General features: G+C 32.6%; 11 protein-coding genes across 19 annotated transcripts; 5 read left to right on the forward strand and 6 right to left on the reverse strand.

The window, feature by feature from the left end:
* The first annotated feature begins 14535 nt into the window (after nucleotides 1-14535).
* LOC133699009 (uncharacterized) lies at nucleotides 14536-15480 on the forward strand. The gene has a single exon (XM_062122131.1). It carries the CDS (start codon nucleotides 14673-14675, stop codon nucleotides 15378-15380), a length of 708 nt encoding a protein of 235 aa, XP_061978115.1. The 5' UTR covers nucleotides 14536-14672; the 3' UTR covers nucleotides 15381-15480.
* A 14126-nt stretch (nucleotides 15481-29606) lies between these two features.
* On the forward strand, nucleotides 29607-36238 carry LOC133699300 (cellulose synthase A catalytic subunit 8 [UDP-forming]). The gene is made up of 13 exons (XM_062122509.1): nucleotides 29607-29924; nucleotides 30144-30220; nucleotides 30426-30477; nucleotides 30575-30719; nucleotides 30973-31239; nucleotides 31637-31982; nucleotides 32095-32232; nucleotides 32797-32922; nucleotides 33011-33223; nucleotides 33754-34006; nucleotides 34098-34297; nucleotides 34697-35050; nucleotides 35355-36238. Exons 1-13 carry the CDS (start codon nucleotides 29747-29749, stop codon nucleotides 35940-35942), a joined length of 2937 nt encoding a protein of 978 aa, XP_061978493.1. The 5' UTR covers nucleotides 29607-29746; the 3' UTR covers nucleotides 35943-36238.
* Nucleotides 36239-38585: 2347 nt separating this feature from the next.
* LOC133698470 (receptor-like protein 51) lies at nucleotides 38586-40433 on the forward strand. The gene has a single exon (XM_062121391.1). The coding sequence runs from the start codon at nucleotides 38690-38692 to the stop codon at nucleotides 40055-40057; it is 1368 nt and encodes a 455-aa protein (XP_061977375.1). The 5' UTR covers nucleotides 38586-38689; the 3' UTR covers nucleotides 40058-40433.
* Nucleotides 40434-45709: 5276 nt separating this feature from the next.
* On the reverse strand, nucleotides 45710-48801 carry LOC133698743 (pentatricopeptide repeat-containing protein DOT4, chloroplastic). The gene has a single exon (XM_062121776.1). The coding sequence runs from the start codon at nucleotides 48587-48589 to the stop codon at nucleotides 45950-45952; it is 2640 nt and encodes an 879-aa protein (XP_061977760.1). The 5' UTR covers nucleotides 48590-48801; the 3' UTR covers nucleotides 45710-45949.
* Nucleotides 48761-50958, forward strand: LOC133698744 (uncharacterized). The gene is made up of 3 exons (XM_062121778.1): nucleotides 48761-48964; nucleotides 49820-50047; nucleotides 50427-50958. Exons 1-3 carry the CDS (start codon nucleotides 48856-48858, stop codon nucleotides 50768-50770), a joined length of 681 nt encoding a protein of 226 aa, XP_061977762.1. The 5' UTR covers nucleotides 48761-48855; the 3' UTR covers nucleotides 50771-50958.
* A 3269-nt stretch (nucleotides 50959-54227) lies between these two features.
* On the reverse strand, nucleotides 54228-56494 carry LOC133698538 (uncharacterized). 3 transcript variants are annotated; one of them, XM_062121491.1, is made up of 3 exons: nucleotides 56198-56494; nucleotides 54987-56018; nucleotides 54228-54674 (listed from the first exon to the last, which is right to left on the reverse strand). In XM_062121491.1, the coding sequence occupies exons 2-3, from the start codon at nucleotides 55907-55909 to the stop codon at nucleotides 54467-54469; spliced, it is 1131 nt and encodes a 376-aa protein (XP_061977475.1). In that variant the 5' UTR covers nucleotides 55910-56018; nucleotides 56198-56494; the 3' UTR covers nucleotides 54228-54466. The 3 variants fall into 3 exon arrangements, with proteins under 3 accessions (XP_061977475.1, XP_061977474.1, XP_061977473.1); XM_062121490.1 differs by having other exon boundaries at nucleotides 54987-56088; XM_062121489.1 differs by having other exon boundaries at nucleotides 54987-56494.
* Nucleotides 56495-58967: 2473 nt separating this feature from the next.
* LOC133699739 (probable LRR receptor-like serine/threonine-protein kinase At5g45780) lies at nucleotides 58968-64149 on the reverse strand. 3 transcript variants are annotated; one of them, XM_062123157.1, is made up of 12 exons: nucleotides 63739-64148; nucleotides 63484-63616; nucleotides 63332-63403; nucleotides 62747-62890; nucleotides 62561-62632; nucleotides 62422-62481; nucleotides 61912-61985; nucleotides 61677-61823; nucleotides 61248-61586; nucleotides 60334-60725; nucleotides 59422-59743; nucleotides 58968-59260 (listed from the first exon to the last, which is right to left on the reverse strand). In XM_062123157.1, the coding sequence occupies exons 1-11, from the start codon at nucleotides 63836-63838 to the stop codon at nucleotides 59426-59428; spliced, it is 1851 nt and encodes a 616-aa protein (XP_061979141.1). In that variant the 5' UTR covers nucleotides 63839-64148; the 3' UTR covers nucleotides 58968-59260; nucleotides 59422-59425. The 3 variants fall into 3 exon arrangements, with proteins under 3 accessions (XP_061979141.1, XP_061979142.1, XP_061979140.1); XM_062123158.1 differs by lacking the exon at nucleotides 58968-59260 and having other exon boundaries at nucleotides 59269-59743; nucleotides 61248-61427; nucleotides 63739-64149; XM_062123156.1 differs by lacking the exon at nucleotides 58968-59260 and having other exon boundaries at nucleotides 59269-59743.
* Nucleotides 64150-64973: 824 nt separating this feature from the next.
* Nucleotides 64974-69609, reverse strand: LOC133699743 (shaggy-related protein kinase eta). Of its 3 annotated transcripts, none has more exons than XM_062123166.1 (13): nucleotides 69274-69609; nucleotides 68637-68729; nucleotides 68399-68458; nucleotides 68040-68312; nucleotides 67878-67952; nucleotides 67748-67804; nucleotides 66830-66970; nucleotides 66682-66732; nucleotides 66509-66604; nucleotides 66221-66304; nucleotides 65865-65966; nucleotides 65552-65651; nucleotides 64974-65451 (listed from the first exon to the last, which is right to left on the reverse strand). In XM_062123166.1, the coding sequence occupies exons 1-12, from the start codon at nucleotides 69286-69288 to the stop codon at nucleotides 65556-65558; spliced, it is 1143 nt and encodes a 380-aa protein (XP_061979150.1). In that variant the 5' UTR covers nucleotides 69289-69609; the 3' UTR covers nucleotides 64974-65451; nucleotides 65552-65555. The 3 variants fall into 3 exon arrangements, with proteins under 3 accessions (XP_061979150.1, XP_061979149.1, XP_061979148.1); XM_062123165.1 differs by having other exon boundaries at nucleotides 65544-65651; XM_062123164.1 differs by having other exon boundaries at nucleotides 64974-65651.
* Nucleotides 69610-85015: 15406 nt separating this feature from the next.
* LOC133699740 (O-fucosyltransferase 8-like) lies at nucleotides 85016-92050 on the forward strand. Of its 2 annotated transcripts, XM_062123159.1 has the most exons (10): nucleotides 85016-85780; nucleotides 86465-86554; nucleotides 86647-86743; nucleotides 86876-86946; nucleotides 88718-88806; nucleotides 89123-89243; nucleotides 89335-89478; nucleotides 90212-90546; nucleotides 90638-90878; nucleotides 90994-92050. In XM_062123159.1, exons 1-10 carry the CDS (start codon nucleotides 85457-85459, stop codon nucleotides 91300-91302), a joined length of 1821 nt encoding a protein of 606 aa, XP_061979143.1. In that variant the 5' UTR covers nucleotides 85016-85456; the 3' UTR covers nucleotides 91303-92050. The 2 variants fall into 2 exon arrangements, with proteins under 2 accessions (XP_061979143.1, XP_061979144.1); XM_062123160.1 differs by lacking the exon at nucleotides 85016-85780 and having other exon boundaries at nucleotides 85809-86554; nucleotides 86651-86743.
* A 243-nt stretch (nucleotides 92051-92293) lies between these two features.
* LOC133699741 (nucleobase-ascorbate transporter 2) lies at nucleotides 92294-96526 on the reverse strand. Its single transcript, XM_062123161.1, has 13 exons — nucleotides 96068-96526; nucleotides 95891-95988; nucleotides 95520-95696; nucleotides 94949-95049; nucleotides 94798-94873; nucleotides 94622-94681; nucleotides 94202-94386; nucleotides 93793-93889; nucleotides 93577-93722; nucleotides 93410-93501; nucleotides 93251-93328; nucleotides 92996-93156; nucleotides 92294-92820 (listed from the first exon to the last, which is right to left on the reverse strand). The coding sequence occupies exons 1-13, from the start codon at nucleotides 96159-96161 to the stop codon at nucleotides 92608-92610; spliced, it is 1578 nt and encodes a 525-aa protein (XP_061979145.1). The 5' UTR covers nucleotides 96162-96526; the 3' UTR covers nucleotides 92294-92607.
* Nucleotides 96527-109231: 12705 nt separating this feature from the next.
* Nucleotides 109232-113680, reverse strand: LOC133699742 (uncharacterized). Of its 2 annotated transcripts, none has more exons than XM_062123162.1 (9): nucleotides 113267-113680; nucleotides 113120-113156; nucleotides 112328-112566; nucleotides 111490-111691; nucleotides 110725-110856; nucleotides 110517-110608; nucleotides 110308-110426; nucleotides 109553-109684; nucleotides 109232-109462 (listed from the first exon to the last, which is right to left on the reverse strand). In XM_062123162.1, the coding sequence occupies exons 1-9, from the start codon at nucleotides 113603-113605 to the stop codon at nucleotides 109297-109299; spliced, it is 1458 nt and encodes a 485-aa protein (XP_061979146.1). In that variant the 5' UTR covers nucleotides 113606-113680; the 3' UTR covers nucleotides 109232-109296. The 2 variants fall into 2 exon arrangements, with proteins under 2 accessions (XP_061979146.1, XP_061979147.1); XM_062123163.1 differs by having other exon boundaries at nucleotides 109553-109688; nucleotides 113267-113677.
* Between the last annotated feature and the right edge of the window lie 3517 nt (nucleotides 113681-117197).

A 117197-nucleotide genomic window follows, 5' to 3' on the forward strand; every position in this document is an offset into this window, starting at 1 on the left:
ATCTTTGTTTTCGCAAAGCAATGCCAACATGTTTATTACACATACACCCTTTCCTTTAGAAAGGACTGATCAAGAGTTGATTGGTTATCCGTTTTAAAAACAAAACCCAAGGGTAGTGTCGAGGTTGTTCAGGATGAGAACGAAAACACAAGTGTGATAGATGAAGTCTTTCAAGCTAGAGAGTTGGTTAAACCATACCGGGTTGCTCCTTCGATTGACTTAGAAGAAAATTCAAATTTTTGTGTTTTCAACGATAGTCTTGTTAATGTTGACGCAAAGGAGTTGAATGTTGTTCTGAGCTCTACTAGTGGACAAAAAAATGTTGTTGAAAAAGATGATAACGAAATTGAAGAGTGCGATGAAGCTGATGATAACAATTCAATTGAGGACGAAGATGAAAATTCCGACTAACTAAACATGTTCTAAAGCCTTATTTTTATAATGTAAGAATTTGGAACATGAAATATTTATTCTTCTTTAACGGTTAGCTCTTGTTATTGTGCTGCGTGTGCTGTAAGATTGCAATTCAACAAGATTTTGTGACACGGTTACACAAAAAAATAAGAAAAATTTACGGTTTCACCGATGGACTATAACCTGTTGGTATTTCACAGAGAGTTGAAAAACAATTACGGGAGTGTGCCATAATCACCGACAACTTATAACCCGTCGGTATTTCACAGAGAATTAAAAAAAATACGGGATTGTGCCACAATCACCGACGGAATCATCGACAGTGTTACCGACGTATATTATCGATGAATTACCCACATCCTGAAACGCACGCATGTCAGATGCGTGTCCGTCGGCATAAGTACCAACAGATTTGCCCACAAATCGAAAAGTCTTGCAGGATTTTTAAAATTTTTTGCTGCATATATCAATTAATTTCTGACGGTATTACCGACAAAATTTTATGCTACCGACAACAATTAATGTCCTTCGGAAATATTGCCATATAAAACACCACCTTCCCCCCATTTGGTTAATTTTTTTCTCTCATCTCAGTTTCTCTTCTTCTCCATTTCTCTTCTTCTCTCCGGTTGCATTTGACTTTTTGAAGAGATTTTCTTATTTTGGTGTTAGTTTTAAAAGGTATGTATTCTTTTTTCTTTATCTTTGTATTTTTTTTATTTTAATCATGATTATTTTTTTTGGTGTTCTTTGTTTTTTTTATTCCCAAATTTATTTTGAATTGATATAGTGTTTTTTTAGTTTTGTGTTTAGGTTGTTTTGTATAGTGTTTTTTAGTTTTTTCATTTTATTTATTAATTTAATGATATTATTGTTTGTATTGCTATAATTGTTATTGTTGAATTTATGTTAAAAATATTAATTTATATATAGAATTACATTTAATTAGTTTATCTTAATTTGGGATATTATTGTTTGTATTGCTATAATTGTTATTGTTGAATTTATTTTAAAAATATTAATTTATATATAGAATTACATTTAATTAGTTTATCTTAATTTGGGATATCATTGTTTGCATTGCTATAATTGTTATTGTTGAATTTATGTTAAAATATTAATTTATATATAGAATTACATTTAATTAGTTTATCTTAATTTAGGATATTATTGTTTGTATTTCTATAATTTTTATTGTTGAATTTATGTTTTAAATGTTAATTGAAATATAGAATTAAATTTAATTAGTTGAAATTGATTCTTTTACTTGAATTTTGTTATATGATATTGTTGAATAAGATGTTCTGTGTTGATGATGATGAGTTGGGTTGAGATCCAGGATGATTGGATCAGGATGTGAAATAAAATTGGAAGTGTAATATGATTTTGTTGTTAACTTGGAACCCTCTAATATAGGGGAGACTCTTTCGAAATTTTTTTTAAAACAATCGAAGTTAATTATGTAATTATTCGTATAAATTTGTGTAAATGCATAGAATGAAATCTACAGCACGTCGTCAAAAGACGGTTGCAGCTAGTTTTTCTAGCAGCGAGGAGGACGTATCCTTAGGTGTTGATCACAGCGAGGAATCTAAGCCAACTTGTGATGCTGCCTCTTCTAGCGCGGTTTCACAGCGCAGAAGTGGTGTGCCTTCACAGCGGAGTTAATTCACCCGTAAGTACCAGGCACAATGGAAGGATGACCTCTCAATGTAAGTTTGTTTAGGTTTTACTTTACACACACACACACACACACACACACACTTATAACATAATTTATGAACAACTAATTAATATTATTACTTTTATTTAATTTCAGGTTCACAAACATTGAGGCTGCAAGGGCTACAACATTGACGTTTAAATCATCGATAGAGATTCCATTGTTTTAATAGAGCTAGGTTTCCAAACATCCTGAGTGGAAACCTAATATTGATGCATGATTTAAGCGATTTCAGGTCAGTGTTAGTTTTTATTTTTCAGCTTATTTTTACTAAATAATTTTTATAAGTTTATATCTTGTAATATTTTTATTTTCTATGAATTATTTATATACACAGAACAAATTTGAGTGGAATAGGGCGAACAACAATGTTGTGAGGAGGGTATGGGAGAATTACGCGGCAACTAGGTAACATCGAAAATAATATTTATTTTTGTTTTATAATTTTATGTTTTAAATTCTAATTTGTTACTATGGAAGTAGGTTGCGTGATTTTTGATATGACACCAAAAAAAATCAAAAAGAAATGCGAGGAATAACAGTCTTGAAGGATGGAATGAGCTGGCGGTTTGGCGGGAATTCGAATCGCCATTCATCTCGGGGGAAATATGGATGGCATATATTGAGCACGTGACCTCAGAGCAGTTCTCACGGCGCTCACAGTCTGGCGCCGACAACCAGAACCGGCAAATTCATGGTTTGGTGACCACACACACTGGCGGATTCGTCCCATTCAGCGCACATGCAAAGCGGATGGTAAGATTAATTTTAATGAAATATATCGTTAATTAATTTGTTGTTCCTTATTAAATAACTTTCAACCTATTTTTTCCTTATAGGCTGCGTCTCTTGAACGTGAGCCGAGTCCAATGAAGCTGTTTGTAGAGACGTATGTACGGAGTCAAGACCGCCAAAGGGGGGTGCAGCAGTTTGTGGACAACTGTGCTCAGCACTTTATGGTATGTTCGTTCATTCATTTTATTTTGTAAGTTATTGTTTTCTTGAATTGCATCTTGAATTGCATATGATGATTTTTTAAAAAAAATTCACGAGACCTATAATATTCGGTTGAGGGAGAGATATGGGGACAATCCTTCGACCCATCCATATTTCGATCCAGATTTGTGAATGGAGGTGGGATCATCTGGTGGACCCAATAAAAATCAGGTCTACGGGCTCTCCAACACTACGGCTAAAAACTTACGTTCGGCTCGTAGTGTCTCAACCTTTGGGAGCTCTCCATCAGTATCGAGCACCTAGTCTGAGAAGCTCATTGCCTTGAAACAACACTATCAATAACTCTCGACGAATTATAATGAGCTCCGTCACATTGTCATGGAGAGGAGATCAAAGATGGGTAATGATACTTGTGCAGGTCTTTTTGGCCGTACGGTCCCGGGAACAACCAGCCTCCTCCTTCTTCTCCTCCTCCAGCTCCGCCGCTATCCTAGTTTAATTTTGTTTTTAAAACACATTAAATTTGTAATGAATATTTGGATGAATATTATTTAACATTATTTTTATATTTTTAATGTTTAATCCAATTTTATTTGTTTATTAGAGTTTTACTATTAATAAATTATTTTTATATATATATATTTTTAAATAGATACCGACGAATATTATCCGTCGGTATTTCACAGAGAGTTGCCAATAATTACCAGCAATGCCATCATTACCGACGAATATTATCCGTCGGTGATAACATACAGTTGGCTTTACCGATGGATAATATCCATCGGTAATTATCGTTGAAAATTTAGATGGATTTAGTCCGTTGGTAATGTTCCCGTGGGAAAAAAAATGTTGACGCGCGTATCCGTCTGTAAGGCCGTCAGTGTTCTGTTGGTGGGTTGTTTTTTATATTTGCGACAGAATTAGCGTCAAAAAAGGAATTTGCCGACGACTATTATACCGACGGGTGTGGTTTGTTGGTTATTCCATCGGTAATTATTTCACCGACGGAGTTCATTCTTATCACTGATGGAATTAGTCCGTCTATAAAACTGTTTAATGGTATAGTGAATTTTGGATGTACCCTGAAGTTCAGAATGTATAATCATAAATGGATATGGGCTTTTAATTAAACTTAATAGAAACAAAGCATGATAGCTTTTGCTGGTTCACAAACATCACATCAAAAACTAAATCATCAATTTTTACAAATAAACTTAGAAATGTTTTTTTAAGATAACTAAACGAAGCATGCCCTGGATGTCAATTCCATAAAAGTATTGCTGGCAGTAAATATATATAAATGTATAAGACATGTTTAGAATCAAATGTAATATAATCTATAGAATCATAATCAATTATCCATGAAATTTTAGAAATAGGTGAAGAAATATTTAAAACTTTATCACCATTATCTTCGGTTACTACCATGATTGAAGTTTTTTTTTGGCAACATTATCTTATGTCTTTGTTTCAAAAATTATTTTAATGGTTTTAAATGTCTCAAGTGATTGATTAGATGCTTCTTTACTTTTATTACAGCTCGTAAAGTTTGCTAGATAGCAGTAATTATTACCTTTCATCTTATAGTAAAACACAGAAGATTTCCCAGGACGATAGAATGTGATCATCACCAGCCATAGTCATCATTTAACTACAAATATCAGTTAACTCTGCCCTCCTCCTTCCTATACATGCTTTGGTCCTCTTCACACATGTTTCATTCCTTTTTGACACCTCCTTTTGCTTGGCTTGATATGAAATTCTCCATAATATCCTCCTCCCACCAATCACATTCTTGGAGCATCTTGGAGAACTCAAAGAGTTATATCTCTTTCATTGTTAATTCAACCAACATCAAGTTTCATTATTTTCTTCATTGCATCCATCGTTTCATCATAGAGTTTTTGCTTGCTAGGAAACGTAGATTAAATTCTCACAATCACAAAGTTGTGGTTATTTTTCACAGTAAAAAACACTAGTTAGGCTGCTCTAAATCTGACCTCCAGCATTCAAATTATAAAGCCTCGTGTCATGAACATGCTTACAAAATTTCAGCTCAATCAGACCACAAACGGCTCTTATCAAAGTGTTTGACTAAAATTGGATGGATCTCCAAATCATTATTTGGGAAAGCTAGGAATTTTTCAGATCTAGCTATCTTTTTTCTCTAGAAAATCACACACAAACACAATCCATTTCTCTCAATGGTGTTTTTCTTTTCAATGAACTCAAAGACTTTAGGGGGGGGGGGGAGCAATAGGAGGAAAGGTAGGGTTTATGGATTTCAGAAATCATGCCTGATACCATATTTATAAATATGAAGAAATTATTTTGCTGATTGTTTTTTACTGGGAGAGTGAGAAAAGTACAATATATATACACACAGGATATTAATAGCTAACTTATAAAACTATATACAAAATTATTATAAAAAGAATCTGGAAATTAAATATTCAATTCTAACAGTACAATCACTGTAAAATCTCAAAGAAATATGAACAAGAACTACGTCCGCATTTGTGATTTGACTATCCCTTAATTTGAAGAGCTTGTTTCAATGGTAAGATAGATATAGCTGTAGATAAGCTAGCTATGAAATCATCACCGGCAGTACCAAAGCATTAGCTGGCTGTGTATGGTTCTATCCAGTCTCCAGTGCCTATAGTTGAAGAGAGCACACTGAATGTCAACTCTTTCTCAAGAACTGCTGATGCGCATGCGAACAAGATAAAGATGTAAATATGGTCAACTCTAGAATAGGAGCATATCCAACGCAAATAGCCCAAGAAAATGAGAGAACAAAACAACATTACATTAATAGCTTGTGCAGCCTTTATTTCAGTTGATCGGATAGTGCTAGCCGGCCCTCATCGATTCATACTGCATTTTTCTGACATTTCTGATTATTAATTGGACCTCATTGGCAATTACCTGCTAAAAAATGAAATAAAAGATTATTTTTATGCAAGGGAGACTAATAATCTGACCTAAAAATAATTGCAAGAGATGTCATATCATGATGATATTCATGAAGAACGATACACACATTAAAGTAACAGTGGAATCGAATGGCAGGGCAATTCTCCTTTGGCAAAACAGAAATATGCAGGCATTTATTTCCATGTTCTGTTTGCCAAAGGAGGATAAAGCCCTGTTATTCTTTAGCCATAAATGATAAATGTATTGCCTAGCTCCATCAGCTAGCGGGCTAGCTAGCATTGCTCGAGTTGTGTAGGTAAACAGCTCAAAGAGGCCTTTTATGTAACATGCATGATTCGCACCAGAATTTGGATATGCCGAAGAAAAGATACAGGATATGCCAGAACAATTCCTGTAGAAAGGTACTTCTCTCTAGCTTTCCCATTTATGGTTTCATGGTCCCTGACTGATCATCCCTGGCTGTTGCCTCCACCACAAAAAAAAAAAAAAAAACCACCACGGGTGGCCACCTTTGACGACCACTTAATCCGTCTAACAAAATGTTCAGTTCTTTCTACCTCAAGATTTAAATATGCGCTCTGTTTTTTCTTCATGTCGATCGAAAATGATGGAAACATGAACACGACAAATATTTTAAAGAGTAAAACCCTGGATCCAGTCCCTCTATTTTCGGTTTTTCTCAATGTAGTCCCTGATGATTATTGTTGATCTTATTCAACCCCCTCTGTGTCAAGTCCGTCACTCAGATTGATTCCTTCAAGCTCTCGGGCTTCACCCATTTTCATCTCTAACCAATTTTATTTTTTTTAGTTTTGACATTAGCTTTTGAATATGCTTGGGAATATACTGAATTCGTGGCATATTTATAGAAATATTCTCAATTTTCTTTCTCATTTTTATCTTATATTAAATTAAAATTTATTTTTTCCTCCTGATCATTTCATGTATTACATGTATTGCTAATAAAAATATATATATAAAAAACATATGTTTCAGAATTAATCAACTGATCATTAGGTTTTCATTCTAAAAAGGCAAGAGCGTACTGATCATTAAGAACACAGATAAAGGTTCTCACCTCTATCAAAATTTCCCCCTGCATTTCTCCAATGTATTATTTAGTTAGCATTCAAAAAATCTAAAAGTCTAAATATAGTCGTGAATCTTCCTTGATTCTTTACTTTGTAATACAAAATTGAGAAACAGAGAAAATCCGAGAAGGTTAGAAGTTGGAATGGTGAAGAGTTTCGTCTTTAACTCTGTGCAAAAATTATGTTGGTGTTCATTTCCGGCTTAATAACTCGAAAACATTTGGCCAGATAAATGTCAGCAGCAAGAATAAAATCTGGAGGACCACTAGTTGTGGACTTATTCTTAACCTTTTTTTTTCTTTTTTCACGACTTCATATTCTTGACTGCTGTTGAGAGCAATGGATCTGCCTAGAATATGCTATTTGCATGAAAAACAACTGACGTTTCTCATCTTCTCTTTATATACGTAGGCATCCCTGAGAATGTTCATCAAGGAAGTGGGTAATGGTGAGTGATCAAGTGTATGGATGCAATAATTACCGGGCAATTACTCCTTTGGCAGCTGGCCACTCAACGGCGGCAGGTGATCAAATTCACCAATGCAAACAAGTAAGCTCGCTGCCAAAGGAGATTTGCCCCGCAATTCATCTATATATTTTATGCAATCTTACGTGCCCTGCAGGTACAAACCTAGCCAATCTGGTACCACAGCCCTGCATTGTGCCCATGTATCTCAAAAAACGCATACACACTAAACATGTTCTTGCATGTTCATACTCCATATATATTGATTTAGTCATCTCAAGGATGCCGTCGTGTTGATAGAGACAAACATGGAATATTATTTTGTTTAAAAATATATTGTGAGATTCTTTTGTTTAAGTTAAAAGAAAAGAAAGAAGAAAAGCTCTTTTCTTTATATTTAATCTCAAGAAGCATTCCTAATTTGTGTAATCTCTCAGAACTCTTTTTTTTTTTAACAAAAAACAAGATTCATTGCAAACTTTTTTTTTATTTCTCTTGTGAAAAAACTATAACTAACACCTTCTTCAGGATTTGTCAATTAAAAAAGGAGGACTTGGAATGGTTCAAAAATATTTTAGAATGTTTTATAATAAAAAGTTTCATTGTTTAATATCCCTTATTAAATTCTAGGTTTGCTTAATTAAATTTCATAGTTATATTCTAGTTTCATTTTAATCTATAAGACTTTTTTTCCTATATCCTGACCCTGAAAAAATCATTTATTTAATCTGAAAGAAAATTCAAATAAGAATAATTGAGAAAGAGATGAAAGTGACAAGTTTTTATGAGATTTTATTCTTCAAAGATATGCATTAATGTTGATAATATATCAAAGGAAGTAAATTTTGTTAAATTGGCACTACAAGAAAAACAAAATCATTTATTTAATCTGAAAAACATTATTAGAAAATTGACAAATACGAACAAAAACACCGACGGATTTTTTCCATCGGTATATTGCGGTGACATTTACCAACTGAATTTTTTCATCGCTAAATTCATCGATAACCACCATGACACAATTGATGGAACTAATTACACACGGGTATAACAATGGGCTCTTTTTGTCGGTATACTCCAGAGGCGAACGGAGTTGTTCTCCTTCGCATATTGGTGATGGCAATTAAAGTTTTAATATTTCCAACGGAATCACCGATGGAATGCTAATTTCAATGCGCTGACACTTCATGCTTTTACTAACTAAGGTGCACGTTTTCATAGGTTTTCCAAATGAATTGCCGATGGAATGTGAATTCCAACGCGCTAGTAATTAATGTATTTCTGACTGTTTACTATAATATCGATGGAATTACAAATGAAATCAAAAACTCTGAGGGGGTGTTGTGAAATTTTTAGTGTGAATCAAAAATTTCAACACTAAAAATTTCAAAGAGACTTTACTGACAGAATCACTAATGAAATATTTTAAAATAATAATATTTAATAGTTAATCGGTAATTCCATCCATAAAACCTAATATAAAAGCTCCACAAGCAAAACGCACCTTCATTTTTTTCTCTCGGCTTAAAACCATACAGTTTTCTCTCTTATTCTCTCTTCGCTAATTTGCTATTCTATTATGTCTCTCAAACATCAAGGCTAGAAATCAAGTTTTTTTTTCTCTCAACACAATCAACAAGTATTTGTGGGTAAATTTTTTGAAGTATTTTCTTCTTATTTTTCTTCTTTTTTGAGGTTTTTTAACAATATATTTTTGTTTTTTTTGTTTTTTTATATCACACCTAGTTCAGCTCTGAAATTAAGCATGCCATTAATTTCAGAAATTTTCATTTCTTATTCATTATTTTTTGCATTATATTTTTCTTTTTTGTCTCTGTTTTTGTTCAATTATTTGTTCTTTATAATTTTATGAAGTACTAGTTGTGTTAAATTTTAGTTGTTATTGCAATAACTTTTCATTATTTTGTTGAATTTTAGGTATTATTTTCAAATTTGGTATTCAATTTCAATTAAACGTATAGGATTAAATTTAATTATTATTTTGTATTGTATTCCATTTAGAACAATTTTTTGTGAATTTAGATCACAAGTATTAGCACTTAGAATAATTGTGTTCAATTGTTGTTGTTATTGAAATAATGTTTTTCATTATTTTGTTGAATTTTAGTTATTTTCTTTGTTTAATTTTGTTGTTAATATTTAATTAAATGTGTAGGATTAGTTTTAATTATTATTTTGTATGTATTCCATTTAAAATAAATTCTTGTCAATTTATGATTAAAATATTATCACATAAAAAATAGGAATTTTCTATGAAATTGAATTATTCAAAATTATTGGTAGAAATAGCATAAAATCAACTAGTTTATGGCATATATGTTTTCTATTTGCATAATTAAAAATTTCGGGTAAGTTCCCATATAAGGGAGGTGCTGCCGAATTTTTATAAAAAAATCAAAATTATTTATTTTTTTCCATAAATTTACCTAGATTCCTAAAGGAAAATCAATTGCACGTCGTGAGCACAGGATCGTTGCTAGTTCTTCTAGCAGTGGTAATGACAACCATGAGTCATTAGGTGCCGACTAATAAGAGGCACCTAAAGCACATGCATCGACTCACGACGTTGCCTCTTCGAGTGCAATGCCGCAACGTAGAGGGGAGATCCCTTCATAGCGGGACCCATTCATCCGTAAATACGAGGCACAGTGGAAGGAAAACCTTTCAATGTAAGTTTATTTTGTTTTGAGTTGGTTTATGTTTAACAATGCATGAACAAATACTATTTTATTAAATTTATCGAATTTCAGGTTCACAAACATTGAGGCTGCCCGAATAATAACATCGTCATTTAAATCATCGATGAAAATTCCATTGTTTCAATGAAGCTAGGTTTCCAAACATCCTAAATAGAATCCGCAGGTTGATGCATAGTTTTCAAGATTTAAGGTTAGTATTAACTTCAAATTTTACTATATATTATGTTAATTTATTTACTTTATTGAAATTAATGAAATTCTTCTTTTTATAAAATTTTACTGCAAGGCTAAATTTGAGTAGGATAGAGCAAATGATAATGTTGCGAAGAGGGTTTGGGAGAATCACGTTGCAATCAGGTAACATCAAAATCAGGATAATTTTTATATTCCAAATATTAAAATTTTATTTGTCATTTACTCATAGATAATTTGTTTGTACTATATACATTACGTGATTTTAAGTATGAAGCGCAAAAGACATCTAAAAAATATGTCAAAGAAAGTGCTCTACCAAGCTGGAATCACATAGCGGTTTAGAAGGATTTTAGGTCGTCATACATCCTGGAAACTATATGGACGGAATACATTCAGGATGTGATGTCCGAGTGTTTCACACGATGATCACAGTTCGGTACAGGAAACCAAAACCCGCAAATTCAAGATTTTATTACCACACACATTGGCAGCTCCATTTCATTTGTTTCGCATGCTATGCGGATGATAAAAATTATTTTAATTACATCTATTTTTTAATTTGTTGTTATTTATAAATATATTTAACTGAAAATATTTTTATCTTGCAGGCTTCGAATCTTAGATGTGAGCCAAGCTAAATAGAGCTTTTGGTGGAAACGCACTTGCGAAGTGATGACTACCAAAAAGAGATGCAGCAGTTCATCGACAGCCGAGCTCAATACTTTTTGGTATGTTGGTTTTCAACCATTTTTTTCTTAAGTTATTATTTACTAGAATTTTATGATTTTATTTTTTATTTTCACGAGCCATATAACAGCTGGTTGAAGGAGAGACACGGGGACGATCCTTCGATCCACCCAGATTTCGATCTAGATTTGTGGTTGAAGGCAAGATCGTCTGGTGGACCCGATAGAAATCGAGTGTACGAACTCTCTAACATTACGGCCAAGAACTTGTGGACAACCTATAGTGTTTCAACCATTGGGTACTCAGTCTCCGGAGTTTGTGGCTTTGTTAGATCAAAGAGTGTATAAACATACGGCCCATCTCAATGAAAACTATGAACTATTCTTTGCGAATTATAAAGAACTCTACAAAATGGTCATGGATATGAGATCACAGATGAGTGATACATGCGTACCCCTTTATTGGCGCTACAGTCCCGGGAACGACCAACCTCCTCCTTCTTTAGTGCCACCTCTATTCTAGTTTCATTGTATTTGAACATATAAATTTGTAATAAATATTTATTTTTAAATACTTGGATTTTTTATATTAAGATAATTGATTTTTGTAATAAAATATTTTTAAATTATTACTAACGGGGTTACCAATGAAATAATTTCATCTATATGTTCCAGAGAGTTGAAAATAATTTATAGAAACGCCCCTGCAATTGTTAAATCACCGATGAAATAAGTATGTCGGTATATTCCAAATAGTTGAAAAAGAATTACTGCAAATATCACTACAACTCATCGACGGAATTACCTACGGTTATCCTATCAGTGATATCCTAAATATTATCAAAGGAATTACCGATGGATTGAAACGTGTAAATTTTTTTTGGCGTGTATGGCCTGTTTATAAAGCCATCGGTAAATTTATTAACGATGGACTTACCAACAGACCAGAAATTACCATCAGTAAATTTTATTAGATTTGAAATATAAAAGGAATTACATTTAGTTAAGTAAGATAAAATCTCCTAATAATATCTTGGTCTTTCATTTAATTGAAATACTTAAAATTAAACTAACACCATACATATTGTTAGCACAAATAAATTGAGAAGAGACCAATCCCTAGTTTAGTAAAACCTAAATTAAAAAAAGAAAAAACCGTGCTACAACACATGTGGCACAACTTTTTCTTTCTTTCTTTTCGTTTTTTACCCCTAGAATGTTGGTCGGATTTTCATGGGAAAATTATTAGGAATTGGATTCATATGAAGCAAAATTATTTGCTCAATTGAGGGAATATGTAACAGGTTATTTCAGCATTATTACTCACAACTGCAATAGGCTCTACCAATGTACGGGTCTTAAAAGGTAGTAAATAAATAATATCTAAACATATTCGTAATTAGTTTAAGAATTTAATAAGATAATATAGCTAATATATTTTTAATCAATTACTTTCTTAAAAAAAAATACATATAAATGGTGTATATATAAAATAAAAGAAGAAGCAAGCCATGCATAGTAGTCTGTTAGTCCAATGCAACTAGGCCTTTATTTTAAAGTTCACGCCACATGGGCCTTTTTATTTTTAAAAAATATTGGAGAGGCAGCGTGTTATATATCCAGTTTTTCTAAAAAATCAAATGATGTATTTTTTTTTTATTATAAAAGACGATGCATCATCGCCCTCCTTAGATTCCAGCCACCGTAAAGATTACTAGAAAATCTGGGTTTTTTTATATAAAATTTTATTTTTTAATTTATATTCACCTAGAAAAATATAATAAACTCCCTTGAAGCTTTAAAATAACCAATTTATTAACTAATAAAAAATCCTCAAAAATAATCCAAAAAACACAAAATCAAATTAGAAAACGAAACTCCTCCAACTCCAATCTATTCTGTCCAGTAACTTGGAAGCCCAAAAACATCAATAGTACCCTTTCATCAATAAAAATACTCTGACATAGAATTTGGCTATTTTTGTCATTGAAATCGACAAACTGGCCTCTTTCTATTTTCTCCATTGATTTTCAATGATTCTCTTATTTCTCAAACACAAACTATGCATTGGTGTGTGAAATCAAACAGTCTAAAAAGTGAAACTCAGCACTGCTGGTGATGGGATGGGAGTCGCCTCTGGGCGTCGTGTACGTGCCCCGAGTCGCACGTGGAAACTCAGTTTCGTCAGTTCAAGGTATCATCCACAGTTGACTCTCAAAAACCACGCCCTTTAGAGAATTGGAATATTCGTTAGCCAAGTTCCATTTAATCACAAGAATGCCCCTGAGAAGCATTAAAAAATAAAAAGTAAAACGATGTGTTTGTGTTGTAATAATACTCACAGAATCAAACATGACCCAGCTTTGATCTTGAATGAGTACTTATCCCGGACACGTATTTGACTTCTTGTTTATTACCTTAATTAATCATTTCTCCTTCTCCCTTCACACTACTATATTGATTAAAGATTTGGAATTAACCAACATATTTAGCATATGCTACTTAAATAATAATAATAATTAATAATAATAATAATAATAATAATAATGATTTATATTCATTTAAGTTTCATGATATACATTTTTTGCTGAATAAAAATACAATAATTTGTCTATAGAAAGTACTGAATAATTTGTCGCATCACAATTATTGTAGTGTAATTTTACTATTATGTCCATTGCTAAATGATGGAGATGTGACACATTTCAAACATAATGTTGCCGTCATCCTCAATATGAGATAGAGGTGGCTATGGGTTAAAATTGTTTATTATTTGGGTTAATATAATCATTTCTTAAGAACTTTTAAACCAAACCCAGTTGAATAATTATTATTGTGTCATGTTGATTAGTTTTATTTTTTAGCTTGACTATTTCTTACGAGACTTGGTTTAATTTATTTAGAACTTGTAATGAATCTTTAGTTTATAACGTGTTTTCTCGATTTGTTTTTTTATTATTATTATAGAATAAACTAGTTTTTTTAAAAAAAAAAATCTAACCGAAATTACATGAGAAAATTCAAAAAGAGTCTCTTCTAGATTTATTTTTATAAGTATTTTAAATAATTTAATTAATTTATTCACCCAATTATCAACCAATTTCAATAATCTAGTATCCTCTAGACAATAATTTCATGTTGCACCACACTCAATAATTCCTTTTTGCTTTGTGTTGAAGCAAAGTCATACCCCGAACACGTCTCAACTACTTTTTTCTTTCCGAGAAAAGCAACTCACTCGGAAAATAAGAATAAAACAAATGAGTTTTATAATAAGATCCTTGGTGGAAAACGTGCAGTTATTCTATTTATTATTTTAGTTTTAGTTTTTGGGTAAAACATTTGAAAAACACGAGGGCAATTTATTAGTGACAAAAGGAGCCTGTATATATACTTAGACCCGGTAAATAGAAGAACATCCCATATACAAATTCTAGATTTTTTATTTCTTGCTCTCTTCTATAGCCGCCGCCGCCATTAATGGACGCAACAGAAGTTATTGAGTTCTTTGATTCATGCTGGTTTGAGATGGAAATATTCAAGAAACAACCAAGTTTAGCTAAATCGTCCAGTGTAGAGACAAACCCACATCAAGAAAATCAAGAAAAGGCTCCAAAACCAGAGATCTCGAGAGTGCCAACGATCATCACAAGGTCTATGAGTGAAGATCTGTGCTCCAAAACAAGCCTCAGTTCTGGCTTTTCTCTCTCTCCAGATTCAGTTCTCCGCGCACCAAAGCTCCACGCCATCCTCTCAGGAAAGGAAGCCAAAGAGGAAGAATACTCAACACCAACAGAGAGAGTATATATTCTGGAGTCACCTAAAAAGAAAGTTTCGAGGAGGAGAAAGGGAAAGAAAGTGACAAGCAAGAGCTTGTCAGAACTGGAATATGAAGAGTTAAGAGGATTTATGGATTTGGGGTTTGTCTTCTCAGAAGAAGATAAAGATTCAAACTTGGCTTCAATAATTCCAGGATTGCATAGACTTGGTAAAAAAGATGAGGAAGAAGCCATTCTTGATGAGCCTACAGTATCTAGGCCTTATTTATCTGAAGCATGGGAAGTTCTGGAAAAGAAGAGGAAAGAGGAACCATTGATGAATTGGAGAATTCCTGCTTTGGGCAACGAGATTGACATGAAAGATAATCTTAGATGGTGGGCTCACACCGTTGCTTCAACTGTTAGATAATGCAAATCTCAGATAAATGGTTCACGGTTTTGTTTTCAATATCATTTTTGTGTTTTGTAAAATGTTGAATTTTTATTAATTTTGGCTACAATTATCATCATTTGTTTGCAATTGTAAACAAAGGTGGAATCTTCTTCAACTTGAAAAATAATTTTTTTGCAAATCTAATTTCATCCATGGTTATGGTTTTCTCTCGAGACAAGCAATCGGAGGTGATTATGGTTAGGAAAGATCATAGAAATCATCCATGACTGGAGGTTAGCGTGTGTCGAATTATGAGATAAGATACCCGACTTGACATTTCTTGCCCACCAGAATTCAACATACTGTAAAGGACCTCATGCAAGTTGCTGACAAAATTTCATCGAATTTTTTTTTTTAAATCCTTTTTGGCATGAACTGCCGCAGAACTCCTAAATAAATCTTAAATAATGAAATTACACCGAGTCAAATTGTCAATATATGACCATATGAGAAACCCGTGATCACTAAATTTTGATCTAATCAAAAGTGGAGAGGATCTTGCAACTAAAATAATTTCTCCTTGTCAAAAATTTGTCATATATCCCAATTTTTGTCACCAAACTAATCTTAAAAAAGTGAAAGAAACCTAAATAAACAAATTATCATTATCAATAATATTTTGTAATATGATTGTTTTTTTTGTTTAAACTAGATTGACTACCCGCGCTTTGTTGTGGGTAATTTTAGGCTCTGTGTAGATCGTATGCACACCAACAGTTCTATCTCTGACTATATTTCTCTAAAAAAAAAAAAGTCATGGAAGCTCACTTAAAAGAATAGCAAGAAATAGTAATGAAAGCCTAACTCACTTTATTAACATTTTAAGAAACATAAACATTGTCATTGATAAATTAATAAGCAAACTATGCAAAACTATTATTATCACTGATCAATTTCTCGTTCTGCCTTGCTTGCCTAAGTGTCTGAGCATCAATGGGTTCTTCAATTCCTTTCTTTTTCCTTGCTTGGCCATCATTCTTTTCTGAATGTTTAGTTGGGCTTCATATTATTGTTGAAGTATAAGTTAGCTATCAGTGTTGGATTATTGGCATATTCGTTCATTTCTAGCTTAACTAGCTTAATTGTTGTGTTAAGGACAATTGGTAACATTTTCTGAAAATGATCTTGCTATGTAAGTTGTTTGCTTGTTGAAGTTGTTTGTTGTTGGTGATTTCATTATTGTTTTGTTTCATTATTGTTGGAGTATATCCCAAAAACAATTAAATCCAGCAACTTCCATATTTCGTTGTGTTCTTTGTTCTTTTATTGTTTATTGCATGTTTACTTTCACACAAATTTATCTTGCTAAATGGCTTCCAAAATATTTTGTTTGTAGTTTTTTTTTGTTTCAGTTCTGCTTAATCGTTTTTTGCTTTCTCTTGGGGTTGGTTTGGATGAGTTTTTTTTTTGTTTTTATGCAACATGATTTCTTTTTTGTATTTTTTTGGCTTACTGTCTTTGGATTTTTAAATTCTTCTTGGTTTAATGTCTTTTGAGATATGATTGGTTCTTTTTTTTTTTCAAATTAAAACTTTTTATTTTTGCTGAATGGGATGAAATAATTTTGTTGTTCCTTGGTCTTTGCATAATAGTTTAGTTACAATGTTCTTATCATAGATGAGATGGCCTTGAACTTTTTTTCTCAATCTTTACAATGTTGACAGTTGCTTATGGCTAGGGCATGAGAGGTTGGGTTTTAGATGTTTTTTTTGTCGAGCTTAGAAAAGGGTGTTCTTATCATAGATGATTTTTTATTTTACTTTGAAAAATAAAATCTAAATAGCAAACAATCTCAACATATTAGATTATATAAATGTAAGAAATAATCCTAAAAAGAACAAATATATATGTAAGTCATATTTTATAAAGAACAAATATAAATGTGAAGCTAGCCGAATGTCAGCTAACCTGAAACTAATTGAGCAATCATGGGGAGCCAAAAAGGCAAAGAGCTCATAAAAAAATAAAGACTTGGCTAACCTGTAGATTGAATGAGAAGCTCTGCTTCAGCAGACAACAAACAAATGCTAGTGGTTTCTTGTAGATATTATTTAAAAAAAAAAGGTAATAAAGCATCATATCAAATGAATGAGCCAAAAAAGAAAAAAAGCTTATAAAAAAAATAAAGACTTGGCTAACCTGTAAATTGAAGGAGAAGAACAAATCAATACTGGTGGTTTCCTGTATAATTTATTTTTAAAAAAAAGGTAAAAACGCATCATATTAAACGAATGAGCAAAGGCTAACATCAACTGTTCAAGTAGAGTGCAAACTAAAAAGACCTATTAAAAATTAATTTAACAACAAGGACACCTTGCTAAAGAGCTGAAAAAGCAAGGGGAACAAAAAAAAAAGGAAAGAGGTGTGTAAAAAAAAATTAGTCTTAGCTAACTGGAATAGAGAAGGAGAAGCCATGCACCGTAACCCTCAACAGATAACCAACAAATATTGACAGATTACTTCAGCATCCGAGAGTCCCTCATTCCACGAGGAGCCTTTTGTTTATTTGAATTGAACACACTCAATAAACAAAGAGTATTTAAAATATGAATAGATAAACGTCTTATTTTAGTATAAAGGAGAATGGAAATGAGAGATTTTATTTCGATGGGAATAAAAAAAAAAAAAGGTTCACCTCGAGTAATTGTATGGTACTCAGGGAGTAACTAATGATATCCTATTAGTAAGTTATTTCTATTAATTATTTTTTGGATCCACTTTAAATAAATAAAGATATATAACTAGTAGAGAGAAATCCTATGTGAAGATATTTTTATCACTTTTGATGGGTTATAAATTTCATATTCTCTTCTTATCATGTGTTTTTTTTTTCTTCGAAGTAGATCCTAAGAAGTAACTAATAGCATGTCACTAAATACTATAATGTTTTTGGTTCACTTTCATCATATAATGTTTTATTTATAGATGTTATTTGAATTTTAATTAATTTTACATGTTCATTTCATTTTTAACTAAATCCAAATAAAAATATAACTTAATAAAAAACACTATTAAATTTTTTCTAAAAAACATCGATACTTTTACTAACTGAATTTATTAGCGGGTAAGTTTCATTTAGTACTGCTAAAATATATGGGCTCTATCAATTTATTTTTTTAAAATTTTATTTTATGTTTTATATTACATCCAAGATCCTACTATGCCTTGTAAAAACTAACATAAAGTGCCCTTTTTTTTAACTTCTATTTTATTGAAAACTTAAACATAAATAATTTTGAAACTTCTTTGTCTTATTCATTGTAAATTATGCATGATTCTTTAATAAAAAGAAATTATAAAATAAAAATAAGATCAAACTAACCTGATCTAAACTAATAAAGATTTTAAATACTAGTTAAACAAGATTTTAAACATAAATCCTTTTAGACTAGAATTCTTACTTGATCTAGAAATGATTTTCCTATCTTAACAACCTCTTCATTAAACTAATGTTCATAAATACTTGGTTTAGTAATGATGTATTCTCCTTTAACTAGGATCTTCATGTAGAAATGTTAATTTCACTTTCAATTAAAAAATTGATCATGAATTTTAAGATACCAAAACAATAATCAATCTAATTATATCATGTCTTGCAACCAGAGCAAAAACTTCTTTGTAATTGATAATATATCCATGTTTGTAATCTTTAGCTACTATATGCTTTATATTTTTTGACTTCACAACTCTCTTTCAAGTTTTTCTTCAACACCCCTTCCAAATTAATAGTTTTTGTACTAATTTTTTGGTACTTTAGTTTTTTGTACAACTTCTTCAAAAGTCATAGGATTACAATTCAAAAATATAGCAAAATAAATAAGTGAATCATCATATTGATTGAATCTAGTTACCTTATAATCATTCATCCATGCAGGACTTTATCTAACATGTTGTTGTCGGTGTTTATCTTTTGCTAGGTTACAAGTGTACTTTAGTCATTTATTAATTGTGGTGCATCCTTCATTGGTTTCTCCCTTTTTCTCTTCATTTTCACCATCTAAATCCACTTAAATATTTTGTTTAACACAATTATCGCTCCATGTATAGAATTTAGCTTCATAAAAAATAACATTACAACTAATAACAAATTTCTTGGTGTTAGAATTATATAGTTTATAAATTTTTAAATAATCATTAATACCAAGAAAAATATTTTTTTTGTCCTTTATCATCAAACATTTTCTTTTTTTGGTCTGAAATATAGGCATTGACAATACACCCAAAACTTCTAAAATAATTTATTGTTGGTCTATTCCACTCCAAACTTTCTCTAACGTCTTATCTTTAATAACAATATTGGAAATTCTATTCAAATATATGCTTCATTTTACTGCTTTAAGGCTAATAATTTTTTTGGTAGGCCACTCATTGTCAGAAGAATTTGAACCATATCCATAATAGTATAATTCTTTTTTTCCTTAAACGCTATTTTATTAAGGAGTATATGATATGGTAAGTAGCCTCTATAAGTTTACAAATTCATATGAGTTATACTCTCCACCATGATATGTTCGAAGAACTTTTATTAGTTTGGTGGCTTCATTCTCAAAAGTGTTTTATACCTATAAAAAATAAACCTAACTTTTATGACTATAATAATCAATAAAAATAGTTATATACCGTTTATCTTGATTATAAAATAGAATTATTGATCCATAAATATTATAATGTCCAAGTTCCAATGTCTTCTTTATTATCCATTATTTTTCTTGTGGAAATTGATTTTGGTGTTTTTTATAAACTATCAAAAAAAAGATATTTCATCTTTCTTTTCTGTAAAATTAGATTTTCCACTACTACTACTATTCAAATTAGTTTTCTATTGACTTTGTCTTGTAAAAAGTTAAATGCTTACGTATAGAAGTAATCACGAGAAATCATGAATTACCTTCATTATGACCTTTGTATAAGTAAATCAAGACATTGTTAAGTTGTGAAACAAGACATTTAGGTGAATGATTGCACTATTATCTTGTAAGATAGAGCATTCAAGTGGGTGATCGCAGCGGCGTGAGCGTGCAGAAACATTGCTTGGCATGTCAATGATGGTGACGAGTCATTTCATGATAGAAAGGAGAGTTTTCCGAAACACGAAAAATCTATTTTTCAGCATTATTAAACACGGTTTTTATGTCATTTTCTCCATCATTTGAGCTCGGCTTGTAGCCCATTTTCTTCATCACTATGCTTAATTTTGAGCCCCTCATTTCTCCTTCGTCGGCTCGGTTTTGAGCCTTTCTTTTCTTTTCATTGGGCTTGATTTGTAGCCTTTCTTCTTTAGCTGGGTTTCGTAGCCTCTTTAAGCCTTCTTTTTTCCTTCTTGGACAAGATCTGCAGCCCTTTCATTCTCATTCGTGGGTTCGGTGTTGGTTCTCCATCAATATCCAACACAAAAACTGGTAGTTAATTAGAGGCCAATTAGTTGATTTTGTTTGAAAATGGTTAAATGGCGTTAATGCTAAACTACGAGTCAGGTGCTTCCAATTCATATATATATATAAAGGCCGGTTTGTTTTTGTTGTTGGAAAATGTAAACTCTTAACAACTGCAGAATTGTTAAGTTAACAACTTGACCATAAAATAAAATCGATATATATATATAGATAGACTGCTGGTATTAATTTATATAATTGTATGTGATAAGTCGGTTTGCATATAAAAATATCTCATCGTATTAATTTATCACATTTTATCCTAAATAGTAAATAAAATATAAAACAATTATCTTATAAAGAAAAGACTGCATTGCTTACAATCAATCCAATTAAATTAAATGATAAAATGAACCATTTAGATGGTGGCTTAGTGGTAAGAACTTGCAATCAAGAGATTTGTTTCCTCTGTAATCTCAGTTTCGAACCCTGTGGTTGCTCAAATGATGGTTATTGGAGGCTTACATGGTCGTTAACTTCAGGGCCCGTGGAATTAGTCGAGGTGCGTGTAAGCTGATCCAGACACCTACGATAAACTAAAAAAAATTAAATGATAAAATGCAGGGAATATAAAGATAAAATTGATGAAATTTTAGTGACTCATTCGCCAAACCAACATAAACAATGGGGCTGAATTACGCGATTCCCCATCTGTTTTTTTTTCTCCTGGATACATAAATTTCGCTCTTTAATATATGGTTCGACCGTTACATTATAATAATTGCTAAAGAAATCGATAAAAAAAATAATAAAACTCTTCTCTTTTCTTTTTTTGTTTTAAGCTTGTAACCGGTAACAGCTGAGAACTGACTGGTAGCCTCAATGCGCGTTGCTTTCGACCGTTGGATGAAGCTCGTCTTCTTCTCTTGTAATTACGGCGTCGCAAATCCCCATACCGCCCACTGGCTTGGTTTTGAGTAATAAGTGGTTTTTTGCCAATGTACCAAATTACCCCTCCATGGTGTGTCATAAGAAAAGTGGGTATTCTGGTCATTGCCAAATACAAAACGAGAATGTCGCGGTCACCTCCTTTTATTATAAAAAAATAAAATAAAAAAATTGCAAAGCTCTTCTCTTCTGTCTTTCATAATTAATTAACAGATTCCTTTTGTTTTTTATACAGGCTAAAACTTCATGTGAATGTGAATGTGTGTTCTAGGGTCTTTGGTTTGTCTCTCATAGCCATGGAAGGTTCTCAGCTCATTCAGAGCTTAGAATCTCTATGGTTCTTCACCAATGTGGTTTCATCAAGAGCTTCTCATGCTAGAAACAGAACCAAAGAAGACTCGCCACAACCCATGACCCCAGTTCTCGAAACTAGCCTTCAAAATCATGAGGACTCACCTAAACCTGAGTTTTTTACCCCAAAATGTCTCAAATGTGGCGACTTTGCAGCTGAAATCGAAGAACATAATGGGGATCAGCCAAATATCAAGATCGAAGGAGTGGAAATCCCAAAGCCAACAAAGAAAGAAGAGAAGAGAAAGAGAAGGGAAAGGAGAAGGAGGAGAAGCAAGAGAAAGATACTGGGAGAGCTCGGCTTAGGCTTTGATAAGAGTAGTGATTATTACAAATTAGATTATGGGTTTGGGATGTTTAACGATGAGGAAGCAAGGGGGTATGGGATGTTTGGAAGTCAACGACAACATCAAGTGAAGATGCCACCATTAAATGATGGTATGGCCATGAAAGAGCATCTCAAGTCTTGGGCTTATGCTGTTGCCAGCACTGTCAGATAAAAGATTAGTTCAACGTGGGGTCTTTGATCTAGCTAACTTGTCATAGCATGTCTAATTATATCCATTTCCTTCCTTTTCTCTATATATTGTAATCGGAAATGATTAAAGAAGTGTGGTCATGGCAGTGCTATGAGCATGTCCGTTTGGCTGTGGCAGGCTTTGAGTTTTTCCGGCCATAATAACATAATATGCAGAAAAATCTTCTCTCCCCTTTCCTTGCTTTTTTCTTTTTATTGTTACTTTGAAAATGGTGATGATGGAAAGAGTTTCAGGAGAAAACTGATGGAGAATTAATTATGTGAATTTGAATTGATGGGTAGACTATACAACATTCAAAATTTTGCAAATCAAGAGTGGTAACTGAAGATCTTTTTTCGGTGAAATTCGAAGAGAAATCTCGGTAACTGAAACTCGGGTTTTGAGATCTCAACAAATCCAAGATCATGAAACATAATTATGCATGAATTCTTGCAGTTGACCTGATCTTTCCACGAGCATTTGAAAATTTTTTGTCCAGAATTTGAAGGGGAAAAAAATAACACTAATTAATTGGAGTAATATTAGTATGAGATGGACAAGTAGACAAGTTGATGATGCATGCATGCCTAGGGCTGGGAAATTTCTTGTGAACGTTTGCGAAGTTTCATATGTTATTTTCAGTTGTCCCGTGACAAAGTTGTCGAACCATCTCCGAAACTTCCTCTTGAACCAAACTCTCATCCTATAGGGGCGAAGGCACAGTGCGGGCATGCATGGAGGACACTTGCACACATTGGCCAGGGATGATTTCTTCGAGAAGGTTGCAACTTGTGGCGGGGAGAGCATCGGTCACGTAGGTTTGGTTTGAATATAGATATATAAAAAAAAACATCCATTATTGTTTTTAAGATATAAATAGAATCAAATTAATAACCGATTATACTGTAATGTAGTTGCTTTCATATAATGTTCATATAAATAATCTTTCTATAGCTAGATGAAATTAGATTCAAATTATCATAAGAATATTAAATTAAAATACAAAGGACTGAAATGTAAGAAAATTAAGAAAAAACATGACTCGTCCAAAATTCATAATAATTTTTATTTTGATCTAAAAGTTTATTTTATTTATTTTCAGTCTTTAAATTAAAAAAAAGAAGATAAACTTATCAAAAAAAATATAAGAGATAGAAAGTGATAGATTGTCGGGATTTTTGCAACTAAAATGGTTAATGGTGGTGACTGGTGGTGACTCTTCCCTCTAAACATGGCAAGATAGGTAGATCAGGTTACATTTTGATTTTAAGGATTCAATTTATTTTTATTTTTTGAGTGTTTTTTGTTGTTTTGAGGGTTGTTGAGTGGTTTATATTAGTTTTTATGGAGCTTAAGAGATATTTTTAGCTGAAAAAGATTTGAAAATAAGATGTTTAGAGAGAAAACCAATATATCTTATTTTTTTTACCAAACACAATAATGGCTGGATTTTGGGCAAAAGCATGCAACAAGTCGCCTGTTTAATTAAAAAAAGGGAGTGTATGACCTCAGAAAAAAAAATCAAAATTGATGAGCATAACGCTATCCTCACATGTCTGACCAGTTTTTGGTTTTTTTGTTTGTTTTTTTATTAATTTAAATTTATATATATATTGAAATTAATTAATTTAAAATATTATTTTATAAAATTAATTAAGAATGCATTTTAGATATTATTTAATTATATATCATTCAAATTTTATACTTTGTTTGCAGTAAGAGTATAACACTCTTTCAACAATATTAACAAAACAAAATTCTACAGCCCATCAATTGGGTCTTGATGAAAGAATACTTCAATTAGAATAGAGGGAAAACCCATTTGCTAATGGAATCTACATATTGATTATTTTGTTCATGATTTTCGATGAACTGTATTATGCATCAAAAGTGCATACACTGGTCATAAGGGATATAATTTTATCTTATTCAAAACTTTATTGAGAATGATTATTTTTTAGGTTAAGATATTGATAGTAAGATCTTAATCAACTTATTGATCTTGTAATATAACTCAGCATAAAAAGTCAAATCAAATATTTGTATTTGTTTATTAACTCTCATAAAAATAAATAATACCTGAAATATCTATTTATTATATTCTGCAATTTGTGCGACTAAAATATATACAATCAATATGTATTTTTTCAAAAAAAAAAAAAACACATTTAATCAATTCCCTCCCTCTTGTGTATGTATTTTTTTAGTTTACATTAGTTTTTTTTTATTTCAATTAAAATTAATATCCTATCTCTTTGATTTTTTTAAAAAAAATTATTCATTTTTTTAAATATTAGCTATTTTTTTAATTATCTTATATTTTTATAATGTTTAAAGTGATTATTTTAATTTATATTTATATTTATATTTTTTTATTTTATATTTAGTATGAATAAATTGTATATGTATGATGTATTTTAAAAAAATAATCATTTTTTATTGAGAGAAAAAAAAATAACTGATACATAATAAAAAGCATGAATTCAAAAGAAAAAGAAGAAGAAGAGGGTATTAAATATATGCCAATGTTTAAAGTGATTATTTTAATTTATATTTATATTTATATTTTTTTATTTTATATTTAGTATGAATAAATTGTATATGTATGATGTATTTTAAAAAAATAATCATTTTTTATTGAGAGAAAAAAAAAATAACTGATACATAATAAAAAGCATGAATTCAAAAGAAAAAGAAGAAGAAGAGGGTATTAAATATATGCCCATACTCATCTAAACAACATTAAAAATTCTTTCATGATTGATTGATTTAATTATTTTTAAATTTATTTTATTAAATATAAATAGTGTCTTTGTATTTGTCAATTAAAAAAACAATATAATAAAATATATTTATAATATTAGCAAATTCTTCTATAATGTTAAATATTAACTTGGAATTATACTTGAGACGTAGCACAAGTTTTAAAACTATTTCACACTAGGGGTTCGGTTCAGTTTTTTATTATTTTAAAAAATGGATAAGCTAATGGGCTTTTTAATTGTGTTTTTCTGTTATAATATAAGTCTCGGCTTTTGTAGCATGTTTTGGTGTTTTTTTTTAATTATTATTATTATTATTATTAAATGTGTCTAGCCGTTTTGAGCTTTTCTTGGGATAATCCTAGTATTGTTTGGGTTTTTTTTTTCTTGACTCTTTATTGGATTTTAATTTGGATTTTTTTGGGGTTTGGGCAATATAAGAAACATTAATTTATTACATTGATTAAAGTTAAGAGTGTCATAAATTACATTGTATTACGAAAATTAAAGTCACAAATTACATAGAAACAAAGTGCAGACAGAACCTAAGTCAAATTAACTTAGAACTCTCGATGTTGTCGCTGCCAAAACAATTAGTGCCTATTTTTGTTTCCCTTCTTTTTATATTGCATAAAATCCTTCCTCTACTAAGCTCCATTCTTCGGTGAACGTTATTGCTGTTGCGAGAATACCACTAATTATGTATTCTCAATTTATTTCTTCTTTTAATCCCTTCTATTTCAGTTGATATATATATATATATATATATATATATATATATATATATATATATATATATATATATATATATATCTAACTCCCCTTAGTTCTTGTATCTCCCCTCTCCTCCTCTTCCTTTTCTTTTACTTCTTGCTTTCTTTATATTTCTATCTCAACATTTCCTCTTTTTTCTCTCATTGTTTCAGCTTCCGATCCCTTCCCTTTTCTTTTTTTCTTCCCTTCTCCCTTTGTCTTTCCACCTCTTACCCTCCTTGTATAGGCTTTAAGAAAAAACCTAAAGAAGGTCATCTCTTGCTAAATCATGTCCTTTTTTTATAATTAATAACAATTGTCTTACACTTGTACAACGCATAGCTAAGTTGTTTCTATCCCATGTTTGTAGCTATAATTGGGTTATGATGGTTGAAGTTTTTGGTTGTTGTGTGAAACTAGTACACAAGGATCAGTGGAGATTGATTTGACTTCATTTTCGCAGCAACAAAGTAGAAGCAGGGATCATGGTAGGATGTACAAATTTGACAACAAATAATAAATCTTGTAATAGTGTTTCTTTGTGTTTCTTTGTGGTTCTGTGGCAGTAGCTGTATGGGACGAAAAGAGAGGGTATTTTTTTAACATGTTTTTGCATTAAAAAAAAAGGGATAGGGACTTTGCTTTTTGGGTGGTAGGATGGATGAATTTGTAGCATGAAAAATACTTGAAGGGTATCCATTGGTGGTTGTATTTGCTGCTTGAATGAAGAACAAAAAGGTGCAATTTTAGGTTGATTTTGAAGCTGCAAAATAGGACAAATTGGATGTCATTTTATGGCTTGTTCTTTCAATAAAACAAAGGGTGTAAGGCTTCATTTATTGGCATGATGTGGAGCAAAAATAAGGTGTAAGGATGTATTTTTTGCATGTTTGTACCAAGTCCGCAACCATAAACAAAAAACAGCTACATGTACAAGGTTTAGTCTTGATATTTTGTATAATTTTGATAGCAAGAATGAGGGTGAAATGGAGTCTTTTTTAGCTCCTTTGGTAGGCAAGAACTTGGAGGCCAAGATGTGTTTTTAAGAGCTTGTTCAATCGAAATAAAAGAATGTGAGGGAATCAGGGGAAGAGTTTCTCGATTTTTCAAGGATACGAGAAAGAAGAATGTTGTTTGTTTTATTTGAAATCCTCTTTTTTTTTCTTTTTTTTTTTTATATCCCAACCTTTGTAAACTCATTGACATGAAAATGATAAATAAAAAAAGGTTAAAAGTTGTGAATTTGCATAATTGCATTGAAATGCATTTTTCTTTGAAATATTTATATTTTTGCAATTGTTTTATATTTTAAAACAAAATAAGAAGAAAGGTGTTCAAAACAAGTGTCAAAATTGAGTTCCAATGAAAAATCATTAAAATGATAACCAAAAAAATAAAAAATTATTAAATGGTTGAATCACATCGAGAAAATATTTTCCTTATAAATTTTTATTTTTTTATATTTTAAAATGAAAAAAATAATTAAAAAAATGATTAAAATTAAATTATGACAACTCGATAAATATCCATGACATGCCTTAATATTAAATAAGATATAAAATTATTAACCTCAAGAAGCAAAGAATGGCTATAGTAAGAGAGAATAATATGATAAGAGAGAGAGAGAGAGAGAGAGAGAGAGAGAGACCGAATGCTTTACACAACCCACAATCATATAAAAAATTAATTCAGACATCAAGCAAGCCGGAGGACATGCTAGCTAAAAATATAGACACAAAAGGTTGTGTATATACGCGAAAACATCCTCATCAAGGACAATACTTGCATCAGCAAGACATTAATTTGATAGTCGCATCCTTTGACAGAAGTTCTTGAGAGTCATCACAATGAATAAAAGTTTTCAATCCACTAGTAAAGAATTCTGAGACAAGAGCCTGTAAAATTTTTAAAATTCATTAGCAAGAATGGAAAGTAACTAGGAAAAAAATATTGAATTAAATTTCTTTGGCTATGTTATTCCCTCTTTCAAGAGATTTTGTTTTTGTTATTGTTGATTTTCTTCCGGCTTTCTACTCTCCTTTTTCTCAGGAATCAAAGACCTTGGTTTTTCCAGATCAAGGACCCTAGCTAATTTGCCTATAATAGGCCTCTAAAACCCGTTTCCCATGAAAGGAGAAAGCATAGGGAGAGAGAAAGAGAGCAAGCATAGTGAGAAAAACAGAAAATTAGGAGAAAAAAAAGAAGGAAGATGAGATAGAAAAGAGAAAGAAATAGACAGCAAAAAAGCACACAGGGAAGAAAAAAGATAAAGAAAAGATAGAAAGAAAATCGAGATATAAAAGAATAAAAAGGAAAAAAGAAGTTTTTTTAAGGTTGAGAAAAAAGTAAGGAAGAGAATCTTGAGATTTTGCAAGAAATAGGTTCCATTTGGACTACTCTGTGGGTGGCTATGTTGCTGCTGTGTCCCGTGTCACATTTCAATGTTCGGGGAGAAGGGGAACCTGATAATGTCTGGTGGAAATGATAAGTTGATCAGTGAAAATGTGGGATTGCTCCAAATATCATGAAGCAGGGCAGGCCGATGGCTACGAAGATGTTCTACGTCTTAACATTGATTTGAGCAAAAGGTCGATTTTTATTGTCGTTTGCTCGTGTTTGAATCCTTTCATCTCATACTTTCCATTTTGGCAGGTCAATTGGTCCTGTAAAACTCCAACTGATTCAGAAAACTTGTTGTTTGTGACGCAAAAAAAGTAGTAGAGGTCAATTCTGTTTCTTAGATTAGAGCTACAACATCATAGACTCCTGGAGAGCATGCCTTGATTCTGTTCAGGAGACGATAGTTTCCGGTTCGTTGAATGGCTTTGTTCACTTCTGGTCTAGCAATTTGCAAAAGAAGTTACAAAACAAATGCATATTGTGTAAATTTAACAAGAGATGGGTTCTATAGTCACTTATTTATGCCCATCATTTGTTCTGGGGTTACTCTTTATAGTCTGATTCGAAGTTGCAAACTGCCGTTTCTGGTATCGCAATTATGTAGCCATAAACTGTTAATCATGTACCTATTAGTGGACCAACAACCAGATATATGGACTCAGCGTCGTAAAAGAGATCTCCATTCTACGTTTCTTTCTATTTTTTCCGTTTCAGTGAGAGAATTACCCTGATACATTGATATGATGATTGATGATTATGGGAACCATGCCGATGTTAGACACTAGACCATCTGGATCCTGCCAGTTTTCTGTTCACATGGCATCCCAGCCCAAGATCATGTGTTTATACTCACTAATGACTTGTATTGAAAGTTTGTTAGTTGAAGATGTGCTCTGCCCAACAGAAACCTTCCTTAAATTTCCCGCAAATTTTTCAAAACTTGTCCCTTACAACCCAAAAAATAGACGTTGCTTCTCACTTGTGTTTCTCTGCAGAACACATGACACCAACTCCCCAACCGCCATACCCCACCAACCCACCACCCTCAACCTTCTCTTCGCCATTACAAAAATGTCAGTACCACCCTCTGAAAGACATCAACACACCCTAGCTTTGGTTACGGTATTTGATATAAAAACAAGGCCACAACAAAAGATTGGAAGGAAGCAGAGGAAGACCCTCTTGAAAGAATTGAAGAATTGGAGTTGCAAAGAGCTGGTAAAGTAGTAATAAGCAAGATGATGGAATCTGGGGCTCCTATATGCCATACCTGTGGTGAACAGGTGGGGCATGATGCAAATGGGGAGCTATTTGTGGCTTGCCATGAGTGTAACTATCCCATGTGCAAGTCTTGTTTCGAGTTTGAAATCAAAGAGGGCCGGAAAGTTTGCTTGCGGTGTGGCTCGCCATATGATGGTACCACCCCATCTTGAAGTTATCTTTTGCTGATTTTGTTAATACATTCATATGGTCTGGTAAATCAATGTGTGTCAGATTTTTTTCTTTTTATTATGTGGTATAATTTCAGAGTTTGAAACTTTCATAGTGGTTCATATTCTTGAAAATCGCTTCCATTTGCTTGTTACGCACCTCTCTATTACTATTCATATGCTAATTTATGCCTGCTTTCTCCAGAGAACTTGCTGGATGATGTAGAAAAGAAGGGGTCTGGCAATCAATCCACAATGGCATCTCACCTCAACGATTCTCAGGTATAACTATTTCCTGAAATGTTAATGATGCATAAGAGACTCATGATTTTATTTTATTTTTTGATTTAAAGAAACTCAAGAAGAACTATCAAGTTTTTTTCTAGTTTAATCCATTAAGTTTTAAGCCTGCCGCGTGTTATATATATATAATGTTTCAAATGTTGGGATTCTGGCAGCATTGTTTAATTAACCTTGGTTCGTACAGGATGTCGGAATTCATGCTAGACATATCAGTAGTGTGTCCACTGTAGATAGTGGTTAGTGACCTTGCTTTTTCTAAAGATCATATTTAATATTTTGAACTCTGTTCTTTTTTCTTTTGGGTTATCTATCACATCCTATGTTTTTGTGAAGAAATGAATGATGAATATGGGAATCCAATTTGGAAGAATCGGGTGGAGAGTTGGAAGGATAAAAAGAACAAGAAGAAAAAGAGTAGTCCTAAGGCTGAAACTGAACCAGCTCAAGTTCCGCCGGAACAGCAGATGGAAGAGAAACCGTAAGTACAAAAATATGGCTAATTTGATTTTGAAACACTGTACAAGGAGAAGACTAAGATCGAAGTATCTAAACTTGAAGGAATAAAGATGGTGTTTTCAAATTAATCATGTTGTAAGGTCTTGAAAGCTACTTGAAGCTTTTTATCAACTGTTGATGGTTAAACGTTTCATCCAACAGTTATTCATTAAAGTTGAAATAAAAGAATCAATGTCAAGGCGTCTTTCATTTGATGTTTCCTTTTCAATTTGCAGGTCTGCAGCGGCTTCGGAGCCGCTTTCAATTGTTTATCCAATTCCACGCAACAAACTCACACCATACAGAGCCGTGATCATTATGCGACTGGTCATTCTGGGCCTCTTCTTCCACTACAGAATAACAAATCCTGTCGATAGTGCCTTTGGCCTGTGGCTTACTTCTGTCATATGTGAGATCTGGTTTGCATTTTCTTGGGTGTTGGATCAGTTCCCCAAGTGGAATCCTGTCAATAGAGAAACGTATATCGAAAGGCTATCTGCAAGGTACACTATAGGAAGCAAAAAATCTCATGTTACTAGTAAAGCCTCTAAAAACTGAAGATTATGATGTGACACAAACTCACTGTCATCTGCACAATTTACCATCTTCTTTTCTTCTTTTTTGTCTAATCGAAGATTTATCGCTAAAAGTGGCTTACAAACATTAGCTATATGACGCCTACAACTGTTAGTTTCCAACCTTTATCAATAGCTGTTTATCCATTTCTTCATGTCAAGGTGTTGGCAGGGCTAAGTTTGCTGTGCCTATCATCAATACACAAAATAATGTAGAGGTAGTATATGTAAGAATAGCACAAAATCACTGCAGAAAACATAAATGACACCCGTACAATGTGCTGATCGAAGTGTAAATGATATGATGTTCACAATGCCATACCAGGTATGAAAGAGAGGGTGAGCCTTCTCAGCTTGCTGGTGTGGATTTTTTTGTGAGTACTGTTGATCCACTGAAAGAACCGCCATTGATCACTGCCAATACAGTCCTTTCCATCCTTGCTGTAGACTATCCCGTCGATAAAGTTTCCTGCTACGTGTCTGATGATGGTGCAGCTATGCTTACATTTGAATCTCTGGTAGAAACAGCTGAGTTTGCAAGGAAGTGGGTTCCGTTCTGCAAAAAATACACAATTGAACCAAGAGCACCAGAGTTTTACTTCTCACTGAAAATTGATTACTTGAAAGACAAGGTTCAACCTTCTTTCGTGAAAGAACGTAGAGCAATGAAAGTAAGTTCTGAGCTCTTATTACACAATTCTCAAATACTCGTCCTTTCTGAATGGCATTATGTAATTGGTTTTGGTTAGAATTCATTTGTCATTTCCTTCCATTTTGTTTCAGAGGGATTATGAAGAGTACAAAGTCCGAGTTAATGCCCTGGTAGCAAAGGCTCAGAAAACACCTGAAGAAGGATGGACTATGCAAGATGGAACACCTTGGCCTGGGAATAACTCACGCGATCACCCTGGCATGATTCAGGTTGAACTCTTCATTGGTTTTTGAATCTTGCTAGATTTTTCATGTTAGTACTAGGTAGAAAGTCTATTGTTCATTGGTTCAGTAAAGCTGTTTAACCTTTTAAAGATAATGAGATCAACAGGATATCTTTAATATCCCCTGCTTCTCTAGTAAGATCAAGAGAAATAAAGGATCTACACTACTGTTATCTAAATTTTTCAAAATTCATTTCACGATACATCTAAGATGTGAAAACTCTCTGGCTTAAAGCTTCAATTACTATAGAAAGATTCCTGATGCATTTAGTAATCTAAAGGACAGTGGTTTGTTTGGTATTTATGAAATAATTGAAAGATATTTTTGAATTCAAAATCTTCAAGGCTTCGAAATAAAATCCTATGGCCCAAGTTTTGCATTTCTTTTCTGAGCAGGATACTGATCTTTTATGTGTTACTTCAATATTTATTAGCAGTCCATGTGATCCTGCGACTCCAGTCTATTTGACACATCTATAAAACTCTTCCATGAAAGTGACTCCATGTTGTCTGAAGATTCAATAATCATATATGGCCGTTTCCTTGACAGGTCTTCCTTGGAAATACTGGAGCTCGTGACATAGAAGGAAATGAACTACCTCGTCTAGTATATGTCTCCAGGGAGAAGAGACCTGGCTACCAGCACCACAAAAAGGCTGGTGCTGAAAATGCTCTGGTTTGTACAAATAATTTAAGATTGGTAAGGCTTCATATGAACCTCATGTTGGAGTTGGACTAACACTTCCACGAATGGCTTTATACAGGTGAGAGTGTCTGCAGTTCTCACAAATGCTCCCTACATCCTCAATCTTGATTGTGATCACTATGTAAACAATAGCAAGGCTGTTCGAGAGGCAATGTGCATCCTGATGGACCCACAAGTAGGTCGAGATGTATGCTATGTGCAGTTCCCTCAGAGGTTTGATGGCATAGATAAGAGTGATCGCTACGCCAATCGTAACGTAGTTTTCTTTGATGTAAGACTAAATCTAGCTTAATCTTCTCATCTTTTCAATACCAGTTTTGAACATACAATGGTAAAGATATCTAGATTATAAAAGGAGATAAAACTGAGTAGCAGAAACATTTTCTTCCATTTTGTTTTATCCTGGAAGTTTTTAAATAGCTAGGTCAATAGATGAGTATGGAAGTTGGTTTTTCAGGTCATGTGAATATTGAAGTTTAGAAATTATTTCTAGTTTATAAATGGCAGAAATCAGGATGTTCAAACCTCATTTCAATTTAATCTATAATGAAGTTCAGATAGATACATTGGCCCTTCAAATCCTCTTTATCATTAATCTTTTTGCTCTCCCAATTCCTATCAACAGACAGATGTGCATCACATGTTTTACGCAGAGTAGAAAAGTGGAAGAAGTGGAAAATTAGGCAACAATATGCTGATTGTGAAAATAATACAACATTGCCATAATATCGAGGCTCCTGTAGTTTATAGATAAACAACGAGCCTTTTGAATTCTGACAATTCTTTCTATTCTATTGTCAGGTTAACATGAAAGGGTTGGATGGCATTCAAGGACCAGTATATGTAGGAACTGGTTGTGTTTTCAATAGGCAAGCACTTTACGGCTACGGGCCTCCTTCTATGCCCAGCTTACGCAAGAGAAAGGATTCTTCATCCTGCTTCTCATGTTGCTGCCCCTCAAAGAAGAAGCCTGCTCAAGATCCAGCTGAGGTTTACAGAGATGCAAAAAGAGAGGATCTCAATGCTGCCATATTTAACCTTACAGAGATTGATAGTAAGTTTAAACTTTTGAAGAGAGTTGGATTAGATGATAGGTTAACAGAATTTTCAATCACTAAGTTATACTGGGGCCTTTTCTCCTGCAGATTATGACGAGCATGAAAGGTCAATGCTGATCTCCCAGTTGAGCTTTGAGAAAACTTTTGGCTTATCTTCTGTCTTCATTGAGTCTACACTAATGGAGAATGGAGGAGTACCTGAGTCTGCCAACTCACCAACACTCATCAAGGAAGCAATTCATGTCATCGGCTGTGGCTATGAAGAGAAGACTGAATGGGGAAAAGAGGTGAAGCTTCCAACCCTTACTCCTAAATGATAGTTCAGTGCCGTGTTTATTTAATTTAACAAAGATAAAGACAATTTCTTTGAACAAAACTCATGTTATCTTGCACCCAATACCTAGTATGGATAATAAGATTCCACTCTCATCTGTTCTAGATTGTATCTTTTGTTACTTTGCTAGCAACAAGGCTTTCTAACCCATTTGTTTTTGCATTTTAAAAATATTTTAAAAAAAAATTTATTTAATTTCAATCATGAATTCTTGGTTGTTTAGTTGAAAACTTGATGTGACCTTCTATTGCATTAACATTTAAGTACGAATTATGCTGTTGGTTTTCAATTTGAACCTATTTGGCTTAGTTGTATTGTCGATTTTAAACCTTTTTATTACGTGTCTTCTCAGATTGGTTGGATATATGGTTCAGTCACTGAGGATATCTTAAGTGGCTTCAAGATGCACTGCCGAGGATGGAGATCAATTTACTGCATGCCCGTAAGGCCTGCATTCAAAGGATCTGCACCCATCAACCTGTCTGATAGATTGCACCAGGTCCTCCGATGGGCTCTTGGTTCTGTGGAAATTTTCTTTAGCAGACACTGTCCCCTCTGGTACGGATTTGGAGGAGGCCGTCTTAAATGGCTCCAAAGGCTTGCGTATATAAACACCATTGTGTACCCATTTACATCCCTTCCTCTCATTGCCTACTGCACAATTCCTGCAGTTTGTCTGCTCACCGGAAAATTCATCATACCAACGGTAATTTTTATAATCTTCCTTTTCCCATCCTAAAATGAAAAATGGTTGCAAAATCATGTCTCTTTACTTTTGAGTTATTATTAGGACAAATTTAAAATGTTTTGCTAGGTAGAAGTTGGAACAGTGCTTCTCAAGCCATTGAACCTAGTATAATACTATTACTAGGTTAATTGCTATTCTGAGTCAACAATTTTCTGTGTGAATTAAAAATCACAGTTTGCCAAATTCAATCTAAAGTTCATGTTCCCCCAGTAATCATGTGCTAAAGTGATTGACTTTGTATTGTACCTTGTCATTGATCCAGCTCTCAAACCTGGCAAGTATGCTGTTTCTTGGCCTCTTTATCTCCATCATTGTAACTGCGGTGCTTGAGCTAAGATGGAGCGGTGTCAGCATTGAAGATTTATGGCGTAATGAACAATTCTGGGTGATCGGAGGTGTTTCAGCCCATCTCTTTGCGGTCTTCCAGGGATTCTTAAAAATGTTGGCTGGCATCGATACGAACTTCACTGTCACAGCAAAAGCAGCCGAAGATACAGAATTTGGGGAGCTATATATGGTCAAGTGGACAACACTTTTGATTCCACCAACAACACTTCTCATTATCAATATTGTCGGTGTTGTTGCTGGATTCTCTGATGCACTCAACAAAGGATATGAAGCATGGGGGCCTCTCTTTGGCAAGGTGTTCTTTGCTTTCTGGGTGATTCTTCATCTCTATCCATTCCTTAAAGGTCTAATGGGTCGCCAAAACCGAACACCAACCATTGTTGTTCTCTGGTCAGTGCTGTTGGCCTCTGTCTTCTCTCTTGTTTGGGTCAAGATTAATCCATTCGTCAACAAAGTTGATAACACCTTGGTTGCGGAGACCTGCATTTCCATTGATTGCTGAGCTACCTCCAACAAGTCTCTCCCAGTATTTTGGGGTTACAAAACCTTTGGGAATTGGAATATGATCCTCGTTGTAGTTTCTCTCAAGAAAGCACATATTGCTGTCAGTATTTAAATGAACTGCAAGATGATTATTCTCTATGAAGTTTTGAACAGTTTGAAAATGCTCTTTTTGCTGAGCGAAAGGTCTAAGAATTGTTGTGACGAGATATTATGTAAAAATATAGGTTTTGATTGTGTTTCCTTGCATCGAGAAAAGCATAAGGATATATAGACACGATATTGTCTTATTTCTCAGGTTTGGTGTGCCATCACCTCTGCATTGATTTCATAGTAATTCCTCGAACCACTTGGTTACCTGTCAGACTCACTTCGCCTGACAAGGACCAAGCAAACATTCTTGCAAGTGACAAAAAAGTAGCAAAGACATAGGTCCGCAGGTCAAGAGTCACCCACATGACCATTTGTTCTGAAATCTTACCGTTAGATCCACTTTGATAATGTGGTCCTGTTGTCAACGATGAAGATTTTTGTGACAACAAATCTATTTTATTTTTAAATTATTTTTTTATGATTTTAAATCGTTTTATTTATATTAATGCTAAAAATAATTTTTAAATATAAAAAATATATTATTTTAATATATTTTCAAATAAAAAATTATTTCAAACAATAACTATTACCATATTCTCTTAAAAAATTTAATATCAAGCTCCGTGAGGAATAAAGAATGTCACATTTCAGCTTTTAAATTGAAATTGTTTTTTTTAAGTGTGATAGTGGTATTTTATGAAAATAATTTTTAAAAATATATATGAAAATAATTTTTATTTTATTATTTTATCAGGATATTAAAATTATTAAAATTATTGAAAAGTATAAAAAAATATAAATTTAATATTTTTTTTTCATATCAAACGCACCGAACACAGTTTTAAATGTAAAAACAATTAGCTTTTAGAACATACATTGAATTAGTTTTTTGATCCAACCTTTCCGAAAGTACACAGCAAATCGTAGCCCTGCTCTAAGCTTCACATTTAATTATTTAATTGAGGATTGTATGGAAAGGTATTCTGATACCCTTTTTACTTCTCTTTGCTGCAATGAAATGTTGGGAAACGTAGGAGCAAGGAAACCAAAATCCAAAAGAATTTCTTTCTCTCGCTCGCTAGTTTAAAATGGGGGAAGAAAAAAGAAAGCACTTGCTTGCTATCGAAGTACAATCATGTGATGTAGATGATGATGAAAGCTTGGAAACTAATTTGAAAGAGAAGAGAGAGACTTGCTAGATAATGGCAAAGGAAAAAGAAATTCATTGTTTGGCTATATTCTGATGATAAAAACAAAAGATCTATTTTAGTGTTAATAAAAGTTTATTTTTTATTGGTTTATCCTTATCTCGTGATCTAAACAAGTTTTGTAAATTGTAATAACAGTGATGGTTTAAAGTATTTTTTATTTAAAAATATATTAAAATTAAAAAATTATTTTTTTAAATTATTTTTAATATCAATATATCAAAAAAATATAAAAATATATAAAAAATTTATTTTAAATAAAAAAATTCAAAATTTAAAAAACTCAGTGAAAACCACGTTCAACAAGTTTAGATTAAATGAAAATTATATATCAAAACCCACCTATTTGATCTTTACTCTTAATATGTAAATGCTACAATTTTCTTTTCTTGATTAAATTGACCATGATAGCCCTGGAGTGTCCAATAAAACCCTCTTGTTTTTACATCTTTTATCTTTTTTTTCAATAGTATTTGACAGTATGGTTATGGTTGTTTTTCAAATAATTTTTCGTGCTGAAATGTATTTTAATGATTTTTTTATTTTTAAAAATTATTTTTAACATCAACACATCAAAACGATACAAAACATATTAAATTTTAGCAAAAAAAATTAAATTTTTAAAAACACGATTTATACTATGTTCCCAGACATATTTTTCTATTTCATCTATGTAAATGGCACATGGATATTAGTTTCCTTGGAAAAAGTTAATTAATTAATTAATGTTTACCGGTAAATCTAGCATAGAAAGACATCTTATGGCATGCACTTGATATATGGGAACAAAAATTAGTGGATGTCTATTGAGATTGTTATTGTTGCATAAAAGAATTACACATCAAATATTCAAATTTTAAATCGAGTTATAGATTGTAGAACTTTTGTAATTTTTTGTATGGACATGGATAAAATGTCTTTGATCATATTTTAAACATGTTTTATTTTTTTAATAATTAAGATAAAGCTGGTGCAGAGATTTAGTAGGAATGTAATTCAAATCGTATTTTTTTAAATTTTTTTTTTTGTTTAAAATTAATTTTTTTATGTTTTTTTTATTTTTATGTACAAATACCAAAAATAATTTTGAAAATTAAAAAAAGTATTTTAATATATTTTAAAATAAAAGGTATTTTTTAAAAAATACTTGAATCCTAAACATTCCTTAATGTAAAGTAGATGTTAGTTGTTTCTTGAGTCTCAGTTGATCTATCTCTGAGGAAGACTGGAGAATCCTGGAGCTTGAGGACAACTTCTCCTCAAAACAGCAAAAATATCAATTCAATGTATTTCTGCAAATAGGTAATAAACCGAGGGCTATAAAGAAACCAAAATCCTCTTTCACTGCATAACCTTTCACTTTTCACATTCAAACAACCGTACACACTTTCTTACATAGCGGGCACACCCTCAACAAAGCTCACTTCACTTTCCGTCCCTCCCCACAATGTCACCACCTCCACCACCCCTCCTCCTTCCTCTCATCCTCCTCTTCCTCATCTCCGCCACCACCACTGAAGCTGCCTCTGCCTCTCCAATTGCCACTCTTCCACCCTCTCCCTCCCCCACCTCCTCTCCTACTGCACCCACCACCAAAACTCCCTCCCCCACCTCCTCTCCTACTCCACCGACCACCAAAACCCCCTTTCCCTCCATTAACTCCACTTTAAACCCCAAACAACTTAGAGCCCTCCAATCTCTAGACATCCCTACAGTTAAAGATCCTTGCATACAACCTTCTCTTCACAACGCCACCATTTGTGACTCTTCTTCCCCCTTTCGCCAACTAGTCTCGCTTCACCTGTCCAACTGCTCCTCTGACCTCTCTCTTTCTTACACTGCCCTTAAATCCCTCTCCACTCTTCAATCTCTCTCTTTCACCAACTGCCCTGTTACCCCTATTAGATTCCCTTTAGATCTTGCCATCTCTCTTCATTCTTTCACTTGCATTCACTCTCTTAAACACCTCACTGGTATCGGGCTCTCTCGCTTTGTCAATCTCACTGATCTCACTGTAAGTAATGTGCCAGTCAATACTAGTGGTCTTTATGCGGTTCTTGGTAATATGCGTAAGCTTAGGTCTGTTACTATCTCAAATGCTAATGTCACTGGCTACATACCAAAACATCTGCTTTTCAATCTTACCCATGTTGATTTTTCAGGTAATAGGCTTAAAGGAAAGATACCCAGTTCCATTACACTTCTTGAAAATCTTGAAAGTCTCAATCTTTACTCAAATGCACTTACTGGGGCAATCCCTGATAATCTTGGTGACTTGATTTCACTAAAGAATGTGTCTTTAGGCTCTAACTCTTTATCTGGGGCGATCCCGAATTCAATGTCAGCAATTCCTGATTTAGCTTATGTTGATCTGAGTTCAAATCAGTTGAATGGGACAGTACCAAAGTTTTTTGCAGAAATGAAGAAATTGAGGTACTTGAATCTTGAGAACAATGAGTTTCATGGTGTTTTGCCTTTCAATCTTACTTTTATGAAGAGATTAGCTGTGTTTAAAGTTGGTGGAAACAGCAATTTGTGTTACAATCATACAATTTTGTCATCAAAATTGAAGCTTGGAATTGCTCCTTGTGATAAGCATGGATTGCCATTGTCACCACCACCTGCAAAGGATAGTTCATCAGGAGGTGATAGTGAGAGTGATTCATCAGATTATAATGATGAAGGTGATGATTCTAACAGCAAGAAAGAGGGTCATCATGGACCTAATAAGGTTGTTCTTGGTGTGGCAATTGCGCTTTCCTCTATAGTCTTCCTAATTGTCTTCCTCATTCTTCTCTCCAAAAGATGTGGTTAATTAGAAGGTAATGTTATTTGTTCAGAATTCAGATTAGGGAAAAACTGGTTACTAGAAATCATTTGATTGTTTAATTGGTTATACACTTGAGTATGAAGAAGAGTGGTCGTAGAAGGGGAAATGGAAAAGGGCGAGGGTGGAAATCATTATTTAGGTGTGTTATTTTTTCGCTGCTTTGATAATTGGATTGAGAAAAGAGCAGTGATTTCTATTTTATTTATGTATATATATAATTTATTATGAATTCGGTTACCGTGGATGCATTATTTGGATTCTGAAGAGGGGAAAAAGTGGTTGATTATTAATGTTGTATCATGAAATATGTATCTTGAACCCCTAGAATTATTTTATCACACTTTTATTTATTCGGCCTCTATGTTTGATCCTGTGTGTTTCCATTATGTTATTTAAATTTGGCCTTTCTGCTCGTCCTCTATGATTTTGTTGAGTTTGGTTTGCAATTTGGTTCAGATTATTTATTGCATTAACAAGGAGCCACACTGGAGACCTGTCTTTGCTGTATGATAACACGGCAAAATTCAAGCCCACAAGGTTGTTCAGTAATGTTCTTCTTTGGTGTGTTAAAGTGATTAATAAAATATACGTTGATATTTCCAGTGAATGACGAGAGTGAAAATAAATGGGACTGGAAGAATGTTGATTTTTTTAAGGTAATATTGATTTCATAGGGACATTAAATAAGTGCACAGACCTTCTTGCCACTTGCTATCTAGCAGTTCACAGTACAACTTTGAAGTTGTGAGGTCCCATATTGTTTTGCATACTATGTCATGTGGATGAGTTGCCATGGCAGTGTAGCGGACTCAAGTAGATTTAAGCAAGATCTGTTCTGTCTCTGTTTTATTTTCGGTCCTTCTACAGACAAGAATTTTAGGACCAAGCACCTGCTGCTTAGGACTCTTACCATTCCTAGTATAGAAAATCTTAGCAAATATACTAGGTGGCATAATTTCTTAACCTAGAAAGCAACCTTTGTTTAGAAAAAAGATGTCATAATAGAGAACTGATAAACTAACTAGGACTGGTGCTTGAACTAAACTACAGTGGACACAGATCAGCTCGAAGAATAAATGAAAATTCCTTTAGAACCGTGATCTTAAAGGAAAAGAAAAGGAGGAGGCCTAAGGTAATATTGGTAAACAAAGTGTAGATAAATGATTGCCATCTCTGTCTCTCTGAGTGCCTCGTTGGACTCATTCCTTTTCCCTACCACAACAATGATAACTATCATAGCTCTAGATTACTCCAGAGATGGTTTGTTCATCATGAGTCATGACAGAGGAAAACAAATGAGAAATTCACACAAAAAGTCACTCTGAATGGGATTACTCCAAATGTCATTCTTCATTCCTGCATCATATTGTTTTGGAAATGGCCTCAGATGGAACACAGACAAGATTTCCCGTTTCCCGTTTAGCATTGTGATCTAATCTTGTTTTTGAAATTATTTTTAGCTTAAAACTATTTTTTTTGTGTTTCTAGATTATTTTGATGTGTTAATATTAAAAATAATTTTTTAAAAAATATATATTATTTTTATACATTTCCAAGTAAAAAATACTTTTAAAATGAAACATCTACCACTCTCAAACAACCTTGTAGTCCAGCCATGTAAAAACTTAAATTTTTGATTTAACATTTAAGAAGGTACTCAAACTATAGAGTTTCTTGAAGCACATAAAAGCAATAAAAACAAAATGTTTTAAAAAAATTAGAAGTGTTAAGGATCTTGTTAGATAATTTAGGATTCTTTAGGGTTAAAGCAAAAATAACATGAAGATCTGATTATTATTTTTTTGTTCAATGTTGGGTTATTGTAAACCACATGTCATCATCAAATCAGAAATATTCAAAACCCTTTTAGATTAGAGCAATTGTTATGCCTTAAGTCATATATATGTCTTCCATGCCTTAGTGCTGGCCTTTTCTTTTCTCTACTTTTATTTACCTGATTCAAATGTATATGAAAAAAATACAAGACATGACGTTCTATTTATAGGAAAAACATGATAACTCTATTAATGAAAAAATATCACTTTGTCTCCTAAAAAAATCACATATATTATTTCATGATAATTTTGAATAATTATGCAATCATGTCCTAACTAGGTTTTTCTAAGTCCAGAATTGTAACCCCCCAGTATAAATTACATTCTTGTCCTTAATTTTTTTTAAAAAATTACAATCAAGTCTCACTTAATTAATCATCTCAGTTTAATTTATTATCAATGGTTTTTATTGTCTGTGATCTATTAGATTCCTAATATAATGATCCAAATATAAATTATAATTTTAAATTAAAAAAGAATTAAAAATTTTAATTTATTATCAATTCAACAATTGATTAATTTATATTTAAAGATTAAGTGTACTATCTAATAACATATCATTATCTCTGAAATATTAAGAAAGTCATATGTTGTTTGAATTAACTTTTCAGCGACTAGTTTTCTTGGAATAATTATTATTCATTCATCAAGAATGTCTTGCTTTAGATATTAGAGCATGGAGTGTGTTTGTTCTGTCAAATCATGTTTATTCTTAACATCACAATCATTGATTATTTGAATAAGATTTGAAATCCTTTTCAAATCTCATTACATCTTATACAAAGATTTCACAGTTAATGTTATTTGAGAATAAGTGAAATATTCTATCTAATTCACTTAAAGTGAAGAATTCTTTCTTGATCATCAAATATCTTTATATAATTCATATTTGTTTGTTACCCTTAATTAAGACAATGTGTGATCAGATGAAAGCATAACATTTCATGTATAAAATAACTTAGTGATCTCAAGTCTAAGAATCACTTATACAATTATCTTATAAGCCTTTCCGTAGACACAGATGTTCTCCATATGAAATTCTCATGCAAATCAGTGTAGTGTAAATGTCATTAGACAAATACTTACATATTAGTTATATATATTTCACATACCTCAAGTTATAAGAACTGTTGTTTTCTTTCACAAAAGAAATAACATAATATGTATCTGTTTCAACAACTTTAATTAATGTCATGTCTTGATAAAACATTGATCAATAATATTTAGAAATAATACTTTAATGCAATTGAAATACTCATAATTATAACCATTTTATACAGTATTTTTGTTTCAAGGACCTTGTCTTTACTCTAGATTTATAAATAAAATAATATTTTTTAATAATAAATATGAATTTACATGAATAAAGTTAGTGCGGTTATAACTAACCAATTTGCTTTATGGAATACTACATAGGTGTCCCGTACTACGCCGTAAGCCTATCTATATTTTTTTATCATAGAAAAGATATCAATACAATGCAAATTTCAAAAAAAAAAAATTAAGATTCTAGTCATTAACCTGAATGAGTTCAATAAAATCAATTAATTTAATAATATAATTAGAAAATAAGATATTGAAAACAAATAAAGTGAAAAAAAAAAACAACAACAACAATGATTCAATATAAAAGATAAACATTTGTCAATATTATATAAATATATCTTTACTATATTCCTAACACATCTCAATGATCTTATTTGTTAACAAAGTAAAAATTGAATGAGAATGAGATAATTGCATAGAAAGAAAAAAAATTGAATCTCAATTCTCAGTAAATAAAATGATAAACGAAAAAATTAAAAAGAAAATAATTTTTTTAAAAATAAATTAACTAGAGTTTGTTTGAGCCATCACATAGGTGAATTTCTAAAAATAAATCTTTCAAAAAAAAATAAACATTATAATTTTTGATCATCCGACTTGAGCAAGAATCAAACCAAATCTATAATCTAGTCGTGGCACCAGGATAACTCCGCAGAAAGTAAACTGAATAAAATCATGAAACTCAATTCTCAAACTAACCTAATATTGAAGGGTGAAATTAAAAAAAAAGAATAAGAAAAAAAGGCTCAAGTCAAACTTGATGAACTTGCTGAATTCATGACCCGAGACATAATATCAAGATAACTTTATAGAAAGAAGAGGAAAAAAACAAAGAATACCAATTTCTAATGAACCTAATGATCATTGATGAAATTAAAATAAAAAAATAAAAATGACCAAAGTCAACCTAGTCTAACCTTTAAAACTTATGACACGAATCATGAGGCTAGATCACAACATAGAAGGCAAACCTAAAAAAATAGCAACGTAAAATTCTCAACCAACCAAAATAATTTGGGATAAATTTGAAAAAAACAAATTAAGAAAAAAAATGTAGATTTGAAAAGAATGGAAATCAAATTTGATACAAAAAGAAAATCAAATCAAATCTTAAGGGATAAAATCAAAAAACAATTTTAATTAAAAAAAGTATAAGAAAGACTAAAAATAACAATTAAAAGAATGAGAACCAAATTTAATATAAAAATCAAATGTCAATGGATGAAATTAAAAAAATAATTCAATAAAGGATTCAAGACCAAATACATTGCAATTAAAAGAATGAGAACCAAATTTGATATAAAAACTGATATAAAAATCAAATGTTAAAGGATGAGATTGAAAAAAAAATTAACTCAATAAATAATTCAAGACCAAATACATTGCAATCAAAAGAATGAGGACTTAATTTGACCCAACAAACAAATAACAAGACTTCTATGTTCTTTTTTTTTGCAGTGGCCAACACATTTTTTTATGAGGGGAGAAAGGAAAGAGGAAGGGAAGAAAAAACTTGTGGCCAGAGCACAATCTTCAGTATTTTGATAGCACATGCCTCACCACCGTAATGAGGATGGTGAGGCGCATCGAACATCATCCGGACAACGGTATTTAGAGTTGTTTTAGTGCCACACGCGTCACCTGAATGGTGTTAGTGATGTCCAGCATGTGCCAACCACTTTTAAATATATATGTATATATTAAAATATTCAATTACACTTGACTCCATAAAATAACTGAAGTTTCCTTCATCCAAAGCTAAGAAAGATTGTTTTTAGGGACATTTAAGTAATTATACTATAAAAATTGAAAAACTTGAAAAGCCCCTTAACATAAGGAAAAAGTTTTTTAATCTTTGAAGTGTAATTTAGTAATTACATTATGTATCAAAAATATAAAAATACCGATAACCTTTTATTTTCTATAATGACTAATGGATTGCATGGAAAAATTTTTCCAACCTCTAAATGGAAGCTAAGTGAGTTTGTTCTCTAATGATAAAATAATAATTTTATTATGCGAATTGATGATGAAACGTGAGTGTGTACACAGAGAATCATTGAACTCTTTTAGGTTTTTGTATAGCATATTAACACAAACATCTCTCAAAGCTAGGAGGATAGCTGTGTAATTCCGAACTCCTTCCCATGGCCATCTCCAAAATGTCTGAAAGATATAATAGTAACTTGATTCCAAATCTGTTCTTCGCTATTGTAAAAGAAGAGGGAAATGACATTGTTTCCTCAATTCTGATATGTTCAAAACTGGTCACAATACTCATTAATACAGTTTAAGTTTTTGCTTCAGCCAAATCATTGGTGCAATCTGACATGAAATCTACATGCCATCTCATAAAGAGTGCAAAACCTAACGTCTAGTTTCCATCATTTTAGCGTGGATCTTTGTTTTTACGTTTCAAAGCTGTTTTTTTTTTATATATAAAAAAAAATTTGTCTTGATTAATATATAAACGAGATTAAATGAAATGCCTTCCAGCCTCTAAGTAATTTGCTGCACAAAAATAAACTGAGAATTACTAGTATCTATGTCCCTCGTTTGACCTAATATATGACAGAAACCCTACTTGAAATCCTCTCCTAAGTTATATTTCTCTTGGACCACTATTTACAACAATTTACTAACTCATAAATGAGAATCAACCTACAAAGGGATGGGATGAGCTCTGTTACATTCAAACCCCTTCTCTGCACTTAATTCACCAGAAACCTCTGCAACAACAAACGCCATCCTTGAAATGGTGAAAGCGATTAGAATCTCTCAAGACAATTTCCCTTCCTAATGTCTTGGAAATGAACTTTGCCATCTCATGACAGTCACCACATACTCTCAGGTTCTTTGATACCCGTATTGTTCTCCCAGGTGGCAAGTTCAATATTCCAAAAGCCATGGCTAATTTCTCACTATGCCCACAAAGAGCCGTTTCCTTCTGCAGGCTATCTGCGTTGATCAAAGCATATCTTGTTTTAGGAAAGTAACCTTCTTCCTTCATCTTTGATCTCAACCTCTTCAACAAAACCTCTATCTTTTTGGCTTGTGGGTGTGAACTATTTCCAGCAAGAAAGATGTGAACTTTGCTCTTGACTTCTATCCAACTGCAGCCTGGGTTCTTCTTTAAACCCCGCCGACCAATCTTTTGTCTCAGCTTTTTCACCTCTTCCCATTTCTCTGCCTCGGCATAGGTATTTGCTAAAAGTACATAGTATCCCGTGTTCTCTGGTTCAAGTTCAAAGACGTGTTCTGCAACTTTCTCAGCTAATTTGACATCATGGTGAATCCTACACCCGGAGAGCAGTGCTCCCCAGATTGTGGCATCAGGTTCAATTGGCATTGATTTTATGAATTTATATGCCATGGCTAGTTTCCCACTGCGAGCTAAAAGATCCACTATACAAGCATAATGCTCCAGCTTTGGCTTGACATTGCATTCATCTTGCATAACGTTAAAGAATCTCCATCCTTCGTCAAGCAATCCAGAATGACTGCAAGCATACAGTATTGAAATGAAGGACACTTCATCAGGCTCAATTCCTGCTTGCCTCATCTCATTAAAGGTAGTGATAGCATTGTTCCCAAATCCATGCATGCCATATCCAGCAATCATAACTGTCCATGTGATCAAATCCTTTGTAGGAATCATATCAAAGAGCAACCGTGCAAGAACCGGGACCCCACACTTCACATACATGTCAACAAGTGCGTTGGCAACCTGTTGATCAGAAAAAAATCCATTTCTCAATATATGACCATGAACCTCTTTGCCTCTATCTAGAGAAGCTAGGCTGGCACAAGCGGGAAGAATACATGCCAATGTCGTGCCATCAGGTTTCATTTCTAACACCATATCACCAAACAGACTAAGAGCTTCATTGGGTAGACTGCTTTTTGAGTAACCTCCGATCATGGTGTTCCATGAGATGATATCTTTTACAGGCATTTCTAAAAAAACTGAGTTAGCATCTTCCATGCTTCCACATTTTGCATACATATCCATGAGAGCATTGCACACAAATATATTTGATTGCATATCATTCTCCCTAATGTAATTGTGCACATCCTTGCCATTTTCCAGTGACCCATTACAAGCACAAGCATGAAGAACCGTTGTGATAGTAAAAATATCCGGGCTAACACCTTCCCTGTCCATTTCATGGAACAATCGAATAGCTTCATCAGAGAGACCTTCTCGAGCATAAGCTGCAATCAATGAAGTCCAAGTCACAACAGTTCTTACACTCATCAAGTCAAAAACTCGAATAGCACCATCCAAAACACCACATTTGGCATACATATCCAGTAATGTATTACAAAAGGTAGTTTTCCAGTGAACACAGGCCTTCACTCCAGAACCATGAACTGCTCTACCCAATGAAACGTCACCACAATTTGCACAAGCTTGAAGAATACTGACCATTGTAGCCAAATCCATATCAACTCCCAAATATAGCATCTTTTTGAAAAGTTCAACTCCTTTCTCAGAAAAACCATTAGCCACATACCCACTAATCATTGAATTCCATGAAATAACATCTCTGTTACTCAATTCATCGAACAACTTGCGGGCAACATCAACTCTCCTAATCTTCAAGTAAAAAGCAATGAGCGAATTAACAACAGCATTATAAGAACCCAAACCCAATTTCAACAAAAACCCGTGAACCCATTTACCTTCCTTTACACTGCCTAAAGCTGCAAAACACTTCAATACACAAGAAACTGTATGAGAGTTGACTTCAACACCCAAATCCAACATCTGCCTAAATAAAGAGACACTCTCTTTAAAATCACCAATCTTTGTATACCCATTCATCATTAGATTCCAAAGAAAAACCTTCTCATTTCGAATCTTATCAAAAATCAGCCTCCCTTCTCTTAAATCCCCACAAGTTACATACATAAACACAAGTTTTGATCCTAAAACACTGTCAATTGAAATCCCACTAGAACAAATAAATGAATGAACTTTCTTGCCATCTTGTAAGGATTTAAGTTCTGCAGAAAGTTGCAATATTGAGCAACAAGTTCTTGACTCAATTTCAGTTTTTGGAGACATGTAAAGCAGTTTTATTGCTTTATCAATATTTCCCATTTCACATACCTCATAGATTTTTGTGTTCCAATCAGTGATTTTGTTATCTTTGGATTGGGCTGGTGAGGCAAAGACGGATACTGTGTCATAAGAAAAGTGAAAATTTGGTGATAAAGGAGCGAACTTTGGATATGGTTTATTGGAAAAGAACACATATTTAGACTGGAAAGAGTGTTTTCCTCTGCTTTTTTTGTTATTTATAGGGAGAGAAAGTTTTGGTGGAAGGATTGTGGCCATTAAAATCATCATTTGAAGCAGAAGAAGGCGGGAAAGTTCTAGCTAGAAATAAACTAAAAAATGGGATTTGAAGTTTGAAGCTTTTAACGCAAAACAAAAAAAAGCACAGCTTTTTCTAATCCATTTGGGCATGTGGATTGCACGTGCCAAGGAGACATGTGACCTAGCTAATTTTAGCCATCGAAAACAGCTACTCTACTCCCACAGGTCTTATATAAGAGAACCTGTGAATCTAATCCACTTTGCATATTCAGAGTCTCAAAGTTTGCCTGGAAAGGATGGTTTCTGCTGTTGTTTTCTATCCTCAAAACACTTTCTTTAACAAACCCTCTTGTGTTTCTTTCAGCAAGCAGCTCAAGTTGGGGTATCCCATTTACTCTCTCAAAGGTATTATCTCCTGAGCACCAATTTTTTTTGGAAGTTTGACTCTTTATTTTTAATGGCACATTATTTAAGTTTTTTTGTGACGAAGTAGTTGATTTTATAAATAGATTAGATCTGCTGCATGCTAAATTGCTTTCTAAATTTCTCTGTCTTTTGTTTTTTTTTTTCCTTCTTCTTTTGTTATTGATGTGTGTTCATCATGTCATGAATTGAAAATGTTTAGATTCACTCACCATGAGCCAATATGTGATTGAGTCGTTGAGATTTATGTTAATAGGTGCAAAAGGTGTCGCTGGTTTCCATCTCTAATGTCCGGGAGAATAAATCATTTTGTGTTGGTTAGCTTGTATTGTGTTTAAGCATTTGAGTTTCCCTCGTGAATTTGATGGCCCATCAAACTATTCATGGAATTTGAATGAAGGTGTCCGGCATTAGACTAGTTAGAGTGAAAACTTTAGCTTAATATTTAATTAATACACCTGCTATGGTAATAACAGTAGTCATCACTAGATGCCATCAAGTCAAGGATTTTGCATCTTCCAATCCTTGACAATTTGGTACTCGTATGCTGCTTTCAGTGGTTCTTATTTTTGTTTGGTTGGTAGTCCACAAGTCCCCTCCGTGTTGAGACTGTCAACACAAACCGCATCATCTTTGATATTCATTGCAACCCAGAAACATTTCATTGTCAGACAATGCTTAACTTCTTTGCTTGACTTTATTCCCTTGTCATTTCATTGACTTGTCAAGAACTTAGGCTTTCGATGCATGTGTTGGTTCTGGGCCAAATCATTTTGTGAGCTTCAAACTAAGAGCCCATTTTTTGATGCAGCTTGTTAAATTTGGCTGAAATTGCAGATGGGTCCTTGGCTTTTGCTTCACAGAATGGCGTGCTTCAATCTTCTGATAGAAAACTTCCCTTGTCATCTAACCAGGAGGAGATAATGGCCCTGTTCAGACGGATACAGTATTCAATCTCGAAGGGAGAGTCTACCGCCACTGAGAAGAAGAATGCTGGCAGGTCTGAGAAGTCCCCTACTGATTCAATTCTGGAAGTTCTTCTCCGTTCAAGGAAGCAAGCAAAAGGTAATCTAGATGGATATGCTTCTTTCAGTTCCAGAACAATGTTTGTTAGGAGATAAAATCATTTTACATGCCGTTTCTAGGAGGAATGTTCTTGAAGTTATAAGGTTTACTATCTATCTTATTAAAAAGAAAACCAGTTCTCTTAACACACATTTGTTTTTTGTTTATATTGGAAACCCTTGTAAACATAACACAAATTTCCTTTCGTCGGGTTCATTCCCTTGTGGTGGTGAAGAAAATTTCCTTATTGTCTCCTTAACCACTTATCCCTTGGATGATTAGTATCATTACCAAATTTGCTCGATCACTCCTACCACAATGCATGTGGTTTGTTGACTCACTAAACATGTCTGATTTTTAGTTTCATGATTTATCGTAGGCACAAATACAGTTACGGAAGGAAAGAATGTCCCAACACACAAACGAAGTGTGCCCAAGGTCCAGAAGATGCAAGCACGAAATGCCTTGGCGGATTTTAAGTTAAGCAGACCACATTCTAATTTCACAAAGAAGTTTTCGATACCATCTCCATCAACGCCAGGAAAACAGAATGCTGAGCTGAATAGTGAAGCATCAGAGGCCAAAGCCAGCGGCAGCATATCAGAGTTGCCAAGAGTAGAGGAAATGAAACTGACCGAGCTGAAGGAACTAGCAAAGTCCAGGGGAATAAAAGGTTACTCGAAGTTGAAGAAGGGTGAGCTTCTGGAATTTCTGAGGTCCTGAAAAATGAGAAGTGCTTGAGCCAGAAGACAGGCAATCTAGCTGCTGGAAACCAACGTACGTGGCAGCAAGAAACTTAAATTCCAAGAACATAGTGTTTTCTAAATGCAGTTCCTGTGTTATTTTTGGCCCAGATTTCTTGACATTGTTTTACTTTTCCTCCATTATGGTTGTCTGGTTCTATACTTCAATTGAGTTCAGTGGTTTACATATGAAGCATATGCAGCATGGAAAACACTGATAAATTTGGATAAAATTTTTGCTTGCATCCATTGTCAATAGTCAACAGATTGCCTCCAAGAATACCACTGTCCCTTTTGGATCAATAAAGCCCAACGTCCCAGATTTCCCTACTATAGGATACGCACACAGACGAACAGTAGTACATTATAATTCAAGCAAGCAACACCCAGCTGGCAGCTAGCACAAATCAATTCTTTTGAAGAGACCTGGCGACAGAATGTGCAGTCCAACCAGGTTGACAACAAAATTATTGGCATAAACTATGGTCAGACACGCCACAAAGCCTTGGAATGGGAATACTGGACGCATGATATCTGCATAGTCCAACTCCAATATTTTGTTGTGGTCCAACCGTGTTTTATGAATTTTTTTAAAAAAACAAGCTTTAAATTAATAATTTTTAATTATTTTGATGCACTAATATTAAAAATTAAAAAAAATATTTTAAAACAAAAAAATTAAAAAAATAAATTCCACAACGCCCGTAGAAGTCTAATAAACTAAAAACACTGTAACAATGGTTGAAAAAAGGAATAATAGTGATCCATTTATCTCAAATTATAGTGGTTTGTTTTTTTAATTAAGAAACTTGTATTTCTCTATTGTTTTAGATCTACCATCGTAGAGTAATCTTATGTAAAATTTTATTTGTATAAATTTAGGTATGGGCAAAGAAACATTGTCCAACAAAAAAAATTTGGATAGGAAATATGACATGAGTAAATTTGCCAAGCAATTGCACTTGAGTTTTTTAACTTATTATAGTATTAGTAGGAGGAGGAGGAAAGCTAACGTAGAAGATTTATGAATTAGAAGTAAACAAAAAAAAAAAAAAAAGAGCTTAGATGCATTGGAAAGCTAGCTTGATAGGCAAAAAGATTTATGACTCAGAAATATAGTTTTAAGACCTGCTATGGGTTTTGGGTTTTGACCGGGTTATTGAGTCGGTCGGGTTAGTTTTTTAAAAAAAAATTAAAATAACATTGTTTTAGTAAAAAAAATCAAAAAAATCAATGGGTTTGCAACCGGGTCTTATCGGGTCAACCGAGTCACATCAGGTTTTTTTTTCTTTTTTTTTTAACCCGAATTTTAAATTGATCAGATCCTAAATTGACCCATCAAATCATACCAGGTAACAAACTATAGTTAAAAAATATATAATTCACACGTATTCTACTCAAACACTAGCCCGAGACCTAAGGCTAAAAGCTGGCAGCATACCTGACATGGGAAACATGATTTCCTTCTGGCTTTTGAGCTCAAGGTATAAAAGAACTCTTTTATAGCGGCAGCTGAAAAGAACGGAGGGGGAATATTGACAGGAGAAAAAGCACGAAATGTGGAATGTAGTAAAAAATTAAATAAAAAAATAAAAAGAGCAAAACATGTGAGTTACACGCTTGTCCTGTGAAAAGAGACATCCCCCGCAAGCCTTTTTTTCTATATTAGAGTTTTGTCCGCCCTTTATTTTTTTATTTTTTTAAAAAAAAAAACATAAACTACGATGTATTATCTAAAACAGCAGATGATGTGTCTTCTAAAGCAACAAATGATGCACCATTTACTCACGTGACCGGAGAATTTCTGAAAAGTTAAGGTATAAGTATTTTATATTATTAGTTTATTTTTAACTTATTTTTCAGTTAAAAACATTTTAGATATCTAAATAAATTCATTTATGGCTTTAAATTACACAAAAACTTCAAATTCAGTCCTTAAAATTTCAATTGATTTAAATCAATAAAATATATCTACTCAACATTTGAATATATTCTTGATATAGCTAGAATCCTATATCAAACCAATAAAAATAAATCATCAAACTCAATCCTAAATTAACTTAATGTAAAAGGATTAGATTGAAAAAAATAAAATAAGTGACTAAAGCAAATCAAAAGATCAAAAAAATAAAAATAAAATATTGTTGGCAACTATTGCAATTCATTGTGAATCATATATTCTTATGTTGTATTTTTATTATTATTTTTAATATTTTTCATGATATTTGGAGAGTCAGGTGCGGAAATTAAGGAGAAAAAAATTTAAAAAAAATAAAAATAATAATAATTTATTGGAGTCACAGTGAAGCACCTTCATCATCATTTGCTGTCAGGTAAGGAAACATAATCTAAGATGTTTCCAATGGTACCAAGAAAGTTCACTTTCAGAGCTCAATGTTGCCACACGCACAGCCACAATGCAACAGCCTTTCTCACAGCCAGCCACATTTCTCTTTTTTGTTCAATTTAATCCCTGATTTGCTAAAAATATGGACTTTGTTTTAGTTTCAAATGCAATCCCTAAAACTCCAATTGTTTTAATCAATAAAATCATATTTTATTTTGTCAAATTAAGCATTAAATAAGTGACATTTTTTTTTGACACCATAAGAACCTCATATCAAGCCAACCATACAAATCATCAAGTTCAAACCTAAATCAATTCAATGTAAAAAGATTAAATTGAAAATAAATATCAAGTGATTAAAAAAAATCTACGGACTAAAAAATAAAAGAAGAAACAATGAGTTCTTATAATCTATGGTGAATGGTGTTTTACTCCACAATAAAACTATTTCTTTTTAATTAATTTAATTTAATGTCGTTCTAGCTATTCGTTATGTCCATCGTGTTGACTATTGACTACGTATTGCATATGGCTGTATGGTTTGTGCGTTTTTCATTTCTTTTTTGGTCTTCCATTACATTCTCTGGTAAAGGGGGATTGAAAAGTAGTGGATTCTAGATTACACTTTCCCTGCTGATCTCCATTTGACGAGGCAAAACTCCAAGATCGCGGGAGAATGCAATGGCAATATTGTAGCCCCTTTTCGAAGCTTTCTACACTAGTAGCTCAGTGATGTATGGCTGGAAGAGCCTCCCACTTTTGGAGCTTTCTACACTACTAGCTTAGTGATGTCCCATTTTCGAAGCTTTCTACACTAGTAGCTTAGTGATGTATGGCTGGAAGAGTCTCAAGAGTTTACCCCAACAACTGGAGCATCTGGCATAAGAATCCCCAGCTATTCAGGGTCATTCGAAGGATCAAATGTACAAGTCCAATAACCCATGCAGAGATCCGCCAAACCAAAGCTCATGGGTGAAATCAAGGAATCGCTATGGCTTGGCACAAAAATAAGCTAAAGACACAAGCGACAGTTACCAAGCTAATGACCAAAACTTCATGTTGTGAAGCGAGGTTCAAGGAAGAAGTAAAAGACAAGGAACACGCAAGCTGACTTTCCATTAATAAACAAATGTATATGAGAGCACTACAGTAACAATCTCCACAACATAGAACTTTTGCTGTCTATGTAGCAACTTGGGAGATCTGGAACCTGAAATTTTCAGGCTAAATTATGAAGACCTAAAGAGTCTCCACAAGATCGTTCAATGAATATTCATTCACATGGGGCAACTCCTAAGAGAAGGCTTAAGAATGGCAATGGAATAAATTCTAAAACATTTTCACCCTAAAAAACCATGGAAGCACAAAAGCTATTACCAAGCATGCCAATAGGAAGTTACAGAAGGGCTGTCCCCGCCAACACCCTCCGCTGCTCTCTGATGAGAAACCAGTGCTCCTGATAAATCTCCTTTCCAGAAAAGGGTTCTCCCCAACACCTTTGATATTCATTGCTGTCTCTCCACATATTTCACAGATTCTGCATAAAGAAAATATGGAAGACATCTCAGTGAATTATGAAAAATAGAAGAAGAAAATAATCTCTGCTAGAAAGTCCCGAGAAACAGTGTAACACGGCATTAACTAAGAGACTCAGAATATTGCTTGCAAGATTTTATCTGAGGAAAATAATTTAAAATAAAGATTAAATGGAAAACTAGCATCGCCCTTACGAGTAGTAAACACAAGAAGATAAAATATGCCTGATCCAATCTCAACATCAATAAACATGTATACATATATAAGCATAATGTTCATACTAAACTTGACTTTCCATGCTCGAAACATTTACCTGTTTCCTTTTAGCTTAAACCATGTTTCAGCACAATATACATGTGCAATGCCAAGATCATCTTTACATCCACAACCAATCTGAATTAGATCCATGGAGTTGGTTGTGGCAGTAGCAATTGCGTCAGTAGCTTCCAGCAACCCCTCAGAACTCAAGTGACAAATCCTACAAACCCTTTCTCCATCACAATTATCCTTAAAACCTCCTCCTCCTGTTCCGCCGCCGCCGCCACTCGTCATATCAACCACACACGATGACTTCCCCACTTTGATCACTTTCTTCTCTGACTCGTCCATTGTTCCCTTACTTAACCTCATCTCATTGCCCCTGAGTTCCAATCTTTGGTTTCCTCCATTAATACCCGCATTCTCTTCAGGACCAATCGCGATCAGAGTCTCAAGCACAGCCCTAGAATTACTCGAATACCAACCTCTTCCTCGCTCAACTTGATTTAATACCTCACCATCTCCAAGCCCATGACGTGTTTCCTCATCTATCATTCCACATCTGAGCCCCAACTCCTCATTTTTTGCTCCCAAATCCTTATTTTCTCCATCAACACTTGAAGTCGCCCCTGAATTCATCACAATAACAGTCTCAAGTACAGCTCCATTAACCATATTAATTGTATTTGCGACCGTTCCTTCATTCAATGACTCTTCAATTCTTTTCCTATCACTTGTTCCCTGACTTGCCACTCTCTCACTGGATCTCAACCCCTCAATATTGGCATTCAAAACCCCAGTTTCCACCACAGCAGTCACTTTCTCTCCTGAATTTATTACCTTTAAAGTCTCTATGGCAACCCCATTATCCAAATTGCTTGAATTTCCACTCAAATCACTGACATTGACAATCCTTCCCCGATACACTTGGTCCAAATTCCCAATAATTCCTTTGTTTCCCTGTGTGTCTTGATCCATTACTCATAACAAAATAATCTCCACCTCTCTAAATGATTTCCAGCGAAAGAAAAAATTCCTCAATTATGAACAACCAAACTCAGATATCAACAAGAAGACAGCAGCACCTCTATTGGTAGCAAACAACAAACAAAAGAAAAAAACCTCACGACTCCAAAACCTCCAAAGAAACCAAAAATCTTCAAAAAAAAAAAATAAAGATAACCCAAGAATTGAACAAGCTTAATAATGGTAAATATAACTGAAAGATAATAACTTCGTAAAGAAAACAGCGCCCAGATAGTTTACCTACTCCTTTCGATAACTTGAACTTTAATAAAACCTGCCGCCATGTCTCAACAAAAAAACGTTTACTTCCAGGTTCAACTGTAATTAAGTTGACAAAAGAGAGATCTATCTATCTTTAAAGCAAAGTTGTCTCATCAATTTAACTTAATCCTAATGCTGTCTCTATGGACAGCAGATTTTTATGTGTACAGTGTGGGGCAGGAGTTGTTGAGACTCGAGAGAGGGTCAAGAGCTTTGGTGGAAGAACATAAATGGAGAGTGCATGGAAGCCGTTAATAAAGGTTAATTAAATTGAAATAATAATTAGTGATCACTTAATTAGGAATATAATTCTTGGTATTATGATTATTAGGATTTATTCATGAGCCGGGAGTTAATGTTGATAAGATCTTCCTTTTTTTTTTATAGATGGTAAGTCTTAATTCATGCCTTGTTAGGGATTTTCCACAAAATTTGGTTAATTCAATAGTACTAGAGTAATTAATTGAGTATTTAACAGAGAGTTCTTGTTGTTTTTTAATTTCTTCTCTTTCGAATAAAATAAATAATATTGTACTTCTGACTCCATTTTTAAGAATCCTCACACTTGTTTTAGGTCTAAGAGGGCATGAGGGGGTAAGATTTCCAGTGAATGGATCATACGTAGTTTGCCTAAAATTAAGTTGAAATAATAAGTCACCTTTAAAACCAAAAAAAATAATAATAGTTGTCAATTCATGGATAACTTAATTAAGAAGAATTTATTTTATATCTTAATTATACCGTCAAGTCAACTTTCTATATCAAGACTAATCCTTTAATTAAACCCTTGTGTGTATCCGCTATATATGTATATATATATATATATATATATATATATATATATATATATATATATCAGTAATTACTCACCTAAAAATACTAAAACTTATCCATGACGGCCAAGATTATGTAAGAAAGGAAAGAGAAATGGTCGGAATTGACCTCGGACGCTGGAAACTTATAATATACTTGTGACAAGAGAAAGAGACAAATGGTGGAGTGGGGTTGAATTTGAGGAAGGAAGAAGACGACACGTAAGGAATTATGTTATGTTTGAAGCTTATCTGAGTTTATATCCAACGTACGTAACGTCTTGAAGAAGAAAAGGAGGGGGGAGATGTTGTCTGTCTAATGCTTGCAATCCATGGTTTTCATGCAGAACCAAAAACTGAGGGATGAATCAGGAGATGTAAAAGCTTCGCATCTTCTTCTTTTCTTTTTTCATCTTGACTTGCTTGCAGGAGGTGGTATCAGAGTATCACCCACAGGTTTCTTCCACGGAGAGCATGGAAAAAATTCCTTACGTCCCATTTGCCAGCCTCTCTCTTGGTCTTTTCGTTTATTTATTTATTGTTAAATAAAGCACTGAAATGCAGGAAAAGAATCGACAGTAAAAGGTCTCTCTCATTTGCTAGTGTGTGTGTGTCTATATATATATAATTCATCATGTCCTATCCCAGATGCATGCTTCACCCAATGAAATGAAAATGGAGGTTGGAAACATGAAACGAGATCGGTTGTTTAAAGTTTTTTTTATTTAGGAATATATTAAAATAATATTTTTTTTATTTTTTTAAATTTATTTTTAATAACAATATATCAAAATTATAAAAAATTATTTTTAAACTAATAAAAATCAATTTTTTTAAGCCGGGCAAAATGGTTAATAAATTATTTTTAATAGTCATGTTAGGGTTCGTGCACCCTCTTCAACTCCCTCTTCGTGTCTAAAATGATAATGTATTGTAGGGTTTTTTTTTTTTCATAAACTGTTCATGTGTCAGTATTTTTGCTATGGAAATATGTTAGTCCCTGGGGAGTGGTTCGGCCAGCTGATCGACTTCATCTCAAGCTGCTCACTAGTGTGTGTTTCTTTTCTGAAATCCAAAACGTTACTAAATTTACTCTCCTTTTAACTACTCTGCAGTCCTCTTTATCACATGGAAGCCGGCCCTCTTTCTTGAAATTTGGATCCCCTCGTCAAAAGCAGGCGCAATTGAAGGACCAGAAAGTCCAAGGGCGGTGAGACCACGGAGGCAGAGGAGGGTGCTATCAGAACAAAAATGGAGATAGAGATCATTATCCATCTTAATACCACCTCTTACTATTTCCCTTTCAATGCTAGACTACAGGACTGGTGGCTTTTGGACCCAGGGAATTATCACAAAGCGCGTTTTCACTTCAGTACGTCAATCCTAACCGAACCCAGCTTGAGCACAAACCACTCACGGATAATTAAAAATGATTATTTTTTATTTGGTTTAATTTTTATCAAAAAAAAAAAGTAATTAAGCTGAAATTTTTTAAAAAAAAACCAAAAAAGTCAAACCAATCGGTTTCGGTTCGGTTTTTTAGGACAAAAATCGATTCAAACCAGTTTAGCTCAGTTTTTCCAATTTTAGCTCGGTTTTTTCGGTTTTGGCTCAGTTTTTCTGGTTTGGCTCGGTTTTTCCGGTTTCAGCTCAGTTTTTTCGGTTTTTTACTTATAAAACCGAACCGAACCGACCAGTTTTTTTAAAATTTTAATCGGTTTTTTTTCAGTTTGATTTTTTTAGTTATTTTTTTTTTAATTTTCTTGGTTTAATCAGTTTTTTATTTTTATTTTTTCACCCCGTGCATGTAATTATCGGACTCCCTTCTTCACCATAAGTAAAGGACAGTAGGCCGCCCCTACTGATTGGTGTCAGCCAGGTTGTACAAGTAACAGTCTTCAATTATGAGGAAAAGCCATATGTGCAATGACAGCCACCCATTAATCAAGCTGTATGGGAGGATTTAAGAGGAGGGAAGCAAGTTCTTGGTAACGATGGTCAATTATAAGTTGCATTTGCATGCCATGTGCGTTAATCCTAGAAGTACAAGCGGTGGACGAAAAGCATGTTAGCTGGGGGCTGGGGCTGCTCTAAATGAATATTAGAAGGCCCAGAAGACGAGGAGTATCTTGTCTGGAGTTTCTCTCAGTGATGATCAAGAATGCAGTTTTTCCACCACACGCAAGATTTAAGAACATTTTAGCATCCTTCTAAAGCAAACCAATCCCCACTGCAAAATGCAAAGAATAAAAGAGATTTTTTTGTGTGTAAAATGTTGTTCTACAAAATGCAAAAATCATTTACAGTTGAATTCAGAAAGGGAAAATTATACTATTTTCATACTAAATGAAAAATCATTTTACAGTTGATTTCAGAAAGGCGAAACTATACCAGGTTATCGAGGTCCGGAAAGCTCCATTGCTTCAATGATGAAAGAAGATTCCTCATGAACATCGCTACAATGCCTTGAGCAATTGCATGCCCTTGCCTCACCAATACTAGTTGCACCTTGTGATTCCTCAATTGCAGGCTGCCCAACAATACCTTCTAGGACCTTCAAGACTTCTGACATTTTTGGCCGAAGGTTAGGATGTGACTGAGTACACTGCAGAGCCAAATCCACAGCTTTTTCCAGCTCGGACACATCAAAACATCCCTTCAGATCCCTATCCACTAGCACTTCCAACCTCTTCTCCTCATGCAAAGTTCTAACCTGTAAAATTCAGCCACCATTTACAATTTTGTATTTGATGCAGCACATTAGGAGAGCATATGGTGGATTATAATTCAGTATAGAGGTTCCCTTTAAATAAATAATGTCTGGTTTCCAGTCACCAGAAAGCAATCATACAACTAGAAGATGCATGTTATGGTACTTCATAAGTAACCAGCATCAGTTCATAGCCACTGTAATCCTCCATACTTGAGAATGCATTAAGCAGGCATGAAAAACCCATTCCTGAACATAGCACTGACAATTATGGGCAATGCAGCTCAAGAATGAGTTGGTATAATTTCCTATAAATGCCACGAGAACAAGACATGCAAGTTATCTCTACACAATTTGTACAAGGGAGTTTAGAGTATTCAGATTTTGGCCATCATTTTTCAATTTCAAGTAACGAGGCCTTCCCCAGATAAATGCTACATATCAGAGAAATTATTCATTTGCGTCATGATTATGGTTAATCACACCGCAATCATGGATTAACAGGAATAGAAGTATCCATATAAATTTGGAAGATTGAGATGTATGTAAATTGTAAACTCAATGGTAGAGGACAATATAGAGAAATAACTTACCCAGTCAAGAATCATTCCCTTCTGAACCTGGCCATTTCCAGCATCTAATGCCTTTTGCCCTGTTATAAGTTCCAAAAGTAGTATGCCAAATCCAAAAACGTCAGTTTTATCAGATGATTGCCCAGTTGAAAGATACTCGGGTGCAATGTGTCCTACAGTCCCCCGCACCGCAGTTGTCACATGTGAATCTCTAAGATCCAACAACTTAGCAAGACCAAAGTCCCCAACTACAGCTTCAAAACCTTCATCAAGTAAAATGTTTGCAGCTTTAACATCCCTGTGAATTATCTTTGGATTGCATTGTTCATGCAAGTATAGAAGTCCACGGGCAGCCCCAAGGGCAATGTGTATCCGTCTGTTCCAATCTAAAGAAGGTTTTTCTCGACAGGTCTCTGCAAAGGAGAATTGAACAAATAATGATGTAGCAGAACCAAATTCTTCACCTATAATTGGTTTTGTTTCGATTGAAGAAACAAAGAGAAATATAAAAACAATTTATTAAAGCAACAACCATGAAAAAGAGTTTGTTCATCAACCAATTACCAATACTATTCAACATATACTATTAAGAAACAGACACAAAATTCATTAAAGCAGATATCTTGTAAAAAGGATTTAAGAAAAATAAAAAGCTTCAAATATAACCAAGGAAAAGATTCAGCACAGTTTTCTACTTGAAGTACTAAAAAGTTAATATTGGAGAGGGATAAGAAAGAGTATGTTAAGCAGGAAAAACAAAATACAGTTTCTTCAGAGAACCAATAAGGACTTTAATGCTCAATATATTCCAACTGTTTAGTGCTGTAGATTTTAATGAGAAACAACCTCCATTTGCATTAGACCAGAGAATAATAAAAATCCTTCTCGCCCAAATGAACTAATAGTAGAGTTTGAACAAGAAAAATGAGGCAAACCTCTCAGGCGGTCAGCAACACTGCCATTTGGCATGTAAGGATAAACAAGCAACCTCTCATCAGGTGTCATGCAGAAGCCATACAAACATAAGAGGTTTCTATGTAAAGCCAAGCCAATCATTTCCACTTCAGTTTGAAACTGCACTTCTCCAGTAAAATTTGGATCCTTCAGCCTTTTAACTGCAATGAAAGTTTTATTTGGGAGACATCCTTTGTAAACCACACCATATCCACCTTGCCCTAAGATATTTTTTGGACTAAAGTTGTTTGTAGCAATTTGTAGTTCACGGAAAGAAAATCTCTTCAAATGACCAATATCAAATTCATAATCTTGTTGCACTGCAAAATGCAATTATCACAATTAATCATATTGCTTTGCGTGATTTATTTCATTTGTGAAAATTAGATAAGCACTCAGTTTGGAAGTACCATATGATATGAAGAGTAGACGAGATCTATACCAATGCACCCAACAGACAAGCAGCATGACAGAAATGACAAAAGTGCAGCTGATGCCTATGGCAACAGAGAGCACCCACCGATGATGACTTCTGGCTTGCTCAGATGAAAGTGTCTCTGCAAGTAGGACATCAAGCATTTGTGGTCACATTGTTAAAGTGCATCTCTTTAAAAGAACTATTTAACCAGCTAAAAGTACATTTACCGTTCACTGGATTTGAGATACCCGTGCAATTTTGTGCATGTGAGGAAGTGCAAAGATATCTATTCCCAGCAATACTGCAATAAAAACATGCACACCATCAGATGGATGCGAGCAGAAATGATGGACACCACTGGTAAACATTAATGGGACTAGAAGTTATAAACTCCCATCCAACCATTTCTACAGATATTGATTTTTTTTCCCTTCCACGAGAGGTTTTCTAACATTTTGATGAAAAGGGAACTGCAGTAGAAACTGAAACCTGCAATCTGCATCTCATTCTATTTAAAAACAACTTTACTTGACAATTGCAAGCATTTTGCAAGCTCAACGACATCAGATAACAACTCTTTACAGTTTTTGCAAAGATCCAATTGATTGGATCAATGCTAGCCCAGAATAACCTGAGGTTCCTCAAAGCAAAGTAAATTACACTGGCCAAATATGAGGCATTTAAGAATCAAGGAGATAATTTTTTTTTAATAATCACAGTTCTAATAAAGATCTCACCTGTAACCTTTTGCTAATATTTTTGGAGTTGGACCACTAAGATTGTTAAATGATAAATCCCTGCCAAGCATATCGAAGTAAAGTTAACATTTACGTACACTATATGAGGTAATATTGTTGACATGTATGGACCACATACAAGAATGAAAGTCCAGTAAGATTGGCCACCAATCTTGGAATCTGCCCAGTTAACTTGTTTTTACTGAGTCGCCTGGAAAAGTTTGCATGTTAAACTTTTACATAACACACAAATTATCAAAAGAAACATTAAAATAAAAAAATCAACAGGAATTGAAATGCCATGTGTTGAGGTCAAGCAACTTACAAGTAACTTAGATGGGTCAGAAATCCCAAAGAGCTCGGAATACCACCAACGAACTGGTTACCTGAGAGGTCAAGAGTTTGAAGATCTGAGAGCTTTCCGATCTCTTCTGGAATTGGACCAGATAAATGATTGCTCTGCAATAACCTGCAAGCATAGCTCATGAAGATTAGCTAGGTAATGCAAGATACGATATCAAAACTTGAATCTGTTGCGTTTATGTCAAGTAACCGGAACAAAAAAGAACATCATCCTCGACAAAGCATCAGCAAATTCAAAAGAATAGCATGGTTTTACAATACCAAGGCTCATAAGTTATTACAAACAGAAACGGTTTTCAATTTTCCTACGTGGACTTCTTAACTGGAAAATTGAGTTAGTCCAGTTTGTCATAATAATCATAACAGCAACATTTCATTAGCCATGAGACTAGCCAATAATTAGCTTATACTCCAAGAAAAGAACAAAAACAACACATACACATACACACACGCACACGCACACTCACAGAAACAAACAATTAATAGCAGAAGAATTCATGTACAAATCAAGTGAAGAACTCAGAGAAAGAAAGTAACAGCGGCTCACATTGTTCTTAGGTGACTCAAATTCGCGATACTAGGCGAAAGAGTTCCTGATAATCTTGCACTTGCCATTTCCCTAGCAGCAACAATATCCAGAATAAAAGATTAAAAAATATGAAGATTTTATTACTATACAAAAAGAAGTTCCTCACTTACAGGGAGAAGACGAAGCCTTCAGGAGAGCAACCGACCATATTCCAAGTGCAAGGATCAACAGAGTTCAAATCCCAACCGTTCATAACACCGGACTCATCTCTCATTTCTTTCTTCACAGCCATCAATGCGGCCACTGAATCCACAAACCAGCCAAGTAAGCAAAAAGAAAGAAACGAAACACAAACCAACAGTAGCAAATCACAATATGGTAGTGTAATGCAAGATCATTTTGAATATAGAGTTTGAAAGTCATACCCTCATAGTTAACACCCTTTGGAGAAAGAAGACTACCAGTTGCTTGCGCAAAATGGACCCAAAAGACTGCTAAAAAGATGTGGAACAAAATGGCCGCCATTACTTCCTGTCCCGATGAGAAAGCCAACTTTTTTTCTGACAGGAGTATAGCAAAAGAGCAGATAATAGGACTAATTGGATTTGGATGTTGTCTCCATGTCCTCAAGACAAACGCCCCACCTGCAAACTTACTATGACTATATTGAATCTTTCTAATTGCCTATGAAAAACGTAAAAATAAATTCACTTACAAACTAAACCATGAAAAAAGAAAAATACTGCTACAATAACATAGAAACGTGTTTTTTATTTATTTATTCAGTTTGATGGAAGATCGAGAGAGAGAGAGAGAGTAGAAGAATGGCTGTGATAGCGTTTGGCATCCTCGAGATTCGGGCATAACATGCATGGTCCCCCTGTCTCCATTTTCCTACTATACATACTACTATACTAGTAGTTGAGTCATGGCCGTAGTAGACATTTACTTTGACCCTTTAAATTGAATCAACGGCTCAGATTAAGCTACTTCAAATTCTTTTTGAGTTTATGATCTCGGAGCAAACCCTCCTAGCGCGAAAAAACATGTACTTGGAGTTGTGTCGGCGGCAAGTTTGAATGCCGTATTTGTAGCAAAGATGAGCTTGAAACAATTTTGTGTGGTTCAATGTTTTTTATATTCTGATATAAAAATAAAAAATTTAAGAAAAAATTATTTGTATATATTTTATATTTTTAATTAAAAATATTTTTGCACCGAGAGAGAATCCCAAGTTCCATAATCCCATCTCTACCACATTGCCCGGATATTTTTACCATGAACACAATCCTGCGTCTTCAGCTGACAACACACTTTATCAGAAAGGGAGACACCGTTGAACTCCATGGAATCATCATCAGAGGACAGGGAGAGACCAGTGAAGTTACTTATAAACCATACAGGCACTTAAATGCTTGTGCAAGATTTGGAACTGCTATCGGCTACAGGGCTACAGCCATTATTTGGTGGTTGATGACCAGTAACTCACCTCTCCAAGTCTAAACTATCTTAAGCAATCTTCACATATTATCAAACCCATAATTTTCCTGTGCATCTCAGGTTCTTGCAGCTGGGACATCAAAAGCTAGAACATGCTGAGGATTACATTTGCAACACTAATAAACTAAACTTGGGCTCAAACAAAGAGAGACATTTGAAGTACACAAACATAGCAAATATTAAACAGATGGTGAACGAAAACCCAGTAACTGAAGTCGAAATACAAGGAACAAGTACGTTTACTACAAGAGAACGCAATAGCATTACTTTTGCACATAAAGCGAGTGATGACAATTGTCTGCAATTAATTCAAGTCAGCCACCACAAATCAACAAAAACTAGTAGGAAACAACACGGGCAAGTAAAAACAAACCCCCCACATCCAACACCAGGGCCCACCCCTTTTCTTTGGGCCGTTATATTAGGGGCCTTCTTCCTAGCTACATGGATGAACACTTCTCCACCTTTTACCTCTTGCTAGCAGCTATCTGATAAGTGCACCTCAGGCTATCTTACTATCAAACATGTACATAAACAAAAAGGGTTTTGACAAAAGGGGGATGGGATTTGGGAGAAAAACGTGGGAGAAGAAAACATGAAGAAAGCACAGCTATCCAGCCGCCTGATCCATATGTATCCTGGTAGAGAGAGAATTGTTGCCGGTCAGACCTCACCATGAAATAACTGCCAGGTGTATCACAGAAATAACTGCTAGATATCAATCCCATACCACTTAACTTGCTTATGTCCCAGCCAGGTGCATAAAATTTAGACCCATTTGTCGTTTCACATGATCCGGTATCAACTTATTAACAAGCTCAGGAGAAGCCCCATTTAACTGTAAAGAAACAAACAATAACACAGTGAACAAATAGAATTACCTTGGCCAGTTGCATACCAAATAATTGGATAACAAAATTGCAAAAAAATAACAAGAGCAACAAAGAAATTGCCCAACTAAAAACATAGTCCATCTTATGTTTGAATGCTTGCATTTTGTTTTTCTAAAAGGTCAGATGTAAAAACAATCAGAATCAGAAAGTTGACATACTTCCTGTTTAAAGTTGAAGAGAGATGGTAAAGGGCGGCCATTTGGCAGGCGAGCATTGGGTTCTCGGAGTTCATCAAAGAAAGGGTGTGCGCATGCTTCCAACTGTGATAAAAAAGTAAATTGTCAGTTTCAATGGGCAAACATGCATCTCAAGTAGCAAAAAAGAAAGTAACATCAAGATTCGTTTTTCTTCAAAAAATAAATAATGATGCCATTTACTGCAGTTGAATAAAAAGAAAGTAACAACAAGGTCATGGAGTTGCCACTTGACATGAATCTTGCACATCAACACACAAGGGAGAGAGCAAGGTTGAAACTACATAAAGACAGAAAAAAGAATAAGAACTTGCACTCACCGCTGTGCAGCGAAGACTTGGTGAGTATTGCAGCAGCCGCGATGCAAGATCAATTGCCTCTGGAGGCATCCTCTTGTGGAAAACCTAAATAGATGAACAACTAAATGAAACTCTAATATAAATCAAATTGTACCAAGACATAAGATTATGGTACTTGAATGATCAACAATTGTTTCCTTGTGGATCTCAACATGCACAAACAACAAGATATAATAATTCATAATATTTTAGCTGCAGGAAAAAGAAAGACACCTCAAAATCATTCATGAAAAGGAACTAAAAGCATACCTTGTGCCATGGGTGTGCCTTTATCTGTGGAAACCTAAAATCAGTATAATTTGGGTTCATACATCGAATTTCTTCTCTTGTTGGAGTGCCAAGAACCTGTAAAACAGTGTGTAAGATGTTTGTTCATGGTCATGTGAATTGCATTATTAAAAGCATCAATACGCAACACGTACCTTAATAATATCTACAAGCTGGTCCACTGCATTTTCTCCTGGAAATAGTGGCTGTAAAATATTCAAATGGCCAGCAGTCAACTACAAATTACCATTTGGAATACTGTCAAAAGAGCAGTCTTAAAATGCAATAAAAAGAACTGCTAACCTGGCCAAGGAGCAGCTCGGCAAGGACACAACCAGCAGACCATATGTCGATTGATGTTGTATATTCTGTGGCACCGAATATAAGTTCTGGAGCCCGGTAGAATCGGGAACATATGTATGATATGTTAGCTTCACCTTTGACCTATTCACAGGGAACCTTGATTTTCAATGTATGGAAAATTGTATAGAAAGAATGAGAAGCAATAAAATCAGATCATATCACACTGGCACTGAAAGCTTTCAAGTAAACAAGGGCTTCAACTTTAGTAGTCACTCAATTATTATTAGCATCTATAACCAGTACTTGCAGAACTAGATGAGCAGATAAAGTGGAGCTTAAATTTGGTCAACCAAACCAAACAAGTTCCTCAACCTGGCCATGAAAGAGATGCAAGTCACATGATAAATTTTTTCATTTGATAAAACAATTTACAGGTTTCAAATTCTGAGAGATGGAGATATGAAGACATTTAGAATTAGGATTTGCACAGCAATACTAAGACCACCTTGACATCATACTCTGAATACTCAAGACACTCATCTGCAACAACTATTACTTGCATACGGATATACTGGATTATTGAAAATTGGTAGCCCTAAAATTGAAAGGAACAATATGATAAGAATACATTGAAAATCTGACACTTGATCACATCAACTGTATGATATTATACACTGATTACCAAAAAAAACTAATCAAACAAGGATGCATAAAGCATTACATCAATGTTGCGGGAAACATTCATTTTCAAAGTTGTCTACATTTCATGGAAACAGAAGGCACTTGAATTAATTGCAATGATATCCCTCTTGGTTAAGAACCAGGACAATATCCCAAAGACAGACTACAAACTATCTTGCAACTTAAGTGTAGTCACACAAAGCAAATATGAGGAATCGCAAACTAGAGTCAGCATACCAGCACTTTTGCACTTCCAAAATCGCAAAGCTTAACCTGGTGAGTAAGTGGATCAACCTGCAGACAGCCAAGAATGCCTTCAGATAACAGCTACCATCTTTAAACATGCATTTATAGTAAGGAAGCATACCAAAAGATTTTGTGGCTTTAAATCCCGATGGCAAACTCCAGGAACAGCATGGATATAAGCCAGTCCCCTAAAAATCTGGAAAACAAGAAAGTCCTGTAATTAATACCACAAGGCTTATAATAAGGCAACAAATCAACTTCAGATGCACGTGGCATGCAATACCTGGTACATGTAAAGTTTCACATAAATAAGCGGCATTGTTTGTTTTGCATTGCTGTAATGCTTCAAAACACGATACATGCTCTCAGGAACATACTCCATGACCAAGTTAAGAAAGAGTTCATTGTTATTTGTCGTGGAAAAGAAACAGTGCTTCAGAGAAATGACATTGGGATGATCCATCACTCGCATTAGCTGCAATTCTCGATTCTTATATCTTCTGTCCTGCAAAACCTTCTTTATCGCTACAGTCTCCCCGGTTTCCAAACATTTTGCCTACAAAAAAGAGAGATCAAATGACCCTGTTCACACAACTCTTTCTTAATCGTCAATTCCTTCAACAGAGAACACAATTTGCATACCTGGAAGACTACACCAAATGACCCTGTTCCCACAACTCGCTCTGCCATGTAACTGATGGTCTACAAGAAACCAAAACATCAACGAAATTAATCTGACCATCAGCAAACTAAATCTCCAAAAATTTGCTTGAAAATCATATATTGATTCTCAACACCCTATGATAACTACAGAAAAAGAGAGAATCCTTGACAAAACAGAAACAGAAACAAAAAGGTATTCAACAAAAAAAATAGTTACCTGCTTGGGCTCTCCATTTTTACCCCCAATTGTAGTCGAAATTATATGCCCGGTGACCGGATCATTCCCATCAGCAACACGGGTGGTCATTTCCTACGAAACACACGGACATCAGTGATCTTAGATCTATATAATAACTGTAATCACGCTTTATAAAAGAAAAAAAAATTGGTTAGCTAGAGGAAAAAGAGAGAGAGAGAGAGAGATCTTAGATCATGATGATGAAGGAAAATAAATCAAAATTACAAATTTTATGGTATGAACTCACCACCTAGATCTATTCTAGCAGAACTATTTCTACCAATCAAAGAAGCTAAAAGCTATTTTCCAAAAAAAAAAAGGCTTTAAAGCTATAAAAATGCAGGGAAATAAAGAAAGCCCAGATCTTAAAAATACACCCTAATGCAAAAGAAGATTTGCTTGGATGCTGAGAATAAAAAAAAAAATTGTAAACATTTTTTATAAAAAAAAAAAAGCATCTAATCTTCTTGCAATTAGTTACTTCTTACCTTCTAAGACCCAAAATTAGAAAAACAAAAACATAAGACAAAGCCAACTCTCTCATGTCTGATTTTCCCGAGGAAAATGCAAGGATTTCAACATAAATTTAAAAAAGTAAGAAAAGGAGAGAAATTACCTTATCTTCAGCCATGTGTAAGAGAAAAGGAAAGAAAGCTGATGCTGATTAAGTTTGTATTTGCTTCAGAAATTAGTAAAGAGAGATCATGTTAAGGCAATAATAGAGATGGCCAAAAAAAGAAGAAGAAGACGACCCAACAAAACAAAACACAGAGGATGAGAGAGGGGGTGTCAAATTAGACAGAGAGAGAGAAAGACAACATCAACAACAATTACAACAACAACAAGCCCATGTGATTCCAGCCCCTCTCTCTCTCTCTTCCTCTCTCCCTCTTTCTTTTTCTTTTTGTCAATTCTTTTCTTTTCTTTTTTCTTTTGTTTTGGTGTCCCTCTCTCTCTCTCTCCCTCTGTCTATCTATCTACTTTCCGTTCTCTTCGCTTTTCTTTTAACCTCTGGTTTCGAGAGAATTACGATAATGGGATTTGAACCTTGTTTTGTTGACAACGTCACAATTATTGGACGGCTGCTTGGACCTCAGTGTCCGCCCCCTGTTTCTGCCTTCCCGTTACCGTTAAATCCTAAAAAGAAAAGAGAGCAGTCTCTCTGTTTCTTCTCTTCTGCCCGTTGAAAAGGAAATATTCCTATCAGATCAAATTTTACTTGTGCTTTTACGCCTGTGAGATTCAACTTTTATTTGTTTAGTATTAATATATATTGAGTTTATAAATGAATATTTCAATTTATGTTTATTAACTTTTTTACTAATTTGAGATTACTCGCTATTAGAAAAAATTAATTTAAACTGTTTTTAAATTCCAGTTTAATATTACATTTCAAATATAAATGGGATAAAATTTTAAAAACAATTATTTAAAATTAATTTTTTTATATTTTTAAATTATTTTGATGTGTTAATATTAAAAATAATTTTTAAAAAATAAAAAAATATTTTTTTGATATATTTTTTTAGTGAAAAATACTTTAAAAAACAACCGCTAACATATTTTCAAATACATTCTAAAATTATATCCTATTAATTTTTCAAATGATAAAAGATTAGATTAGTTTCTCCCTTCATCAATTCAATCAGAGATTGGAATGAACAACCTTCTACAATGAGGGGACCAATTTTATGCGAGGATAATTTTTCTAAAACTTAATTAGTTTGATAATGTCTTGATGTTAAGACAAATAATAAAGTAAAACATGAAGCAAATCTTTACATATATATCTAATTTACAAGAAGCTGTATTTTTAATTTATTTTTTAAAGTGCATATTGTGAATCAACTTATATGTTGAAAATTAGTTTATTGTATATTTAATGACTTCATAATTGTTTTTTAAGACTGGTTGAAAAATATATTTGTTATGCAAGCATTTTGAGTAATGATTTGATAGTTGAATTTGGAAATAAGAAATCCATTGACAATCTTTATCATTGCAATCTTGTTTGTAATTGTGATAAAAATTATTTTTTAAAGTATTTTTCACTTAAAAATATATTAAACAATATTTATATCAGCACATCAAAACACTTAAAATACAATAAAATATAATATAAAAATTCTTAAAAACATGATTAAACTGCAAAAACGAGTATCTTAAGCTATTGACATTAGTGTTTTGTCAAAAAGGAAACCATGTTGAGCATCCTAAAAAAAAATAAAAACCCTACAATTTTTCCTCTTAAAAAGCACAAAACATTTTCTTGAGATGACTCGATGGCTTCAATTAGGTGTTGTTATATAGGGTGGCTGTGTGTGAGGTTTAAAATGAGCCGTAGGAATATGTGTTTGGTTGGGTTAAAATCAGGTTTTATTTTGGTGGGACTCATCAAGAATTGAGGCTGGACCCGAGGTTGAATAAAAGCAAGATAGTTGGGCTTTGCGAACAGTAGCTCACCTTATTTTTCAAGATTCACCGACAAAACACATATCCTGAAGAGAAAAAAAGAGTCGTTGGAATATCAAACTTCCCAAAACCTCAACATTTCATCTAAAAAATCAAAGCAAAAATACCTTGCAATCTTTTCTTGACTGGTCAAATTCCTAATCTTTCTCACAAAAAATTTGAGATCTTTGTCCTCTCTTACTATATTCTCTTATTTGTTGTCAAAAATAATTTTCCTTTCTTTTTTCTACCCGATACGCTTCTGCAATGTAATGATGTTGTAGATATGTTTAAAAAGGTAATTTTTTTCATTTTTTGTTGCTTTCACCATGACCGGGTTTTTTTTGTCTTATGTACCTGTCTTCTTCAAAATGAATACATGATCTGCCATCTCTTTGTTTTGTCATTGCAGAAAAAAAAAAGAGATGAAGTCCATTTTTTATTATTTATCATAATTTTGTATTTATTGTTGATGAATTTATTTGCATATATGTGTTAGTTTGAAGGAATAAGAACAAGGAGATCCTGAAAACTTGTATGGGAACAAAAAGAGAAGGTGTTGTAAAAGTGATTATATGTTTATTATTTACAAATGTTTAACTAATTACATGTTTTAATAATACATGAATTAAAGTTTGGGTGTTGTGTATTGTTCTTGTTTACAATATTGTGAATATATGGTGTTGTGGGGTAGGTTAATTAACCATCTGCATTACTAGGTTTGTTGCCAACATGACAAAAAAAACTAGGTGTTGTGAAGTAGGTTAATTAAACATTCATATTTCTAGGTCATCTGCATTTATGAGTCTATAATACTACAAACTTTGTTGATTATTCTTATTTACAGGATGTTTTGTTGGACTTTTTTTTATTTCATCATGTACTCTATTTTAAAGGATTTTAATTAAATCTTTTGTTGATATAAGAAAAATTGAGAGGGATTATGCAAAGAGAGAGAGAGAGAGAGAGATAGAGAGAGAGAGAGAGAGATGATCTTTTAATATATGTAAATGGGATAATCAAAGAGACTGGAAAATAAGTTCATGTTAGACAACATACCTGTTATGTAATTAGAAAAACAAATAAATAACTATTTGAGTAAATTTTACTTAGACAAATAAATACTCAATTATGATTTTGTGAATGTGAATTGGTAGAAATTAATATACAAGAAGAAATTATTTTTTTAAGTCTGTATACTGACCAAATTAATATACAGAAATATGTACGAAATGTGTACTCCATAAAGTTCTCTTATTTGGTTAATCATTGTATACTGACCAAATTGTTTTATCCAATGACCTGTTACATTGCAATTGTATATTTTTTTTTAAGTTTTCACCCTCACATTCTCCATGCAACCGTGGCTTCTTCTAGCCATTAACTTTTCATAGGATGTTAATTAATTTTAGCTGATGCCATTATATATTGCATTACATGTTTGATCTAATTACCACATATGTATTTGATGGTCTAAGTTTGTTTTTGGGACTTGAAGTCCTTTTCCTTTTCATTTCTATTTTCTCTACTTCATTGATTGTTTGAGTCAAAGTTTTTCAACCCGGCCTGGTCCAATGCTCGGGTTCCGGGTTTTGACCGGGTCACCCGGGTCAATCTCTATTTTTTAAAAAAATCAAAATGATGTCGTTTTAGTAAAAAAAATAAAAAACAAAAGTCAACGGGTTGCAATCGGATTTTTGACCGTATTTTTCTAGGTCAACCTACCGAGTCACACCGGGTCACGACTTTTCCTATTTTTTCTTCAACCCAGCCCCGTTCCAGCCCCGGGTCGGCAGGGTCGACCCGCCGAGCGGGGCCGAGTTTCAAAACTATGGTTTGAGTACTTGTATGTTAAATATACTTGCATCAAATATTAGTCAAATTCTAAGCATGTTATAATTCATTATGTTTGCTTTCAAATATGTTATCCAACTAGGAATGAAAGGTCCTCAAACTGTAAATAAAGCTGCCTAGACTAAAAAAATATTACATGCCTTTTGTGACCTTTGCATCAAGGCTATTGACATGAGAATGAGATAAAATACTCATTTTGACAAAACTGGTTGGAAATATTTATTAACATCCTTCAAAGAACAAACTGGTCATATATTCACTAAGGCACAACTGAAGAATAAATGGGATGGCTGCAAAAAGGATTAGAGGATATAAACGAAGATCATTTTTGAAATTGGTGTGGACTGGAGTAATGAATTAGAAACAATTTCTGCTAGTGATGAGTGGTGGAAAGTAAAGATTCATGTTATTTGTCATGATCCTTAATCTTTAATTTGTTTAAATCTTAGTTCAATATTAATAAATTATTTAAAGTTGCATGAAATAATTTTATTTGTTTTGTGTAGGAAATAAAAGGAGCAAAAAAGTTTAGGCAAGCTGGTATTGAACCGTCCTTACGTATGAAGTTTGATAGAATATTCCTAAACATTGTTGCTATTGGAGATTATGCATTGGCACCATGGTCCAGAGTCATGTGTGATGATAGTGTTGGTGTTGATGGTAATCAAAATGTCAATGTTGATCAGCATGATTTAGAAAAAGGAAACGATGATTCGGATGAGGATGAAATTTCAAATTTTACCGACGATGTTTGGAACATGGTTAGAGGGGTTAATATGTCCACTAGTAGCAACACACGCAGTAGTGACAAAAGGAAAGAAAGATAACGTTATAAGGTTCAAGCTAGGGGGGAAAAAAAAGAATTCTAGAATTGGGTTACAACTACTATCATGTTGGGATCAATTAATTGATAACATAAACAATATTGATTCAACATCTATTTGCAAAGATAGGAAAGGGTGTAATATTCATGAGATTATAAGTGAGTTTCACTCAATTAAAGGATGAATTCCCGCTTGTTGTTGTGGAAACTTTTTTGGTAGTGTTACCAAATATAGCTTAGCTTTGAGGTCAACTTGGAGACCTCATGACTCGATCCCTTGCCTAATTGTGTTTTCAAGTCAAAACAGGTAAGAGCTAACTAGATGCGACCTAATTGACCTAAAGGGTCTAAGTGCCACCCGATCATAACCCAATTTGACTTCAGAAAAAAATTTCAAGACCATGTTATTATAACCCTTATATAGATTGAGATGACAACGTATTTGATTAACCTGAGCCTATCAAGGCTAACCGATCAAACCTGCACCCAGGTCATAGATCTAGTTGGGTCCAATAACTTTGTTTTTTAGAATCTATTTTTTATTTGATCAAACAATAATAAAAATAGACATGTATAGGAAAGCTAGTAAATAAGTTTTTAAAAATAGTATTATGAAGGGTTATATAAAAAGAATACTTGCTAATGTAATGAAAAGAAGATTACTATTTTATTAAAACATAAAGTAAAATTTGAAAAGTATTTAACAAAATAATATACAAAATAACTTTTTAATGAATTACAATTAAAATTAAAAGAAAAAAAAAGGCAAGTTAAAAAGAGGCCAAGTGCATGGCTTCAGGTGGCGCAATTAAAAAAAGGTTAGGCTTGCGTGCTTGATCTCCTTTTTTTCCTTAAAATAAATGGCTGACGCGTTGTCCATCTATTTTTTTCTTCAAAAAAGATGGCAAATAATGTTATGCCTACTATTGCAAATAATGTGTCATCTACTTAACCAGATTTCAACTATTAGAAAGGTGGTTGAAAAATCAGGTTGAGTTTTTTCGGACCTAATAAACTATTTTCAACATATTTTGATAAAAAAAATACCTAATGAATACTCTTGGTGCTTCAATAAACCGATCTCTTAACTTAAATCACCTTTAAATTGATTCAAAAACATAAAATCAAATTATTATTTTATCAACCCCAAATTACTTTTTTTAGCAAGATAAAGACTCAAAATTACCTAAATAGAACTCATCTCATCAAAAAAAATTTATTCACACCAAGATCAACTTTTTTGTTGTTAGATTATGGTCAATCAATAACTTTCTCTTTTCTTTCTTAAACTCAAGAACTGAAGTGTGAAAAAAAATAAAATTTTAAACTAAAAATAAAAATGTTAAAACAAAAGGGATAAAAAAAAACATGTGCCTCGTGTACAAAAAAATTAAAAAAATAAAAAAAATAAGGCTGATTTTTTGTTTTAGCATTTGATTTAATCCCTAAAGTTTTAATTACCATTAAATAATAAAATTAAATTCTATTTTGCCAAATTAAACATCAAATTAGATATGAATGTTTTTTCAAGACCGTGATAACCTCTCATATCATGTTAATTAGCAATCTAAAATTCAAGTAAACATAAAAGAAATTGATCAAGTGTTAAGACTGCTTTTTTATGCTGTAATTGCTTGTTTACTGTAGCTACTCCTGGTAAAATTGTCTTAAAATGAAGATAAAATGCGACACATAACGGTAGAGGGCACCAGCTTGGTGGTCCAACGGCAACTACATGCCAGCTTTCCTCTTATGGAGATGAGGCTTGATCATCCATTCAATCCATGGGACCTAGCTTGCTAGCTACTAATATTATACCAATTATATTCTCACAAAAAATCCCATTGGATTTTCCCATGTTATTTTCCTTGGGAGATGAATCCAACTTTTCAGCTAAAAACTTCATTTTGTTTATTATTATTGTGAACAAAGAACTCATCATTAGTGTAAAATAATAATAAAAAAACCCTCTCAAACCTTTTGTAAAGCAAGTAATACTATTCTTCCACTACATTCAAAGAAGGTTGACCATGACTAAACTTTCCTCTTATTTAATATAATTTCCCATCACTTTAGCACTATTTTAGGATTACTATATAGTTGCAATCTTGGACTTAATTGTTTTTTTTTTAGCTGAGATGAGGAGAGAAGGAGAAGGGGATGACGACGATAATATATATATATTCAAGGTTTTCATGCTAGAAGAATTGACCATTTTGATGTAGCAAATGCTTTCCCATCTCATGCATGTGGACAACATTATTTCCCGCACATATCATTTGCATGATGGAAAGATCAAGCAATTATTCGTCAGTCGGCAATGCCCACAAACCCATTTCTTCAAATTTCGCCATTCTCACATCATCATGTTGTATATTCAAATATATTTATGAGAAACTGGAAATTGATGTTGCTGGTACTGGTGCTGGTGCTGGTGTTGCTGACGGTGTGATTTTTTGTTTAGAAAGCTTTGTTATCGTGCCCTAAAAACAATAAAGGATTGATAAATTTATGGGTTTATTGTACTTTTTTTTCATGTAAAATGTTTCTTAGAATTACAAAATAATATTTAATATATACAAAAAAAAGTGATTTTTCTATTTCAATCTCTTAAGTAAACACTGTTATGGCCATCATGATTGCTATCACCGACCATAAACTTATTGCTAACATTATCACAACCATTATTAATTTGACGAACATTAACAAATGCTGTCCCTATTACCATGGCTATGACTACATACCATTGATGTTGTTGTAATAACCAGAATCAGCGTGGAGTTAAGACGAAGAAGGGGCAATGCTCCTCCATGGTAAATTCATGATAATCAGCTGTATAATTAATTTTAAATATTGTATAGTATTAGATCATCGACTTTAACTATAGCTTCGGGAAGGCAACTTTTGGAACTTGCATTTGGTAGCACTACACATAGATTTGTGGCATATTGGAAAGACACCATGGTTGTTTAGAAAAGCTGAACCCATCTTATTATCAAAATAATCCTTCATTTTTTTTAATTATCAAAACAATAATTTTTAACCCTTCAATTCCATTCTCCTCCTATTTATTTGAACTGTTTTTATATTTTAAAAATATTTTTTTTATTTTAAATTAATATTTTTAAATCATTTTTATATATTTATGTCTAAAATAATTTTTTAAAAATAAAAAATATTATTATATATATATATATATATATATGTATATTCACAGCTCCCTCCCTCCAAAAAAAGGTGTGCAAGAAAAGGCTTTTTTACCATATTTTCTCTAAAATGAATTTCGTGGCCGGATTTACCCCTAGCTTTCGGTCACTTTCTTTTCTGATGTCTGGCAAGAAAACCTTTTTGGCGTGTTTGTATTCGTGGTAAAACATGGCTTTGATATCAACAAAAACAGTCTAAAGATAGAAAAAAAATTAATTTAAAACAAAAATAAAATAAAATTCAACAAAACGGTGCACCGCTGCCACAGGGAACCAAAAACATGGAAAAGGGTCCAGCTCCAGCCTAGTTTTGTGTTTTTCTCTTCTTTTTTACTATTGCAGTTTTGACCGCAATCAGAGCTACGTGGCATGTGGGTTATTGCGTCGGTGTTTGGTCAGGCTTTTGTTATCATCAGGGTCAAAGTCAAATCTGGCTAGTGTGGTAACAGGTCTTACTGAACCTCTGATTACTTGATAAGCTCTCCTGTCAGGCCCTCCATTGTGATGCTCGTACAGTGGGTTACCATCACCGTCAAGATTCAGACACTTGTCTACATAAGGGGTAATTTCCATTTCTACCACCTTTGGCCAAAAGTTTTCTAGCAAGAAGAAAATATATTTGAAAAATAAAATAATTTTAATAAAAACGCGATTAAAAACAGTAATTTTAACAAAAATAAAATTAGAAATAATAATTTAATCAAATAAGCAAATAAGAATAATAATTTTGATAAAAAAAAATTCAAATCACAAATTAACCTTAACTCTAACCTCAAACATAAACTCTAAACAATATTCTATTCTCAAATCATAATTCTAAATCTAAAAACAAACACTAATTAAAATCTTTTGGTTTTTTAACTTTTTATTATCTTATTTTTTTTTTACAATTTCATGCATAGTTTTTATCAAATTCTATTTTTAAGTATTAAATTGATGATAAACCTTAAATAAACAAAAACAAAAGCCAAAAAAACCAAGATATTTTATTATATTTAGTTAGGATTTGTTTGTAGAGTTATTGTTTAGTATTTGTTTTTATGATTCATGTTATCATTTAGTAGTTGTTTTTGAGATTTAAAATTATAGTTTGGGGTTAAGGTATTATTTAGGTCGGAGTTGGAGCTAATTTGTGATTTTATTTTTGCTTATCAAAGTTGTTATTTCTAATCATTCCTTTCTTAAAATTACTATTATCAATCATCTTATTATTAAAATTATATTATTTTTTAAATATATATTTTTAAAATTTATGCTATCTTGTTAAAAAAAAACTTTCTTTTTAGAAGTGTGCTACTTTTGAAAAAAAAAATCCAAGGTAGGGTACGGTTATTGCATGTTTTTCTTTTTATATCAACTTATCCATCAATCTTGATCCTTTGATGATTGCAATCACTAAGGAAAGTTTGCATTGAAATAAGGTTGTCATTGGGCTTATGCGAATTATTTAAGTGGAAGTCTCTTATTTTAGGTATTTTCCTTAATTTAAGGTTTATCTTGTTTTAATTGTTTTAATCTTGTTTTTCCACCCTATCTAGTTTTTTCTTTAAATTCTACTTTTTCATGGATCATATGTTGCAATCAAAGTTATCTGCAAATTTCTAATCTTGGTTTTAGATCTCGTCTAAAAATTGAATATCAAATGGAAAATTAAGATGACATAACTGAAGTGGATTGCTAAAGAAATATGTGATGTTTCAAAAATTTAATTAGTCTGGAAATATGGTTTTTAGGTTGGACAAATTAGTTAATTAATTGGGTTTTAATAATTTTTTTTATTCTTTCTAGTCAAGATAGTTGATAATTTATATTTAGTTATTGATTGATCAAAACTGCTTGTGACTAGTACCTGTAAAAAAAAAATTTCTTTTAATACAAGTAACGATTCTCTGATGTGTAAATAAATATATTTTTAGACAGAGAATATAATAGTATTTTTTAGAGATATGTCATGAAAATATAAATACAGTAGAAAATTGAAGATTATGAACTATTTTTATGAAGTTTTTATAGTGTATTTATAGTTCATAAATTTTTGTCCTTACATTAAAAAAAAAAAGGAATATTCTTGAGGGGTGCTTTTATAATTTAATCTGGTTTTACTAGTTTATCCCTTGATTTGAAATAAAATGACACGATTAAGTTCTTGAATTAAACATGCTATAAATTACTTGGGCCAAGTAGACCTGCTCTAAGACAAGGCTTTCAACTTTGCTCCACATTGACTGGGCCGAAAGGAAAATGTGTAGTTTTTTTTTTCTTGGTTTGGATTATGGCCCCGATTTTAAAAGCATAGTAGAATTTACTAAAAGAATCTTATACTTCTCATAAAAAAGATTTTTTAAAAAGAAAATTACATCAAGCATTTTGTATAGTTTAGTTATTTTTTCATACACTTTTACTTTCACCCAAAAAAATTAAAATTATTTACAAAATTATCATTTTACTTCAATTAATGATTAAAACACCTCGTAGCTATGTTAAAATAACAAAATTGTCACTCTTCCTCACTATGTCGAGCATAAAACTCTATCCATCAGCCTGCCGGAATCTGGCCAATTAAACGCAAAAAGTTTGGATCATCAGCGTCAATTTACAGACCTATAGTTGCTGTGTACAGCGAAAAAAGTCGTAGTTGGCTATATAGAATGTTCTCTTTGTTACCTATGATGATTCTCTGTAGTTTCTAAGATCATGAAAAATAATGCAGTTGCGGAAGAGGGTCAAAACTGGAGTCCAGGGCAAAGATAACTCATCATGAAAACTACAGTGGCCTATAGCCATGGAAAGAAAAGTAGTGTTCATCACCAGTCAGACAGTATTCCCTAAACAAATGAAAAAAAAAGGGGGAGAGGGGGGGACAAATATCGAGTTATGGATTTGCCACTTGAAAAGAACGAGAATTAAAAAACTGTTATTTTATGTTGTTTTTTTAGAGCTCAACATGATCTTCTTCTCCAGAAAGATCTTCTTCTACACAGTCTTCCACTTTTAATTCTGATGCTTCCTTGTCCTTTTGATCTCTGGTGAATTTTTTCCTGGGTCTTGGTAATACCGTTCTCTACAGGTCCTCTTGCTTGATTTATGGAAGTCGATGTATATCCATATCCATTCCCATGTAATGGTGTTTGCCGATAACCTTGAAACCATATGAAAACAAAATTTTACAAGCTCGTTATCAATCACCTTAAAGCTCTGGTTTCGGTGGTGGTTCAATTTCTTATTTTCCCGGTAAATGCCATGAACAAACGATTTTCAAGTAAATATGTTCTTTCATGAGTTTTGAGAGTGAATATGTTATTTCATGGATTTTGAGAGTGAATATTATATATGTATTGTCATGAGATTCTTGAAAACCTAAAAAAAACTGGAATTAATTTTCATTGTTTATAAAACCCTATTTGAGAAGAGAAGAGAAAGAAAATTAATGGGGAAGAAATTATATTTTTTTTATATGACATTCGTGTATTTGTGTTAGTAAATTTAATTTTTTTATATTATTTTAATTTTTGAGTTGATTAAAGATATAAAATGTAATTTTTTAAACCATGGATATAAAATGATAACATAACCAAAATATAGAAGACTCGATATAATTTTATTAAAAAATATATAAAAAAAAACTATAATGAGGAAAAGAATAACTATACTTTTGCATGTATTAAAGGATAAAAAAGTTAAATCAGAATCAAAATTTTTATTCAATTAAAAAATAGGTGCAAAATAAATTTTAGGATAAGATCAAATTAAAAGAAAATTATATGTTCTCTTCTGAAAGGATTTTCATAAAAAATAATAAAAGTTAAATTAAATATAAGATAAATGTATGAATAATGGTAATGTCTACATATTTATCCGACTTCCCATTCAATTCACAAAGATTTCCTAAACCTGTCGGAAAAGAAGATCACATTTTTTTTTTAATGCTTATTATTAGGCTGGTCAGAATCATGATTAAATGGAAACAAATCTTATATTTAATTATATAAATAAGAGGGGCACAAATATGTTAGCGCAAGCATTTTTTTTAAGCTAGAAGTTTAAATGTGTGATTTTGAGAACAAATGCATAAAAAATACCTTTAATTTTCATTAGGTTTTAGTCATGTTAATTCCAAAGAATGCTAATTTTTTATGTCCACCTTCCATGAAAGCATAGTCTTTGGATTTGACATGGCAACTTATGTTTTCATTCTTATTCCATGCATTTTTATCACGACTTTCACACAAAAAATATTTTTTCATCCAATTGTAATTCATGTAAGTTTTGTTAATCATCATTATATATCATTTTGATATATTCATACAAGCATTTTAAGTTTGTATGTCCCTATTTCCAATACTACCAGAAAATTGATAAATACAAACGGAAATACCGAGGGAATTACCGTGGGAAAAAAAATTAAAACAAAGCAAAAAAAAATGATGACGTGTCATTTTTTTCAACGGAATTCTGTCGATAAATTTGTTGGTGAACTGTGAATATTGTTCATCATGTCAATTACAAAGGGAATCACCGACGGAATTTTCCGTCGGTATTTTCCAGAGAGCTCCAGAACTGTTCACTTTCCACTTGCACTGTTAATTGTTGTTCTTTGCGGACAAAATCACCGACGGATTGAAAAGTCGTCGGTGTTATTTGGCGGTTTTCTGAAAAAATTCAATTAATTTAAAATTTTCATTTAAATATTACAGACGGAATCACTGACGGATTGAAAAATCGTCGGTAATTTTTTGACGGTTTTTGAAAAAATTTTATGAAATTGAAAATTTAAATTAAATATTACCGATGGAATTACTGACATAATAATTAAAAAATATTAATATTTAATTATCCATCGGTAAATCCGTCAGTAAAGCGTCCCAACAAAAAGCTCGAATGCCCTTATTTCACAAGAGACAGACCCGTTTCTTATTCTTCTTCTTCTTCTTCTTCTTCTTCTTCTACTTCTTCTTCTTCTTCTTCTTCTTCTTCACTATATGTAAAAAACATCATTAAGGTATGTCTTCTTCTTCTTCTTCACTTTATGTAAAAAACATCATTTCATATCTATTTCTTTCTCTTCTTTTCTCTCCTCATCTCCTTCTCTTTTCCTCCATGCTTGGGTATATCTTCTTCTTCTTTCTTCTTTTATCCTCTTAGTTTTTTTTTTTATTAATATGCTTAATAAATATTTTTCTCTCTCCTTAACTTCACTTGCAACTACATTAAGGTAAGATTTTTCTTTTTTATTCTTTTTTCATGATTTTTTTCACTATATTTGTTTTTTATTTTATTTTTAATTGTTTTTGTTCTTAATAATTGTATACATGTTGTTGTGAGATTTTTTTTCATATGAGATCAATTTTTAGTAGATTTATTTATAGGATTTTTAAATTTTTAGCAATTGCAACTTTATTTTTTTCATATGAATTTTTTTAGTTGAATTTATTTTTTTATTTTATTTATTTGTTGCAAGTTTGTTTAAGTTGATTTTCTTATTCTTTTTTCCAAGCCTTTTGAGTATATATTATACAGTGTTAATTTATGTTAATTTAATTATTTTATAATTTTATAAAATTATTTTTTTTAAAATGTTTTTCAATAATTACCGACAGAATTACCAACGGAATAAAGCGGATAAATTTAATTTTTTATTACCAACGAATTTACCGACGGAAAAAAAATTACCGATGAAAGCTTCACCGACGGAGCATTTCCATCGGTGATTCTGTCGGTAATTAATTTACCGATAGAATATGTGTCTTACGCCGACGGAAAAATTTCGTCGGTAAAACTGTTAAATCTTGTAGTGCAAATTCAAAAAACAACAAAAATATTTTATTATATTGCATGTATATTAAGTTTTATAACTTATTTATAAAGTTCATAAAGATTTCATCCATATTAAAAAAGGTTTTACGGGTCGATATTCTAAAACCCCTTACAAAAACTTTTTCCTTTTTAAACAGTGTAAAAAAATAAACGTTTTATTATTCACTTAAAATATTTGAGATAAGTATACTCGTAACAAGCTATTATTTTAAATGTTAATGAGTAGTAATAAATCAATCTTTTTGGTTTACAAAACATATCTTCCTTTCAAATTTTAAACTTTTAAGTCTAATATCATTGATGACACCTATATGTTAATCGGGGATATTAATTTTCTTTGTAAGTCCCAAACATTGGTGTCACCAAATCTTACCTCTAGGTACATCAACTCATAATAGTTATTGTTTGGATATTTAGGGTTTGAGTATAAAAATCTCATTCAACAAAAATTATGAGTGAATCTCGGTATTATAGGATAAATAAATTTGAACATGCATGTTATGTATTATAAGATAAATAAATTTGAACAAGTTACTACCTATGGGCTGCTGCTACATAAATAAAATATTTAGCAATGACTCATCATAAGATTTAAGGTGGATTTAATGATTTCAATAAAAGCTCACCCAATTATTTATTGACATGATTTGATATACTATTGACAATTACAAGTTATAGTCAAGAATAAATAGTTATGAATATGTCAATTCACCAAGTAATTAAAAGTCATAAAGGTGATATAGATTTAGAATTGATAGTTTTAGAACCTACTTGTTCATTAATTCGTTGCAGTAAATCTATTCTCACTCATGTAGATAAATAACTAATATTATATATAATAAATCATTAATAATAATAATAATAAATAAACAAATAGCATTGTAGTTTATCTCATTTAGAATTTTTTAAGGTAATATTATTTTTTCTCTAAGAAAGATGGTGGGTCGTGCTAACCTAGTAAGTAAGTTAATATTAATTATTTACAAAGTTTATACCATTATCTAATTAATATATATACGAAGAAGAGATTTTTTTTTAGAATCAAATATACTCTTTTAATTGCATTGATATATGATTCATTATAAGACATAGACGTTTTCAACCGAGATTTAGATTGAGGGATCGATTTAAATAAAATGATTTTGTTTTAAAAACAAACTCTCCTAAGAATCCTAAACGTAACGCTTACGTTCGTTGTTTTTTTTTTTTTTCCTTTCTATATATTGCTTTTACTTTGTCAACTCAAAAAACATTAAAAATCAGATATTCTATGTAGCAGGACCAAAATCAAGATAAATAACTGAAGCTTATAAAAAAATAAAATTATTAAAGCTTATAAAAAAAGCTTGAGATATGTGCATTGCTGCAGTTTTTTTATATATTTTCGCTATTTTTTTTTTAAATTCTAACATATTGATATATTAAAAAAAATTAAATTAACACCCGAGTTTACTAAATATTGTACACTGAAATATATTTTAAAAAATGAATACCTGATTTTGCTAATTGAATATATTAATTTTATAATGACCAATTTGTATTATAAAAGAATTATTTTGATACCAAAAGCTCTGTATAACGATAATATTTGTGGAATTAATTTTATTGATATTATCAAACTAAAAAAAAAAATAAATCAAATGTCCTATTTCAGAGCATCAAAATAAAAGGATATATATATAGAAGGGTTCAACACCCCGTCGAAAACCTCAACCATGATATTTTAATAAATCATTGCTACCAGTTAAGCATGAAAAAAGAAAAAAAAAACCGAATAAATTAAAAAGAAGAAGCCGATCAGTTCGCCCTTTCTTCAATTGAATTCCCTAACGGTTTCCTGTACCAGGAAAGAAAGGTTCGTTATATGGATAACAAAGGAACCGCCAAATTGACGAAACCTTACAACTTCCATTTTGCACCCATTTCTTTTTAAGCTCTCTTTCTCATCATCATCATCTTCTTCTTCTTCTTCTTCTCTTCTTCTTCTTTGTATCTGCACCAAAACAGAAGACCAAAAACTCGAAAGAATGTTTAGCTGTTGTTGTTGGGTTAGGTGGCAAGTAGTTGTCGTTGCAGATATGAATCTTTCTTTACAAGGTAATCAGTTTGGAAAGTGTTGCTGAGTTTTCAACTCTTATATCTCACTCATCTATGGATATATACAATATATTATGAATCACTATCACCTACTCCTTAGCTTCACTCTTAATTTATTTTTGGATGTTCTTGCTTCATCGATCACTAATTTCCTAATTCACGGTTTCAATGTGTGACCGAACTTGAACTCTTTTTTTTTTTATTTGATCGAATGCGTTGGCGGGTCATTGTTTGAAGAGAGAGACGCAGGCGTGAGGGTTTCTTGTAGTTTTCGTCTTGAAAGTAATCTATATTTTTGCAGTTTCTTGAAATTCTCCACGTTGATATTGATGTTAAAATAGGTTGCTCGAGTTTCTTGTAGTTTTCGTCTTGAGAAGTGATTTTCTTTTAATTATTAGGCAAATTAGATTTCTTAGTCGTGTTGTATTAGATATTGTGGTGACATCTTGTAATTAGTCTGACTACTTAATTAAGCTTTATTGAGATTTGAGAGAGGTAATGCTATACTGGGGAAGCAAGGATCCCCTAGAAGTCCTCGTCCTGATGTTGTGAAAATGAAAGATTATCAGACCAGAAGTTCAGAATGTTTGCCTGGTATTGATCCTATCCTTGGGAGGAGATTGTCGGGAGGGGATAATAATTGGAAAACTAAAGTTGCATTGCTTCATGATTTGAAAAACGAGCATGGAAATCTTGGTTCTTGTAAGGCAGTTTATGTTGGGAAAAGGCACTTGTGGTTCCGTAAGCATGTTAAGTCAATTGCTCTTATGTTTGCATTGATGGGGTCTCTTTTCTTGCTTGATTCTTTCACGGTGTCACTTTTTGATTCGATAAGTCTGCAAAATAGTTCACCCCCAATGACATCAAGCGGTGTTAAGGTACGATGCTGCTTGTTTATAACACTGACATAACTTACACTCTGCATTTTCGATAACTTTCGGATTTGCATCGTGACAGTGTTGGAAGCTGTTCTTAGGAGTTGTGTTCATCATCTACAGAAGTAGATGACAACAACAACAACTGCGTTTTCGAATTCACTATTCACTTCTCTTTCTGTTGTCTATACAATTTACTTATCATTCACATTCTACAGCATACAATAATGCATTGCATTGACATTCCAATTCTGCTATTCAGCTAATGAAGTTGGGACTAGTGGATAATGTTTTAGTTCAAATTTTGCAAATGAACTTCAGTAACATGCGACTTGTTTTTACATTTAGTCATGCAAAGAATTTTTTTTTTTTTTATGATTATATGAGCGCACCTATCTAGGGCCATGGCTTCTACCATCACATAATGGACCATGAACCCTTTTTTTTTCTTTTTCCCATTCCGCACATTGCTTAGAAGAAAACATTTGCTAGCCTATCATTAAATCTGAAAGATTTATGAATTTTTAGTTTTTCTTTTTTGTAGATCAAGTTCTCTATGTATCATATAGTATCCAGCCGAATAATTTCTTCTTTTTTTTTTAGCAAAAAATATGCAAATTTAAATAAGTTAATAGGTTGGGTGTTTGAGACAGTTACTTAGTTAATTGGTAATTATTGTATCTAAAGGGGGATAGAACTGCATACGCTAATGAAGAGGAACGTTCAGTCCAGATGTATGGTCGGCTCCAAAACTTGGCTTACAGTGCTCTTGCAGAGGTTTGCTTCAAAATTTTTACATTTAACAGATTCATGTTAGATGACTTTTTGGTATATAATATCATGAATCTGAAACCCCTTCTCTGCTTTAGAAAGAGTTTAAGCAAGATACATCGAGCTTTTGGGAGGAACCACGGAAGGCATCTTTATGGAAACCTTGTGGAGATAGAAAAGATGCAGAAAAATTAGGTAATTTAACATCTTCTGTTTTTGCGTGTCAAAGTAATGTTTAGTGTATAATGAATGGTGATGAAAGTATAAAATATGGGAAATTAAATGACCAGAAGTACCGTGATTAAGAAAACTATTTTGTTGAGACAGGGCAACCTGACAAAAACAATGGGTATATAATGGTCAGTGCAAGTGGTGGTCTCAATCAACAAAGAGTAGCTGTAAGTGTCTAAACCTTTCAGAAACATAGCTTAATGTAGTTTTTAATAATTTACTTTTTAAAGTGTCATAGAATTATATTATTGGTTGCTCTGTCTTATTTCGTTGGTTGATCCATCTCAATTGTTTTACAGACTCAAGTTTTATGTTCATGATGATACTACCTTACAGTAGAGTTCTGCATGGATTACAATATTTACGGCAGGATTCATAATCATTTAGCATTTGGTATTTGCTTATTAATTGCTCCCTGCTTAGATTGTTCATGATAGAATGAATAAAAAGGTTTGAGCTAGAGCTTCTCTGATCCTGGGGTTGTATTTTCATGTAAACATCACACGATCTTCCTCTCTACAATTCATTATCATCTTTGAGCGACAGAATGGTGAAACAGAAAAAGGGAAACAAAGAAGAAAAAAATCAGAGATCAATAGGCATATGTTAAAATGGTTTGATTAGATTTGCAAGGGAAACAAGCATTACTGAAGTTGTTAGATTCTCACCACAACGTGCCATGTTTCAGCCACTGCTATGGAGTTAATTGGCAATTTACCACAAACAACTGGAAAAATTTGCATGCCTACTGGGGAGAATGATTTCTAGTAGAAAAATAGGAAAGAACAATAAATACCATGTTTTCTTACATCTCTGTAGGTATGGTCTTAGAATCAATGAGAACATGGGGAAGTAAAGTGAACGTTAAAAAGTTAGCAGATGTCTTGTATATGAGACAAAGATGAAGATGCAGTCTCTTGCATATTCCATGTAATTAGTTGCAACCTTTTCTTTCGGCAATTTCTAATGAAATCATAACTCATTGAATAGGAAATCTCATCTTCAGGTGGCTAGCTCACATTAGTTGCATATCCACATGAAGTTAGGTTAGTATATCCAACGGATAGCTCACATTCGGTCTGCATCCACATGAAGTTTGGTTCAATGAATATGATTTTTGGGGATAAAATAAAAGGAATCTACTCAAGCATGAAAAATAAATTTGGAAGTTCCAGAAAACAGATAATACAAAAATAGCTTGGCTTTTTTATGTCTCCATTTTTTAAACAGATAAAGGTCTTTTGAATTGCAACAGCGTGGATAGGTCTTGGATTTCAGTACTCCGAAATGAAGTTATAAGTTCCTCCATGGAATTTAAATTTTTTCTCTTGGCCTTGCACATATTAGAAGAGTGGACTCGTTTTTTTTTTTCTCCTCTCTCTACAAAGGGGATGTTCGAAATTGAGAAGAGGGGACGCTAATGCCAGTTGAGCTCTAGCTCATTGGCAGAAGAGTGGAGTTTGTAGATAGCTAAAGGTTGGAATGTGTTCATGGAAGAACTGGAAGAATGACTTTGAAATTATGTGAAACCTATCTTTGTGTGTGACTATAGTTTGATAAAGTACAATGTGGGACTGATGAATTATAACAATTGTTGGAGTCATCATTGAAGAGGAAATACCTCAACAAATAATCCGGAATGATCAATTATTAAGATGTTTTAAATCTGAGGCATTTCTTACCATAGCTTTTGTTCTTTCCCTTCTAAATCAAATTTATGAAGCCTGGATAATCCATATAGGCTTTTTACCAAATTGATTACAAGATGTAGCAGCATTGAGGTTTTCCTGAAGGAATTTTTTATATTTGAAATTTGATAATCTTAGCTTAATATAGTTGTTCTCTTGCTGGTGAGTGCTTCATGCATCTTTCTATGTCTTTCCTTGTTATCAGAATTGCCATTATATATTTCAGTGACACAATTGTTGCTCATGGCAGATATGCAATGCCATTGCCTTGGCATCTTTCCTTAACGCAACCCTAGTTCTTCCCAGATTTCTTTACAGCATTGTATGGAAGGATCCAAGGTCTGATATTATATATACAAATTGCTTCCTCTAATCCATATTACTGCCCTGCTTTCCATGTCATATCTGAATTTGGTCATTGCTCATATAACCTGGTTGCAAAGTGATTTTTAGTCTATTCTGTGTTTGCTGTTTTCTTCATGAACTGCCTTTTCTTTCATAAAATGCTGGCTTATATTATTTTTAAAGGGGGGAGTGAAGCTGTTGTTCAATGGTATTTAAATAAATCTATAGCACTATCTTCTTCATGAGATGATCATGGAAATTCAGTATTACTCTGCAGAAAACTCACCTCTTTCATTTTATGGAAATGCAGCCAATTCGGTGATATCTATCAAGAGGAGTATTTTATGAATATCATGAAGGATGAAGTGAATATCGTAAAGGAGCTTCCTTCTCATTTGAAGTCATTAGATATTGAAGCAATCGGTAGCCTAGTGTGTGATCTTCTTGGTTTCTACGTGCTTAATATAAAGGCAGTGCTATTTCACAGCATTTCCTTATCTCCTTTCATCTTGCTTTTGCTAGATTACTGATGCGGACATTGTGAAGGAGGCAACGCCCATCGATTACCTTACAAAAACTCTTCCTCTCCTACTGCAAAATGGAGTTGTTCACTTTCTTGGATTCGGTAATCGGCTTGGATCTGATCCGTTGCCTTCGAAACTTCAGGTAAAGGACATTACTTGGAGGTTCAAATATTACATAGTTACAGGACAGATATTAAACGCGGAGAAGCTCAACGTTAACAAGAATCTCTTCGCAATGTCTTTGATGTTAGTTTAAGTGTTCCAAGATACCTTTTCCCCTTCTAGGCAAGGGTTTCTCCGAAGTGTGACAATTGAACTTGACTGAAGCAACTATCCCTTCGCACCCCAAAACCAGAAAATAACTACGTAATATAAACAGTGATTTCTTTATGAAGTATCCAACTAATACTGAATTAACAAAAAAAGGTCCAAACAAAGCATGGCACTTCGTAGTGAATCGAAATCCTCCGTCCTTTTGCCATTGGCAAAAATATGAAAAAGGAAAATAATCGTTGGATATAGCTGGTCTTTTCTTCCGAAGTATGTTGCATAGTTATCACCTATCCATAACCATCGAAAATAGATTACATTAACAGCTGAAGGAAGCCTGAGGCATTTTATGGTACAAAACATCATGAATGAGAATGATATCTGGAGTTACAGACAAACTCTGCAATCACTCAGAACATGACAGATAGTTATCAGTATCTTAACTAACTTTCTATGAGAGCATTCATTTATTCAATTTTTGTGAAAGCAATCATAGCTTAGTTTATTTGAAAGCCACATCAATTATAGTTTTATTATTGCATTTATATGAAAGAAGCACCATTTATAGTTTTATTAGTGCCTTTGTGATATGAAATATTCTCCAGAAATTAAGGTGCAAATGTAACTTCCATGCATTGAAGTTCGTGCCAAAAATCCAAGAAGCTGGTTCATTGTTGATCAGAAGGATAAGGAAGTATGACGCTGCACAGGCTACATTGGACAGACAACTTTTCGGAGAGTTTCTGACTGGCAGTCCCTCAAATAAACATGATTCAGCAAGAGGCTCATCTAAATATCTTGCTTTACACCTGAGGTTTGAAGTGGATATGATTGCCTACTCCTTGTGTGATTTTGGAGGAGGGGAAAAGGAGAGAAGGGAACTCCAAACCTACAGAGAAAGCCATTTCCCTATGCTTATGGAGCGCTTGAAGCACTTCATGTATGAATTGCTTCAACTTTATAATTTATATGCACTCTAAGAGATGATCTAAATATGGAATCTCTCTCTTTCATATCACTGATGTTTGCAGGCCTATCTCTTCATCGGTGTTGAGAAACTTAGGGAGATGCCCATTAACACCCGAAGAAGCTGCACTTATGCTTGCTGGTCTTGGAGTCAAACGTGGAACTTACATTTATCTTGCTAGTTCTCATATATATGGGGGGAAATTTAGGATGCATTCATTCACTAACCTCTATCCTAACTTAGTCACAAAGGAAACTCTCCTGACACCCAGTGAGGTTTCACCTTTTAGGAATTTCTCTTCCCAGGTAATCAACCATTCTTTGGGCGTGTTCAACTTGAAAATAGTTGACAAATTCCAGCATGAGCAGTGTTTCGGAACTACTTTTTCATTGACATTGTAGAGAACTGCTTTGATTGCAGCTAGCAGCATTGGATTTTATCGCCTGTGCAACTGCAGATGTCTTTGCCATGACTGATTCTGGAAGCCAACTCTCATCTCTGGTGTCTGGATTCCGCACTTACTATGGCGGTGGTCATGCTCCTACCCTGCGGCCTAACAAGAAGAGGCTAGCAGCAATTTTGTCAGAGAATGGCACCATAGGTTGGAATAGTTTTGAAGATAGAGTAAGAAAGATGATTAAGGATGGTCAGAGTGTTCGCATACGGGGTTTTGGTCGAAGCATTTACAGACAACCAAGGTGCCCAGAATGCATGTGTAAAACATACTAGCATGTTCTCAGGTGCACACTTTTTTCTACCTTCTATTGTTTTGGAATTGATTTGCATCGGCCTGGAATGTCATCCCTGCAGGCATCACAATCAAGGCTTTGCTCCTCATTTGATTATCATGCCATCAGGAATGCAAATGGCAATGCTGATAGCCTGATGCATCATCTATCCGTTTGTTTAATTGTTAATATAACAGTCGGTTATGTTTGTAAATTTTCTTCCCTTTTGTTCTAATTCCTATAATTCTTTCCATTTGTATATATAAGACACCTGTTCCATTCAATAATATCTTCCCACTAAATGCATTCCTGATATTAATATTATGATAGGTTGCTTTCTTCTCTCTCCTTTTGCTACATGAACTGGAAGGTTTCAATGTCTTTTCTGAGAGAGCAGAAATGACTACAGCAGCTCCCCCCCTCCCTCCCTCCCCTGGTCCTCACGAGCCCAATACTTTTGAGGAAAAACAATCAAGGCAAAGAGGTTACAAATTTGAACACTCTTTACTGTTCATGAATGCAGGTTTTCTGGCAACTGATAAGAGAAGGCATCGGAGGAATCCTTTCAAAACAAAATTTGGTTGAATCTTAGAAAAGAAATCCATCAGAGTGAAAAGTCTAGTTGTGAGATGTGAGAACATTGTGTGCCCTTGGACTGTCGACTTTGTTTTACTTCTTGATCATTTCCTAATTAGACTTGTGCTAGTCTCAACGATATTGAGAGCAGCATGGTAAATGTTCCTTCTCCATTTAAACGCGCACCAGGAAGAGATTTTTTTTAATTTTAGGGGACGGGTTTTAACTAACAACTTCTGGGGCAGAATATTGGAGTGGCAATTGAACTGGAATTCTTCAGAGATAAAAAGAGAGTTCTTCAATATAATTTCTCCAAAAATCACACCGTTAATTTGGTGATAAATTAGTTTTGTTGTAATAAACCTGACCAACCCAAGTCTATACATAACAAAATTGGAGTGGCAATTGAACTGGAATTCTTCAGAGATAAAAAGAGAGTTCTTCAATATAATTTCTCCAAAAATCACACCGTTAATTTGGTGATAAATTAGTTTTGTTGTAATAAACCTGACCAACCCAAGTCTATACATAACAAAATCAATGAAAATGAGAGAGGAGAAAGCAGGAAGGAGTCATTCTCTGCAAGCAAAACACATGGAAATGATGTTGTAATACCCAAGTCTTTTGTTTCACTCTTCTTAACTATAGTTGTAATACCCGGTCCCCACATATATTCCTGATCTGGAAATGATGTTTTTCCTCTATCATCTTTCGTTGGAATTGAAGTAGTTCAAGACGGAGGGAAGAAACGATTAAGGTTGAATGGAAGGGTGTAGAACTCTTCATTCCTGCTGTCTCCTTTGAATGTCCGAAACTTGACCCACCATGGCATTCCTCTATCCCTAGCACTGTCCTTGTAGTCAAGTGTGTTGTCTAAGAAAACAGCGACTATCAATGCAACAGTTGGGGATGAGAAGAAGATAGTGTTGAGGAAATCGTTGAACTGCACATCAAAAAAACAAAATAGGGCAATTGTAAAGGAAAGCAGCAATGAGACAATAGTGCACTGCGCACTATAAGAACGCAGAATCATCAGCTTTAACTTTTCATGAGGAGTACACATTCCATATTACTAGATCTGATGTGAGCTGTTTTCATAGTGGATGGTAGAAATTTACCCATCCAGCTCTGGTATGAGCAGGACCATGATAGGCCTTGGAAGTGTATTCTCTAAAGTATTCAGGGACGGACAAACCAAGAAAGAAGGCAACGCCAGTAATGAAAAGGTTTCTCATTGAGTTCATGTTTGTGAATTGCAAAAATGACAACCCCACGGAAGCTGCAAGACAAAAAATGTTGCAAATATCAGTTACAAGTGATAAGAACTTGGTAGAATCATGACGATCTCAAAAGAGAAGCAATCCATTACTCACCAACTAGACCAAACAACACGCAATAGACAGCACCAAAAATAGGGAAGGGTATTGATGCAAATAAAGCTCCAAATTTTCCTGCCAGAAGGTGGAAGATCAATTATACAGACGAGTTATTTTTTTATAAATAATAAGCATATACTTGGCTGTATCTCTCACCTAAAATAGAGAAGAATATCATAAAACCAGCTGAGATTTGAATAACCCTGCGGCTTCCGACACGAGTGCTTCCAAGCAACCCGACGTTTTCTCTGTTGTTTTTCTTAAATATTAGTCCCGTTGCATAGAAATGAGAACTTCAAGAGAGATGAACCTATGCTACTTACACAGACACTGTCGAGCCAGTCAATGTTCCAAATAGTCCGTCCAATAGGATCCCAATGCCCTGCCAGCCAATACCACGGCTAAGAACGTGAGCTGGAGGTGGGGTGGCACTTGCTAGACGTGACGCAGCTTTGTATGCTCCAGTTGACTGTCAAAGAAGTCATTAGTCTTGCTTTCACTAACTAACAGAGTAAGATTGACTAAGTTTGTACCATTACCTCAATCAATGAGACAAAAACAGCAGCCATCATTCCGAAACAATGACCGGCATCAAATGTGGGAGCACCCCATTGAAGAGGATATGGGATCTTTATCCTGAATTTGAAAAAGAAAAAAAAAACCTTAAGTATCAAAAACAGGTTGTAACAATAATCAGAATCACAGTAATCAGATTAATAATGTCAAGAAATTTTCTAAGTCTTTGAATAGTTTGTTCTCATATCAAATTGTTTTGAATCACATTTTGAAATCGGCATGCACTCGCATATGTTTTTTCCTATACATGCACATATCTAACTCTGGCAATAGGGGTTCCAGACATTAAGAAACTTATTATATATCCTCCGGTGCAAATAAGAAATGTGAAAATATTTATAATCCAAACACCGAAAAGAGCGAGTTGCCAACCATGGAGCAGAAGAAATGAGGTAGGCTTTATCAGTTCGACAGTTAATTTGGGTGATTTCTGGACGATGTTTGTATGCACCACTGGCTGTCAGGAGGTGTGCATATGCCCATATCACTGTGATTGATATAAGGAGAGCAAACCGCTCCAGTATTGGCAGTTGTTTTGTCTGGAAACCTTTCAAGTACTGCACCGTGCACAGCAAAATAAAACCAAATAAAAATTAGAAAGACACCCTTTTTGTTCCAAATCATTGAACTAGTTCCTGGAAAAATGGAAAAGGTACTAAAATTTTAGTCTCTTTAATCCTTAATATTGCATATACAGAACCAAGAGTGACTAAGTTTTGATGTGTATTGTTCTGTGAAGCTAAAAAGTTCAAACTCTAACAAAAGTATTGACACTAGGATGAGGTGTAACACCTGGGAGCAGGTTATAAACAGGATAAGCATGGGGATGCCAATTTCTACACACCGTCCAGTCTGAAACGGATTCACCAAAAAAAGAAGCAAGAACAGTCAGAACAACTAAGATGTAGAGCGATGGCAAGAAAATCCTGCAAAAAGAAAAAAAAATGCCAGTGAAATTGTCACTGTACCACAGGGAAGCCTCTATCAAACAGACCAAAACCTACTAATGCAATGACTGGAACCATTCCAATTGGACTGAAGAACCTGAAAGGAAAAGAAGATCAATAAATCAGCAACATAACTAATGCTAAAATTTGTTTTCATGATCAGTAGTAGTACCTGGAACAAATGGCCCATAGTTGACTGTATCCTAGAATTATCTGTATACTTGATGACACTATCAGAGCACCTTGGACTGCTCTCATTGTGCTAAGAAATCTCTAGACAAATACAAAATACACTTCCATTAGTTTTTGATCTGATTATAAAATGACAAATCATCAAAACAAGGAGTATTTGGAATAACTCAATAGTCAATCCAACACCTTGTACAATTTTTGCCCCTCCAAACTATTGTAAACACACACAAACACTTCATGGATTCCTTTCATTCGCTCTATAATTACTAGTACTATCACATTTGCATTTAAATCACTTATTATTATTTTTATTTTTACATTTTGGATACAGAATTGAAGTCATCGGTTTTATTTGATTTGACTTGGATTCGGAGAATTTAGATACAGCACAGCCTTGTAAATAGTGAAGCCAATTAAATGAGTGGGTCACACAAAGTTGACGAAAGGGACCTCTTGATCCTTCTGGGTTCTCACGATGGACTGAACTGTAAAGTGAAAGATTTTCTACTAGATTCAGAGCTGTAAAAGAAGAAAAGAAAAACGAGACTAACCAAATGGTCATCAGGAATGCTTGTCAAAGATGGGTCATGTATTATTGACACAATGGGGACCATGAATGCATAAGACCCTCCAATTACGGTCGGTAAACGCGTCCCAAACAGTGTTTGTAGAAGTGTGTTGATCCCTTCAACAAAAAGCAGAGTCTGCACCACCCTCACTTTATCACCCTGAAACACACCGTATTAGCCCAAAACGAAAACAAATAAATAGATAAATAAAGATCCTCTTTCACAGGTCTAATTGATCTACTTGAAGTTAAAAACAAATGGTAGGTTCTTTCAGGTCATATGCCCAATGTACGAATTTTTAAAGCAATGGATACATAGAAACCGGAAGAAGGAGATAGTAAGAATCGACTCACATGATTTCCACCCATCAAAGGAACAAGAAATGAAGGGATCATAACAGCAGTTCCTAAAGCCAAGATATAATGCTGAAAACCCAAAGCTATAGACTCTCCTGCTTCCACAAACACCAAGTTAGAAGAGAAGAGACTAAAACAAGCTAAAAAGACTTGATATTAAAAAAAAAAACATACCCCAAGATGGGTTAGAATCGATACAGTACTCTAAGCCTTGAAGTTGGTCCATTGGAGGGTGACTTATCTCTTCTGGTTTTGGATCAGCTGCCATTTTTTATAATCCCCTCAAAACCACCCTTGTTTTTACTACTTAAGCTCAAAACTCAAAAAGAGTATCTACTAAATGAAACAAAAAATCGATAGATAAGCAAGGGAGAAAGAAAGGGACACCCTCAAGTACAGATGATCTCAAGAGAGTCCTAGCCAGTTAAAGCACAGGGAAACAAAGGAATGCAATTTGATTCACTGGATGAGAATGAAAAAGAAAGAAAGAAAGACAAAAGCAAAAAAGGGTTAAAGAGAAAGGGATGGAAAGGCAAGCAAGAAAGAAAGAAAGAAAGAAAGAAATAGAGAGAGTACAAATTGAGAGAGAGAACTGGCACTTGCCGCGCACTCAACTTGCCCTTCTTTCTCTCTACAGGGTTTATGCCTATCTATATTTACGTGCCTTTTTTTTTTTTTTTTTTGGCAAAACCAATAGTTAACGTTAACTTTTTCGACATTCCCTAAACTGCCCTTTAAGTAACTCTCTCAATCTGAATATTACCGTTGCCTGACTGCCTCCCTCCCTCTTCCTCCTCCATAATAAATTTATTCAACCGAGTAGTTGTTGTGTCTGCACATTTATTTATTTCCATGGATGAAGACATAAATAGAAGCACGCAGCCTCCTCTGCCCACGTGTAACTGTAACTCAGAATGTTTCTACTCTTTTTTCTTTCTGTTTTTTTAACTTTATTATGCATATAATAAATAGTAATTTTTCAAAACAAGAAAAGTAAGGTATAGAAACGATTAAATTATAGGATGTTCTGATAATAAGGAATTCCATCCAACTTTTACTTTAAATGTGTTATTGTGAATTATTTTTTTTCTTACCCGGGTATTTTTATATCTTTCTAAAAGGTGAGATTATTTTCATTCGTAGTTTGTGGCTGTTTTTTTTTCAATAAGTGTATTTTCTGGTAATTGAATTTATGTTTTTATTTTTGCAGAAATATAACAGTGTTTTAATTATTAGACCAACACTTTATTGGTATTAGTGTTAAACTGTTAATTATTAATAATAATCCTTAATATATATAGTTAATGTTAAGATAGAGATTATCAAGTATTGAAGTAAAAAAGCCAAACTTTTTTCATTTTTCTTTACCTTTTGTTTTGCATATGATTAATTAAATATTAACATGGTTTTATGAAGGGAAAAAAAAAGGAGGAGGCATGGCCATTGTCCATCTTATCTTTACTGCAGAGATTAGGGACTGCATGTGTATGCATGGCTTTATAGAGCTATATTTACAATGGAATCTAAAAAACAGCTTTTTCATAAAAGAATTGGGAGTCACGAACTCAAGAAAATAAAAGAATTATTGCGTGTTTTCCTTCTTTATAATTAGATATTGTTTTATTGGGGAAAATAAAATGTATTTCAAGAAACAGAAATTAACTAATTATTCTACAGATACGAACAACAGCAGCAGTAATTTCAGCAAATGTCAATAGAAAACAGATGCCTTGACGACCACATGTTTGACGGTTGTTGGGTTCTTATTTATGTGTTTTTGTCTGAAAATATTACAAAATTAAATAACCAAGTTTGGGGAAATTCCTAGTAATGTCATTTTCTTTTCTTTTCCCAATTGCTGCGCCGAAATTGTTGCTCTTACACTTTTCTTTTTTTTATTCGAGGAAACTTTATTTTCTGAAAAGTGTATTTTATGGGTTCAGATGAGTGAATAAAATCTCGGTTATTTTAGGCTTATACAAGAGGTGTACGTCATAAATCGAATTCGAGACTTGCTATGCAAATCTTAAACCCTTTGTCATTATGATACGTCACTTGGATACCGTTGCTCTTACACCTCAAAAGTTGCACCATACTTTTGAAGAGCCGGTATGTTTGTGAGGTTTTACCCTTTTTATATATTGTTTTTTTAATTATTTTTTAATTGTTTTGATGTATTAGTTTACAAATAAAAAAATATTATTTTATTATATTTTTAAATAAAAAATATTTTAAAAAATAATATTCATTATAATCTTAAACACAGTCGTAGTTCTAGACATTCTAAGAAGAAAAGATAAACTACTCCCTCTATACTCAATGTAAATATTTCATAGTTGTTTCTTCATTTGGTTTTTTTCCATGAATAGAGATTATTTTTTTCATGCTAGTTTCTCTCTGGTTTTTTTGACCCTAGCATCTATTAATAAATTCCTTGATTATTATTAATAATTGAATAACTATCACTCTCCACCCATTTTCATCATCTCTGTAATGTCAATTATAGGCAAAATCACACTAATCTAAACTGAATAATTTAATTTCAAATTTAGAAGGTTAATTAGTTGTATTAGTGAGATTCCACGTTTTTCTACAAGTAAGTATATGTTACTTATATTATTTTATGTTTGATATGATTTCTTGTTTATTTATTATTATTTTGATGAATTGAGTTGTTTCGATTCTTATAAAGAGTTTAAATGTTTTCATATCATTTTGATATGTTGATGAAAAAAATTAAAAAAAACCATTATTTTAATATGTTTTGAAATAAAAAACACCTTAAAAAACAACCGCTACCATACTTTAAAAAATCTTCTAAGTTATTATACTTTTATTTATATTGGGGTTTGGTCCGGTGGTTTTTCACTCATGATGATTTGTTGCATCCTTTTAACATAATGAGATTTTCTCATGTTAAAAAAAAATTATTGGTACGATGTTGAATTCTTTTTTTCTTTTTTTTATTAAGAATAAAAATAAAAATTCATAACTTAATCCTTGTTGTTTATGAAAACTAATTAATTGATTTCTATAGTATAAAAAACAATTAGATAGTCCCTTGGCTAGTTTTAATCAGTTTCTTTTCTTTTTCTTTTTCTTTTTCTATTTATTAAAAAAATCAATAGCATAATATATATTAATGAACTTAAGATATATTAAAGAATTTAAAAATATAAAAATTGAATATGCAATTTTGAAGCCACAAGGACTAAATAATCCATTTTTTCTAACCTATAGGGATGGAGTTGTAATAGCAAGAAAAATATCAAACAGTGGCAACTAAATGAGACTATTTATGTCCAATTTTACCCATGAGATAAAATATGAGAAAATAATTATTTATTTTTTCTCATGATTTGTTTTTTGTGGGGAATTTTTTCGCATGAAACAGTTAAAAGTAGCAGTTTATAATAATAAATTAATAATAATAATAAAAAATAGAGGCTGAGCAGGAGGACCCAACGTGCGAAGGAACAGAAACAGTGTACGAATCTCTAACGTCTCTATTTCCATGCAAAGACAAACAAATAGCTTAGATATCAGAGCTCACCTTTATGGCTTCATTTTCACTTTTTCACTGCTCTCTGCCATTTCGCTTCAGCATGATATAATATGTTTGTCTTTGCTTATAAAAAAATGTTTTCGAAAATTTTCAATTTTCAACTTTTTATAATTTTATAATATTAAAAATAAATTTTAATGTATTAAAAAATAAAAAACATTTTAGAAAATAATCACCTAATAAAAATCTACCTTTTCCACTGCCTAACCTGACCTGACGTGAGCCAACTGTCAAAGAAAACAAAATCCATATTTGTCGTAACCGGCGGCTCTTTAACTAACTTTTAAAAACATTACTTATCCGATATTAACCTAGGTAAGTTTAGACTGATTTAAGTCAAACAAACATATCACTCAAACTAAATTTTATTTAATTATTTTTTTAAAAAAAAATTAACTTTAAACTCAAATTGATTTAGGTTCAAAATCATAGGTCTTTTTTTTATATTAATTCATTAGTCCAGGTTTAATAAATTCAAGGAAAATATATTCATAAGAGTATAAATTATCTCATTTATGTTTTTTTTTTTTTACGATAAGTGAGTGAAAGAATAGTTATGGTTGTTTTTTAAAGTATTTTTTATTCAAAAATATATTAAAATAATATTTTTTAATTTATTTTTAACATTAGCATATTAAAATAATTTAAAAATATAAAAAAATATTAATTTAAATAAAAAATAAAAAAATGAAGTTTTTTTTTTAAAATATTAAAACATAAAAACAAATAAAATATACATTTCAATTAATCACTTCAGCAGAGCAGCTAGTTTGCAGACTTTGTGTACGTTTTTGACAGTTTGAGCTCCATGTTTCACGTCGGACAATGCAAGTAATGTTAGATTAGTATTATTATAATTTGATTGGTCGCAATTCTCATCTCTGCAATGTGGTTTTTTGTTTTTTCACTGACAAATCCTTAATTGCCCCGCATCTTACGTGGCCATCATTAGTCAAATAAAATTTGTACTATTTACAAATATGTTTCGAATTTGAATGGGAATGGACCGCCAATAACGAAAATTTCGTGTTACCAAATACCTACAGTTTTTTTTTTTTTTTTTTCTTGTATGAAGAAGAACATTGTGAAAAAGATGACTGGATTGCTTACCTTAGGAGTTTAAGATTACATATATAATCTTTAATTCACGTCCATGTAAAAGGTAAGATAGTCAATGTGCTTTTATCTATTAGTTTTTTATCACTGCAAAAACTATTAAATTCTCTGGATTTTTTAAGTTGTATATTGATGATGAATGTGATATAATCAATTTCTAGAAAGCATAATGTGTATATATTTTGCCCTAGTTGTTGATGGTGATTAGATCAGATTTGATTAGAGGGTAGATGTTTATATATTTTTAAACTCAATTTGATAGTTTATGTTGGTTTCATATCCAAGAAGTTATAATGAAATTGTCATTATTAAAGAAAAAGCAAAAGAAATACGAGAAAGATTTGTTGGAAATTTGTTTTAAATAAATAAATTACAGGTGAATGAGAAATTAATCTCAAAGAACCCTTAATTTTCCTAAACAAAAAAACTCTTGATATTTTTTAGATTTAATTCTTGATTTATGGTGACTAATTAATAGTTGATAATAGTGAGAATTAATTCTTAATAATTTTTCAACCTTTTAGCTTTTAAAATTCATTATAAAACGAGTGTGAAGAAAGATCAGTTTATAACTTGAATTTTTCAGATTTTTTCACTCTTTCTCACCTCATTTTCAATGTTTTCATTGTCTTTTATGCTTTGGTTTTCCTCTCAAATCTAGAGTTTAGGTTCATATTGTCGGAAGATATTTGAGTTCCGTATTCTTTCGTTCAAAAATCTTATTTAAAAGTGTATCTAAATCAAGGTGGTGTTATTAGAATCTTAAAAAACATATTGCAAACATCATAGTTTTATACGTGATAAGCTTTAAAGATAAATGATTCATCATTGATAAAAATAAAAGTCTCATTATTTTAAAGTACTTTAACAAATAAATATCCTTCTGTATTTTAATTTAACCATATATATTTTATTATTAATATGCATGCTAGGAATTTGAATTAATATCAATTATAAATTTAGATATATGTTTAGTATGCATGCTAATATTATATTTGTGCTCATAACATTTTTTTTACGTTAAAAAATTAGTTTAACCTACAACGAAACACGAGTGATTTAGTTAATGTAATACTAGATATTTCCCTATGCTATGTTGTAGCGGGACCATAAAGTTTTTTACATGTAAAAAAAATAATGTTAAGACCAAGGAAAATTCTTTGACAATATCATTAATTCACTCAATAAGTTAAACCTGGAACCTTCTTACCATAATCTTTGCTTTACTTGAGCTTCAAATTAAACTATATAGGGGTTGTCCGACCATGACCTGGTCAACTTGACGGGTTTAAAAAAAATCAGACAGCTGTTAAAAACATAGTTTGACTTTAAAAATGTTTTTAAGATGACATTATTTTTTAAAAAAATATTGAGAAGATGACATATTGAATAAACTCGAGTCAACTTAGATTAATGTGTCAATCCCACGATATGAGTAATGAACTTCATTTAGTTTAATAACTTTATTTTAAAAAAAAACTATTTTTATTTAATTAGATAATAAAAATAAATAAACATTTGCAAAACCGAGCACCTTCTCAATATCGGGACGTGTTTCTAAAATCACAATAACCTCATAAAAAGTTAATCGAATTAAATCATGAAGATTAATTCTCAATAATTTTGTTTATTCTTGAATAATTCTTAAAATAGATGCTTAAAAAACCAAGCATCACCCAATGCCGGTGCATTTTTCTAAGATCGCAATAATTTCATTGAAAGTAAATCGAAATAAATCATGAAACCCGATTCATGATAAATAAGTTTTTTTAACCAATTTTTATTTAATAATATGATAGAAAAAAAAACAGACGATCGTAAAATTAAACATCAACCCAATGCCAAAATGTTTTTCCGAGACCATAATAACCCCGTATAAAAAAAACCCGAAATAAATAACAAAGTTCAATTTTAAATAAACTCAATGTTGAAACATGAAATAAGAAAAACATAAAAAAAAAGAAAAAAATGTTATTGTTCCAATGAATAATAACATGTGAGGAAGGGAATAGTGATTTCCCATTCTCAATTAGTTCTTGTTAATAATTAGATCTTTGACCTATGTTATACTGCGAGTTGAATCAATTTTTTTAACCCTAAAAAAAAATATTTAGACGTTGCTAATGTTTTTCTAGTTGAAAAAAAATTAAATAGTGTGGAGATTAACCCGATGTAACTCGATCGATTTGGTGGGTTCAAAGGCAACCCTGAAGACCGGTAAAAAGCATAAATATTTAAGATGAGATTTTTAATTAATATTAAGACAAAAATATGTTGGTTCGATTCGTATCAATCCAAATTAACCTGTCAATTCGTATGTCAGGTCCTGAGATCGTAATATTCTGATAGAAAGTAAATCAAAACAAATTATAAAGTTTAATTTCTATAAAATCTAATGTTTAAGAATGAAATTGAAAAAAAAATCAATAAAAAAAATAAAAAATAACTCAAGTTAACCTGGCTTAACCAAATAAAAATTTTAAAATTTAATTTTCAATAAACCTAATTCTTAAGAAAATAATTGAAATTGAAATCAAAAGATAGATTGAAAAAAAAAAGTAAAAGAAGGGGGAAAAATTACAGCGTGTATAGTGTTTTGTAAAGAGAGGTGTAGCCTCGGTTTTTAGTTTTTTTATTAATTAATAATATTCACATGTAGATTCATCCCATGCCATTAAGAACCAAGGAATTCCAGAACCGGCTCATATCCTATTGGCAATGATAAATACCATATTTATTTTTGTATTTTAAAAAAAATAATTTTTTTAATATTTTCAGATTATTTTGATACGCTGATATCAAAATAATTTTAAAAAATAAAAAAATATTATTTTAATATTTTTCGAGTGAAAAATATTTTAAAAAACAATCATAACTATATTTTCAAACACCTCCAAACAATATTGATCAAGGTATGCTCTGCGAGATACCAAATGAATATGGGAAAATTGCTAACATTAGATAACATCGACTAATCAATCCTCCATAACCATTTTTGAAAGTGAAAAATCTCCCTAGCAAGCTTGGCATAACTCCAGGAAAATACAATTAATAACCTGAATTATACCCACCATGAGCATTTTCAAAGTGAAAATTGCAGTAGCAGGGACAGAATAGCATGGGCCTCGTAAACATTTATTTTTAGACTCGTATGCAAGGAACAAGCAGACTTCTTATTATATGTTCATTGAAGAAATATTTACAAAATCTTAAAGGGACTACTGACCTAGTGACAAGGAGATTTGCTTTATTCATTGAATTTCTGGGTTCAAACCTAAGAATAACATCTACAAAAATTTATTAAATGAACAGGTCGAAGATTAATACAGAAATTAATCTTAGTTCATATAAAACTGATCCGAAAATGCTCTTGCTGTCCATTATATATATATATATATATATATATATATATATATATATATATATTAAATTCTACAATCTATAATGCAACAGTCATTCGTACTCAGTGTTATTTTTCTGATACACGCAACTCTAGACCAGGAAAGGCGCGTTTAAGGAGTAGCTTAAGAATTTCCTGGAAATGTGAGAAAACCAATGAGCATTTGATTACAAAAGGAATACTCAAAAACATAAAAGTAGTTCGTTGGATGCACAGGCCCCAAGATGTTTTTGTAATTCTTAAAAGTTCGGAAAACGGATAATCATCGTAGGATTCAGATTCCTTGTACATTCAGTGAAAAGCATTCAATTGCCAAAAATGGTCAGCCTAATTCACATATATAGCAGTCAATCCTTCATATATATGGTGGTAAGGTTTTCAAAAACACATATACATATACACATACACAGTGAAAATAAAAAAAAAATTAAAATTTTTCAAGAGTCTCATAATTCTATTTAATAAATTTAAAGCTATCTAGAGTTTATGCTAAGATTACTTAAAGATTATATGTTTTTTTCAACTTTAAATATTTAGTTCATGGTTGAATTGTTACAAACAACAAGTTGTCTAATGTTCGACTTCTTTTCTTTTATGTTTTAGGTGTTTTTATCTTGTACTTTTATTACTTTAGAAAATAAGAGGCGTGACATTCTATTTATAAAAAAAACTAAAAATCTTATAAAAAATATATTAATTTGCTTCTTAAATAATATCACATATATTATTTTAGGTTAATCTTATAAATATATTAAATCAAGTCCTTTTGTTTTTAAGTCTTGAATTGTAATCCCTTGTATTAATTACATTATAATCCTCAATTTCTAAAATTTATTTATAATCAAGTCACACTTGATTAATCGTCCCATTTTAATTTCTAATCAATGGTTCTTATATGTGTGACCTATTAGGTTCCTTAATAAATTGACCCAAACATAAATCATAATCCTAAATAAAATAAGATTAAATAAATTAAACAATTTGATTTATTATTAATTCAATAATTGATTGATTTATATTTGAAGATCAAGTATACGATGTCTAACAACCAGTTATGACCTCCAAATATTAAGAAAGTCATAAGTAGTTTAACTTAACATTTTAGTAACTAGTATTTCAGTGTAATTATTATCTTTTCATCAAGAATGTTTTAATTTAAACATTATAGCATGGAATATACCTACTTTGTTAAATCATTTTAGTTCTCAACACGATAGTCATTAATTCTTTAAATAAGATGTAAAATTCTTTTCAAATTTTATTCCACCTAGCTCAAAGATTTCACAATCAATATTATTTGAGAATTTAAGAACATATAGAATATTTTTCATAACTCACTTAGGATGATAAATCTTATCTTGATTACTCGAATTCTTCATATAGTTTATGCAATACCTAATATATGTCTTTCTGTTACCCTTGATTAGGATAACATGTGATCATGATTAAAGCATAACACTCTCTATATAATATAACTTAGTGATTTCAAGTTTAAAGATTATTTACACAATTATCACATGAGTCTTCCTATATATATATATATATATATATATATATATATATATATAATTCTCTTGCGGGCCAGTTTAGTGTACATATCATTTGACAAGCATCTACATATTATTCTACATATCTCGCATACTTCAATTTATAAAAACAACAATTTCCTTTCATAAAAAAAGAACATAATATTTATCGGTCTCAATAACTCTGATTAATATCGAGTCTTAATAGAATATTCACTGACAATATTTAAGAACAATACTTTGATACAATAAAAATTTTATAATTTTTTTGTGAAATATTTTTATCTCATCAACTTTATCTTTACGCTACATTCATTAATTAAAGATTAGATTTACTAATCAGATATAAATAAATATAAAATATAAAAAACATTTATTGATAATAAATATATTTAATACTGTATGTAACCTACTAAACAGCGAGATGGTATATTCACTGACAATGTTATCCATGCTTAAAGTTCTTTTTGCATAAAGCATCAAGATCCCATGTAATTGAGATATGCTTCACTTTCACACATAGCATAGAAGGGGGGCCTCTATCACCACTTTAGCCAAGTAATGTTGACTGGGAATCTCAAACTAACAATGCAAAGACATCTTATCACAGTCGAACTAGATTTATGCAATAATGCGATGATGAAATACAATAATCTTCGATGTGTCCGAGACGCTAGTGGAGGGGAGAATAATTGTGTCGAGTGGCCACGGGCCTCTGTTGCTGGCTGTGGTGATCGGCAAGGGAAAACGAAATGGGGAAGAAGAGAGTGCTATGCTACAAAGGAATATGAGAGTGCAAATGGCATCCGAAAGAGAGCCATGTAAATGAGGTCACGCCATGGCTGCTTCGGAGTTCCTTTCGGCTGGGAAAAACCTTGGAATGTACATAGAAAGTGTGGTTCTGAGTGCGCGTTCGTAGTAATCAACCCTAAAGGATCACTTTCTAGTGACCAGTGCTGGCTTTCATTAGACTATAGGGTCAAGGTGCCTACCGGCTACTCTGTCCTGAATAGAGGGGAAGCTGGACAGCATACTAATAACTCCCTTTTCTACGCAGCCCAGCTGTGCCCCAGTTGCATCACATTCGAGACCACACCTCTCTCTGTACACTTAAATAATAACTTGGGTTATAATCTCGATCAAATTAAATAAATTTATTTTATTTAAATTATGTGAAAAATAAAAAAATAACAAAGATAGAAAATATATATATATATATATATATATAAACAATTATGATAACATGGAAAAAAAACCTTTTATTCAAGAGTAAAAAACAATGTTATTTCATTTTTATTCAATTAAACATGGAAGATGGAAGGATAGAATATGGTAAGAAAAGGATAAAAATCTAGTGTGAGCTAGCATGATAAACATGTAATATAAATATTAAGGGATAATTTAATTTGGATTAACCTGATAAATTCACGTTCTAAGTCATAAATTCAAGATAATTCGATAAAAAAATGAAGAAAACCACAATTAGAAGAAAAAAAAAATACAATGTCAAACGACAATATCAAGAAAAAAAAAGACAAAAAAGACAAAAAAAGATGTAAACTTATGTTAAGTTTTCAAAGTTATGACCCGGGTCATTAGATCATATGCATTATACATGAAAAAAATTATGAAGTTTAATCCCTATAAAATAAAACGTTGAAAGATGAAATCAAAAAAATATTATAAGAAAAAAATCCAAAATAAAAAATAGCAATTAAAAAAATAAGGTTTGAAACTGAAATAAAAAATAAATTAAAGGGCAATAACAAATTTTTAATTTGAGAGTTCAATTGAAAAGAAAAAAATATTTAAAAAAATCAAAAGAATGAGGATCAAAATGAAAAAAAAAATCATTACATTATAAACTTGGATTGAAAGGTAAAATTAAAAACAATAAAACTTTTAACTTAATGTCATCCTAAGCTCATAACTTGAAAACAAAATTATTTTAAAAAATATATAAAAAGAGGTATTAATTAAGAAAAATAAAATTAAAAAAAATAAGGTCAGGCCCGCTGGGCCTGATAAGCCAGGCCAAGCGCTTGACTCATCAAGAAAGGGCTCACACGCGGGCCTAAAAGGTCAGGCTCATGTACACATGTCTTTATTTTTTATGAACTTAATGTCACCCGCCCTAATTTTTTTTTTAAAAAAATAGATAACATATAATATGAAGTTCCCCAAATTCCAGCCACTATGGTGGCCGATAAAAACGAGATTCCTGTTAAACCAATCAATGACCTTAAAAAACACAAAAAAACTACCCCATAATCAAAAATCAACCCGAAACAAAAAATCTTTTCAAGTTCATTTTTTAGGCACTTTTAAGGTAAAAAAACAACTAATTTGAACCCCCCTCATTATATGAAACCATTGACATAAAATTTGACTGTTTAGGTGGTTTAAATCGTCACCTACAACAACGTTTTCTCGCTACACTGAAATCCAGCAAGCCTCTCTCTTTCCCAAAAAAAAAAAAAAAACTGAAAATGAAGTAAATGAAATATGGTATAAAAATTGAATTTTAAAAAATTAAAATGACCAGTTATCTAATAACTAAAAAGATAGGGACTAAAACAAACTTTTCAAATAAATTTTAAATTCACCATCTATTTTACTAACCTTTTTCACTTCAATCTCTTGTCTTTCAATTCAACACTCTCTCTCAAAAACATATGCAATTAGATGTTAATTTTGGCTCATTATGCAAAATAAAAGTTTGAGATTCAAATTAAAAATTTAAAAGAAAATGCACTACTCCAGTCCACTGTGAGTGTGTGCTCAGTATTTAACATTGTGCAACACTTCCCTTCCATTTTAATATATTTTTATGTCATGTGAATGGGGTAAAAAAATAGAGTTGCTATCTAAAATAATTTTATGATAACTAAAAATTTTAATTAGTTTTCTTAGATTTTTAGATAAAAGTTTGATTATGCTAAAATAAATCTAAAACATCTCATCTAAGATAATTTACTTTGTTATAATTTGCTTTTTTATTTAATTTTAATAATAAAAATATATATTGTTCACACATGCTAATATTTCAATATATATATATATATAAACAAACTTATTGGATAATGATTTGAAATTTAGGCTTTGAATCCTTTTTTTTATTACAAGACAAGATTTGAAATAATAATAATAAAAAAAAGCGACTTGGATTTTGATTTATTTCTTTTCATTACATTATTTATATTAACTCACCATAAATTAATGATTTCACTGAGCATGTCCACCACAAATATTGTAACAAATTCAATTAATATAATTGAACATAAAAGGAAAATAATAAACACATTGTGCATTTACAACATCAACACGAACAAAAGCTTGCTTTTCGAAAATTATCAAATCAAATCAAAAAATTATTTGAAGAACAAATAGATAATAACCAATAGATAATGAGAATTAAAATTGATTTTTATGTAAGTCAGCATGAACAAAAGTAATTATCCAAGCATGTATATTCTTTCATATTATTATTTCAGTCTCCACTCTTCTTAGTTTTTTATTCTCTTTTTTTTTTCACTCCCTAAACTTTTTTTTATTAATACCATAATAAGAATTATATTAAATACCAAAAATTAAATTAAATCAAAAGTATTTTTTTAAAATACATTTAAAAAGATATTGAGGATCAAAAGCGTCTTATAACAATGCAAATGCGAAGAAATGTTCATTCAATCATGTCATGTGGGCGTGAGTAAAGGAGTACTAAGCAACCATGAACATAATATTCATCCTACCACCAATTTCATTACCCAGGACACAAGTTGAACATTGTTTCGTTTCAATTCAACATTGAACTGAAAAAGATAAAAAAAAAAAGCCAACGAGGCTGGGCGTGTTTTATAACCATGGTTTGCTCACTGCAAAAACCAGCCAGCTGATCACATACACGTGCACAGCAAGCAGAAGAGGTTGACCTCATGCTATAAGCTATATTACACTTCAAGCTGAAAATTACAAAAATTAGCTGTAAGTTACAACTAAATACAATTTCTTTTATAAAAATTAGCATGTTAACAAGAACAAAGCAATGTTACCCAGAGCAATTTCGTCCATCCCCAAAATGGTATATCCTGAATTCATTGCAGAAGCGTATGACAAAATGCTCAAGATCTCCTTTCCAACTTCCGTTCTCCAGATCTTTTTTCTTCTGCCTCTCGCCGTTTCTGCTGCCTGCCACATGAAAATGGATCACTATGCATCATCAATTTATTAAACTTCGAAGTTGGTAAACAAAGAAAGTTCTTGTCAGTTCATAAATCTGCGCATTGTCCTTGTACTTCTTTTACGTATAATGTATACAATGAAAACAATATGTGGACCATAGTAAGGTTTTTGAATGGAGAAAAAGCATCCTGCTCCCCAAGTCACATAGCTGGATTATTTAGTGGCTGTTCAGTAGTATTTAGAATCCTGTCATGATCGCCCTTATTCTTAAGAGGTCCAAAGAATTCAATTCTTCTTTATTTTTTGTTTTCCTGAAATATTTTAATAATACATCTTTCTCAAAGTAACCAAACAGAACATTATAAATTTCTCACCACAAATTTATAGCTCATACCAAACTTTTAATCTTCATACTAAATCCACCAGAAAACTCACTCCCGTGGAAGGGCTGGTTGTCCTTCTAATCCAATTACTAGATATGCACAACCACCAAAGCAATCCTAATCACATCATTACTGTGATCATATCAAAGCACTTAAACAGAAACTCAAGGGCATAGAAGGGGAAAGGTGCTCATAAAAATATGAGCATGAATAAATTGTTCAAAGGATCTAATGGAACTTACACAAAACCTGTGTATCCAGAACCAACATTAGCTGCAGATAATAGTGCTGCTTGAGCTGCCGCTGCTGCAGCTAAAGAATCCTGTCCACCAGTTAGTAAATTCCTTCCATCACCATCCACCTGAAAGCAAACAAAATAGTCAAAATGGTAGTTCCTCAGCATCAGCGCAATCATAAGGTTGCATATATGAGCAAATGCAGAGATGATAACCTTGTCCCATTTTGACTTCTTGTTCTGTCTAACCTCAGAAGGAGCTGCATCAGCTGCATTTGAAGATGGACGCATCCCACTAGCGGTGACAACTGAAACACCAGAAAAATCAGCTCAGGGAGACCATTATAAAATACAACATTGAGATGCCATGAGGGAAAATTATCTCATAAAGTCAATGCCTACAGTCACAGAAACTTTTTAGGACCTGGAATAGGCATACTGAACTTTGTTGGAGGTACAACCACTCCAGGCTGAGTCCCCCCCATAACAAATTCGACCTTTGTACTTCTCTTCAACTCTTGCTCCTTCCTCTCCCTTTCACGCCTCATGCCAACCTCTGCTTTACAAATACACTAAAGGTCATTGCCAGGAAATTACATTCAATGGAAAGACAACTCTATTTGCAAAAAAATTAGGGATTCAAATGACTTTGAAAAACAACCAGACACTAGAGAAATCGATTCAGCAATGCAAGCTTTTCAATCCCAAATAAAGGCATACTGCAGGCCCTAATCTGAGTAAATCTTCAGCCAAACCGGAAAACCAAGTCTATTTGTTTATCAGGGAAAAACACAAACTTAAATATCCAACATTTGTTAAGGAAAAAAATATAAAATTCCATGAAATGTTAGGTTTTGTTATTTGAGTTGTGGCTGACGTGTGAAAAGGTTATGGCAAGCAGTGTACATATTAAAGTGTGGCATCATATACAACGCAAAATATTATATAGGGCGTGATGAACTGTAAGAAAGAATCAGAGGCCTGTGACTAGTCCCTTCCTATTACCAATGAATCACATCCCTGGTATCAAAATAAGTGCAGACTTTCCGTTTTAAGTCATAAGCTCCAGTTAAAACACATGATCTTCATAATTAACCAAATTACAAGTGAACTTAAAGGAACCCCAAACCCATATTTGAAAATCCAAGTCAAAGACAGTAATGGGACCGTGGAAAGAAACAGCAATAACCTAGCTCAAGATAGTAGTCGCTTTGGTCATATCCATGAGGGTCAAATACATCTTTACTGAAGCAAGATCCTATCTCATCAATAACTTGATACCTCACAGCATGCAGTAAGAAGTCAGGGTTCCTATAATCCTTCTTATTGCAGACTTCTGCATTGAAGCTTCTCCCAATTTTCTTCAAAGCAAGAAATTTATCAATTTTTTTCTGCAAATAACACAGAATGAAGAGGGGAAAATATGTTAGAGCATGTACAATGTGCTACATATTGTAATCACAAACCAATCATATTAAGCTACATCATCTGAATACATGAAAGACAGTTCATTTTATGTTCCAAAATATATCATGCATTCTTAATTTTGGGAAAGGACCGTGATTCAACCAAGGCATTTTCTAACATAACTCACAGCAGCAAAACAACGAAGGAACTGAACGAGGATTGTCTAAGATTACTCATGGTAACAAAACTGTAAAATGCAATCCAAATTACTCAAGCAAAAAAAGATCTGTGGGAATAATTTCAGAAAATGAAGAATAGTTCTGTGAGGCGATACTCTGCAATGTCCTACTGCAATAGTTTCAGATTTTAAAGTGAAAAATAGCAATGTCCTTCTAAAGGACCAGATCTTTTAATCAAAATGCACTGAGGATCAATGAGTAATAATAGCATCCTAATCAGAATATTCCCAACTCAACCCTGCTCAAGAAAAAAAATCTCCAGAAAAACAAAAAGCATATATTTTGTAAAAATGGGTGTATATAGTAAACAAAGTTGGCAAAAGCACCGGAGATAGCAAAGTTATAAAGCACTTATTGACAGCAGAAATGAAAGAAACTTGCTTGCAACTCCTCCGGGCACTTCTCTTTTGGTGGTGGAGGAAGAAATTTATCAAATGGATTAACACCCTCTGCAGGAACCTCATTAGCACCTTCGGTGTTGACAGCTTCCGATTCATTAGTGGTATCATTTATTTCATCAAGCTGTGATGGTCCTAAATTTTCAAATGATTGTGGAGTTGCTTGAAAACTGGGAGATAAAAAATGAGCAGTTCCTGGAGAAGATTTTTCTTGGATAACACCTGTTACAAACAAATTTAACCAATGATCAGCATGAGCATTCTAACTAAGAAACAATGAGAACCTTGATTTGTCTCATTTCATTGTAATTGCATGCATATTTCAAAACAGTGGTCAAACAAAAATACAACATGAGAAGGAGCTTTTTGTTGCCCGCAGATGCATTCATTCATCTTACAGTCAGTTTCTGAGAACACTTGTAAACAACACTTGTATTCAAAGCAAAATAGCATTAAATCATATGCCACGTAAGAGGAAACCATTAACTTAAAAAATAATTTGTCCCATTAAGTCTATATTCAATAATAACTAACCTAACTCCTCTAGAACCATCATAAATATGTTTTTCAATCTGAATGCCACTTGACCATCACAGATGTTCAACACAAATAATACAAATTCACATTTACAACAAGCAAAATCATATTTAAAACAAACTTCATAACAACACGCAAACAATGGGGGAACAAACTCTAATGGTTTATTAAGAAAAAAATGGTTAAAATTGATCCATGAATCCATACATAAATAGATAAAAAGATGAGCAACGCCTACCATTGACACTTTGAAGCTTCTCTTCAAACTCCCCTTCCTGCAAAAGTAACAACCCAATTAATCCAAAACAAAAGCAACAGCATACGAAAACTGACACAGAGAGCAGTACATGGACATACAATTAAAAACAATAAACAAAGGAATTACCTCGGGTTCAGGGGACATAGCAACTTCATCGTGGCCATAATCAACAATAGCAAGCCTCCCTCTCCTGTTACTTCTTTTTGTTTCCAAATTAATAGTCCCTCCTTGCTGCTGCGGCTTCAAAGGCCGTAAAAGTCCTCCTTTGGGAGTTGAATTTCGACAATAGGCAGCTGCTTCTGCTTCGGTAGCCATGGCGTTATCATCGTTCGGAGCATCTTCCTCCATGTCGTTGTGTGGTTGTTGGTAATGGAGATCTTCCATTTCTTCATCGTCTTCTTCGTCGTCGTCGTTGTACATTGAGAGTAATGCGATTCCTTCTAATTGTTTCTTTCTGGACGCCATGACTGCAATTCTAGGGTTAGGGTTTCTTCAATTTTGTTAAAAGAGGAAGATATTATTAAAGTTGGGATATTTGCATTTTGTATAAAACATGACTAGCGGCACGCGCTATGCCGCGGGTTGAAGGGAAAAAAAATATATTTGAGTATTATTAACGTGTCTTATAAAAAAATTTAATTATGAATTAAATGATATTTTAAATAATATTAACATAAAAAAATTAATTAATTTAAATTAACTCGGGTTAATTTATGATATTAATAAGAATAATTTTGATAAACAAAAATTAAAAAAATCAATTCATTAGACATAATCCATAAAAAAAAATAGAAGTTAATTAAAAATATCTAAGTGAACTTAAGTCAATTAAACAAACTCACGACACAAGTCATATATATTATCAAATTTAATAATTTTTTTTAATTTAAAAATTATTTTTCATGTAATTATACAACAATAAAATACATGATAGTTTTTTTGTATAAAATATTTTTTAAAAATAAAAAACCCATGATAAGTGCACGACGCCAAGATAGCAAATATAGATCATTGATAACAGATGATGAAATTGCATTCTTTTAAGTTTGAGTTAAATAAAAAAAAATAAATTATCGATAACAAATAGTAAAATTATATTTTTTAAAATTGAGGGGTAAAAACAATATAAAAATAAACAAACAAATAATAACTTGGATGCTCGTTAAACCCGCAATGTTAATCATGAACTTGATTGGATTCAATGATTTTTTTAAACCCAAATATAAAAGAGCAAAACTAAAAAAAAAACTAAAAAGAGCCCAAGCATGTAGGCTTTGTAGCCTGATGTTCCCGAGCATTAAAAAAACAATTCAGGCATGTGGACCTGTTTTTTGTTTTGTTTTGTTTTTTTAAGGGGTTGGTGTCTCAATTGTTCTTTAAAAAGACGATAGATAATACGTCATCTATTTTTTATAGAATCCGAGACTAGAGATTACTAGAAAAATAAGTTCTAAGGTTTTTTTTATATTGAAAAACCCAAATTCAACCCATTTTTCACTCAAAAGAGATAAAAGACACCTTGATTAGTAATACATATGATCCATATTCTTTATAAAGGACTATAGTTATAAAAGACCCAAACTACCTTGCCCAAGTATCTTTGGAAAGTGCATTAACATAAATACATTAGTAAGAAGATGTAATACAAAATTGTATAAAAATTGAGTCAAAGTAATTTGTCCTACACTAGCATTTCCACGTAATAGCTCTACCAAAGAAAATTCTATTACTGGATTAGCTTCTAGCATGCTTTTTATAAATTTTGTTGCGGGCTGTTTTCTTATACCATGTGTATAAAATAATTTATTCATGAATTTTTAATTTTTTAATTCAAACTTGTATCTATGTTCATGATAAGTTTTTACTTAAAAAATAATGCTTCTCATAAAAAAAGACATGTTTTTTTTTGTAGAAATAAGAAAAGAAATGCATGAATAAAAAAAGTAGGTTTTTCTTTTGCTAATAAGAAAACCATTTTGTCGTAAAAAAGGAAAACTTACATTAATCATTAAAAAAACAGTTTTAATGAAAAACACATATTTTTTTATATAATTTTATTCATTACCTTGCCTACAAATATTTATTTTTATTATGGAATTATCTTTACAGCGTAGAAACAACTAGCAACCATGCTAGTCCAGACTAAAAGCTAAGCCGATTAGATTAGTACGAAGGTTGCATGCTGCTAAGACTCAGAGGATTACATTTGGCATTAAGAAATTAAAACAACACAAGAACAATGCTATATATACCAGCTCTGTAACTAATATTTGTGAGATTGTGATTAATCTAAGAGCCAGATGGGCATATAGCTAGGGCAAGCTGACCTGAGGGCCGGGAATGACTGGTGATCAGGGTCTCCCGCCGACCTCGGAAGAGCTAGTCTTGTATCCATCGATCGCATCACTCACCACAATATACATATCACCGTATCCTCTCTTGCTATTTTCAAGATAAAGAAAGATACAAAGAATTATCGTTGAAGTTTCTCTGTGTGATCAGTTTTCCCCAGATTTGATTGCGTATCTAGTCTATACGTAACATGAATTTGTAACTCTCGAAATTAATGTTGTGACTAAAATGGAATACTAATCAGTTCGAGAAGAAAGTTTGTCCCGATCGATGTCTGCTGGTAATCAGAAAATAAATTCAGATGCATTGTCTAATTGTTGTATATACAGAAAATAAAATAACTCATATGGTCAAACTAAGATCAATATCAACTCCACGCTTGTAACTTTCTTCCAAGTCCCAAGATCAAGGCAAGGCATTATATTGTTTCTGTACAATAAAAATCTGGTGATGGATGCCCATCGCTGTCTCCTTTCACTTTCTTACAGAATATATAGCTAGCAGATGGTCGACGAGAAGAAATATTTCTCAGAGTGAAGTTGCTTTTGCTTTAGTTTTCCAGCCCTTTGATGATGATTGCTTGTCGCTTAACGTATGTACTTCCAACCGACTTTTTGAAAAGGCCTAACTTTCGAAGATTCAGTGATCTGATCGATGAGTTTGCGCACCAGCTATTTGCATTGGATTACCATTCTTCGTATTCTGAGAATGATCGCCTTATTAGGGATATGTATCCTTCTCCTTTTTTTTCTTTTTTTCTTTTATTTCGATTGAAAAACACGAGTCCTGGTGTTTTGTTATTTTTTAATTTTTGTTTTATTTTAATTTTTTTTATATCTTCTTGATATATTGAAGTTAAAAATAAATTTTTAAAAATAAAAAATATATTTTAATTTATTTTTAAATAAAAAAATATTTTAAAATACAGCATCTAATTAACACGCTATAAAATACGCAATTAAAACTATACAAAGAGGTGGAGTGATCTTCTCATTACATTACATAATTATTAAATAAACTAAAATTGTTAGATTTCGACCATTTATATAAGGATATTCAACAAGTTTTTTTTCTTGATACGGTAATTAATTAAAAAACATTTTAAAAAAACAATTATTATTATTCTTCTATCTCAAACATACATTTTTTGAATTAAATTGATGTTGACACGGTAATTAATTCAGTAAATAAACAGTTAATTTGGCTTTGGAAGCATCCCTGTGGATATGCTTATTAGCTAGAAAACATGAGAATTAATGTTAAATTATGCTGAGTTATCTCGATAATTTGAGTCTGAAGAACTCCTCTAAATCGCTGATGGATGTTGATTGAGAGCTTCGATTTCTATTGATTTAAAGGACTCGAACTGCTCCACTCATGCGCACTGAATAATTCATCTAAAATGTCGCTAGCTAGTACAAGAGCACAGCATGATTGATTCTCTGATTGTGATTGGAACAGTCGACGCCGGGACTGGCTTCTGTTGAGTGGACAAGAACTGCCTTCAGAATTGAAATTTCCTTGCTTGCAACGTCTTGCCTATACACCACCCTTTTCCCATTAGCACATGGAATCTATGGCAGCCACTGTCATGTTCGCCGCCTCCAAAATATTAATTTTTCCCACTATATTTATTGCGTTTAAAATAATATATTTTTATATACAATAAAATCTTACATTTATAGAATATATTCTATAAAGTTTT

The sequence above is a fragment of the Populus nigra genome, chromosome 7 (genome assembly GCF_951802175.1).
Source record: "Populus nigra chromosome 7, ddPopNigr1.1, whole genome shotgun sequence".
NCBI lineage: Eukaryota > Viridiplantae > Streptophyta > Magnoliopsida > Malpighiales > Salicaceae > Populus > Populus nigra.

What these genes read in the sequence shown, in the direction of transcription:
- LOC133698470 (XM_062121391.1), top strand. Translation starts at nt 38,690, where the DNA reads ATGTCACCACCTCCACCACCCCTCCTCCTTCCTCTCATCCTCCTCTTC.
- LOC133698743 (XM_062121776.1), bottom strand. Translation starts at nt 48,589, where the DNA reads ATGATGATTTTAATGGCCACAATCCTTCCACCAAAACTTTCTCTCCCT.
- LOC133699742 (XM_062123162.1), bottom strand. Translation starts at nt 113,605, where the DNA reads ATGGCGTCCAGAAAGAAACAATTAGAAGGAATCGCATTACTCTCAATG. An exon ending in GAAGCTTCAAAGTGTCAATG is followed by an intron (nt 112,567 to 113,119) that starts GTAGGCGTTGCT and finishes TGTTTGTAACAG; the next exon opens with GTGTTATCCAAGAAAAATCT. An exon ending in AGTGCCCGGAGGAGTTGCAA is followed by an intron (nt 111,692 to 112,327) that starts GCAAGTTTCTTT and finishes TGTTATTTGCAG; the next exon opens with AAAAAAATTGATAAATTTCT.
- LOC133698538 (XM_062121491.1), bottom strand. Translation starts at nt 55,909, where the DNA reads ATGGATCAAGACACACAGGGAAACAAAGGAATTATTGGGAATTTGGAC. An exon ending in TTTAAGCTAAAAGGAAACAG is followed by an intron (nt 54,675 to 54,986) that starts GTAAATGTTTCG and finishes TTCTTTATGCAG; the next exon opens with AATCTGTGAAATATGTGGAG.
- LOC133699300 (XM_062122509.1), top strand. Translation starts at nt 29,747, where the DNA reads ATGATGGAATCTGGGGCTCCTATATGCCATACCTGTGGTGAACAGGTG. An exon ending in AAGAACGTAGAGCAATGAAA is followed by an intron (nt 31,983 to 32,094) that starts GTAAGTTCTGAG and finishes ATTTTGTTTCAG; the next exon opens with AGGGATTATGAAGAGTACAA. An exon ending in AGACTGAATGGGGAAAAGAG is followed by an intron (nt 34,298 to 34,696) that starts GTGAAGCTTCCA and finishes GTGTCTTCTCAG; the next exon opens with ATTGGTTGGATATATGGTTC.
- LOC133699739 (XM_062123157.1), bottom strand. Translation starts at nt 63,838, where the DNA reads ATGGCGGCCATTTTGTTCCACATCTTTTTAGCAGTCTTTTGGGTCCAT. An exon ending in AAAGGGTGTTAACTATGAGG is followed by an intron (nt 63,617 to 63,738) that starts GTATGACTTTCA and finishes TTGTGGATTCAG; the next exon opens with TGGCCGCATTGATGGCTGTG. An exon ending in AGGGAATGATTCTTGACTGG is followed by an intron (nt 59,744 to 60,333) that starts GTAAGTTATTTC and finishes TGAATTTTACAG; the next exon opens with GTTAGAACTTTGCATGAGGA.
- LOC133698744 (XM_062121778.1), top strand. Translation starts at nt 48,856, where the DNA reads ATGGTTTCTGCTGTTGTTTTCTATCCTCAAAACACTTTCTTTAACAAA. An exon ending in TCCCATTTACTCTCTCAAAG is followed by an intron (nt 48,965 to 49,819) that starts GTATTATCTCCT and finishes CTGAAATTGCAG; the next exon opens with ATGGGTCCTTGGCTTTTGCT. An exon ending in TTCAAGGAAGCAAGCAAAAG is followed by an intron (nt 50,048 to 50,426) that starts GTAATCTAGATG and finishes GATTTATCGTAG; the next exon opens with GCACAAATACAGTTACGGAA.
- LOC133699741 (XM_062123161.1), bottom strand. Translation starts at nt 96,161, where the DNA reads ATGGCAGCTGATCCAAAACCAGAAGAGATAAGTCACCCTCCAATGGAC. An exon ending in CTATGGGCCATTTGTTCCAG is followed by an intron (nt 94,874 to 94,948) that starts GTACTACTACTG and finishes TTTTCCTTTCAG; the next exon opens with GTTCTTCAGTCCAATTGGAA. An exon ending in TTTTTGTCTCATTGATTGAG is followed by an intron (nt 93,723 to 93,792) that starts GTAATGGTACAA and finishes CTTCTTTGACAG; the next exon opens with TCAACTGGAGCATACAAAGC.
- LOC133699009 (XM_062122131.1), top strand. Translation starts at nt 14,673, where the DNA reads ATGGACGCAACAGAAGTTATTGAGTTCTTTGATTCATGCTGGTTTGAG.
- LOC133699743 (XM_062123166.1), bottom strand. An exon ending in TGAAACTTTACATGTACCAG is followed by an intron (nt 67,953 to 68,039) that starts GTATTGCATGCC and finishes CTTGTTTTCCAG; the next exon opens with ATTTTTAGGGGACTGGCTTA. An exon ending in AGGCACACCCATGGCACAAG is followed by an intron (nt 66,305 to 66,508) that starts GTATGCTTTTAG and finishes TCATCTATTTAG; the next exon opens with GTTTTCCACAAGAGGATGCC.
- LOC133699740 (XM_062123159.1), top strand. Translation starts at nt 85,457, where the DNA reads ATGAAAGATTATCAGACCAGAAGTTCAGAATGTTTGCCTGGTATTGAT. An exon ending in TCAATCAACAAAGAGTAGCT is followed by an intron (nt 86,947 to 88,717) that starts GTAAGTGTCTAA and finishes TGCTCATGGCAG; the next exon opens with ATATGCAATGCCATTGCCTT. An exon ending in TTAGGAATTTCTCTTCCCAG is followed by an intron (nt 90,879 to 90,993) that starts GTAATCAACCAT and finishes CTTTGATTGCAG; the next exon opens with CTAGCAGCATTGGATTTTAT.